Source organism: Microtus pennsylvanicus, chromosome 2 (genome assembly GCF_037038515.1).
Source record: "Microtus pennsylvanicus isolate mMicPen1 chromosome 2, mMicPen1.hap1, whole genome shotgun sequence".
Lineage (NCBI taxonomy): Eukaryota > Metazoa > Chordata > Mammalia > Rodentia > Cricetidae > Microtus > Microtus pennsylvanicus.
In genome coordinates, this window is record NC_134580.1 from 147862621 (window position 1) to 148005441 (window position 142821).

A 142821-nucleotide genomic window follows, 5' to 3' on the forward strand; every position below is an offset into this window, starting at 1 on the left:
ACCCACTATCAGCACTTTACTCTTTAAATAAAGTTTTTATTTAAAGTTCTTTTCTTTTCTCTCTCTCTCTCTCTCTCTCTCTCTCTCTCTCTCTCTCTCTCTCTCTCTCTCTCTCTCTCTTTCTTTCTTTCTTTCTTTCTTTTCCGAGACAGTGTTTCTCTGTGGTTTTGGAGCCTGTCCTGGAACTAGCTCTTATAGACCAGGCTGGTCTCGAACTCACAGAGATCCGCCTGCCTCTGCCTCCCAAGTGCTGGGATTAAAGGTGTGCGCCACCACCGCCCGGCTAAAGTTATTTTCATACAACGTATTCCTATCACAGTTTCCCCTCCCTCGTCTCCTCCCATACTCTCCCCACCCTTCCAACTCCATGCCGTCCTTTTCTCTCTCTTAAGTAAATGGACAAATAAAGACAAGGATAAAACAAAAGGAACTGCCCACTAATTTCCACAGTGGCTGTACAAGTCTGCACTTTCACTAGCAAAGGATGAGTGTTCCCCTTGCCTCTAAATCCTTAGCATGTTTTTACATGTTTTATTGATCTTGGTCATTCTGATGGGTGTAATGTAGGCAGAGACTTGTTGTTCTTTTCCTGGTCTCCCCGACCTGAAATAATTACACAGAAACTATATTAATTACAACACTTGGCCAATAGCTTAGGCTTCTTATTAAGTAACTCTTACATCTTAAATCAACCCATTCCTATTATTTTATATTTTACCACGAGGCTTGTGGTTTACTGGTAAGGTTCTGGAGCATCTGTCTCCTCCAGCAGCTACATGGCACCTCCCTGACTCTGTCTACTCTCTCTTTATATCAGATTTCCCACCTGGTTATACTGTGCTCTGCTATAGGCCCAAAGTAGCTTCTTTATTAACCAATGGTAATAAAACACATTCACATCATACAGAGAGGGATTTCTCATCACCTCTGCCATTCTATATAAATGAAAGGAAAGGTTTGAACTTTAACACAGCAAGATTACATACAACAAAACAACTATCAAGCAAGATTATAGTTACAATATTTAGTCCATTTATATTTGACAAATTAAGGAAAATATTCTATCGTCTATCCTATCTTTGTGAGTCTAAAGTTTTATATTTAATCTCTTTTTATAATTATAACTATCTTTCTTCAACTCCATCAAAGACCCCAGAAGGATATATTACCTAACTAAACAGGAAGTGCATTGCAAGCAACTTCCAAAACTCTAGAATTGACAGAGACATCTTGCTGCCTGGACAGTCACCCAAAGTTCTTCTGTACCATTGGGGCATCCATCTTCAGCCTACAGGCCCACAGTATCTGGCAGACTTTTCCAGGAAGCAGGAAATTTAAAAGACAGTTTCATCTATATTGACAGTTTGTCAGTCACTTTCTTCTGTGTCCTGCAGAATCTCTAGCAGACTCTTTCATGAAGCAGGAACCCTGAAGGATGGTCTCACCTTTAGGCAAGTTCAACAGTCATTTTCCTGTCTGTCCTGCATGTCCAGTTCATACAGCATAACATCAAGCAGTCAAGGCAAAAGTAGTTTCTTGCCCAAATGGCTAACAAACTCTATAAGCAGCCTCTTCGATGCCCATCATCCTCTTGAAGTAGATTGTTACTGCCAGAAGCAGCTATGTCTCATTGTCATGAAAAGTACTAAGTTCTTAAACATTTTAAATGCCATTTTTGTTAATCTTTGAAAGGTTTGAAAAATACCTATCCATCTGAAATATATCTCTGTACATCTAGAAAACTTAACATGACTACAAACTTGACTATTATAAATGACTACCTATTGACCTGTATTTCTTAATTATACATTACATTTTTAAATGAGCTTCACAAATATAATATCTTAAGCAAACAGAAATATACACATAACAAAATCAACCTTAAATTTATATCGGTAGACCAAGATCCACACCAATGGAGAGTATCCATCTCTATAGCATATCCTTCTTTAAATGTAAACAAACATTTACCAACAATATTTGAGAATTTGGGCATAGTTCTCTACAAACTGCTTCCTGTTTTTTGTTTGGTGAAGTATTTTTAGGGTTTATGGGAACCTTTTGGGGATCTCAGTTTATTAAGACACATTAGCCTGGAAGGAATCCACAGATTCACATCTTCTGTGGAAACAAAAGCAGAACCTCTTTTCCAAAGTAACATAGCCTTAGACTCAAATTTTGAAATCAAGATACCTTTAAAAATATGTTGGTTTAGTTTAGCAGCCTGTACAATGAAATGCCTCTCTGTACTTAGCTCATTCACAGTAAAAAATTTCAAAGAAAACACAATATACATAATCCAGACTCTGTATATTCCATCTTTACATGGTTTATTTTTCTTTACTCTATTATTTTTTCTATGAGTTTAGTATTTATTATCTCTACTCATTTAATCTATGACTGTCTGTACTCTTTTATATTATAACTGTCTATATTCTTCTCTCTCTCTCTCTCTCTCTCTCTCTCTCTCTCTCTCTCTCGTCTACATACATTTATCCAACACTGTGACCCACTTAGAGGTCATTTTCATCTGAATTTGTCTTTATTCTATGTATATCTGTAATTATTTTTTGACCATGAGAGCTTTTTGTTTTTTAATGCTAAGTGGACATGGCTAGGACCAACTCTGCATGCCTGCCTATTGGTTCTGACCAGTCCAACACAGTGGAGGCATGTTCACTGCCTCTGAGAGCCATGCACATTGCCCCATTTCAAGGTTGCAGTGGGTCTGTGTCACCATTAAGCAATTTGTAACATGTTGCTCACAGATCTCATTTAAGTTCTTGGTCTCCTGAAAGAGCCAGAACAGTTTGTGCAACTAGCACAAACCAAGAAACCAGGAAACTAGGAAACCCTGCCCCAAAGAAGCTAAGCTGCACAGCTTCCACTACCAAAGCTGAGTCAAGAAGACTTCTCTTAAAGGTCCTGTGGTGCTCCTGCTTGCTGCCAGAAAACAGAGCCCATCCAGAAAAAAAAAATGTGCTACCAAGAAGCTGCACAAAAGTCTGTTCTTTTGTGTCTAGAATTCCTTTCCAAACTCTCTCAGGTTTTATGTGGATGTAGTTGGCCCATGTTGGTGCACCATTCTGTAGGCAAAGGCTGCTGATTTGTTTCCTGGCCACCCAGACTCAAAATAATTACACAGAAACTATATTAATTATAACACTGCTTGGCCAATAGCTTAGGCTTCTTATTAAGTTACATCTTAAATTAACCATTCCTATTATTTTATATTTTACCATGAGGCTCGTGGCTTACTGATAATGTTCCAGAGCACCTGTCTCCTTTGGCAGCTACATGGAATCTCCCTGACTCTGTCTACTCTCTCTATATATCAGATTTCCCACCTGGCTATATTGTGCTCAGCTATAGGACCAAAGCAGCTCCTTTATTAACCAATGGTAATAAAACATTCACAACATACAGAGGGGAATCCCATATCAGTGTAAGATTAAATTCTGAGGCAGTCTTGATTTACATTTTCGTGATGGTAAGGAAGTCGAACATTTTTTGTTTGTCAGCCACTTGTGTTTAATCTTTTGAGAATTCTGTTTACACCTTTACCTTATTGTTAATTGGGTTTTATTTTTTGATGTAGAGTATCTTGAGTTCTTTATATATTTTGGATATTAGTCCTCTTTCAGATGCAAAATTGATAAAAAATATTTTCTTATTCTATAGGCTGCTGCTTAGTCCTATTGATGGTGTCCTTTGCCATACAGAAGTGTCTTATGAGGTCCCATTTATTAATCATTGATCTTATCATCTGTGTTTATGGTGTCCTATTCAGAAAGTCTTCTCCTGTGCCAATGAGTTCAGGGCTACTCTCCACTATCTCTCTCAGGTTCAGCATATCTGGTTGTGCATTGAGGCCTTTGATCCATTTGAAGTTGAGTTTTATGGAAAGTGATAAGTATGGATCTAATTAGGATTCTTCTACATGCCACCATCCAGTTTGACAAGCACTATTTGTCAAAGATACTTTCTTTATTCAGTGTGTATTTTTTGATTCTGTGTCAAAGGACAAATGTCCATAGGTGTGTGGACTTAGGTCTGGCTGTGCAGTTCAATTCCATTGACCAATGTGTCTGCTTTAATGCCAGTATCATGAGGCTCTTATTCGAAGTCAGGATGATGAGACCTCCATCAGTTCTTTTGTTATTCAGGATTGTTTTTGCTATCCTGCTTTTTTGTGTTTCCATGTGAAGCTGAGAATTGTCCTTTCAAGTTCTGAAAAGAATTGTGTTGGAATTTTGATGGGGACTGAATTGAATCTGTAGATTGCTTTTGGTAAGACAACCATTTTTACTGTGTTAATCCTACCAATCTGAACAAGGGAGAGTTTTCCATCTTCTGGTATGTTCTTTATTTTTTTCTTCAAAGAGTTGAAGTTTTTATCATACAGAATTTTCACTTGCTTGGTTATACCAAAGTATTTTATATTATTTGAAGCCATTCTGAAAGGTGTTGTTTTTCTGATTTCTTTCTCAGCCCATTTATCATTTGTATATAGGAAGGATGCTGGTTTTTGTGTGGTAGTTTTGTATCCTGCTATTTTGCTGAATGTATTTATCAGCAGTACAATATTCCTGGTGGGATTTTTCTAATCATTTATATATAAAATCATATCATCATCAATAAAGAGACTTTGACTTCTTCCTTTTCTAATTGTATCCCCTTGTTCTCCTTCAGTTGTTTTTATTTCTCGTTTTGTAGACCAGGCTGGCTTTGAACTCACAGAGATTACCTACCTCTACCTCCTGAGTGCTGGGATTAAAGGCATATACCAGCATATTAGGCAAATTGTCTTATTTCTCTAGTTAAGACTTCAAGTACTGTATTAACTAGGTACTTGGATAATCTTGTCTTGTACCTGATATTAGTGGAATTGCTTTGGGTTTCTCTCCATTTAAGTTGATGTTGGCTATGGCCTCGCTGTAAGTAGCCTTTATTATGGTTAGGTATGTTTTTGTTTGACTTCCTAGTTTTCATCTTGGTTTCAGTCTTAAGATTCCATTTCTATTTTCCTGTGTTGGATTGTTTTCATAATTTTATTCTACTGCTTGTTTGTGTTTTTGCAGACTTCATTAAGGAATTTATTCATGTCCTTTTTAAGGTCCTTAATTATTTTATAATAACTCTTTTGAAGACCTTGAATTGTGGTTCAGCTAAATTGCACTTCTCAGGACCTTCTGCATGCTTCAGCGTTGCCGGGGCTAAATTTCATTCATATTTTTTCATTCTTTGGTTCTTAGGAAAGTGTGAAGGTGGTGGTTTGCCTGGCAGTGGGGGATGATTCTGCATGGTGCTGGGTGGCAGTGAGGAACAGAGGTGGGAAAGGTGATAAGACTCAGCAGGGCTCAGAGAAGAACTAAGGGGATCCTGTGCACACCTAGAGGCAGGGTTCCCAAGGATCTGGGGGAATGGCGGAAGGGGGATCCTGCCAGTTTGTTGCAGTAAGGCAATGAATTGTTTGGAGAGACAGGAATGAAAGGGCTGGGGGACCCTGGATCTGAACCAAGAGTTGGAGTCTCCAGGAAATGGAGTTGAGGTGGCGGGGGACTCCTGCAAGCAGGCTGGGGGGGCACCTGTAATCAAGCTGATACTGGACCGAGAGTGGAAATAGAGAAATCTTGATGGAGGACAGGAAGACAGTATGATTCACCTCCCTGAGTCCCTGCCAGCTGTGTTCACTGGGGATCTCAGGTAGAACGGGTTTGTTGGGAGTGGGGAACTGGACGGGGCCTCCAAGTCAGGTTTGGAGTAGCCCCTAGGGAATGGCCATAAGGAGGGAGGAGAGGCCTCTGCAGGCAGGCTGCTACAGGGATGGGGAGGAGAGTGGGCAGAGTAAGTGGAGGACAGGGAGGAGGGTGGATCACTTTGCAGGGCAGATCTCTGTGGTTAGAGAATCTCCATGTAGCACCAGAGAAAGCTGTTAAACTACACTAAGAAACAAGCTCCCTCCCCCAGTTACAAAACCAACCAACAAACAAATACACTGGCAAAAGTTCTTTGTTTCTTAAGTCTAAGTTCCATCCATTGGGTAGCACTCTAAAGGCATGGGCTACCACCACCTAGTATAACTTTAAAAAAAAAAACAAAAAAACAAATGCCTGGGTATAGTTTAAAAATTCTTGATTGGGGTGCAAGATGACTTCACAAGCAAAGAAGCTTGCCACCAAGCTTGACAACCTGAGTTTGATCCCTGGGACCCACAAATTGTCCTCTGAGCAGCACACGTGTGCCCTTCAGAACAAAATACCTAAAATATAATTCAAACATTTTAAATTCTACCCCTCCTGCCAGGGAAGCAGGTTGGGGGACTGCAGATCTTCACCTCCTCCTCTGCCGCCTGACCCAGTTCCCAGCCTCATCCCCAGGTCTGCCGCAGGACACCCTGCCAGCCACCCCTGCCCTATTGCTCTGGCCCCTGTGGCTAACACAGACCTTCCCCTTCTAATCTCCACCACCATTCATGGCTTTGCCCCAACCCCAGCCGGTGCCCCCTGCAAACTCACAGGCCACTCCTACCAGAGACACAGGCAGCCTGTGCAGGTCTTCACCTCTCCTTCTGCTCCTCCACACTCCATCCCCAGTCTCCTCCCCAGCTGAGTAGCAGAAAACCTGCTATGGTCGCTCTTTCCTCTTTGTCCCCATCCCCAGTGGATCACAAAATTCTTCTCCTCCAACAGGTCATCCCAATATCCCAGCTGGCATCCTCTGGGAATATACCAACTGAAGAGGCCAGGGAAAGGGGTCCACAGAAAATTTCCAACCAGGAAAAAGATAAGCATTATACTCTCCTAAAATCCAGACAGAAAACGGAAACCAAGTGTCATGGCATTTCATCTGTATTTTAATAAATAAAGCTTGCCTGAAGATCAGAGAGTGAAACTGCTCCACTGGTCAGCCTTACAGACCAGGCAGTGGTAATACACTTTTAATCCCAGCCCTAGAGAGGAATATAAAATGGGAGGAGACAGCTCTCACAATCTCATCCTGAGATTCCTGGAGACAGGATCACCATTTTGGACTGAGGTAGAGGTAAAAGCCAGTTTTTGGCTATTTTTGCTTTTCTAGCTTTTTTTGCCTTTTTTAACCTTTAGGTTAAACCCCAATTTCTGTCTGTGAGTTTTTATTAATTGTGCTTCATTTGGTGCCTAGTGTGGGACACAAATTCATGAAAAAGCCATTTGTCTGAGGCATTTTAGCCACAGGCACAGGCCAGAGCGAGGACCTAAACCTAGCTACCCGGGTAGGGGGAAAAGCTATCATTCCCAACTCCCATTCACCCCAGATGAGCTTCCTCTCCTGATCAAAACTTCGCAGCTATTTTAAGAGGCTCTGCCACCAAACACTTAAATGGTGTTTGTGAGCAGCCAGCATCAGGCATCTTGGAGGTGGCATGGACCTAGAAACTCCACAGGGTTATGACAGTAAATGTGGCTCACACCAATACCTCTGTCATAAAGCTAGACTTCCAAAAAGCTAAGGAATGGGGTGGAGCCAGCCACTAAAACCACAGCTTTAATCCTAGTCATATTCCTTAGCAGATTAAAGACTCATGTGGTCAGAAAAAGATAGATATATACAGTAAACACAGATTCAGATGAAAAAAAATCTTCTAAACAGTTTGCAGTGTGTTTAAGAATATACATAGGCTTGGTAGAGAAAAGAAAAAGGATAGAAAAAGTCCTTTAGAGTAGATGGGCATGGTAGCACATACCTTGAATCCCAGCACTTGGGAGGCAGAGGCAGGTGGATCTCTGTGAGTTTGAGGCCAGCCTGGAACACGGAGTGAGATCCAGAACAGCCGAAGATACACAGAGAAACCCTGTCTCAGAAAGCCAAAATTTAAAAAATAAAAGTAAAAGAAATAGAGTAAAGAAAAAAAAGTAACATAAAGATGTAAAATATACAGAGAGTCTGTATTATGTATATTATTGTATTTTCTTTAAATTTTTGACTGTGAATGAGCTAACTACGGAGAGACATTTTATTGTACAGGCTGTTAAACTAAATCTATCTATCTATCTATCTATCTATCTATCTATCTATCTATCTATCTATCTATCTATTAAAGGTATCTTGACTTCAAAAATTAAGTCTAAGGACATGTTACTTTAGAAAAGAGGTTCTGCTTTTGTTTCCACAGAGGATAGAAAGCTGTGGATATCTTACCAGCTAATAATGGTTTGATCAAACAAGACTTCCTGAAGAATCTCCAATAGGAGCAGATGGCCCAGATGATCCAACATTTAAAGGGCCTCTGCTGCAGTTTCTTCTGAGTTCTACATCCAGAACAGCATCAAGACTGCTGGCTGAGATGATCCATCCTCACAGAATACTCCAGTCAGAACTTGACCATAATCTTAAATTTTCTTTGGGTCCCCATGAGATTATCAGTGCCCCCAATCAGTAGGAAGTAGCCTAGAAAATTGTGCCCACATTCCCAAAAAATGGATTATGGGTGTTTGTCTTTCTTTAGTGTGTTGGCTACAAATTGTTGTGGATAATGGTCATGGAAAAAACTAAACAAAGGAAATTAGAGTCAAAGTTCTTGTTTTGAAAATAAAAAAGGCAGGATATAGATATGCTAGGATAAAAGGGTAGGTTATTGAAGCTATTCTGTTAAGAAAAAAGGGAGGATATAAACAAGATAAAAGGTATATTTTTTTGACTCTACTTTTAAAAAGTAACTACTAGTTTTAATTGTTTTACTTTGGATTGGACTTTTGTATATTGTATACAAATTTCGTATATTGATACAAATTTGGGATTAATTTTATTAGAACATACTGTACATATATTTCTACTTTTATCCAAGGTATTGTACTTATAGAACTCATTTAAGAATGTAATACAAATTTCTATTCCTTGAATATTATTATTACCATCTGTTTAGAATAATAAGGAAATATAGATTAGTAGTTAATCACCTAGTATAAACAAACTTGTAATTACATTAGGTATGTTTTCAAGGTCAAGCAAAGATATATTTTAGATAGACAGGTCATCTTCAAACACTTCAGAGATCTACAGAATATGGCATTTAAGATATTTTTAATAGCCTACGTTCTTCTTTTTTTATGACAATAAGACATTCCTGCACCTGGTAGCACCAATCTACTTCAGAGAAGATAAAAGGCATTGAAGAAATTCCACATGGAATTTACTTTCTTTGTGGTAAAAGTAATTTGCTGGACAAGAAAATGTCTCTGCCTTGACTACTGTCAGTATGCTGTCCTAATTAGACAAGCAGGGCACAAAAGAAAGTGACTGTCAAACATCATCAAGACAAGGAGAGACAGCCCTTCTGAATATCCTGCTTCACAGAAAAGTCTGTTGGATATGCTAGGCCTGTAGGCTGAAGATGGAGATGCAGAGGAATTTTGGGTGACTGTCCTGGCAGTGAGAAGTTTCTGTCATTACTCACATTTTTTGGAAGTCGCTTGCTTGCGCTTCCTGTTTACTCAGTTAATATTATTTCCTTCTTGGGTCTCTCAGGGAGTTAAAGACTAGATACATAGTTATAGCTATTGTTTTCCTTGTTTACCTAATGTAAAAAGCAAGTTATGATAGAAAGTAAATAAGGTACAAGACTTTGGATTCACCAAGATAGGATAGATATGGAATATTTTCACTGAATTTGTCAAATGTAAATGGACTAGACATTGTTGAGGTATTTATTGCCTATATACATTGTACATAGTTATTGCATTTATTGAATATAGTTTTTCTTATATTAGTTATGGCCTTCTTTTTTTTTTTTTTGGTTTTTCAAGACAGGGTTTCTCTGTGGTTTTGGAGCCTGTCCTGGAACTAGCTCTTGTAGACCAGGCTGGTCTCGAACTCACAGAGATCCGCCTGCCTCTGCCTCCCCAGTGCTGGGATTAAAGGCGTGCGCCACCACCGCCCGGCCCTTCTTTTTTATTTTAAACAAAGAGGGGAAATGTAGCAACATTTCACTTATATTTTAATAAATAAAACTTGCCCGAGGATCAGAAAAGTAAAATAGTTCCACTGGTCAGTTTTACAGACCAGGCAGTAGTAACACACTTTTATTCCCTGTAGCCACAGTAGTTAGCCATAGAAACTGGGCAGTGCAGACCTTTAAACCTAGAGAGACAGGAGAGACAGGAGGAGCAAGCTCACACACAGTCTCATTCTGACGATCCCTGGAGGCTGGATCACTATTTTGGACTGAGGTAGTATTAAGAGCCAGTGTTCACTGTTTTGCTTTTCTGACCTTTAGGTTGAACCCCAATTTCTGTCTCTGAGTTTTTATTAATCATGCTTCAACCAAGGAACAAAACACCCATCCTACAAAGAAAAAGCAGATATCAGTACTGTGGTAGTTTGAGTGTAATTACCCCATAAGTGTCAGGAGCCAGTTTCCTCCTAAAATCATTACAGGAACCATCACCCTGGGGAGTCTGCAGAGAACCCCACACCCCTAATTGTGTTAAGAATGGTTCTATTGACAAAGCCTACCCCACACCCAAATTGGCTGTTAATGAGAGCTATCTGTTAGCGGAACCCACCCCACATTCCAAACTATCTAGGGAGCTAGGTGAGCCAGGCCTACTGTGACTTGACCGAAGATAACTTCCTGCCTACCTACGTGACCAACGAGGACCATGTGACCAACGTGAACCACGCGGCAAGAGCCCAGAACCCTGTGCCCATCCCCCAACTCTTTACTCTATATAAAGCTATACCCCATCTGTAATAAACGGAGGCTTTGACAAACTTTGCATGGCCTTCTTCCTGTCTCCTAGCCCATATCTTCCAGGTAGTGCCTCTCTGCGACCCTGGAATAACTGACCTGCCAGGCGGGCTACTAACCCTAGACTAAGTGGCCCGCCAAGGCAATCGACAGTGGCGCCCGAACAGGGACTCGGAGCACGGTCAACTATCGGACGACAACGCGCAGTCCCGGGAAAACAGAAGGTTCTGCGGCTGTATAACTCGGACAGATCTGCAGGACAAGGTAGGCGCAAGCTCACCGTCGTCCAAAAAGATATGGGACTTTCAAGGGAAGAGAAATTCATACAGTAATTTAATCAATCACTCAGGGAGAGAGGAGTAAGAGTCAAAAACAGAGATTCATATGTTTGCTTCATATGTTTGCTTTATGTGTTTGCTTGAGGACTCAAAAGGGAGTCCCTCGAGATGCGAGAAGTTAGGGTACAATCCACACAGCTACGCCTGCCAAGCAGGCTGGCTGCTAGGGTTAGAGAGCCTATGTCTTTAACCCCCTGCCATATGGAGCGAAAGCTGACAGGCAGGTTTGCTATACAGGAATCTAGCCTCAAAAAGCTGCAGCTTCATTTAGGACAGTAAATATGCTTCTTTTCCATTTTAAAAATCTTGCTTCTTGGTCAAAAATCTTTAGCTTGTAGGTATATAAGTTTATATCTAAGGTAGATTAATTTCAGTACTGTGTTTCTGTAAAAAAGTTTTAAAAGCAAAGATTGTGATATATTCAGAGGATTTTTAGAATTGTTTAGGCTATCCTGAGTTTTTATTTCTTTCATATAAGGTTGGAGATTGTTCTTTTGAGTTCTATATTGTTCTTTTGAGTTCTGTGAAAAGTTTTGCTATAATTTTAATGAACATTTACATTAAATCTGTGAGTTCTGTGAGGAATGTTGCTATAATTTTTAATGGACATTTACACTGAATCTGTAAACTGCTTTCAGTGAAATTGTCATTTTTGCTGTGTTTCTTCTGCTTTCCCAAGAAAGTAGGGGATCTTTCAAGATTTAAAGTTCTTATCCTACAAGTTTTTCCATTTGTATGGCCCGCTCTTGGGTGGGAGTCGTACTGTTTCAGCTTGAGGTCCTTTCCTGCTGCCAGGTGTGGCTTCAAGGTGGTCTGCTGAGACTCAGGCCTCTTAATTAAATTTATCAAGGGCCAGAGTTATACTCTAACAAGTGATAATGGTTAAAAATAAAAAAAAAAATTCTGCCTTCATAGGTAGAGATGACAGGACCCAAAACTTCTGTCCTGCTTGCTTGGAGTTACTCCAAGATATTTTGTGGTATTCATGAATATTAAAAAGGATGATGTCTCATTTATCCTAGGTGTAAAAGAGGTACATCTGGGTTATTTTCAGATTCTAGGCTATGATAAAATGGTTCTGCTATGGGCATGGCTGAGCACGTGTCCTTGTGGTTTGGTCAAACATCTTTGTATTTAGGCCCAAAAGGGGTATTGCTAAGTTTTGAGGTAGATATTTGCCTAATTTTAAAAAATAGACAGAATGAGGGTCCCTCAGTGCTGGGGAGACTCTCACTTGGGTCTCTGGATGGCAAGGGCCCGGAGACCATCCTTGCTGAGGTCGCACATGTGGCCTTGGTTGGTGGGGGAGGAGTTTGACCCCCAATGACCAGGAGAAAGAATTTTTTGAGGAAAGGGGCCACACCCCAGTGGTCCAGAAGGGTCATAAATTCCAAAAATCCTGTGGTGGTTGCAGGAGGACAGCTCTCCTGCCTCGGGACCACTCCCAAGGTTGTAATCCACTAGTTCCTAAAAACTACTGTGATAATTGCAGCTGGAAAACCTGTTTTTCCAGGTCAAGGCTTTGTCTTCAGCTGGTTCCTAGGGCTAGCCCTGGATTTTTGGTTTTTCTCTTCCTGCTGGGAGAGTCTGGTTTGTTCAGGTTTTTCAATATGATGTGTGATCCAAAGATAGCTATGTCAGTTTACACTTCCAGCAATAAAAGTTTTTTCTTTACCCACATTTTCTTAAGCATAAATTGTTAACAATAATTTTTAATCTTGGTCATTTCTACAAGGATAAGATAAAATCTCAAAGTTTTGGTTTGCATTTCTCTGATGGCTAAAGGTTGTTATGTTTGAGCATTTTTAAGTGTCTCAGTCATTTTTAAGTTCGTCTGAGAGTTTTCAGTTTAGGTCTATAACAAATATTTTTTGGATTAAATTTTTAATAACTAATTTCCTGAGTTCTTCATATATTTTTGGAATGGATTTATGATAAGTAAAGATCTTTTCCCACTATATAGCCTTGTTATACAAAAGTTTCTCAGTTCAGGAGATTTATGGTTTCTCCAAATGTTTATGCCACTGAGGCTGTGTTTGAGATGTGGCAAAGTGTGCTTCAAAAATTTTTCTCTGTGAGATTCAACATAATTTTTATATGCTAAGGCCTTTGGCTCATTTAAACTTAAAAAGTTTTGTACATGGAGATGGATATAGATTTATTTTCATTTTTCTACATGTTGGTGTCTAATGAGGCCAGCATTATTAGTCAAAAAATGCTTCATTTTTCCATTTTCCTATCTGCAAGGCAGACTTAAAACTTAAGAGGAGGATAGCTTAAAACCTTTAAATAGATATACAATGGTTAAAGCCCTAGTTATAATATTCTTATGGGAGACCTTGAGCCGCTAGGTAAAATTCTTACAAAAAACAGTTTCCAATAGAGAGCTTAAACAGCTGCCTAACAGGTACTCAAGCAGGTAAAAAATATAAATCAACAGGTAAAGTATACAATAATCAACAGATACAGTCTATTAATTATAATTCACCTATGACAAATGTGTATATTAAATGTAAAACTTATTCTACAACAGTTTTATAAAAAATGCTGTTTATGGCTAAACCTTCTCAGTTTTGCTAGTTAAGATATTAAACTCTTAATTTAAAACAATAGCCTGTCTGATACAAAAGGGCAGGATAAAAGCTGAAAAATGATTTGACAAAATATTGACTATGATCAATACTTCTTATACTAAATAATAGATTCATTGATAATTTTAAGACTGATTCCTGGACAATTGTCTTTGCTCAATTCAAAGGCAAAAACAATAATCTTTTCCCAGATCATTGCTACAATTCACACAACTGTATTTTGCTAATGTTATAGCAAAAAATCCCTTAAAGGATTTTATGCTAAATTTTACAAATGGCTTTTCCAATGGAAGAGCTACATATATGGCTAATAAAAAAGAAATTGTGGAGCATAACAAGGCTCCTTGAAAGCAACTCATAAAAGGTTGCAAGCAGATCCTAACGCAAACGGATCTGGCGTGATAACACCAAGCTAACCTTTGCTAAGGCAAGGTGGAAAAGCCCTTGCAATGCATTATAAAAATACCCGACCTATATATATTTGGGGTCGAGGATATGTTTATGCTTTTTTCACAGTAAGAAAATAAAAGCTGGATCTGATGTCGAGGCTGCGGATGCCCACAGAGGAGTTCCAGAGGAAATTGGGAGAGGTCCTTGGTCCGGCCTTTCCTGCCTTCAAGGAGAGGAGTGCCTGATAACACAACCTACTATACCACTCTGCAGGGTGTCAATTCTGCCTCTAGAGAGTCTAGGGAGACCCGCCTGAGATAAGTGCCAGGATGTGCTTCAGATAGCTGACTCCAGCTCACCTCACTCAGGAATCTTCTGATGCGTACTAAACATCAGACAGTTTTAATCTTTGGGACACAAAACTCATTTTAATTAAAATATTAATGCCTTTTCACTTAAGAAAGGGGAAAGATTGGGGTTCCTGTCACTGTTGTTCAGAGACTGGAACTGGTGGTATTTGATGACGACAATGTATATCATTGTGCTCTTACTACAATTGACCTGATACTTATAACTGCTTATAGATGTTGGGAAAGGATTGACACACGCTGTAAAATGTTTGGGTTTAATGCATATGTTAAAAAATTTTAGATTTAGATCCCTTTTACACTGCCCTAATTATTGGCAGGCAGCACACGTAATTTTATGTGGAGTAGGCATTTAGGAAGGAGGATACCTAAGGCCAGATTAAAAGGTGAATACTGGGTTTGGAAAACGCCCTTTTTTCTTGTCTGGAAGATGGAGTTATTGGTGCCCAAAATTATATCATTATATTTTGTTTGAGGAGCTCCTCACAGCCTTTTCATTAGTGATAGACACAGGGGCCCAATGACGGGAGTTAGTGTGAATCCTCACCTGAACTGCACACCATACAGAGGTTGTAGAAACCGGCTCAACATGGCATGGTGCCAGGCACGAGGAGTGCCCTCCACATGGCCTAAGACAGGACTCCCTGTGATCTGTTTATTTTAAATCTCGCTAGATAACTTTCATTTGAGGAGCTCCAAGGACGGGTGACTTGTGGCAGGAAATCCCCCAACCTAAGACAGGATACTGGGAATCCTAAGACGGGTAAGGGGGATAAAGACCTGGTCCCCACTAGACCTAAGAATCATAAGGCACCCCTCTGTTCCCAGGAGAGGTAAATTGCTTCATCATTCTAGAGGAGGGTCTCTCCTTGTCCCAGTCTCTTCTCCTTTAGATCTGACACCTTGGTTGGACTCTGACCTGATGCCCTTCACTTAATAGCTGCCTGTCTTTATAAAAGAAAGGGGGATCTGTCAGGAGCCAGTTTCCTCCTAAAATCATTACAGGAACCATCACCCTGGGGAGTCTGCAGAGAACCCCACACCCCTAATTGTGTTAAGAATGGTTCTATTGACAAAGCCTACCCCACACCCAAATTGGCTGTTAATGAGAGCTATCTGTTAGCGGAACCCACCCCACATTCCAAACTATCTAGGGAGCTAGGTGAGCCAGGCCTACTGTGACTTGACCGAAGATAACTTCCTGCCTACCTACGTGACCAACGAGGACCATGTGACCAACGTGAACCACGCGGCAAGAGCCCAGAACCCTGTGCCCATCCCCCAACTCTTTACTCTATATAAAGCTATACCCCATCTGTAATAAACGGAGGCTTTGACAAACTTTGCATGGCCTTCTTCCTGTCTCCTAGCCCATATCTTCCAGGTAGTGCCTCTCTGCGACCCTGGAATAACTGACCTGCCAGGCGGGCTACTAACCCTAGACTAAGTGGCCCGCCAAGGCAATCGACACATAAGCTCATAAGGAAAGGCTCCTTTGGGAGGTTTGGCCTTGGTAAATGAAGTGGGTCACTGTGGGGACAGGCTTTGAGGTCTCTGTTAGAGACTGTTGCCTGCAAGTTGGAGGATTCTCAGCTCCTTTGCCTGCACTGAATGTCCCTCCTGATGCTTTTGTGTTTCTATGTCTTATTTCTTTTACATCTTCGTTTCTTTTGCTTAATAATTCTAATCCTCACCCTCCTACCCTGGAATGTACGAGTTTTGTCAAAGCTGGCTTCCAACACTCCATGTATACTAAGGCTTTCAGATTAGTATTTTTATGGGACTCTGGTGTGTGAATGAGTGGATTCTGGTTCTTGTGCTTCCCTTGGGGCTCCTTTCCTTCTGTTGGTTTGCCTTGTCCAACTTTACTGTGATGTTTTTTGTTTTATCTTATTATATTTTACTTTGTTAAAAAATAAACACAAATTTAAAAACAAAAATATTTAATTCTTGGTTTTCTTCATTTCCATTTTCCTACTACAAAAATAGAGAAATCTTCAGCCTTAGTTTGCTTTCTGTTGCTGCGACGAAGACCATCATATAAAACAATCTAAGGAGGAAACTGTCATCTCAGTTCACTGGTAACAGTCCATCGTCTGGGGAAGTCGGGGCAGGAACTGAAGGCAGGAATTTGGAGGCAGGTGCTGAAGCAAAGACCTTGGAGGCTTGCTGGCTTGTTCCCCATGGCTTGCTCGGCCTGCTTGTGTGTACACCCCAGACCCACCTGCCTGGGCTGGATCCTCCCGCGCCAGTCACCAAGCAAGAGAATGCCCCACAGGCTGTCCTCCAGGACAGTCTGGTGGAGGCCACTCCTCAGAAGAGGGTCCCTCTTCCCAGGAGACAAAGAACGACCAGCACACTTTCCGTTACACATTCACCACGTCACTGTTCCAACTGCTTTTCTGTCTTCCCACATGGCCGGCACCTTCCTTCTGTTCCAGGCTCTTCCGGGGACAGGAGCACAGAAGGACAGTCCTCAGAAAGCAGCCAGACCACTTCCATCCCGGTCTGCAGGGCTCCGCAGGGAGACAGAGAAGGGAAGGGTGTGACTCCATGGTCTGTGGAGCCATCCTGTACTGTCTGGATTCCAGAACGCTCCTGGGCATGACCAGTTTTGCTTCTCTAACGTCTTGTTTTTAAATGATGATTTACTTTTTTATATGTATGGGTGTTTTGTCTGCATGTGTGTCTACGTATTGTGTGGATGCCCGGTGCCTGCAGAGATGGAGAGAAGTCACAGAACCCCTGGAAGTGGTGTCATGAATGGTTCTTAGACCCCATGTGGGGACTGGTCACTAGACCCAGGATCTCTACAAAAGCACCAGTACGTTTAACCACCAAACCATCTCTCCAGACCCTGACTCTTCCTTTTCTCAACTAGTGGTCATTGGTTCAAGAGCAGAGAGACTTCTCTAAGTGGAACACTGTTAGAAAAATGTCCCACCGAGGATTCTCACTGGTCAAGTATGGGCCACATGCTGATCTTTGAATCAATCTGAGGGTAGAGTTTTTCCCTCTAGAAATTCATAGGTTCTCATTTGGGGAAATAAAACAACTCTTAATTCATAGCTCCCACCTTTCCACACTTTGTGCTTGAGGTCCTAGAAACTTTACACACACACACACACACACACACACACACACACACACACACACACGCACACACTGGTTCCCACCCCCATCCCTTGTTATCCACCTTGTAAGTAAAGCTTTATCTGGATGGCCTAGTTTCATTTCTGTTACCGTGAGAAAATACCCTGAAAGCAATTCAGTAGGAAAAGGGATTTATCCAGTTTTTAATTCCAGATTTCAGTCCATCATTGTGGGGAAGTCAAGGCAGGAGCTAGAAGCAGTTAGAGACACCACGTCCACAGTCAAAGGCAGAGAGAAATGAATGCATGCATGTTTGCTGCACTGATTTGCTCTGCTCTTAAACAGTTTAACATACCCTGCTTAGGGAATGGTGCTGCCCACAGTGGGCTGGGCTTTCTCTTGTCTCTGAAGACAATCCCCTACAGACGTGCTCCCAAGCCAATCTGACCTGGATAATTTCTCACTAAGACAAACTTTATATAAACCATCTCTTCCAGTCCTTATGTCACACAGAAAATGTTTCCTCCTCTGCACTGTGACACACAGGCGCCCATCCTTGTCTCCCTAAGCATCCTGGGCCAGGCTGAATGCCTGTTTCAAGGCGGCACCCTCCCCCAAGGGCACTGATAACTGATACAAAGCTCAGAAGTCCCTCTGTCCACTGCACTCCCTCCCTGGTATTCCTCTATCTAAGGTCTCGCCTTTGCTTCTGATCTTCATATTTCGAGTTTCTCTGAAAATGGCTTTTTAAAGTAAAGTAGGGTTTCCTACAGTATTCGGGGCACGTGCTGTGAGCTCTCCACTGTGTACCTGGCCCAATGTAAACCTGCCATAGAGTGCCAGAACACATGCCTAGCACGCACAAGTGCCAGTGTGGAAAGTAAACCCTCCTGCAAATGCTGTTCTCTGAGCTACTCCATCTCCTGCACCTGTTGTCTCTGCACAGCCAGCCTGCAGCCCTGGACCCGCGGGGAGGCCTTGGTCGAGCCTGAATCTTTGCCACCTCTTAGAGTGTCTCCACTTCCCCACTGCTTTCAAATGAAGATTCCCGCCCCCCTTCCCTTTAAGAAGGTCTTGTCTTCTGAGGGTTTCTAGAAGCATCCACAGCTGTGGCTGGAATGGACTCTGGTTTCTTCCAGTCTACAGTGGCTTCCCTCTTTTCCCGGGACACCCTTTGCAAGGAAACTTCACCTCACACACCCAGGGAGTGAATTTGGCTCCACCGTAACCTTTCATTGTTCTGAACTCTGATCGGGTCAAGGATAAGCATGTGACCTGTTGTCAACCAATCAGAATCCTCGGTGGGACACTTTCCTGGTATTCTCCTACTTCAGTCTCTGGTAACTGGTGGGACTTTGCTGCAGGCTGTCGATGCAGAGGACAAAGGCCGAACACGTAGCTTGAGTTCCTGGACAGCCATTCCTAAAGTGCCATTCTATGATCTCTGGGGTGCTCGGTTGCATCCATTCCACTTTTTGTTGACACCTGAGCAAGCGAAGCTTCTATCACACAAAGCCAACGTGGTCCTGCTCCCCTTTCCTAGTCTCAGCTGCCGCTCTGCTGAAAGCATGGGTGAAGGGCCCCTTGAGCAACTGGAATGTGAAGCGATTTCAGGGGGAGTGGATCAACCGTCTTCCAATCTCTATCCAAAGGCCAAGTTCACTCCTCACCCTGAAGGGGAGGGGACCGGGGAGGGTAGTAGATGGGCCGGAGAACTGAGGGCAGTGGACGGGCTGACTCAATCACTTCTTGCTTTTAATGGAGCCTCGTTAATTTCCTCCCCTGAGAAATGGCTTCAGCCTTCACCTCCAGCTTCCATTAGCCGCGCAGCGCTTTGTCAGCGCATTTATGACAAATTAATCGCAGAGGGGGAAACCGCGCGGGGCAGCAAGGACTCTGCTTAGACAGGCTCACGGTCTGCAGTTTCTTCCCCACCGACACGGGCCTGTTTAACCATGGACCTCAGGAAGGCTCTGAGATCGGCCTCTGGCTTTCAGAGTGCTGCCGAGAAAGAGGCCTGGGAGAGCCAGCAGGTTGCTCGTGGGTTGCATTGACAATGGGATGTCCCAGGGCAACATGCTCTGGGGACTGTAGCACAGCACTGTGACCAAGAAGGCTGGGTCGTGTCACAGGGTCCCAGGTGACATGAGCAGCCCCACTGCCCAGCTGCCAGGGAACGCATTTGCCCCTCAGCTAAGACTTGTGCAAACGACCTGACTCCCTCCCGCACCAGTTTTCCAGCTTCGTTTCCTGTGCATTGGGCTTCCTTTCATCCCAAAGTGCTGCCCCCATCTCTGTTGCCTTCTGCTGAGCTTCATGCACACAGAGTAGTTAAGTTCTCATCCCAGACTTCCTCCCTCACCTGGCCTCAGAGACCAGAATCTAGAGTTTTCAGCTGCCCAGGATAGTAGTGTATTATTCATGTTTTAATAAGTAAAACTTGCTTGGAGATCAGAGGGCAAAGCAGCCACACTAGTCAGCCATACAGACCAGGGAGTACACACCTTTAATCCAAGGACTCTGGAAACAGAGGCAGACGGATCTCTGTGAGTTCAAGTCAGTGGGGTGTGGAGGCTGAGGACTCGTAGACAGGATCTCCCCTTTTGATCTGAAGATTTGGTAGAGGTTAAAGGTCTTCTAGTAGTTGACTGTTTTGCTTTTCTGATCTTCAGTTTGAACACCAATATCTGTCTCTGGGTTTTTATTATTCATGCTGCAGCCCAGCATGGCTCTGAGGCCCAGGCACTGTCACCCTGGGTTTCACACTCCCATGATCCATTGCAACCATGTGACGCATGAAGAATAAAAACTCAGAGAGAGAAACTGGGTTCAACCTGAAGATCCAAAAAGCAAAGCAGCCAGCCACTGACTCTGACCTTGACCTCAGTCTGAAATGACGTTCCTGCCTCCAGGAATCTCAGAATGAGACTGCACCTGTGAACTGGCTCCTCTCATTTTATAATCCTCTCTAGGGCTGGGATTACAGGCGTGCACCACTGGCATTAGGGCACGCACCGCCAGTTTCTATGGCAACTACTGTGGCTACAGGGATTAAAGATGTGTTACTACTGCTTGGTCTGTAAGGCTGACCAGTGGGGCTGTTTTACTTTTCTGATCCTCAGGCAAGTTTTATTTATTAAAATACAAGTGAAATACCACTACATTTCCCCTTTCTGTCTAAAATAAAAAAGAAGGCCATAACTTATATAAGAAAAGCTATATACAATAAGTATATACAATATATAAGGCAATAAATACATCAACAATAACTAGTCCATTTGTATTTGACAAATTCAGAGAAAATACTCCATATCTGTCCTATCTTGGTGAGTTCAAAGTCTTTTACTTAATTTACTTTCTATCATAACCTGATTTCTGTGTTAGGTAAACAAGGAAAACAATAGCTATAACTATGTATCTAGTCTTTAGCTCCCTGAGAGACCCAAGAAGAAAATAATATTAAATGAGTAAGCAGGAAGTGCAAGCAGGTGACTTCCAAAAAATGTGAGTAATGAGAGAAACAGCTGGCTGCCTGGACAGTCACCCCAAGTTCCTCTGCAATGTTGGGGCATCCATTTTTGGCCTATGGGCCTAGTATATCCCACAGACTTCTGTGAAGCAGGACATTTTGTGTCCTGATTGTCTAATTAGGACAGTCGAGGCAGGGGCATTTTCTTGCCCAGTGGCTTACTTTTGCCACTGTTAGGGTCTGAGAAAAGCCCCCAAAGAAGACCAACAACCACTTATACAATAGCAAGAGCATTTTATTGATTCCAACATTGGGGTGTCAAAAGAGTCACCCCCAAAGTAGCCTAGAAGTTCCTTTTCAGCAGAGTTAGGGGAATTTTGAAGAGGAGGGATTAATCTGGGGTTGATTCCTGAAGGAAAGATTAGTATGGGGGCTGATTGGTGGAAGGGCCTAGTGGTTAGGGAACTTCCAGCAGCAGGGTAGGGAAAGCTGTCTTTAGCCTGTAGAAGTCTGGCAGGGGGATCTGCTAAACCAGCAGAAGAGCTTTAGGGACATGCTGAGCCAGGCCAGCAGAAGGACTTGTGGGGGTGCTTGCTGATAGTCACCCATAAATTGTGGTTTTCATGAGACCTGCTTGCTCAGCTCTGTCCCAGTCTAGCGAAGTGAAACTAAGGTGTGGTCTCCGTCAGGGCTATGATCTGCTGCTCCTCTGCCAGCCTTTTAGCCACAAAGAAACTAAACCTCATGTGGAGTTTCTTTGATGCCCATTATCTTCTCTGAAGTAGATTGGTGCTTCCAGGAGCAGACATGTCTCATTGTCCTGAAAAAGAAGAACCTATGTTATTAAAACATCTTAAATGTCACATTCTGTAGATCTCTGAAGTGTTTGAAGATGACCTATCTATCTAAAATATATCTGACCATGAAAACATATCTAATATGACTACAAGTTCGATTATACTGGGTGATTAACTACTAACCTATGTTTTCTTATTATCGTAAACAGTTGGTAATAATTTTCAGGGACTAGAAATTTGCATTACATTGTTAAATGAGCTGTATTGGTACAATAACTTGAACAAGATTAGGAATGTATGTACAGTATGTTTTAACAAAAATAACCTCAAATTTGTATTAATATACAAAATTTGTATACAATATACAAAAATCCAATCCAATGTAAAACATTTAAAACTAGTAGTTGCTTTTTAAAAGTAAATTCAATAACCTACCTTTTTATCTTATATCTATATCCTCCCTTTTTCTTTTCAGAGCAAATTTAATAATCTACCCTTTTATCCTATTATATCTATATTCCCTCCCTGGAACTCGATCTATAGACCAGGCTGACCTTGATCTCATAGAGATCCACTTGCCTCTGCCTCCCTAATGCTGGGATTAAAGTTGTGTGCCACCACCACCTGGCCTTTTTTTCTTTTTAAAACAAGATCATATCTATATCCTCCTGTTTTTCTTTTCAGAGTAGATTCTATAATCTACCCTTTTCTCTTATCATATATATCCCCCCCTTTTTTTTTCAAAACAAGAACCTTGAATCTAATCTCCTTTGTTAGCTTTTTTCCTGACCATTATCCATAACAGCTTGTAGCCAACACACTAAACAAAGACAAACATTTGTAATCCATTCTTCGGGAATGTGGATATGGTTTTCTAGGCTACTTCCTACTGATTGGGAGCACTGATAATCTTATGGGAAGCCAAAGAAAATTTAGGATTATGGTCAAGTCCTGACTGGAATATTCTGTGAGGCTGAATCATCTCAGCCCATTTCTGGAGTAGAACTCAGAAGAAGTTGCAACAGAGGTGCTCTGAAACACTGGATCAGCTGGGTGGATGGGAACAAATACACAAGAGACGTAACTAAGAGGAGGAAAATGGCCTTCGGGGTGATCAAGCTGGCAGAGTGTTGGCCTGGGGTGCATGAAATCCTGGGTTTGCTTCCCGGAATGTACACAGAACATGCCAGTACTGGAAGGTGAAGGCGGGAGAATCAGAAGTTCAAAGGCATGCTTGGCTATATAGGGAGTTCAAGACCAGCATGGGATATATAAGATCCTATCCCAAACAGACAGACAGACAGACGGACAAAAATCATGTGCCCTTTAGGTCTAGCTTAATCCAAACAAATATTTACAGGAAATGTTTATTTTCCTCTTCCTTCTCCTTCTCTTTTGAGACACGGTCTCTCTACACAGCCCTGCCTGACCTGGAAATTGCTATGAAGGCCTGGCTGGCCTTGAACTCATACAGAAGTACCTGCCTCTGCCTTCTGGGTGCTGGGATTAAGGGTGTGCATTATCTCTGGGATACATATATACATACGTGCATGCACACATACGTGAAACATTTACTTTTTGTTGATGTCTCTCTGTGTACTGCACATGCACCCAGGTGCCTGTGGAGGGCAGAGGAGGGCATTGGATCCCCTGGAACTGGAGTCACGAGCCATTGTGAGTCACCTGTTATGTGTACTAGGAACCAAACTCAGGTTGTCTACAAGAGCAGCAAGGGCTCTTAACCACTGAGCCATCTCTCCTAATTTAAAAAGGAGTTTTACATTTTTATTTACTTTTGCTGGGAGGCGGTTGTGGGGCACTGTGCCCCAGGCACACCTCTGGAGGTCAGAGGACAGCTTGAACAACCATGTTTTCTCCTTTTACCATGTTCTTGGAATTCCAACCTGGGCCTTGAGGCTTGGATGCGAGCCTCTTGGGCTGAGCCATCTCACCTGCCCCGGGCTTAACTCAGTTTTCTGAGTGACTTAGATGCTCTTTAGTCAAGTAAAACACTGGCTGTAGGGTGTGCTGATTTTACATTTTCTTTTTATCTGGGGCATTTATGCACCGTACATGGTTCTGGGTTTCAGAGGTACACTTTTGTACACACATACTGTCCTCCCTCAGCCTGTTTCTGCTGTCCTCTTCTGCGTCCCTTTCATCTCCTGGCTGCCTTTACCTCTACGTTGATGTCACATCCACCTGTGTGGTTCTACAAATCGATGCAAAATCTAGGAGCCAGAAATGAGAGAAACATGATATTTTTTCCCCCTGAGATTGCTGTGGGAAAATCCTCTTGTACAGTTTAAAGATTTGGCACTCAAATAGGTTTAGTAAAACACTGATTGTTCAGTAGCCAGTCAGGAAGTATAGGCTGGGTGACCAAACTAAGGATGATAGAAAGGAGAAGGGCGGAGTCAGGAGTCACCAGTCAGATGCAGAGGGAGCAGGAGGTGAATGTGTCATGCTAATAAAAGTACTGCCATGTGCAGAGCATAAATAGAAATATGGGTTAGCTTAAAATGTAAGAGCTAGTTAGTAATAAGCCCAAGCTATTGGTTTTATATTTATTTATAAATGATATAATTTATATTTTATTTATAATTAATATAAACCTCTGAGTGTTTATTCGAGAGTGGCTGTGGGGCACACAGACTTCCGAATACATGAGATGGCTTCATTCACTTAGCATGGTGGTCTCTGGTTGTATCCACTTTCCAGCATTTGAAACTACCTCATTATTTTATGTGGCTGTATGCATACTCTGAATTTCCTTAATCCACCCTTTATTGATGACAGCAAGGTTGGTTCCATTTCTCAGCTGCTGCAGACAGTGCCCAGTCAACAGGGATGTGCAGCTCTCTGTGTGCTGTGTTGGCTTGTCTCTTCTGGTGAACACCCAGGACTGGTAGAGCTGGCTCATGATTGATCTTGAGGCAGGAAAGGCTGGTTTGGCTCATAGTGGCAGAGGTGTCAGCAGGGTCCCATGGCTCCATTGCTTTCTGGCCTGTGGAAAGGGAGAAGGCATGGCAGAGGAGGGGTGCTCACCTCAGGGCAGGCAGGATAGATAGAGAGACTAGAGGGGGCATGGCCCTGGCTGGGGCTGTGGCTGCGCTGGTGAACACTTGTGTAGCGTGACCGAAATTCTGTCCTTAGCATCCCATGAACTGGATGTGGTGGTACCCACCTACTTTCAGGAAGTGGAGGTCAGACGATCAGAAGTTCAGTGTCATCCTCGGCTACATAGTGACTCAAAGCCAGTCTGGACTACATGAGACCCTGATGTCTTCACTGTCTCTTTTCCTTCATTCTCCCAAAGTCTCTACTCCATCCCAATGATGTCATCAGACAGCAAATCCTTCTGGAGACTAGTGTGTGGGTGATATCAGGGCCCCCAGAATCCTGCCACTTCATAGTGATCAGTCCCAGCCCTGGACCAAGCTATCGATACCTGGGTCTTTTCAGGGAAGGTATCCCATCCAAATCACACACACACAGTCTAGTCTGAGCCCTGTGTGCAGCCACAAGAAGCCCACAAAGGTTGCTTGCCCGTGCCTTCTCCACTCCTCTGCTCTCACCTCATTCCTGAGTCCGACAGCCCCCTGTGTCGGAGGCTCCATCCTCCCTAAGCACAGGTTCTGTGGGTTGGGGACTGCTGTCTCCCAGAGTCATGGTCCTCAGCTCAGGAGCGAGCAGCGTGGAGCTGCTGGGGGTGTGGGAGCAGCTTCCACACGGTGAGGCTTTAGAACTCGAGTCTGCAGGGAGGGGAGAAACAGACAGTGAAGGAGCGAGTGAGGTCTCAGGTTGCAGGCATCCTGTGGGCTCCTCTGGAGAGCATGCCCACAACCGCTATGGTGGGTTTCTGCATTGCCCATATGCTCCCTGGTTTTGTTCCCAAATGGTCCTCAGGGATGATTGGGAGTCCACTCTGTGTGCTGTGATTACCATTAATGAAATGGCCTTGGCTTATTGATAGGGCAGAACTTAGGTAGGCGAGGAGAACTGGACTGAATGCTGGGAGAAAGAAGGGTGGAGTCAAGGGGACGCCACGAATCTGCTGCCTAAGATTGACGTGCTGAAACTTTGCTGGTAAGCCACGACCTCGTGGTGATATACAGATTAATAGAGATGAGTTAAATCAAAATGTAAGAGTTAGCCAATAAGAAGTTAGAGCTAATGGGCCAAGCAGTGATTTAATTAATAGTTTCTATGCGATTATTTCGGGTCTGAGCGGCCGGGACGAACAAGCGGATCCTTGCAATACAGGGAGACTTAAGCTTCCCCACCCCCCACATTTAATTAGTTAATTGATTTAGTGTATGTGTTGGGTGTGGGTGGGTCGGATGACAATGAGCAGGAATTGGTTCTCTCCTTCAACCCTGTGGGCCCTGGGCATCAAACTCAGGTCTTCAGACTTGGCAGCAAATGCCTTTACCCGCTGAGCCATCTCGCTGGCCTAGGGACACTTAGAGACTACATCCCATGCCTCTGTCCACATTCTCCAGGTCTCCCCAGTTCGTCTCAAATAAGATGACAACTTTGCTCACACCTTCAGGCTCTGAGAGACCAGGCAGGCACCCACTAAGGCTTTGGGCTCTCGGGTGGCAAGCCTTCAGTTTCCCAGACGACTATCCCTTGTGCTGCTCCTACTTCCCACCTCAGATCTTGGCACCTGCCGTCTCTACACTTGCAAGCTCCTCCCCAGGACTGTTAGTTGGCAGGTCGCTTGCTCGTGCCTTCTCCACTTCTCCGTCCCTGTTGGTTCCCTGTCTCAGCTCTCTCACAAAGCCTCCTTGACTGCAGGACTTAGGCCTCTCCTCTCTCGGAGCAGCCATGACTTACCCATCCTAAAGGGCTCCTTGCCTGAGCCTGGTGACTGTGCCCCACAGCAATGGCCTGTTCTCACTGTGTGAGCCCTACGGCATTCCGCCACTGGGATGGGGGTGAGGGGCCTCCACTTTACATCCAGCCATCCTGGTCCCTCGGTGCTGATATTACCTCCACTCATGGGACTGGTTACGTATGATTCTCTTACTCCAAATCCCAGAAGTCTCTGCTTCTGTCCTGCCCAAAACTTTTCTGCAGCTTGCATTACCTTGGTGTAGATGCCTGCATCCTCCCTGAAGCCTGGAGCTGCATGCTGGCTTTTGGTCCGCTCGCTGAGTCCCACTGTCTGCTCCAGGCCATTGCCTGATGGTTGATTGCGGGATGAGTGTGTGCAGCGGGCACTCATGCAGACACCTCCTGTGCCCAGGCTCACCTGTGTCTTCCTTTGGCTCCTTGCTGCTTCCAGACTCCCCAACTTCGCCCTGTGAAGCAGTGCGGATGGTCATCTTGTTGCTGTTGCCGATGGTGGCATCCTCCAGCCAGGAGGATTTGATGTGGACTTTCTGGGCGCTGACCCCCTCGGGGTGAGGGCCTGGCTCGGGTGTTTGCATGTGGAAAGAAGTTCCTGCATCAGCAGAGGTAGCCGAGACTGCAAGCAAACCAAAGGGAGAAGGTGAAAGAAGGGACACCCACCCTGGCTGTCCCAGCCTCGGGGCTGCTCTCACCAGTGACCTTGCCGATCTGGTTCATAACCTTTGCCTAGCCACCACCTCCACGTCCTGGCACATGTCCTCAGTGGCCTGCAACTGTCCCCCTGCCCCTGCCTCACCCCTGAGCTCAGCAAAACCACTCTGGCCTCGGCATCTTCTAGGCCTCCAGAGCCCCTCCTCTTGTCTGCGGCCAGTTTCCAGGTGGCCATCAAGGACACGCTGTCCCATTGTGGTTCATTTCTTTCCTCTCCCAGGCTCACTGTAGCATCTACTGGACCCTGATGTCTCCTCTTCACTTTTATACTCAAAAGTCAGGAAACGTCCATGCTCAGCTTCCCCATCCCCTGCTCGTAGGCTCCCTTCACTCCCAGAAACTGTCACCAAGGCCACGGCAGAGCTCTTTGCCGTCCCTGCTGCCACGCCCTGCCTCACGGACCAGTTCTCTATTGAGACACTCCTCTGTCGTTCTATTGGTCCCCCTGAGACTGCTGATCATCTAAGAATCTACAGTTCCTGGCAGGCCTCTGGCCAGCTCCTCTGGACACTGTGCAATGGTACACTGATGGCCTCCCTGTTCCTTTCCTCAGGCCACCACGCAGGATTTAGCCTGTCCTGTGACCTTGCTTCCTCCCACTCAGCCTCCTCTCTGCAGTGATGACTGAGGTTTGCTGTTCATTGGTGCTGCTGGGAGACTGGGAACCGCTAGGGCCAGACCACAAAGTTGAACATGCTGTTCAGCGGTACCCCTCCCATGGGCAGGGGTGGAATGAATTTCCCATCATGTTTCTCTTCTCACAGAGACTGGCTTCAGTTCCTTTCTGGGTATGTAGGGTGGGGGAGGCCATGCTACCTGGGGGACTGCCAGTAAAGCTGCTAGCAGGGTGTTCCTCCGCAGGGTGCTGCACTGGGTCCCTCGGAAGGCTCATCTCATTGCCGTGGCCCAGCTGCACACGGCGGAGCAAGGACTTCTCCATGTGGATGTGCTGAGCTCCCCAGGCACCAGGTGGGGTGTTCTGAGAAGAGGGGTCATCTGGAGCGGGTAGCAGGAGAGGATGGTGGGGGCTGGGACCTGGGAAGGGCAGAGCATTGAATTTGCTAGAGACAATTCCAGATTGTTCTGTCCCGAGGCTGGGGAACCTGTGATTGGCAGCTGGGCTCAGGGTACTGTTGGGGTACCTGCAGATCCAGGGAACACATGCCACCTGCCTCCTGGCTCTGCACAACCTTTGACCCCCATCAAAAGAAAGTCCCCCGCGTGGGAACGAGTCCTCCATGCCTCTTGACAAGACAGTTTGGGTCTTCACCCCCATTTTTTTTCCTGGTGCACAACTTCAGACTCATTGTTATGGTTTTTAAATTAAAGGAAGGCAAAAGCTTTTAAACACATTTGAGTCTGAAAAAAATGGCGAACTGCTTCCCATCATAAGTAAAATAGACAGGATGGCTGTCAGAACCAGGAGAGTCATGGCAGGGGAAACTGAGGCCTGGGGCAGAGCAGACTTCTCCCAAGGATTGGTGCATAGAGAGAATCTAGATTGGGAGCTGATGCTCTCGATCGTGGGTGACAGGACTAGAGTGTGAGGAGGCCCCACACCCTCTAAGACACAAAGCCTATTACAGAGGAAACATTCGCCAGACAGCTCCAACCTTCATCAAAACCAGGATGCTAAGGCTGGGGGATGGCTGGGAGTAGGCAAGAGCATTGCTGTGCAAACATAGGACCTGAGTGTGGATCTGAGCACCCACATAGTAAGCCAGGCATGGGCACGTGGACCTGTACCCCTCATGCTGGGTGACAAAGACGGGGGTCGCTGGGGCTTACTGTCTGCAAGGCTCTCTCCAGGTTCTTTGTGGCACCTCTCTGGGGGGGAGTAAGGTGGGAATTGATGTGGGAGTGATTTCTTATTAATAAAGAAACTGCCTAGACCCATTTGATAGGCCAACCCTTAGGTAGGCGGAGTAAACAGAACAGAATGCTGGGAGAAAGGAGCTGAGTCAAGGAGTCGCCATGATTCTCCCACTCCAGGCAGACGCAGGTTAAGATCATTCCTGGTAAGCCAGCTCGTGGGCTACACAGATTAATAGAAATGGGTTAGGTCGATATGTAAGAGCTAGCCAATAAGAAACTGAAACTAATGGGTCAGGCAGTGTTTAAAAGAATACAGTTTCCGTATAATTATTTCGGGGCATAAGCTAGCCATGTGGGCGGCCGGGTGCCGGAGACGCAGCCCTGCCGCTCCTATTTCAACAGGGAATGACAGAACAGGACACCTGATGTCCTTCTCCGGTTCTGAATAGACTTCAGTAAACACACACACACACACACACACACACACACACACACAGAGAGAGAGAGAGAGAGAGAGAGAGAGAGAGAGAGAGAGAGAGAGAGAGAGAGAGAGAAAGCCACTGAGTACAGGGATGACCCCATCTTTTCATGGCAGCTACTTGAGGGAGAGAATGGCAGTTACCCTCCCACCACGTCCTGCTGAGAGCGAGGGAGGAGGGAGCTGAATTGTTCTCTCTCACACACACAGATTAGATCTCATCGAGCAGAAGGAAAACAAAGGGATTCCAGGTGAGGTGTGCTCCAGGCTTCTGGGAAGAGCCAGGCCTGAGGCCTTGTACTCCTTCCTCACTTTCTCCCCCCACTTGGGCACAACAGCAGTCCCAGCAAGGCCCTCCTCTTACCTCTCTGAGCACAGGCTATCTGCCGTAGCATGGTGTTCCCATGCCCGATCTGGATGGCTTCTGACTCGGAGATGGAGATATGGTTGTTGGCTCCTTGTTGGCAGATCATGTTGATGGGGTTCTGCTGGTAAATGATCGCAGCGCACTCTTGTCTCGTTCCAGAGTGAGCTAGAGAATAATATTCCATTGAGTCCCCGTGCTTTACATCCCGCTGCACTCTTGTCTCATTCCAGAGTGAGCTAGAGAATAATATTCCATTGAGTCCCCGTGCTTTACATCCAGGTGCCGTCCTCGCTGCCACTCTTCCTCCAGCAGCCGGAAGCCCTATGGGCACCGCGCAGGCGAGCCAAGGCCAATAGCTGGGTGGCCTTCCCTCCCTAAGCCTGCAACCCCTCCCAAAAGAGTATCCATAAAATCTGACCCTAAGGGAGAGATCGCTAAGAGCATTGGCTGCTCTGCCAGAGGGTGCAGCACTCGGTACCCACATGGCAGCTCACAGCCATCTGTCACTCCAAATCCAGCCAGGAGATCCAATTTCCTCTTCTGGCCTCTGCAGGCACTGCATCCATGTGGTGCATTTACATACATGCAGGCAAACACTCATAACACGTAAAATAAAAGACATAAATCTAAAAGCAAAACGAAACAATCTCACACTAAACCATCTAATCCTTACCCTTGACATTTTCAACCTGACCCCAGATGGTCCGGTCTTGATCCTTAACCTTCCTGACCTGAACTTTGAACTCTCCAACCTGTCCCTAGACCATCCACCCCTGACCCCTGACCCCCCCCCCCAAAACAATTTTGACCTCTCATACCCAGCCCTTGACCTTTCCGACTTGAGTCATAGATCATCCACACCTGCCCGTCATAGCTCAGAAGGTGACTGCTTCTCATCCTGTACAGGTCTGGGTTCACCTCTTTGGCCGTATTCATGCCCAGAGCCTTGGCGATATGCAGGGCCCTGCTAGGTCCATTGGCCTCCAGGAATCTGAAAATTCTATCATCTGCAAAGTTAATAGGGCAGGCATTAGTAGGGCCCTGGGCTTGCAAGGGTCTACCACCCGCAGGCTGTAGCCTGGGACACGTATGAAGCCCAGGGCCTCTGTCCTGTTTTATCAGAGGCACATGGTGATACAGTGGTCATCTGGAGACCAGATACATGAATGAGGCTCTCACCCTAGCGGCTGGCTCAGGCATATCAGCACCTGGAGGAGAAATCACTTCTTGGCCATTTAGAGCCTTTGGCTTCTAACAGTGAGTCTGGCCTCTGAGATGCCGCCGTGGTGGATGTGATCCCAAATTCCCCTTGTGCCCCTTAGAATGGTTTGGGGGGGGCTATGGTGTACACTGAGCTGAAGGCCAGGACTCTCTGGAGCTGTGCCTACATCTTGGGGCTGGACGATGAAAGATGTGTCCGTTGGAGACAGGAGACACTCTGCTCCACTGAGCCCCCGGAACACTTCTACTGGAGAACTAGGGGACAGTACATTAGGGGTCCCAGGGTTGCCTGTCTGCTTGGGTCACAGCCGCTGGCTGCCGAAGGGTGAGGTCTTGAGACTGATTCCTTTTGTCTCCAGCTGTGGGAGTTACTGAAGGCAAGGTGGCCTTGGGTACAACATCAGCATTTGGAACTGTGGGCCCTCTGCTCAATGGCTGTCAAAGTCACCAGAGGGCTCTGAGTGAATCCCTGCCTCTGTACTCACTGTGGCTGTGACTTTTGCCTGGACTGTGTCTTTGCTATTGCTGGTGTCTATTGCACCCCTACCATGTGCAAGCCCTAGGCTCTACCTTAGCTCCACTGGCCAGAAGGAATCAAGGGACAGAGGAGGACAGAGCTCAGATTTGAAACCAAGCCTGAACCTCAACTTGCCCATTGCCAAGATGGCTCTTGAGGGGAGTCTACTCTGCCCCTAAATGACAGATTACCGAGACTTGGCTGAGTGGTGGGGTCCTCAGGGACTGTGGGAGCCTCGTCTGCAGAAGCGCTCCCGCCTAAGCACCAGGTTGAAGGGGCTGGGGAGGATACTTTGCCCTCCTTCTTCAGGCGGTAAAGGGTTGAGTTGACTATTTTCTTGGGCGCTTGGCACTTCTTCACCAGCTGGCCAATCTTCACAGAGCCACCGACTTCACTCAGTGCCTCTAGGATCTTTTGCTCCAGATTGTCTCAGGAAGGAACAGAGAAAAGAGCTGAGTCAAGCCTGGTCCCCATGGGAGGCTAGCATCTAAGCTCCAGAGGCAAGGAATATCTGAGAGCCCAGAGCAGAGGAGGCACCCATGACCTGGGCCAAGCAGACAGCATCGAGGACATCACTCAGATGCAAGAGTATCAGTCAGAGTGGCCCTGGCCCCACAGCTGGATGGCCGGATGATCATAGGGCAAAGGGGTGTGCAGGTTGTCCTGTGTGCAGGTGTGGAACCCCCGGAAGGAAGGAACCCTCAGCTCCCGGATGATGGAGCAAGAGGGAGCGGTACGGAGCCAAGCCTGGCCCGGAACTCCTCCATGGTGTCTAATGCCTGTCCCAGATTGCCCAGGGAGCCTCTTTCTCTCCAGTTTAGTACCCACATAGATGATAAGGGTATTCCCAGGCCAGGAGCCCAGTAGACATGAAAAACAGGTCTCCCTTCCCATGCCTAGTGCATCAGAAACCCTGAAAATCAAAACCCAGCTCAGATATCACCCACTTTCTTTTTCTCCCCGACCCCAGCCTCAATGCCATCTTCCTGATGGCATTACTAATCTCCCAGGTGACCACCAACTCCAGAAGGGTTCCCTCTAGTACCCTCTACCGAGAGGTCAGATGTACCTCTGTTAGCCTCCTCCGTGTTAGCCACCTCTGTGCCCCACCCCGAGAGCCACCCAAGTTCCTCATGTTCCTCTGGCCCCTTCTGTTTTCCTGCTTACCCATGTGCCTGCTTTTACTGTTCCTTTTCCCTCTTGAGACAAGGTCCCACCTAATATCTCAGGCTGGCCTGGAACTCACAGCAATCCTCCTGCCTCAGCTGCCTCCCCCTCCAACCCTGATGGGATTATTGGGCTGAGCTTCCACTCCTAGCTTGACTTTGCCTTGTCTTGCAAAACCTTTTCTCTGCTGGGGCCTGTGCCCTGCTGTGGGCTCTCCTGCCTTCCTCGCCCCACTGGCCCCTAAGGGCATGCAGGCAGAGCTTTTTCTGAAAAGGGAAAAGGAAGGGCTGGGTGGAGCTGATTGGCTGGCAAGGATAGTATTAGGAAGTGGCAGTGGCCAGGTGAGGGTTAGTTCCTGGTCTTCTCTGCCTGGCCCTGATCCTGCCACACGGCCCAGTCTCTCCATAACAACTTTGAGCATAGTGTTAGGAATTGAAAGAGGTAATTTTGGGGGCTGGAGAGATGGCTCAGGGTTTAAGAGCACTGACTGCTCTTCCAGAGGTTCTGAGTTCAATTTTCAGCAACCACATGGTGGCTCACAACCACCTAGATGAGATCTGGTGGTGTTCTCTTCTGGAATGCAGGCAGAACACTGTATATATAGTAAATAAACGATTTTTTAAAAAAGTTTAAAAACAATGAAGAAAAGTGGCAAAGTAAATCCTGTCCACAGTCTTACAGCCTTGCCTCGCACAGCCCTGCACAATAGCCTGGTCTAGCACAGCCCCATAGCCTGGTCTAGCACAGCCCTGCACCCAGGAGAAGAGCAAGAACATAGAATCAGGGCCAAATCTTATCAAAACAAAGTCCCCTCTCACAGCTCAGAGCCCGAGGCCTGTCATAGGCCTTAGTGACCTCATCTATGAGGTGAGAGTGTCCACTTTTGCCTGAGGACTGTTACCATGTCAAGGGCCAAAGCATGAGATGAAGGATCTGGGGCACAGGATCCCTGAAGCAAGCTGGCTTCCTGTAATGCCCCTCTTCCTGAGTTCTGATGTCCTCAGAGGACTGCTGCTGACTGAGCCAAGGAAAGTACTAGAAGGAGTCATAGAAACCCCACCCAGGGCCACCGCTGCTGGGTGGGAAGAAAGAGGCCCGGCTTACCTCCTGTGCTCAGGTCAGCAGCAGCTTCTGCCATGGTCACAGCAACCTCAGGGCACTGTTAGGGCTGGGGTGACCGGCTCCCGTACTGTGGCCAGGTCTGAGACGGAGTCTACAGGAGAAGAATGGCTTCTCAGACCTGAGAGACACCATCTGTTTCCACCCCGGAAACAAGTACCCATCTGGCTCCATCTACCCAGCTTTCTGCAGAAAGAGAAAATGAAACTTTGGTGCGGTTCTCGAAAGTCGTGTTGAAATCAGGGTGGACGAGCAAGTTGGAGTTGAACTGTGTGACATGGGAGAGAGGAGCCTTGGCCTCTGGGGTGGGGACTGCCCACCTAGGCTCCTGCCTAGAGGGCAAGACCTTGTGCAGAGCCCTATGGGAGCCCCAGAAGGATGAGAATGGTGACCTAGGAAAAGGCGCCTATTGTTAAGTCCCCTACTTGCCCACAGGGCAGGGCTAGTACTGCCTACCCCCACACCGTCTAGAAAAAGAGCCCCTCACTTTTATAACTTCTTAGAGAGGTTAGTGATCTTCCAACAGCTCAGACATCACTGTTCCAATTACAGACGAAGAGATCAAACTCACAGAGACGGCCTCATGCGCACAACTCAACCTACAATATCCCGGCATCTGGGTCCCAGCTGCAGGTGGGGGCTGGGGTGCACAGGGCAGGACAAGAGCAATAAATGGAGACCGGAAGGAGGTATGGGTGCGCCTACAAAATGTTTGCAAAGCAAGCAGCAGGTGGTAAGCCTCATCTTAAGGAGCCTGAAAGTCACCGGACAGGCCACTTCCACACAGCCGATTCCATGAGCCTACGCCTGGGGAAACTTTAAAATTTCCAAGTATTTTTATGACTTCCAGGGGAAAACCAGAGCCTGCAGAAGCAGCCAAGGAAAACAGCAAACTGTGCTGCCCGTTGCGGCCCAAAATAAATTGGTCACCATTTTAACCGCTCTCAGCTGAGCCCTTTCAGGGACTTTTCTCAGGCTCCCTAGAGGGGCTATTCGGAGACAGGCCACCAGGTGGCGCCTACGCATAAACTGGCTCTTGCCTGAGGGTCTCGCTTGGTCCCTGGACAGTGGCGCTGGGCTTCAGGACTTGCCTGCCCTGCTGGCTTCTTTCGTCAGCATGCTTTATTTCCCTACCCTCCTCTTCCTTACGTTAGCTGTCCTAAAAGGAGCTGGAGTCTAGTGCTTCTCAAGCTTTCTATGGCCAGTACCCTTTTAATACAGTTTCTCATGCTGTGGTGACCCCAACCATAGAATTATTTTCGTTGTTACTTCATAACTGTAATTTTGCTACTGTTAGGAATTGTAATATAAATATCTGTGTTTTCCACTGGTCTTAGGCAACCCTGTGAGAGGGTCAGTCTACCCCAAGGAGTCGTAACCCACATGTTGGGAAATGCTGGCCTAGCTGGATTTTTGTCCAGCCCTAGGAGTCAGTTCCCCACTGGGCCTCATTCCCTGAGCTCTGCCCTTGCTTGGTGATGGCCTCTGCGTGCTGACACCCCCGCCATGCAGCAGGCCAGGCAGGGACTTACCTGTTTCGTCCAGGACTCTTATATGCTGACAATGTGTGGATGGCCCCTTCCTGTCTCTGAGGTCCCCAGAAGCCCCACCATGCCTCTTTTGGTTTCTCTGACATGCTGTTCTCTGGGGAACAGCAGCAGACTCCACAGTGTGGTCCTGTGGGGAGCCCAGGAAGAGGATGGGCGAGGAGTGGGCTGGGCCTCCTTCCAAAGCTGGCTGGAGCGGGGACCTGCTCCTTTGATGCTGTGGGAAGCTGAGCCTCAGTTTCCTTAACTAGAAAAACAGATAATGAGAAAGAAAAGGCATTCTAACCCACACCCTGCGTGTGCTTGCAAAATTCGCACGAGCAGAGATTATATCTGGTGCTTCTTCACAGCCGGACTGCAGGCTCCAGACTAGGCAAACGCTCTCGCACCGGAAATGGGGGTAGATGAAGCTTAGGTTTTCAAGTACCTGGCCTTTCTGGCTTCCACCAAGTCAGAACCCAACCCGGGGGCTCTGCTGCGAACACCCAGCACTCGCTGCTCTTTTCTCTTTTTCATTTTTGAGACGGGGTCCCACTCTGTCATCAAGCCTGGCTTCGAATTCTTGATCCTCCTAGGTCACCTCTCGGGTCTCTATCTATCTATCTATCTATCTATCTATCTATCTATCTATCTATCTATCTATCTATCTATCTATCTATCTATCTATCTATCCATCCATCCATCCATCCATCCATCCATCCATCCATCCATCCATCCATCTATCTATCTATCTATCTATCTATCTATCTATCTATCTATCTATCTATCTATCTATCTATTGAGACAGGGTTTCTCTGTGCAGCTCTGTCTGTCCTGGAACTTGTTCTGTAGACCAGGCTGGCCTTGAATTCAGAGATCCACCTGCCTCTGTCTCTCAAGAGCTGCGATTAAAGGTGTGTGCAGCCACTGCCTGGCCAGAATTCTTACTTCTAAAGGTTTAGATTATCTTATATTCTTCGTCTTTGTTTAAGAAAACTTTCAAGCTAATTTCCAATACTGGAGTTACACTAGCTTCCTCGGCAGTAGACTAGGCAGATGCACCTTTCTTTCTCGTGCATGGAGCAGGTGGCAGGAACCCCGGATTTGGTGCAACCACCCAGCTTCTTTTCAAACTGTTGCTCCGCCATTTGTAGCCCATGTGCCTGGGCTTGCCTTATGTTTCAGAAGGGTTGCTGGAGTTCCACCTTTCACACGTGCATTCCTTCTCACAGGAAGGAGTAAAGGACAGGTATCCTTGGCAGCTTCAGGGGTCAGCTATCTGAGGGAGCATCCGTAGGGAGATTGCCCAGATCTGATTCCTGATGATTGACATGCAAGGACCCAGACCGCTGTGGGAGGCATCACTCCTAGGCTGCTTGCCCTGGGCTGTCTATGAGAAGCTGATTGAGCATGAGCCAGGAAGCAGCACCCTCTCTGGTCTCTGCTCCAGGTTCTCACATGGCGTCTCTCTGGGACGGGCTAGGACGTACACGCTGAAACAAACCTTTCCCTCTCCAGCTGTTTGTTTGTTAGCTCTTTTATAATGTCGATCACAGCAGCAGCAGAACCAAACAAATGCAGTAGGTAGCCCCTTTTAGAGAACACATCTTGCAGGCTCCACATACTTTCCACTTACATCCTAACCGACAGGACTATGATCCTGACACACAAGGAATTCTGCGAAAGGTGGTCTGTATTCTGGACCACTGTGTGCCCAGATAAAATCGGGGTCACGGTACTCCAGATCACAACAATATCTATCACAATGGATGTCGGCAGAGATCCGGGTGTCCTTGCCAATACAAGGCTCTTCCTCAAAGACAGAGCAAGGACACGCCCCTTTGTGTCTGCCCTGCGGTCATCCCCTGCCTCACCCGGCAGTGCTCCGCCTCTTTCCCTAACAGATGCTGAGTCCAGTGAAGCTGCCTTCGCAGCTCTGCACACTCAGAGCCTCTGGTGGGGTTCAAGGCCAATGGGGAAGAAAGGAAGGGGCTTCCTCCTCCAGGCTAGGAAGGGCCCTGAGATACAAGATGACTGGCCAAGCTGGTCTCCTTTTTCTCCTGAAGAGCAAGAGTACACTCCTTCCAAATGGCTCCTGTTTTTCTAGAAACTATTAGAACTCTCCGCCCAAAGCTGGGGATAATTACATGTTACTGATCCCAAGTCTTTAGGTTTTGTGATCTCTCTTTTAAAAGAGATATATTTTTACCACATACTGTGTTGGCGAAACCCATCTCCTTCCTCCCCATAACCAGACTCTGGGGAAGAAGGAAGGCCACCAGCTAGGTTTGGTCGGAGATCAGACATGGAAGACGACAGAAAGTGGATGCCAGGTGTCTCTGGTCCCTGTCTAGAGCAAAGAAAAAAGATCTTTTATGACATGTGGAATGACACCCTCTTCAAGTCCCTGGGGGTGCAGCTCCTGCAAGACAGAGCAATTCGGTATCCTCCTCTGTCCACTGGAGTTGGGCACGCTTGGGCATCTCCACTTGTTAGCCCTGGGCCGTGAACAAGGCTCTGCTCTTTATGGGTCTCAGTTTCCCTTTGACAGTGGGATCCCAGAGTTCTTACCCTGGGGCTGGTTCACCAGGTCTCTTCAGGGAGCTAAGGACGTGGTATAGGCCGCTTGCCTTTCTATCACCATCCCCAGCTGTCTCGCAGTGGAACAAAGCCCTATTTGTCTAGTCATGTATCAGGTTAGACCACAACTGGCCATCTGCCAGTTTAGACACCTGGTTTGTGTCAGCAGTGTGTGACACCTAGGTTGGAAGGCCAGGCACCAATCCAGGCTCTCAGAGAAGCCATTTCCCAGGGAGTCATACAAGGCTAGAGAAGGCCTCTTCCTCGTGAGCTGGGAATCGGCAATAGGGATAGCATTCTGCAGGAAGTGGGCCAGAGGACAGGGAAGGTGGCCACTGGTCAGCCCTTGTGTCTGAGGTTTTATCCCCTTCCTCACCGCTGATCAACGTGTTTCAGAATCTCTTTTCCATATTTCTCATACCCAGGCAACTGCCCTATACCTGACTCATACCTGAATTTGAATTTTATAGTTGCAACATCGTGTTTTACTTATTTTATTTTTTTGTGTTGTTTTGAGACGAGGTCTCTCTCTCTTTCGGCTTCAGATTTGCAGTAAATATTCAGCCTCAGCCTCCAGAGCACAGGGATCACAGGGATACACATCTGGATTTCACTGAGTGCGTGTGTGTGGCATGGAGTGTGAATTGTCCTCTAGATCACTGTGTGTGTGTGCACACTGAGTGTCGGGTGTCCTCTATATCACTGTGTGTGTGTGCACACTGAGTGTCGGGTGTCCTCTAGATCACTGTGTGTGTGTGTGTGCACACTGAGTGTCGGGTGTCCTCTAGATCACTGAGGGTGTGTGCACACTGAGTGTCGGGTGTCCTCTAGATCACTGTGTATGTGTGCACACTGAGTGTCGGGTGTCCTCTAGATCACTGTGTGTGTGTGCACACTGAGTGTCGGGTGTCCTCTAGATCACTGTGTGTGTGTGCACACTGAGTGTCGGGTGTCCTCTAGATCACTGTGTGTGTGTGCACACTGAGTGTCGGGTGTCCTCTAGATCACTGTGTGTGTGTGCACACTGAGTGTCGGGTGTCCTCTAGATCACTGTGTGTGTGCACACTGAGTGTCGGGTGTCCTCTAGATCACTGTGTGTGTGTGTGCACACTGAGTGTCGGATGTCCTCTAGATCACTGTGTGTGTGTGTGCACACTGAGTGTCGGGTGTCCTCTAGATCACTGTGTGTGTGCACACTGAGTGTCGGGTGTCCTCTAGATCACTGAGGGTGTGTGTGTGCACACTGAGTGTCGGGTGTCCTCTAGATCACTGTGTGTGTGCACACTGAGTGTCGGGTGTCCTCTAGATCACTGTGTGTGTGTGTGCACACTGAGTGTCGGGTGTCCTCTAGATCACTGTGTGTGTGTGCACACTGAGTGTCGGGTGTCCTCTAGATCACTGTGTGTGTGTGTGCACACTGAGTGTCGGGTGTCCTCTAGATCACTGTGTGTGTGTGCACACTGAGTGTCGGGTGTCCTCTAGATCACCCTATGTGTGTGCACACTGAGTGTCGGGTGTCCTCTAGATCACTGTGGGTGTGTGCACACGAGGGTCGGGTGTCCTCTAGATCACTGAGGGTGTGTGTGTGCACACTGAGTGTCGGGTGTCCTCTAGATCACTGTGTGTGTGTGTGCACACTGAGTGTCGGGTGTCCTCTAGATCACTGTGTGTGTGTGCACACTGAGTGTCGGGTGTCCTCTAGATCACTGTGTGTGTGCACACTGAGTGTCGGGTGTCCTCTAGATCACTGTGTGTGTGTGCACACGAGTGTCGGGTGTCCTCTAGATCACTGTGTGTGTGCACACTGAGTGTCGGGTGTCCTCTAGATCACTGTGTGTGTGCACACTGAGTGTCGGGTGTCCTCTAGATCACTGTGTGTGTGTGCACACTGAGTGTCGGGTGTACTCTAGATCACTGTGAGTGTGTGCACACTGAGTATCGGGTGTCCTCTAGATCACTGTGTGTGTGTGCACACGAGTGTCGGGTGTCCTCTAGATCACTGTGTGTGTGCACACTGAGTATCGGGTGTCCTCTAGATCACTGTGTGTGTGTGCACACGAGTGTCGGGTGTCCTCTAGATCACTGTGTGTGTGCACACTGAGTATCGGGTGTCCTCTAGATCACTGTGTGTGTGTGCACATGAGTGTTGGGTGTCCTCTAGATCACTGTGTGTGTGTGCACACTGAGTGTCGTGTGTCCTCTAGATCACTGTGTGTGTGTGTGTGCACACTGAGTGTCGGGTGTCCTCTAGATCACTGTGTGTGTGTGTGTGCACACTGAGTGTCGGGTGTCCTCTAGATCACTGTGTGTGTGCACACTGAGTGTCGGGTGTCCTCTAGATCACTGTGTGTGTGTGTGTGCACACTGAGTGTCGGGTGTCCTCTAGATCACTGTGTGTGTGCACACTGAGTGTCGGGTGTCCTCTAGATCACTGTGTGTGTGCACACTGAGTGTCGGGTGTCCTCTAGATCACTGTGTGTGTGCACACTGAGTGTCGGGTGTCCTCTAGATCACTGTGTGTGTGTGTGCACACTGAGTGTCGGGTGTCCTCTAGATCACTGTGTGTGTGCACACTGAGTGTCAGGTGTCCTCTAGATCACTGTGTGTGTGCACACTGAGTATCGGGTGTCCTCTAGATCACTGTGTGTGTGCACACTGAGTGTCGGGTGTCCTCTAGATCACTGTGTGTGTGTGTGCACACTGAATGTCGGGTGTCCTCTAGATCACTGTGTGTGTGTGCACACGAGTGTCGGGTGTCCTCTAGATCACTGTGTGTGTGCACACTGAGTGTCGGGTGTCCTCTAGATCACTGTGTGTGTGTGCACACTGAGTGTCGGGTGTCCTCTAGATCACTGTGTGTGTGTGCACACTGAGTGTCGGGTGTCCTCTAGATCACTGTGTGTGTGTGCACACTGAGTGTCGGGTGTCCTCTAGATAACTGTGTGTGTGTGCACACTGAGTGTCGGGTGTCCTCTAGATCACTGTGTGTGTGTGTGCACACTGAGTGTTGGGTGTCCTCTAGATCACTGTGTGTGTGTGTGTGCACCCTGAGTGTCAGGTGTCCACTAGATCACTGTGTGTATGTGCACACTGAGTATCGGGTGTCCTCGAGATCACTGTGTGTGTGTGATCACTGAGTGTCGGGTGTCCTCTAGATCACTGTGTGTGTATGTGCACACTGAGTATCGGGTGTCCTCTAGATCACTGTGTGTGTGTATGTGCACACTGAGTGTCGGGTGTCCTCTAGATCACTGTGTGTGTGTGCACCCTGAGTGTCGGGTGTCCTCTAGATCACTGTGTGTGTGCATACTGAGTGTCGTGTGTCCTCTAGATCACTGTGTGTGTGTGCACGCTGAGTGTCGGGTGTCCTCTAGATCACTGTGTGTGTGTGTGCACACTGAGTGTCGGGTGTCCTCTAGATCACTGTGTGTGTGTGTGCACACTGAGTGTCGGGTGTCCTCTAGATCACTGTGTGTGTGCACAGTGAGTGTCAGGTGTCCTCTAGATCACTGTGTGTGTGCACTCTGAGTATCGGGTGTCCTCTAGATCACTGTGTGTGTGTGCACACTGAGTGTCGGGTGTCCTCTAGATCACTGTGTGTGTGCACACTGAGTGTCGGGTGTCCTCTAGATCACTGTGTGTGTGTGCACATGAGTGTCGGGTGTCCTCTAGATCACTGTGTGTGTGTGCACACTGAGTGTCGGGTGTCCTCTAGATCACTGTGTGTGTGCACACTGAGTGTCGGGTGTCCTCTAGATCACTGTGTATGTGCACACTGAGTGTCGGGTGTCCTCTAGATCACTGTGTGTGTGTTCACACTGAGTGTCGGGTGTCCTCTAGATCACTGTGTGTGTATGTGCACACTGAGTGTCGGGTGTCCTCTAGATCACTGTGTGTGTATGTGCACACTGAGTATCGGGTGTCCTCTAGATCACTGTGTGTGTGTATGTGCACACTGAGTGTCGGGTGTCCTCTAGATCACTGTGTGTGTGTGCACACTGAGTGTCGGGTGTCCTCTAGATCACTGTGTGTGTGCACACTGATTGTCGTGTGTCCTCTAGATCACTGTGTGTGTGTGCACACTGAGTGTCGAGTGTCCTCTAGATCACTGTGTGTGTGTGCACACTGAGTGTCGGGTGTCCTCTAGATCACTGTGTGTGTGTGCACACTGAGTGTCGGATGTCCTCTAGATCACTGTGTGTGTGTGTGCACACTGAGTGTCGGGTGTCCTCTAGATCACTGTGTATGTGCACACTGAGTGTCGGGTGTCCTCTAGATCACTGTGTGTGTGTGCACACTGAGTGTCGGGTGTCCTCTAGATCACTGTGTGTGTGTGCACACTGAGTGTCGGGTGTCCTCTAGATCACTGTGTGTGTGTGCACACTGAGTGTCGGATGTCCTCTAGATCACTGTGTGTGTGTGTGCACACTGAGTGTCGGGTGTCCTCTAGATCACTGTGTATGTGCACACTGAGTGTCGGGTGTCCTCTAGATCACTGTGTGTGTGTGCACACTGAGTGTCGGGTGTCCTCTAGATCACTGTGTGTGTGTGTGCACACTGAGTGTCGGGTGTCCTCTAGATCACTGTGTATGTGCACACTGAGTGTCGCGTGTCCTCTAGATCACTGTGTGTGTGTGCACACTGAGTGTCGGGTGTCCTCTAGATCACTGTGTGTGTGTGTGTGCACACTGAGTGTCGGGTGTCCTCTAGATCACTGTGTGTGTGTGTGTGCACACTGAGTGTCGGGTGTCCTCTAGATCACTGTGTGTGTGTGTGTGCACACTGAGTGTCGGGTGTCCTCTAGATCACTGTGTGTGTGTGCACACTGAGTGTCGGGTGTCCTCTAGATTACTGTGTGTGTGTGTGTGCACACTGAGTGTCGGGTGTCCTCTAGATCACTGTGTGTGTGTGTGTGCACACTGAGTGTCGGGTGTCCTCTAGATCACTGTGTGTGTATGTGCACACTGAGTATCGGGTGTCCTCGAGATCACTGTGTGTGTGTGATCACTGAGTGTCGGGTGTCCTCTAGATCACTGTGTGTGTGTGTGCACACTGAGTATCGGGTGTCCTCTAGATCACTGTGTGTGTGTATGTGCACACTGAGTGTTGGGTGTCCTCTAGATCACTGTGTGTGTGTGTGTGCACACTGAGTGTCGGGTGTCCTCTAGATCACTGTGTGTGTGTGCACACGAGTTTCGGGTGTCCTCTAGATCACTGTGTGTGTGCACACTGAGTGTCGGGTGTCCTCTAGATCACTGTGTGTATGTGCACACTGAGTATCGGGTGTCCTCGAGATCACTGTGTGTGTGTGATCACTGAGTATCGGGTGTCCTCTAGATCACTGTGTGTGTATGTGCATACTGAATGTCGGGTGTCCTCTAGATCACTGTGTGTGTGTGCACACGAGTGTCGGGTGTCCTCTAGATCACTGTGTGTGTGCGCACTGAGTGTCGGGTGTCCTCTAGATCACTGTGTGTGTGTGATCACTGAGTGTGTGTGTGCGCGTACACAGAATGTCAGGTGTTTTCTAGAGTTCTCCACTTTATTTTTGAGACATGATCTGTCACCGACCGCAAAGCCCACTGATTTTCCAGACTAGCTGGCTAGCAAGCTCTGGGATCTCCAGATTTTGCCAGTCCCAAACACTGGAGTGCTGGAGCTGCAGGTGTGAGTTGCCACATCTGCTTTTATGTGGGTTCTGGGGATTTGAACTCAGGTCCTTATGCTTGTATGGCAGGCACTTTACTACCGAGTCATTTCCAGCACCCCCACCCCCATGGACTGTTAAAAAAAAACCCAACATTTTATTTTACAAATTATCTGCCCACTAGAAATTCACTTCGTCAAAGGTGGCCATGGTCTCCTCGCCCAGTATCACTCTTGGGAATGCTTACTGGGTGAGAATATCCCACTATAAATTCTCTTCAACTATAGCTAAGTATCATGAAGTTTTCATGACAACATGGAACGATTAATGAATTTGACATGATGCTCGGGTTTCCAGACGGTTAATTAAACATTCATTGTGGTATTTTTTTCTTCCTCTCCATAGTTTGAGGCCCAAACTCCTCCCTCTCTTTCTCACCTGTGGGTGCTGTAGGATTGGGGACACTCAATCCTAAGTCACTCACTTGGGCACCTAGTAGGCACACAGCCAGCACTGGCTGTCCTTGGCTGGGCTAGCTCCTGGCTCTGCCTTAGTGTTTGTGGCTTTGTGAGTGATCCAGAGACTGAGGGGCACCTGGTGACCATAAAGGTGGCTGACGTGGGGACAGGTGGGGCGCCATGAGCAGTGGCAGACCAAGCTCTTTAGGCTCCTCCCAGATTCTCTATGAGGAAGTGTGCATTGAAGGTGGGCGGCCACGTGCCCTGGTCCAGCAGTTCTCAAAGAACTGAGACGTTCACACAAGCTTACGTAGCCCTGGGCAGAGGCCAAACGGCAGCCACCCCTGGGGCTTCCACCTCCGTATTGACTGACTTCCGATGGTTTAAAAAAACCCAGGGCCTCAAAGATGGTGCTACATAAAAGTAAACCATTTCTGTACTGGGTACTGTATGTGTGGGGGTGATAAAATCACCTTGCAGTTCTTTTAGGGGTTCTGTGTGCCCTGCCCCAGCATCCAGAGGTGGGGTACCCATGTGCTGCTAGGCCTTTTGGGCACTGAGGGCCAGAAGGCTTGGTGTCAAGCACTCCAGGGAGCGGCTTACCCTACAGGCCACACTGACATCAGCCTGAGGTTGGGCTTCACCCGCTAACAGCCTGCTCTTCCCCTCCACTGGCATCAGGGGCAACACTAGACCTCTCGCACACAGCTTAGTACCGGAGCTTTCCTCAGGTACTAAGTGATTGTTTCCCAGGACAGCAGAAATGGTAATATTTGAACAACTTTTTAACCCCACCAGTCACTGTCACCCCCTTTTCCTGGAGCCACTTGTGGGAGCAGGGGTTTCTTCTCATACTGCCCCCCCCCGCCCCGCAGCACCATCTGATCTGAAATAGAGAGGTTGAAGAAACTGTTTAAGGGTCCCCAGCAGCTATTGTAGCCTGTCTTCACTCTATGTGCCCTGGGCTTTGCAGAGGATGGGAGTGGGCGGGGAGAGCTACACAGCTAAACCAAAAACAAATAAATTAAAAAAATAAAAAAGGGAGAAAATTTACTCTCCAAAGAATTGTAAAATTTATTTTGTATTGCGGCTTTTCAGAACGCCATCATTGGCACCAGAGATTATAGATACATAAAGAACAGCTTCTTCGGGCCTGGGTACAGTCTCCCGCAGTGGTGTGCTCCAGGCATGGAGAAATCCCAGGTGCTGACCAGGAACAGAAGGGGCGTGGGGTAGGGACAGCTGCATTCCAAAGCCAAACAGCAGTGCAGCAGGACGTGCTGGGGGAGAGCTGTCGGGGGACACAGGTGGTGTGGCCCACCACACTCTCGTGCAGTGGCATTTCCGGCTCTGAAGTCCAGAGCACAGATCACTTTCTCTCACCGTTGCAATATTCTGGAAACTGGGGCTCACATAGACGTCTGTCACGCAGGTCACAGCAAGGACCAACAGTGAAGGGGTCTGGTTTCTGCCCGGCCCTAATTCCGGCTGCACGTTGGGTATGGGGTCATGTCTTAGCTTTTTGCTGAAAACAACAGACTTCTGTAAAAGCTCCTTTTGCAGCAGGCAAAGTCATGCTGACCCAAGTCCTGCAAGGCTACCCCACAGACCCGGGCTCACACAGGCTTGAGCGCTGCCAAGCCACCCTGCAGCCTGGGCTCTGCAGGGCCAACGGTGGCTGCTCTGGAGCAAACACTTGACATGGGAACCTGGGACAGAAGGAGCCGAGAGTTCACTTTCTCAGAACCCCTTCTCCCAAGCCACCAGCTCCCTCTCTAACCAGCCAAGTCCCAGGACCTGCCTAACTTACCACGGGAAGACCAACACCTAGAGGAGAGTTCCCAGAGCCCAGGGTCCCACGGACAGCAGCCTGCATGTTAGCTCAGGACACAAGGTGTTCTGACTTTGACAAGCCCCTCCCCCTTCAAGCTCCTACAACCCACATCCAAGGGACCCCACTTTTCAACCCTGGGGTTGCTATCAGAGAACCTGCCCCTAAGCCAGATTGGTCCAACAAGCTTCCGCAACAACCTACACAAAGAAGCACGGACAGTGAGTTTTGCCCCAGAGGACAGTCGGCACATACACAAAGGACGTTCACGTGTCTAGATTTCCCCCTGGACGGAACCACATGCAGTATTCCACAAGAAGGCTGGAGGGCCAGGAGGCGCCTCACCAAGCAGGGCACATCCATGGTGCAGAAGGGACAGGAATGACGGGGACAACTAAGGTCCAGCAGTAGCCCTTGGTGGACTGGCCGTGAATGAGACACTGGACAGGAGTGCCCCACCCTGAGCCCAGAAGGAGGGCACTTCCTCCATAAGGCATCAGACACTATGCAGGGAAACACAGGGACACGTTGGGGAACAGCAAACTCTGATATCTCTGTGACATTTCAAAGAATCCTCTTTGAGAGAGGTGCCAATTTTAGGTCAACCCCTCCTGGGGAAGCTGCTCTCGACACTGACAGACATGGGGATTTTCTGTCAGGCAGGTCTGCAGAGTTCCAGGCTCAGGTGGGTACCCTATACTTAAAAAAAATGTGTACAAACAGGCATGGTGGTCTGAACTCCAAAAGATTTTCAAGTAATAAGTGCTGTATCTAAGATAGGCCTCATCTCTTGTTTACACCTCTGTGGTGGGAAGGGGTGGTGGATCTTGACTCATGCTCTTGCTTGTTCTAGGCTCTGTTGATGGGAAGGGGTGTGGGTTCCCCATGAAACCTACACACACCCCCTTTTCTCTTGTATTCCCATAGGACCGGACAGCTATCCTTATCACACCTCATGCAGACAAACGCTCACCTCAGAAACAACCGTTTCCAGGTAGAAGGGAACGGCGCCAGTGAGAGAAGGCAAGACATTCTAGAGCCTGAGGTATGGGCTCGTGTTGGTGGTAGTCTTTCCTAACCCTTTTGGGCTTCCTGGGGGGACATGGGCAACTGTCCCTTCCCATCTTGGCTTGACTATTAATTGGCTTCTTGAAGTGAGAAATCAATAAGGTGAACATAGATTGTCTGGGGTCGAGCGCTAACACCCTGGGCCTTTCCTACATGCCAGCATAGACCTGCATACACACCAGCCTTGGAACACTGGTGTCCAAGCCCCTTCTGCAGGAAGTTAGCCGCTGGATCCCCCTCAACTCCCACCGCCGCCCGGTACCAAATGAACAAAGTAGTTCTGGCTTTGGGGCACACCTTACCCCTTCCACTGAACCTTCACAGTTTTTATGTTTTAAGAGGAAGAAAAAAAAAACTAAGATTCCTTCGGTAACAGTTTATTTTCATATTGGGAAAGGCATCTGAAATCAGGTGCCTCTGTGGGGGCAGTCCTGACTCAGCTGTAACCCAGAGGGACGATGTGGGTCCCCCTTCGGCAGGAATGTGTAACTGCTCACAGCCGATCTGGACAGAAGCATTCGGCTGGCTTGCAGGCGCAGGACTCTGGGAAGCCTGCCTTTCTTGCACAGGGGGCCCCTCTGAGACCCGGAGGGGAACCTCCACTGCTCTGTTCAGACTGAACTCAACATTTCTCCTTCAAGTCTCAACACACTCTAGAAGTTTCCATCAAACAAGCACTGATATATTATATTAAAAAATAGTGCAAAATCTCAACATTTATATAAATAGCTCTAAACCTCTGCTTTGTAGGTTTTTTTTTTCTTTACAAGGTAATACACACTTTCGGAGTTGGCACTCAAAAATTTGCCATTTTTTTTCTCTTCTAGTTCAGAAAACAACTTTTTTTTTAATAGGCCTCTTCTAGTACAAAAATACTCCTGCTCTCCCACATACAGTGTCTCTTATCTTATAGATATTTATATATATATAATATTGCAGATCTTAAACAAAGGTTTTGTGCAAATATGTCTTTAAAGTTAAGTGAAACCATCATAAACAAAAAGAAATTAAGCATTCACGCACGGAGCTCAACTAGGAACAATGAGAAAAGACTAGTGGAGGGTTTTCTCTTCTGCCTTCAAGACGCGGCTCGACAAAGAAACGTGGTAATTTTTTTTTTTTGCAAGCTTTCTGAGCTTCTGCATTCAGACCACACAAAACATGTAAATATTTATACACATAGAGGAGAACTGGCACATGCCACGAGGCCTGTGTGTCCCCTGCCTTCCTCTCTCTTCTCTCTTAAGTGCAGAGTGTTTTTGCCATTTTGCCTACAGGTGCCCCGGTTCCCACTCTTAGAGGGGGTGACCTTTTTGTTTTTCCTTCTCCTTGTTCTCCAGGGGGGCAATGTGAGGGTGATGGAGCCGGGTCCCCTCTAGCAGGGAGGGCGGCCCGTGACTCTGCTGGTGCTGGAAGGAGGACCCTGGGTAGTGACCGATGACCTCACTGTAGGTGGGGGGCGGCCCCTCCATGCGCCCACCACTGCCGTAGCAGGTAGCGCTGATGCCCGAGTTACTGCTGGGGGGGCAAGGGCCTCCCAGCATGGTGCTGTCCATAAGGTCACTGTCGAAGATGGTCCGATTGGGAGGTGCACGCACAGACTCTCGGTTCAGCTCCAGCTGTTGTTCAGGGTCCCGGAGCTGGAGGGTGCAGGGACCCTGGTAGGGTGGGGGCTCCTCCCCATCAGACAGTGAGATGGTAGGTGGCAGGGCAATCTCCTGCTGCAGGTAGGGGTAGGTGGGCTGGAAACGGCTCCGCTGGACGAAGGGGGGCACAGCCAGGCGGTCAGTGGGTCGAGGAGGGACATAGACCTGCGGCTGGAGGAGGGAGAGTAAGGTCAGGGAGGGAGGCAGACTCAGATTGGATCCCCAGATTCAGAGACTGAGCTGTGGGCTCAGTAGGGGCTGCCCCAGGTAAACCCCTGGAAGCCCCTAAAAACAGAGCCAGCTGTAGATGCTGCTGGGGACTCCCCCCCCCCTGGAATCAGGGAGTGTGTGTGATGCTGGACAAGGGCCCAGCCTCTGAGAGCAAGGGGTACCACAGGAGGGAAGGTGGGGCTTGGTCTTACCTCTGACATTCCGGCCGACACCGTACTCTCTGAGGGCCACAGGCATCCTTCCTGTAGAGTGGAAAAGGGTACAAGATCAACCAACAGTGGATGGAGCCGTTGACACAAGGTTCCACCCATCCTAGATGCAAACTTTTTGTCCTGAAGTCTTGGGCTTACCCGCTTCTCATCCTCCACCCTCCCCACATCTGTGAGGGCAAGGACAAGTCCACCATGGCCTCCTTGGCTTCTCCTGCAGCTCCTGTTGCTGCCCTGTCAGGCTTTCCAAAGCACACACACCATCTTTGAGGTGGTACCTGCTCTCAAAGCCTGCAGGCAGCTTTCTCTGGGCATTAGAGCAAATCTGTAATTGGCTTAGAAGGAAACCCAGCATGGCCTTCCCGCCTGCCTTCTCTTCCAGAACTGTTTGTTCCCTACAAGACCTTGCCTAGAATGTTTAGGTTCAGCACCTGAACATGTGGATACATACATTTGGCTGGAGAGGTGAATAAATTTAATGTTGAATGTGATAATCACCTGACCCTCAGGGTACAACAGAAAGTGACAGGTGCCACCACTACCTCCCCCAACTCATAGAAACCAGGTAAGGCATGTCTCAGCATGCTAAGCACATGCTACAAGGCCTTTAGATTGTCCACACCACTGTGGGACCAATTTCCTGTGGATGTTCAGTGCCCAGGTCTCTGTAGAGCAGTGGTTCTCAACTTGTGGGTCGCAACCCTTTTGGGCGCCACACATCAGATATCCTACATATTAGATATTAGCACTACGATTCACTCAAAATTACAGTTATGAAGTAGCAATGAAAATTATTTTATGGTTGAGGTTACAATACATTAGGAACTGTGTTAAAGGGCCACAGAAGGTTGAGAACCACTGATCTTGAGTCTCAAACATCTTTATCAATCAACAGACACGGAGTCATTTGTGTGATGATTGTCACTCATGAAGCTCATGTCCTCTGCTGTGGGATCTCGGGGGGAACTGAGCTGCCCTGAGTGTAACTTACTCAGGTGTAATTCCCAGCTTGGGGAAAGGATACCTTAATTTTGACTTCATTGATATGTACCTACAGAAATAATACACTCGAATACTCAAAGGCTACAATCTTGTCAAATACCAGCTGACATCCCATCATCACAAACCAGGTGATGAATACCCCCTTCCTTCATTCTAACACTGCTCTGGACAGCTACTTCCTAGAGTTTGGGGAAGAAGTCTCTCCCTGAGCTTCAGAGGCTCGCAGTTTACCCAGTGGCCACTAGGCGGTTCCGGGGACAGCACCTGCAGGCAGACATTATGTCTCTTTCCTATAGAGAATGGCCCTGGCCGCCTTTAAGTTGGACAAGCCAGACCCACAGGTGTCTCCTCCCAGCTGCCCCCTGCTGTCCTCACCCCAATCACTGGAGCCTCCCTCAGCTCTCCCTCCCACAAACAGCCCCATGGTTCACTTGCCTGGGTACCTCTGCGTTCTGGATGGTGAAGGCCTGAACTAGCCTTCCAGGCCTGTCTTGCAAATAAAGTCAGGCACACACTTAGGGAGATGGGAGCTGAGATTCTGACAGGCCTCACAGGCTGCACTCCCAGGGTCCTGACTCTGCTCTGCCTCTGCTGACCCCCACACAGGGCCTACTCCTTCCTACCCACATCCTCCCCTAAATCTACTGAGATTCTTTTGCATTTCCTGTGGCTTTCGGGATGAGCAGTCGGCCCCAGCCACCCTATGCCACTCCAGCAAACCGCGGCCCTCACATGCGCACCTCCCGTACCTCCGATCCCAGCTGCCCTGGCTAATCTTTACTGTCGGTCTGTCATGACCTAGAGACACCACGAAGGAGGAATCTCCACTGACAAACTGCCGGAATCAGAGTGGCCTATTGCCAGCTGGTGAGATACCGTCTTGACTGATGACTGAGGAGGAGGGTCCAGCCCACTGTGAGTGACACCATCCTTGGGCACGCTGAAGAAAACTAGCTGAGCATGCGCTGGAGAGTGAGACCGCAAGCAAGGCCCCTCCTTGGTTTCTGCTTCAGGTTCCTGCCTGAGTTCCAGTCTGACTTCCCTGAGTAATTGAACTGTGACCTGGAAGTGAAAACTGAAGTACCCCCCTTCCTCATCTAATGCCACCTTCGGTCATAATGTTTCATCACGGCAACAGAAAAGCAGACCCGAACACTGGCTCTTTCCCTTCCTGCACACAACCGCACCTTCCCTGCCCACCGTGGCCTGTCTTCTGCAAAGCCGCAGTTGGGCCGGGAGGGGCTACCCTATCCCCCATGTGAGCATTTAGTGTGGTTCACAGCTCATGCCAATGTTACAATCACTGACCACCACTTACCCATCACTTTGTGTTCCCTAACCCTAGGGCTTCAGGCGGCTACTGTGGGGAGGAGGAGGACAGTCCCAGCCAGCAGTGACGAAGGCCCTTCCTTGCTCCTGACACTGGCTAGGAGCTGTGGGTGTGGGCTGCTGTTCTGTGATTACTTCTCATTCGGGTTGCCCCGGTTCACCACAGCGTCTCCACAGCCTCTCCCAGGAACAGGAGTCTGCCCGCCACTTCCGCGAAGCGTCAGAATAGCATTTCGGTATGCATGAACTCTCAAAGGCTAACTAAAAACACTGTATCAGAAAAAATAAACTTGGAATAGTTTCTGCTTTGTTAAGCCCTAATAACTCACAGACACTAACAGGCAGGGTTGTGTGCCAATAAAACTTTATTCACAAATCCAGGCATACAGTCTTTGGGCCAGGCCAGCTGATGAGGCTGAAGATGCCCACCTGAGTCCAACTCCAGACTGAGAGCTACTACCTGCCCGGAAAGTCCCTTCAGACTGCTTCTAGGTGGGCATCTGATGCTCCCCTCAGCTCCACAGTAACAATCGTTCCCTCCCTGTGGGCAAGTAGTCGCCATCAAATTTTGCAAGGCAAACCTCTGGCAGGTGAGAAGCTGGGACCCACCCTGATGCAGGCTGAGAAAGACCTGAATCTCTTTAAAGCTGTGTCTGGATCTAGGCCTGAGCTCCCACTCACTCTCGCTGACCCCTGTATCTGGTCTTTTGCCTTTGGCCCCAGAACACAAACTCTTGGCAGGCTGGGCTCCATGGGGAACAGGAGACCTAGGCCAAGGGCTGATGAGAAGATAAAACCCCGGCTTGATCCTAGCTGAGCTCCTGGTCTGAGGTTAACCTCGCTGACAAACCACGCTCCCCAGGGGAGCCTCCGCTGAGGAGGTGATACCTACAGCCAGGTGCAATGTAACAGGCACAGGCTGTGAGGGGTGGACAGGAAGTCAAGGTAGGGACCGGGTGTCTCAGTGGACATCTGAAGGACAGCCTGTGCTTAGGAGTGGGCATGCGCATCTCCCCTGCACCTGACTCTCATGCTGATAACGTGGGAAAAACACTCAGAGAGCGACTTGGTCAGTGTGAAGGCAAGGGTAGGAAGCAGCTGAGGCCTTCAGCCAGGCAGGTCTGGGTTCTGCTGTTCTGCGCCTAGGGAGAGGTGACCTGCACATGGGCAGGTGTACTGAGATGTAGGAGGGGACCCCCAACTCCAAAGTCACCGCGAAATGTAGTCATTGCCAGAGACACCCAAGGGGCAAGGCCTGGAGGGGCGCGTGAGCACAGTGTGACACACAGAGCCCAGGCAGACAATTGTACCTAGGTCTCTCTGGGAGGTCACAAGGCCTGGAGACACCTCAAATGCACTATGTCAGAAAGAGGGAGTCCCAGGGGAACGTCACCTTCTGCTCCAGGCCTCCCCTGGGCTCTCTGTTTATGCAGCCAGGTGGCTCTGGGGACAGAGTGAAGGAGACACTCTCCCTGTGGCCCAATGTCTTGTCTGTCTCAGCAGCTGAGCTCAGGTGTCCATGCAGAACAAGCTCCTCTCCCTCTGCCATCTGCTCCCGGTGCCCTCTGTGGTCGCATTTCACACCCTTGGCTAACCACACCCCACATGACGCTGCCGTGAAAGCTGTCTGGCCTTAGGCAAGTGCTCCACTTCTCTTGAGCCCCAGTTTCTCCTCTGCGAGGGAGTGAGCCCTGGACTTCACTCGCGGCTGGTACTACTTGCCAGGCAGATGGCAAAGCCTGTTGCTAGGTGACAGAGATAACAAATGAGGCAGGTGAGCCGGGGCATGGCAGGCAGGATTCCTATACGGCAGGTGCTGGTTCTGCCCTCAGGGTGTGTGTCTGCCTCTGTCTGTCACGGTGCTTGCCCCATGAACTGGTGACGCACTGAAACAGGGCCTGACGTAAGCGGAGATGCCCAAACCTGCCAGCGACGGCCCTGCTGTCTCGGGCGATGGCCAGTTCTGTCTTGGCTTAGCTCTTAGACTCTAGTTGCCTCTGCCAGCCTGGGACATCCCCCAAAACTGGGGCACTCTGCCCAGCGTGGCTGATCTTGTCCCATCCTCCCAGCACCTGCTGAGCCATCCTGGAGACGACTGTCCCCACTGTCCCCTGGGATTATACACATGCTAGCTCCCTCCTGCCACTGCCTGCTTGCCCAGAGAGCAGCTTCCTATCCTGCCTGCACTGTGAACCGCAAAGGGGCTACGTCCCCCTTCCCCTCACTGTCACTGATGGTGAGCACCTGAGGGCAGGACAGAGGCTCCCAAAGGGGCCCGATGTCACAGTCAAGAGGGCAAGTGCCACCCACAGGAGACGGCTACTCAGGCAGTGGCTCTGGAGTCCAGTGGGATGTGGCTGGGTCCAGGAAGTCCCTGAGGCTCACGGTACTAATGGATCAGTACTAATGCATAAGCTTGTGTCAGCCAGGGTCCCCTCTGGTACAGTATGACCGTTCTCAGTACTGCAGAGGATGGTTCTAGGATCCCCAGAAGTAGCAAGACCAGTTTTGCTCAAGCGCTTCACTAGTGTGCGTGCGTGTGTGCATGTGTGTATACACACACTTGTCTGCATAGAGACCAAGTAGTCCCTCTGGGTACATTAAGTTACTCTAGTGACTGACTGCCCCTGGTAGGATGTAAGTAAATGACCTGCAACTAGTTACCCAGCATCACTCAGGCTAACAAGGGGCTCAGCACACACGGGGGCGCTGGCTTCTTGGGCTCTGAGGATGGCTGAACTCCAAGACCCTGAACTCTGACCCCAAGGCGAGCTGTACTTGGTCCTCCCTCCTTCTCAGGAGTGCCATGTCTCCAGCTATAAGACTGGACCTCAGAGCTGCTCCCTTGCAGCTCTCACCCACAGCGTCCCCCAGATCCACAAGTCCCTTATGTGGTGTCCCTGCCTGTGTATGATCCTCTGCCATCCACAGCCCTGGGATGGTCCTGGCTATCTTCTGTGCCAGGGGAGCTTGGGCACACAGGGAACCCTCAGCAGAGAGCTGGCGGGTGAGGAGGTGTCACGTGGATGAGGTGGCCTTCCAGCCAGAGAAGCCTGGTTTACCGTGCCAAGCCTGAATTACTCAGGAGGAGCCTTTCCCGGCTCATCACACCTGAGGAGCCAGATGAGACTCGGGCCCCGGAAGAGGCCTCTCGGGTGTCCAGTTGCTTCCATGGCCTCCGTACTGGTGGCTGGCATGTTGACGAAAGGACAGGACTGCCACCTCCTTCTATCTAGGTCACAGCCACAAGACTGGGGGCATCCTTCCCACACCTCTGTCCTGGTGGGCACCCAGTCAAGCACCAGCTGTCCCTTTGCTCTGTCTTCATCTGGCTTCTCAATGGCCTTGGGAGGCCTGACCTGTCTCTATACACCCTAGCTGTCTTTCCTTAGCTGTCTTCCATCTCCCCACAGCCCTGTCTATAACCGTGGAGGTTAAGATGCCTTGCAAGGCGGAGTTCCTCAGAGACGCTTTGGGGAGCCCACAGAATTGTACCTGACACTTCCTGCTCCCTCTGGGAATACAGCAGAAGCCTCTCGGCTGCTGTTGTCCCTAGGACCGCTGGGCATTCTGGCTCAGGCACAGCGTCACATCTACCCTGAAGGTGCACATTCCTTCAGCCCAGACTTTCAGTCACCCTTGGGCCCCAGAGCATGCTGCAGAGCTGGATCCACCTAGCAGTTCTTGTTCTGTGACGGGAGGAGGCCAGGGGTTCCTGAGACACCCAAGCAGGGCACGGTGGTTGTTCCGTCAGTGCTCAGTGCAGCTAAAAACCCAGGCTGCAGCCCCAAGAGTCACTTACTGAGGACAGTCCGTCGTCTCTCCTCCTGGCCTGGCTGTGCCGGCTGATGAAGGAGCGGGCCGATAGCTTGTAGTGGTTCAGCAGGCATGTGATCACCACCACCATTACCATCATCACCACCACGATGACCACTATCTGCACGAACTCCAGCTCCGCTGTGGGGCAGAAAGATACAGCAGACTTTAGGACCAGGCGGCCTCCAAAGGCTCCCATCGATGTAAGGCTGAGAACTCAGGCCCAGGGACAGCTCAGAGACCCTGTCCAGGAAGTGGCCCGGCACCAACCATGGACATGCATGAGGACACAGTCTCAGTCCTCAGAGATGCCAGGCATGGTCAGGGTCTCAGAAAGGAATTGGTGTTTTAGATCCCTTGTAGCCAGGGTCCTTGATGTGGGGAAGAGGGAGCTCATGAGGGCCAAGGGAATACTGGGTAAAATGTGAACAGAAGCAAGGGCAATACAGAGCATGAACACACACAAGGTCGGTCCAATGCAGGGCTCTCCAGTATGCTAGCAACACTCACATACCCCAACAAGCAATGTTTCAACCTTCCCACCCACAAAACAACAAACCAATGCTCTTACACACCCCAGCCCTCCCCGCCACCAACATTCCAAACCGCCAGCGTATCCCAAAATAACATCCCAAGACTCCTACACACCCCAGCTCCCCACCAACTTCCCACCCTCCTACACACCCCCAAACAGCCCAATATTCCAACCCTCCAACATCTCTCCATTTCCCAAACAACAGCCCAGTGTTTCTATGTCAACATTCTCCCATACTAACACCCAAACCCTCCTAAACACCCCAAAATAGCAGTCTTATACCCCAAGGTTCTTCATCTCAACTTTCCAACCCTTCTACACTCCCCCAAACAACAGCTTAGGGTATGTACATCCTGTACACTCCAACACCCCATGATGGGGTGACATCTCAAACACCCTAGCCCTTCTATATCCCTCAAAACAGCCCACCACACATGGCCACACATCTACACAGCTCACCGCTCTTACCCACACATGTACACAGCCCAACACTCATGCCCACACATGTACACAGCCCAACACTCATGCCCACACATGTACACAGCTCAACACTCATGCCCACACATCTACACAGCTCACAGCTCTTACCCACGCATCTACACAGCCCAACGCTCCTACCACGCATCATCTACACAGCCCAACACTCCTATTCACACATCTACACAGCTCAACATTCTCACATGCACCCCCAACATCCCACCGTAATTCTGACACTCCAGCAAATACCCCAGTAAGCCAATGGGCGGACCCTGCTTCACACCTCAAAGACACCCCAGGAAACACAAGACAATTCACACACAATACACAGCCACACAGATAACCCGTGAGCACACACATCACACAGCCACACAAAGGATACCCCATAGTCCCACACACCACACAGGGTCATGGCTAGAGACTTCTAGCAAAGACACAGCTCTGATATTAAGGTCTTCCTTTGTTTTTCTTCCTGTTTTCGGTTTTGGTTTATCTCTCCCCAGAAAGAGGAAAAGCCCTCAGGTACTGGGAAGGGAAGAAGCTTTTTTGACACTGTAAGTGGGCAGTTCTGCTGAGTCTGGTGGCCGAGACTCAGCAGCTGGCCGCAGCTGGTGCCAACAGTGCGCCTCCCTCCTGCCCCCCGCCCAGCAACAGGAAGAATGCCAGGAGCACTGCAGGGCACTGGAGTCGGCAGACCACGGTCAACCCTGAAGGCCCTGCTGTAGGTGGGGGCACAGTGATATGCCTCCCCGCCTTGGAGGGAAAACTTGGGGGGAGCACTCCCTGATGCAAAAGACGGAAGGGACCCCAAGGCAACAAGTTCAGTTGCAAGGGTAATTTAGTTCTGTGCTGACCAGAGACAGGAACTGAGGAGGAGGGGCTGAAAGCCACCTTATGCCCAAACCTCAAACCCGAGCAGGATCAACCCTCTCCCATGGCTTCCTCATTACCCTGATCAGGACATCGAACAGCACACTCAAGGTGGGCACTTTACTGGGAATGGATAGAAGCTCACAGGCTCTCTCAGTCTCCCACTGTCCCAGGCTATCCCCTCAGTCCCAGCCTCATTCTCCCCACTGTCCCAGGCTATCCCCTCAGTCCCAGTCAGTCCCCAGAATACCTGTTCCCCACACCCCACAGTTGCTCACCAGACCCGCAGGTCCGTCACACCACGGGCCACTGTGTGTGCTATGGCAACCATCTAGGCAGGACCCACTCCGCTACTGACAGTGTGAAGCTGAGACTGACCTTCCCCTGACAGTAAGCGTTTTCTCAGGCCCCAAGGAAGGGCAGAATCTTAAGGTGAAACACAGAGTCGTGAAGGAGACCACAATTCCAAGTGGCCACAGCTGAGACTCCAACCCCAGCCCTGGCTTCTGAACTAGGCCCATTCTCACCTCACCCTGGAGGAGCCAGGTGGGGGTACGGCGGAGATGGTTCTGTTGGGGTTCACCCATGCATCAAATAGGGACCCCCTCTAGTGGTCCCTACAGAGCCCGAATAGGGCCATGGTGAGGAAGGCCAGGTCACTGCAGGAGAGGCAGGGCCAGGGCTAGGCAGCTAGGCCTGAATGTGCTGGGCACTCACGTCTGGCCGAACCCAGGATAAAGCCGTGCATTCAAGGGACACAGGGCCTGCTTTGTGCAACACCCACACTCCCCCAAAAGGCCCTCAACCCCTCCCCCTCAACTCTGCACTCCTCACCCTGGCCTGAGACACCCCTTCTGGCAGTCTCCGGGGCTTCTGCCCACATCAGGCCAAAAGGGAGCAGAGCGGGAGATGTAGGCAGCCTTTGTTCCTGCCCTCTGGCAGCCCGAGGGACTGGACAGGCTACTACACTCCTCCTGGGGTGGTCTGGGGCCCTGGGAAGACTGGTGGGACAGGAGCTGAGGCAGCAGGGCTGGCAGAAGCTGACAGGATGTGGGGACAATGGACGAGGCCCCTGCAGGGCCAGTTGGGTTTGACAAGTCTGGGTTCCTGTGTCCAGAAAGTGGGAGAACTGCTCCCTCAGTGAGGGGAGGACTCTGTGCACACACACGTGACCTCCTGGTCCCACGACTACCAACCTGAAGCAACACCCAGACCCAGAAAACTCATATAAGCCAGGAGAAGGAAACACGAATCCAAAACAAGAATCCGAGTCCATGGGGATGTCTATATCAAGGGCTTGTGTTAGATGTGGCTGGCCACTGGGCAGGACAGGAAATGCCCTCAGCAGGGCAGGGTGCCCAACACCCTCCGAAGCGAAATAGGATGTTGGGTTCAGAAGAGAGAAGAGTCCTGATACTCAGGACACAGGCAGACACAACTGGGGAGAGGACAGCTTCCTCAATTCACAGGGGCCCGGTACAGCCAGACGCATCCCTGGCAAGGCCAGACAGAGAAGCAAAACCACAACGTCCGGACCACATTGCCCATAGCAGAGCTGAGAACACACTCTCTAGATTAAAAGTGAAGTAAATCCAGGCATAGTCACTCACGTCGCTCATTCCAGTACTTGAGAGGGTGAGGCAGGAGGATTGACACCAGGTCAAGAGCAGCCTTATCTACACTTTCAGGCAGGAGTGGAAAGGGGTCATTCTGTGTGGAAGAAGGAAGACCTCCACAGCTGGTCCCTGATGCTGACAAGGCTAGCCTTGGCTACAGGAGAACCTGTCTCAAAAGGAGACAAACCGGGCATAGTGGCGCACACTTTTAATCCCAGCATGGGCCCAAGCTTGCTTATGTGCCAAGGAAGTTGCACTTCAGTTCAGGCTGGTTAAGGTAAAGGTGGCACCCTTTCTGATAACATTTTTGTGCCTACTCTAGAGGGCTAGATGGCAGACTATATGTACTATATGGAGAAGGAATTGGGTTTGAATTCCAGCCTACAGCTCCTTCCCAATGCAAACTGGGGGTGGGAAGCAAACGGGCCCAACCACCTGGTCTCAGGGTAGATGCGCTGCCCCCAGCCTTCCAGTTGAGAGTGGAGCACAGTGGGGGCTGGGCAGATCCCATGGCTTCCACGGCCTTCACTGCAAGCCTGCCCCTGGGTCCCTCCGGGGAGGGTAGCAGCCTCCTTCCCAGTTAACAAGCAGCCGGCACCGGCCCTGTCTGGCCTCCAGGCCGCACACATGAAGGAATTAGGAATTGGCACCGTCTGAAATTTATGAAAATCTAATCTCGTTAGGCCCGCCTAGTGGAGACCCGGCGGGCGGCCTCATTGTCATTCCAAGGAGCCCCAGTCGCTGGGGTTCTGGCCACTCCATCAACATCCCTCCCCCACTGCCTGCTGTATTTGAATATGAACTGGCTCCCCCATGCCCTTGGATTCAAGTAAAATTAGACCAGACATCCAAGGAACAGCTTTGCCTTTCTCAGGTGTCGTTTCAAACAGCCCCCGCCCCCAGGTGCGCTTATTTCTTAGTGTAAGAACTTTCGTGATTTTTTTTTTAAATTGCGTTTCCTCTGAAGGATTGGGGAGCAGGCATCAGGCTCTGTCACATTTTCTGGTTGTCAGGACAGACTGCCTGGCTCTGCTAGGTACCTAGCTCTGGCCAAGTGATCTTGAATGGTGAGGGGACACTCCCTAACCCCCTGCAATTTCAATCACTGCCACATGGAGAGCAAAAGGAAAAGACACGTCTGGAGGGTTAGGAGGGGCCTTTCATTCTTGGTAGCTTTTTTTTGGGGGGGGGGGTTGTTGTTTTGTTTTTCTCCCTTCTAAGACAGGGTCTCACCATGTAGCTCGGGCTGTTCTGGAACTTACTATGTAGACCAGGCTGACTTCCAAACTTAGAGAGATCTACCTGCCTCTGCTTCCCATGTGCTGGGGTGAAGGGCCTGCACCACACACCTGGGTTGTTCTGAGACAGGTTCTTAGGTAGCCAAGGCTAGCCTCTGACTCAATATATAGCCAAGGACATCTTTGACCTTCTGACCCCTGCGCCTCCACCTCTCACTGAGGTTACAAACACCAAACCAGACATAAGAAATGAGCACCACACTTCAAAATCCTGGCTTTAGCAATCCTGACAGATGATGTTCAAACTCAATCTCTGCTATCCTGATGCCCTGCTCTGGGACTCTCTCCTCTGACACCTGTGTTCTGTTGCTAGGCAGCAGGCAACATGTCCCCATCAGGACCCTTGCCGCTTCTAGGAAGGTTTTTTTGTTTGTTTGTTTGTTTTTTTTTTTTTTTTTAACACTCACAAGTTTGTTCCCATGAGTACTTTCTGGTCTTTGGTCAATGGCCAGCACCTCAGGGAGGTGTCCCCAGAGCACACTACCTGAAACAGTCCTTTGCACCCAAACCCGAGGACCCATTCCCTCCCATGAAAGGGTTGGAAGAAGAGGTTGAAACCGCCAGGAAGCCAGATGACCACCCCAACAGCAGCCGAGGCAGCATGAGAAGCATGGTCATGGGGCCAGGGACACTGACCAGAGGTCACCAAAGAGGTTGAGACAACTTTAGCTTTAAAAGCCAAGGGCTGGGAGACGGCTCATTTGTCAAGCCAAAAACCAATCCAACCTGTGAAAAGCCAGGTACAACACCACACCTGAAATCCCAGCACTGATCCCTGGTGCTCACCACCAGCTAGCCTCGGATAACTAAGAAGCCAGGGTCCCAGTGAGACCCTGCCTCAAAAACTCCAGAGAAACAATCCCAGAGGTTGGGTGACCTTTGGCCTCTATACCTGAGCTAACACCCCTGTATTGCATGCACAATGTGTTCTGTTAAAAATAAAGGTAAAAGTCTCCTACACAGATAGATACCACTTTGAAGGGACACAGGGATCAGCAGGTACACACAAAATGACCATTATGGGGACCCAGAGCACACCTTGCCCCCCGCAACCAAGGGGAACATCCCTGAGAAAAGTATCTGTAACCTGATAAGCCTCTCTGGCGACACAGCAATCCAAATCAGACCAAATCAATCTGAATTAGAAAAAGCCCAGGTTTAATGGGTAAAAAGCTCCCAGATGATTTCCCCATCCCCCCATCCCCGGCCCAGAGAAGAAAAGGGGAAGAGAGACTAAAACACCATGTGTCTGTTTTCTGGGGCCCAGTTTAAATGCCCTGTGGAAGTGGGATTGAGGTGGGGTTTCCACCAGGACATCCCAGACCCTTTGGGTATGTGGATGCCAGGGGCTGGGTTGGAGCTTCCCCTAGAAGAGTCCCCTCCATGGAAACACTTCTGCAAATGACAGCTATGAACACATTCAGTTACATTTATAGCAAAAAGACAGAGGGGAAAATTAAGAAACATGTCCATTTCCAAAGTAACCCAACTTCGTTTCTCCGCAGAGACTGTCACTCATGTGTGACAAGGACTGTTGAGGGGCAATGTCTGGGATTGAAGGTGAGAGAGGTTGGCTGCTGCACCTGTGCACACCCTTGGCCAGGCAGGAAGGGACACTGGGCACCCCCAGGTTCCCAAAGGTGCACTCAGACAGTCAGCTCATCACGTCCCTTAGGCCTTCCCTCTTTATCTGGTCACATCGTATCACCACCCTGTGATAGCCAGTGGTCCATTGCCGAGCCCCAACTCAGGGAGGATTCCAGAGACATATGATATATATATTATACATTAAGATTATTTTATATATATACCCATCCCCATCCACCCATGTTTACATCTGTCTGTCCATCATCCACCCATCCATCTACCCAGGCTCTCATCCACTCTCCATTCATCTTTTCCTTGCTGGAGTCAAGACTGGCATTTTGGGCCCTAAGAAGCTCTACTCCCAGACCATGACACCTACACATCCCTGCACCTCCTTGACAGGCTCAGTCCGCTCCTCAACTAGACTGTGACTGGGGAGCCCTGGGCTACCCCTCGTCTGGGCAGGAATCTTAAACGGTCAGGCACACCTCCACCCTGCATCCCTTCAGCCAGAGCCCGGCAGGGAGTGGACAGCAAGAGCTCCACAGGGGCCTGCTACTGAAAGAGAAGACACCAATAGGCACTTGAGAGCCACGGAGTGGAGGCAAGGTCAGCTCTACACTGCCAGCCTGGTTTGCTCGCTTCTCTTCTGACTTGCGGAAGGACGGCCAGGGAGAGGTGGGCTGTCTTCTTCCTCAGTGGCAGAGGGCGTGGTCCAGGTTCCCCACTAACTGCAGAGAAACAGAGACCCAAACACAGGCCTCCGCTAAGCTGCTGAGGCACGCAGAAGGCAGCCACGCAGAAGGCCAGCCGTGAGTACTGAGCGAGATCTTATGTGCAGACGAGGAACGGGCCTGTGGAATAAGGAGTCCCAGGAAGGTGACAGGCCTGTCTAATCACTTGAGAGCCTTGTGATTAAATGCTGCTTCAAAGGGGGAAGGCAAAGCCGCACCTTTTATCTTCCTCGCTATTACCCAAATGGAAAGAAGTAATGGGCTTTTTTCTATTGTCACCGGCATCGAACACCTTTAAACACCCGCTGTCAGCACAGTGTCAATCCTGTTCTTGAGTTATTGGCAGGGCAGAGAGAATTCATAGTGAGAGAGTGCCTCCATCCCCGTGTCTGCGGCTGTACCCAAAAGATTTAAAATAGGTCAGGTGAACCTGGTTCATTGGGCAAAGGCGGCAGTCTGATGGACACAGTCTGGCACCGGCTGTTAAAAATCAAGATCGCTCACAACCTTTCAGCCCCGCAATTCCAACTTCCACAGTGGCATACAACAGAATTAACAGTCCCCTGCTGATAGCATACGTGGTGTGTGAGTGTTTGTGTGTGGGGGGAGGTCACACCGAGAGAGAATTAGCAGGAGTCACTTGCTGATTGCGTATGTGAGTGAGTGTGTGTTGGGGGGTCACACTGCATGAAGTATTTCTGAAGTGGACAGCTAGATGTCATCCCAATGGCACCCAACAAACCCGGTGGACACCATTATTACAGGATTCCATGGCGCTAGTCAAAAGATGGTACCTGTCTGTCTGAGGGTCACTCAGTAAGATGTCTGGGGCTTGATAGTCCCCATCGTGGGGGATGCTCTGTATTTTAGGGGTGCTGAGCAGGGGTTCCTGGACTTTGCCCACCCACTAGATGCTACAGGCCCGATCACCTTCCTGATGACATCTACACGTGGTTCCAGATGCTTCCAGATATGCCCTGGGCACAGGTCATTCTAGCTGAGACAGGCTCACAAGACTGCCAAAGGAAGGAGGCAGCTACGGTTGGACAGGAAGAAAGGGACACATGACGGAGACCCATTTTACAGAAAAATAAAGATTAAAAACTGAATTAAGAATGGTAGCTTCTGCAAGAGCAAGACTGTGTTTTTATCTTCTGCATTTCTCCATTTTTTTTTTGCTTTAGTTTGTGTGTGTGCACACACACATGCAGGTAACCTTGGAATCTAGAGGTGCTGGGTCCCCCGGAACTGGAGTTACAGGCAGTTGTGAACCACCTGACACAGGTGTTGGGAATCAAACTTGGGTCCACTGAAAGACCAGAGCCCACTTTTAACCACTAAGCCATCTTCAAGCCTCGTGTCTGGCTTCTTTGATGTGGGCTTAGGAGACTGAATTCATGTTCTCATATTTCCCTCTGGGCATCTTTTAAGGCCCTTTTAAGGGAAGCATTCACAATTTATTTATTTTATCTTTCAAGACAGGGTCTCACTATGTAGATCAGGCTGACCTCAAACTTACAGAGATCCACCTGCCTCCCAAGTGCTGGAACTGAAGGCTCATGCACTGTGCCGTCTACATTCATCACTTTAAGACATCTTAACGGCTTTACTCAAAAGATCCTCTGTAAGTAGCCCATGTCTCTTTGTGGATGTCAGTTTCTGAGCTTTGGCCAACAGCAGGACGCACGATGCCCTCGCCCCGGGAAGTGCCTGTGTTCCCTGGAAACCAACAATTACTGATCTTTAAGGGCCTGGCATTTCCCGACATACGTTGGGACTTCAGCATCCAGGAGAAAGGAAGTGAGCCAGAGCTCTGTTTCCAAGGCTTTGGAACAGGAGGCGCAGTTCTGAAGTCGGGGCACAGTGCAGTGTGTATTGAACCCCTTCTCAATGGCGCCTCGTTCAGTCCCAGGGGCCTCACTGATGCCTGCTAAGTGCGGAGGGGCCAAGGGTCAGCTGGGAGGAGTTCCAGCTCTCACTCAGGAGCGGCCCTACCTCTCAGGACCAGGGAGGGGCGAGGAATGGACCAAAGTTAGAGACCCTGGAAGCAAGAGGGAGTGTCCCAACTTCAGATCTCTCCGGTGGCCCAGTGCTTGATACTGCGATTTATAGGCTCCTCCTCTGTAATAGGATTCCCTAAGCACCTTCTCCATAAGGAGTGGTGACAATGGGGCCAACAACTGGACTTAAAGTGCAATGCTGCCGTCCTTGCAGGGGACACAAGTTCAGCCCCCAGAACCCACTTGGGACGGTTCACAACCACCTGTAGCTCCAGCTCCAGGAGGACTGGACATCCTCTTCTGACCTCCTATGGTACTCACAGACAGACACACACACACAGAGGGGCAGATAAACTTCTTTAAGTAGAAGAATTGGAGTTCTATATGTCGCTGTATGTGATAGGATCAGCTGCTCAATGAGGGCCACTGGGAAGCAGGACTACCACACCTACCTGCCCAGTGTCTACCCAATGAAGGCAAGCCCTTGAGGTCCACCAGTTATCACCTGTGGCCTCCTGATGGCTTCACACCTCTCCTGCAGCCTGGGTCATGCTGTTCTGGCAGCCACTTCCTTGTTTTTTTGTTTTTTGTTTCCCCTGGCAACTTTAAACTCTTCCGTGAAGGGCTTACTTTTGTGACCACCACCTGTTCCATCTGCTCGGACTTCTAAGAAAATGGTTAAGCCAGGAGTGACAGTCCCTTGGCCGTCTGGTGGCCTCTGTCCGTGGTGCCATTCTGTCAGCATGGAATCTGGTACAGCAGGCACGCACACTGGGCAGGAGCCTGGCACGCCTGAAACATGTGAAGAGAAGGTCTCATCGCCCCTCAAGACCCAGCACTGGCTGCCCAAGAGCCACTTCCTATGACCACTACAGCACAAAACCAGACCACGGCAAAGAGACTCCTGGAGTCTCCGTTACTAGCCTCTCCTCCATGTTGGAGGCTACAGTAATGCTCGAAGGCCAGTCAAGTAGCAAGGACCTGCCACCTAGGAGTCCCGCAGCGGCTCACAGACTACACCTGCGTTCCCCTGGTGTGACCCCAGACCTAACCTTCAAGGGCTTGTTTTCAAGTACGAACACTTTCCACTCTTGACCCCGTCTAAGGAGAAAATCGTGTAACACTTCATTATTTAGTAGGGGTGGCAGGGTGCATATGGGGAGGCCAGAGGACAACCTGCAGGAGTTGGTTCTCTCCTCCCACCTTGTGGGTCCCAGGGATTTAATTCAGTTCGTGTCAGGCTTGGTAGCAAGTACCCTGCTGAACCATCTCACCCACCCTGGAAGCTTCCTTTGTACATTAGAGAATATTAGGAATCTCTGGGCACATAGGGATATAAAACAAGTGTATGAATCAAACATTTATTGCTAATAAAACACAAAGAGATTTATTTAAAAATCATTCTTTGGCATGTGTACAATTTTGTTATCAATCAAGTATGAAAGCAATTTGCGTAGTAATGAGATGGGCATGCTTATTTATTTTATATAAAGAATTAAATCCTGGGTGAATATCTGGTCCTGGAGGATGGAACATCTTTCTGGAGGTGACTGACGTTTTGGTTTTGTAACAGTAGACACTGAGAAGATAAACGTGTATGAATATGTACTATAAAACGGTAGGCAGATATTTGGGGCCATTGTTGAAATTATTGAAAATCCTGTCCTAATTCCAAATCAGAATTCATTAAATGACTTTTTTTTCCTTCTTAGAGAAACTTGGGGTCTGGAAAGTGGGCTCCACGGTTAAGAAGACTGTTTGTTGCTCTTCCAGAGGGCTGGGGTTCAGTTCCTAGCACTGGTATCAGGTGACTCAAAACTGTCTATAACTCCAATTCCAGAGGATGTGACATTATCTTTTGGTCTACACACACACACACACAGAACACATTCAGACAAAACACTCATATACATAAAATAAAAATAAATATATTTTAATGTAGAAGGAGCTGTGGGCCACTTCCCACCGCTGAGCTCCGGCCACCTGCTAGCTTTACCCAAAACAATTACACGGAAACTGTATTCTTTTAAACACTGCTTGGCCCATTAGCTCTAGCCTCTTCTTGGCTAATTCTCACATCTTGCTTAACCCATTTCTAATAATCTGTGTAGCACCACGAAGTGGTGGCTTACCGGGAAAGATTCAGCATATCTGACCTGGCGGCTGGCTCCATTCCTTCTGACCAACTATGCTTTCTTTCTCCCAGCATTCTGTTCTGTCTACTCCACCTATCTAAAAGCCAAGGCAGTTTCTTTATTAACCAATGAGAGTAACACATAGACAGATCATCATTTCCTCCATCATTTTAAATCTTAATATAATCCAATGCAAAGATATACTAACTTGATAAATGCTGAGGAACGATGGTAAGGAAATATTGGAAGCCTTTGTTTCCCATAACTAAGCTATCCTGTTTCAATGAGAGCAGAAAACAGTATGTTCAGCAGAACACTGCAACTCATGACACATGACGCTCGCAGATCTGAACTGAGGCATTTGCAGGCAGTGTCCACTGGCAACGTGGGGCACGAGGGCGCACACCCTGTGAGACCCAGTGGGGCAACACGGAGGAGCACGGTGAGCAACACCCAAGAGTCGCTGTACTCTGACTGAGTTCATTTTATTCAGAAACCCGTTCCCGTTGCCAGCTTTTTCACAACCCCCAAATCCAGTTACGCAGCCTCACATGGGGTGATGACCCAGTTTATGAAGCTGTGGCTTCCCAACCTCCAGTTCCCACGACCAAACAGTGCCCCCCTCATCCAGTTGGCGTGAGAATCCCACAGGAAAGCCAACTGCAGGCTGCCTGGATCACGAGAAGCCTACAAGACAGAGTTTGCTGCTGGAAAAGGAGACCGGTCCACCCCTCCCCAGGTGTACTTGGAGGTGGGGCTACAGTGTTCCTAAGGATGGGACCCTGATCCCAGGGAGCTCAGGGCTCCTCTCCCTGCCTCTCCTCGTCTGTACAAGTAGGAAATCAGTCCTCGTCTGGACCCAAATGTGCCGGTTGTTAGCACCTCTCTTCTCAAGACCTCGAGAAGATCCTTGTCTGTTGTCTGAGTCACACAGTCCCCAATGTATTGGTCTAGTGGCCTGAGATGACCGGTGCACTGTGTAGACAGAAATACGGCCGTCGGCTGTGCAGTGGACGCAGGAGTCTCTGCATCAAGAGGTAGACAGACACAAGCCAGGGGCACGCACCTCTCGGGGACAGGGCACACCAGCAACCCGCTGCAGTCTGCATGTACTGCAGAGAACTATCTTACAAGAAAGACTTCCTCCTGTTGACAGATCTGTCACTCCTCTGAGTAGCGCTAACCTGCTGCCAGGCCCAGGCTCCAGGGCACAGGGACTCGGCTTGAGCCCCGACATCCCAGCTGAGTTCACTGGTGCTTAGATTCATTTGGACACATGATCAGTGATCTACAATCTCCTACATCTACTGATACCATTAGGAGTGTTAACGACAGGCAGGTGGAGGGGTCACCGTCATTTTACACGACGGTCCCTTCAGCTCTTCAGGCTGTGCCTTTGACCTCTGGTTACTTCATGTTAGGGAGGAAGAGTCTGAGACTTGCCGGATGGTGGGGGCGCACACCTGTAATCCCAGCACTCAGGAGGCAGAGGGAGGTAGATCTCTGAGTTCAAGGCCAGCCTGGTCTGCAAAGTGAGTTCCAGGACAGCCAGAGCTGTTATACAGAGAAACCCTGTCTTGAAAAACAAAAACAAACAAACAAGTCTAAGACTTAGGGAGGCTTGTCCCCGGGTCACACGGTTTAAAGGGGACACAGGGGCCTGGCGGTGCAGTCACATGATCTGTAAGTGAGCATATGACTGGTGAGGTGAGGCATTTTGCCAGCTGCCATTACTCTCAGGCCAGCCTCGACTCCAGCTTTCCCCACCTCCAGTCTCCAGAAGCAGCAGCAGGAGGCCAGTGGCCCCAGTCTCTGAATGAACACTGCACTAGGTGATGCGAGTCCTCAGGATAACCTGTCGCCCCAGGCTGCACCTGGTTCACCCTCCTGTGTAGGACTCAGAACCTGGGGGAGTGCCTAGGGCAAAGGTTAGCCCTTTCTCTCTGACAGTTTTGAGGGTCCCCTATACGCTGGCTAACCATCAAGGAGGACTGGTGCCTACAGGAAGAGCTGTGTCTAGGTTGGCAGGCTCGGAGATGCCAGCCACAGAGCACACGAAAGGGTTTCCAGAGTCTATGAGTTCCTCGCTCCTACAGCAGCTCTGTCCACTTAGGTTGGTCTGGGGTATAAACTTGTGGGGCCCTCCCCCACGCCTCCAACTGTCTGTGTCTCTTCTTGTTCCTTTCCAGGCAACTTGCAAAGCCAACCCCAAGAAGGAAGTGCACAGTCTCCCAGCTTCCCACAACTTGAAGCCTCTTACAGCCCCAGCTGCTGTTTCCTTTCCACACAACTCCATAAGCAGGAAGTTCCCATCCCAGGAAGGGCAAGGCTCTGCCTAGTCTCCAAGGAAAGGGGAAGCTGCAGAGATGCCTTCCTCTGCGATGGGGTGAGGGCAGGTGGCACTCCTCTGGGTATGAATGCAGACACCGGTACCACCCACTCTAGGGACTGTGAGCAGCTGCTCTGCCCCACTGCCTAGCACACTCACAGGGAGCTACTGTATCAACCTCCTGAGTGGCTTGTGGAGTACCCAAGCTAGGACTCATGTCCCGGCCATCCCAGCACCAGCTGATACACAGCAGGAAAATGGACTCCAGCATTAGGTAACAGAGCCAGCAGCTTGACTGACCAGGAGGGGACAAGAGTGACAAAGACGTTAGCTACATGTTTATTTATGACCTGTGGTGGCTGATATACGACAGGCAAGTAAGAAACAGTAGACAGAAACCATCTCAGGACTGACCCACGAGGGCTCAGCAATGGTGGAGGTGACCTCTCCTGATCTCAGGATTCAGAGCTGTGGGTCCAGTCACAAAAGATTCCACCATACACCTCACACCCCGTCATGGCTTCCTGCTCCGTTCCAAAGATGGGTGCCAGGGGCTGGGATGAGGCCCCCAAATATAATATTTCAGATTCTTTGTGTAAAGGGGTATTAGGAAGCTGGGGTGATGCTTTCAACCAAAGTCAGGGCTGTGGAGACCTTGCGGATCCCCTCTCAAGAGCAAAGGTTTTATATGTCTTTGTCATCCTTTTTCTGTCTGTCACCCCCCACTTGCCCCATTCCCTCCCCCAAATATTCCTACTCCAGCAACTATGGCGGTTTTTAACAACCACGGGTGGGATTGTTGGTGACTGCCCACTGCATATTAAAACCCTGGATGATGCTCCCCTCCCCCCATCACGGCACCTCTCAGTTTCTTTACGGCTCACACTCCAGCCCTGCTGGCCCATTTGTCGCCCCTACCCAGGACCTTTGTTGATGGTTTTGCCTGCTAAGAGCATCCTCATTGAGTCTCTCGGCCCAGCTACACCCTCGATCCTCATCTCTCTGCGTCAATGGGAGGCCTGCTTTGGTTAGGAGGAACTCAATAATGTCTGTTCTGGGGTTTCTCCATATCTTCCTGCCCCGTCCACACGGCAGCTGAACCTCTTGGCTTCCTGGAGGACTGACTACTAAACAGAGAGTAGCCAGCACAGGGAGCTTCACAGGCAACAGCTCACCCGGCGGCCATAATTATCTTTATCCCTCTGCCTGCCTGGTTACTGGTGTTCGTGTACCGCCTGCCAGGAATTGCTTCGAGAGAGCCCAATCCGTCTCCCCTGCACTGCACCCACGGAGCTGTGCCCCAGAAGCTAAGACTGATTTTGACATTAAGGGCTTCACCGCCAAAGTTCCTGCACCAGGAGCAGAGAAGGGCGCAGTGCTAGGGTGGGGGATAGGAGAGGGGGTGTTAGTGAGGAGTTAAAGGTCTTTCAAAAGCACTGATCACCAAAGCAGAGGCTTCCATTCACCCCAAGCCCCACGGAAGCTTTCTCCGCAGACAACAGTCGGGCGCAAGCTAAGGCACCTTCCACAGTGAAGGGTCAGATAAGTGCCCCGCAGTCACACCCTGGAATACTACTCAGCAATTAAAAGGAACCAGCTGCAGCTTCGCCTGGCAACCCGGGTAAACCTCCAGGGAATTACGCGGAGTGCGAAAAGCAATCTCCGAGAGCTATACACCGTATGATCCCATTTATGTAACATCCTTGAAATGACAAAATTATAGCGCTGGGGAGCAGATTAGACGCTGGGAGGCGAGGAGGAGGCGTGTGTGGCTGTAAAGGGAAGGACGCACAGTCTCCGGGACGGGACTGTTGTGGGGCTCAAGGGTGGCGGCGACACAAATCTGCACGAGATTAAAGGACACAGAGGAAACGCACACAGCCCAAAGGACAGCTGCTCAGTGCAGAACTGGAATGGTGGACTCCCCGCCTCGGGGCTGTGGCCACAGAAGGTGCTGGAAGCTGGTGGTAGGGCCACTGCCATCTCAAAATAAGATTTTGGTTTATCCCTCCCTAAGTGAGTGGTCTGGGAAGGCACCATCCCTTCATGTCACTAGGACCACCCTGTAGAGGGTATCCCCAGCAACCGTCGCTGGGGCCCAACCCAGCCAACCCCAGGACGGCAGTGTGCTATACAGTGTGGGCTATACAAGCACAAATGCCAAATGGGAGCCCCCTCCCCTCTTTGTCCCATCTCCTTCTCATCCCCTTCCCAGCCCAGCCTCCTTTCCCCGCTCCATCCTAGCCTTCCCCCCTCTTCTTCCCGGTCTCTCCCCTTCTCTCTATCCCAGCCTCCCCCTCTTTCCATCCCAGTCTCCCCATCTCAGCCTCCCCCCGCTCCCCTCCCAGCACCTGCCATCTGGCTACTGCAGGCAACCACATGGAACCAGCCCTCGGCTGTCATCCTTCAACTTGAAGTCTGGCTCCCAGGTTTAAGGATTTAATTCTAAACACACCATTTAAAATTTAGAAACGCAGAGGGAAAATTCTAAGTCACCTGGAGGTGGTGGCTCCTGTTGTCTCTCCAATGAGAAAAGACCCTTCAGCCTCATTTCTAAAGGTGAACAAGAGCCAGCAGTGGTGGCTGGGGGGGGGGGGAGGGTGTGGAGGCACGGGGGATGGCGACTTTGAGGGTTTCCTTCCCTCAGCCATTGCACCTTGCATGCCATCAAATACTCAGAGTGCCTGAGCGAAGCGTCCACCTATCAGCCACGAAAGCACTTCAGGTGTGTCCAGTGTCCACGCAACGGTTACAGCACTGTAACACTATAAACTGTCAGTGTAACCCCAGCACAAGCAAAGGTCCCCCGACTCAACGCGCCCTTGCACCCCCTCCAGGGACAGATCCTCCCTCAGCTTTCAAGTTAGCTCTCAGGGCAAGCTGTGAGCGCTGGGGAGAAAGACTGGGCCAGCGGTGGTGACCAGGGACGGCCTCTCTGAGCTGGGGAAAGATGAGGGTGAATGGGGGCGAGAACAACTCAGAACTGGAAGTGCAGTCATCCTGAGGCAGGAACTCAGGAAAAGAAAGCCCTTGCTCCTGGGGCATGGGACAAGGAGACAGCTGCTTAGGGGCGGGGCAGGAGGCAGGAGGGCTTCCTGGTGGGGAGTGGTGGCGACCTGTGTGTGTAGTCAACGCACAGACAGCTGAGCAGGGAGAGGATTCGCATACAATGTGTGCTGGAGTCTAAGCTTACAGATCTGTACTGCTGGAAGTCTTACATCCAAAGTCAAACCCACCCCTCAAGTGTCCACTGCGACCTGCCGGGTCCCCACCAGGCTGCCCCTCCTCTAGCTCAAATGTAAGAGAAAATGCTGAGGCCAGCTGGCATTAGGGAGTCCTTCAGTGATCCCGGGAAAAACACCCCTCCTCTATGCCGGGGGGGGGGGGGTCTCTGGGGTCAGAGGAACCAGTAGAGGCCAGAAAGGAAAGGAGCTGTTCAGAGGAGTCAGCTCAGCAAGCAGAGCTGGTGCCTAGATACAGGATGCCCACGCTGGCATCCTCACTCGCACACAGCTCAGAGCTTGGCTCACACCAGGGAACCCAGGCGGGGCTTCTGCTCATCAGACACACCAGTGCAAGGTGCCGCATCCAGCAGGCTCTCTGGACAATGCCTGTCTTTGACCTGTGCTGGGTAGGCAGGGACAGCTGGGCTGAACACTCCACTTGCACCCAGGGTGGAAGCTGGCCGGTCCCTCTCCAGGGTGACACAGCAAGCTGAGTCTTGGATGTAGTCACCACAAAAGTATTAGGAGATACCCCTGCCTTTTGGCATCTCACCCTGTGGGAGTCAATCTTCCCACTCCAACTGCTCCACCCATATTGCCCAGCCTCTACCCACAACTACCCCACATGATTATATGACCCCCAATATTGGGCCACCTGAGACTTCTCTGCCTTCCCTTTATCTCCAGATCTTAGATGCCCAGGGACAAGGGCTCCTTCATCACCAGCCCACCTCCAGCCCCTTCAGCAGCACACAGGGGCCCGCTTATTTGACAAGGGAATGTGCGGTGGCCCAGGCTCCCAAAGCAACCCTGCTTTTCTTGGCACTCAGACACACACACGGCCAGGTATGGCCAGGCTGAAGCAGAGGCTCCAGTGTTTAAAGGTATCGCTCAGCACAGTGTCTGAGCACTCAGGCAGGAGGCCAGCTCAGCTGTCAGACCACCGTGGGACCTCAGGCAGGCCACCCTGGCTGTCCTCACAGGAGGTGAGAAGTGCCAGTCAAGTTCCCTTCCAATCTCAACACAAAACCTCTGTGGGCTGGGGGGAGGGGGGTTCCATCCTGCATCTGTCCAGATGTTAGGGGTCTGATGCCAGCTAAATTGTGCCCCCCAAGTTCAGCTTTCAGCTGACACCCCCACAACCCAGAAAACAAAAGGATAGATAGATGTGTCCCCATGTTGAGATGCCCCTAAAGCAGACTTCACCCCCATCCAGAGTCCAGGGGCCCACACCAACAGAAAGCAGTTCATCCCAGAAGGAAAGTTCAATGGAGCTATAAATACTTCAGCTAAAGGCTGCTGGGGAGCCGGGCTTTCTGCTTGAGCAGGCCCCGCTGAAAAGGAAGGCGGCTCGCCAGATTTGTTCCGAATTATGAAAATAGATGTTGTCTCCCCGCCACATCTGTTTTGCCTGACACATGAGCAGCAATTCGCCTCCTAAATACAGCAGTGCCCAGAGCCAGCTTCAAACTTGGTTTCTCAACTACAGAGAAGAAAGGGGGGGAGAAGGGAGGGGGAGAGTCATCCCAGACTTTGCTCAACTCCCCTCCTGTGGTGTCTCTGAGCTGGGGTGGCCTTCAGCTCTCCTTAAGCGAGGTGAGGCAAGACTGCTCATGTTAGACGGAGCAGGGGTCCCTTGCCAGTTAGGAAGAAGTCAGTAGACATCATCAGGTGCAAATAAGCAAACAAATCGAGTTCCTCTGACTGACCGACTCCACCTGAGGGTACATAATTTTTAATTATTTTTACAGTTGATTTATTTTATTGGGGGTGAGGGAGTTGCCAGGGCACACGTGCAAGCAGAGGTCAAAGGACAACATTGTAGGGATCAGTTCTCTTCTTTTGCTACGTGTACCCCGAGAATCAAACTCGGGTTGTCAGGCTTGGCAGCTGGACCACCTTGCCCACCTGAGGGTGCGTTTTTGATATGGTGAACAAGGCCAGTTTAGGGAGAGGAACAGGCATACTATCCCACGTCGGCTCGGTGACTGATCACCATGAGCCTAATCCACCAATCACGCCCAGGACAGACCCTTCCATGGCACAGCAGTGGCGCCAGCAGAGCACCCAGAACTCTATGGGTGACCCAGCCTCCTAAGGCACATGCCCAAGGCGGTCCTGGGGGGCAGGGACAGAAGTGTGGGCACACACATGCCTTACAGACTAGTAGGTGCTGTCTGTCTGTCCTGGGCTTTGTTCCTTCAGTTTCTTCCCCTCAAAATACCTGCTTTTGGAGTTTTCACCTTAAAGATAATAACTATAGGGACCAGGAGAAAAACCTCAGCAACGTCTCAGCTTACTCACAGCAAACTGCTCTCCCCTCCTCTGTGCTGCCCAAGAATCTATTGGTCTCTGGGCTGGGTGGGGAGAGGATAAGGAAGCAGAGAGGAGGAAGAAGGACCTCAGCTTGGGAGCAAGCTGGCAGGAGCTGCCCTCACTCCCTCAAGTCACACCCACAGCTGTGCAGGGAGTAAAGCTGCCTCCTGCCTCCTGGGTGCTGGGGTGCATAAGTGGGCTTCAGGCCAGTGAGACCACCTCCTTCATGTGGTAGAAAGAAGTTCAGGTCGAGGGGTCCCTGGCACCATATGGTAGAGACATCCTTCCCACCTTTTGTGTCCCCAACTGTGTAAAAAACCAGAGGGAAAATTCACGCTGCAGGAGGAGGGCAGGAATTTACGCTCACGGCAGGGAGGACGGTTTGGAGAGGGGAGTAAGGGTCTGGCTGGAGCTGGACAGGACAAGGCAGGCCTCTATCCTCAGCCTTGGCTCTAAAAGAGGCTTGCAGGGTCAGCTACAACCCCAGCCCTGGGCCTAGACAGACAGCAGGACCTCAGCTCCACTGGGCTCCCAAGTCCACGGAGAGCAGGGCAAGGAGGGCTGGAAGGCTCTCCTCTTCACGAGGACCTGGGGAGAAGGCTGTGAGGGAGGGGCAGATCTGGCTGCTGTGGCTCTGAGGGACTTGACTGGGGCCTGGGTTCCTGTGGCAATGGGCAGCTGGGTCCCCAGAGCCTCTCCACCAAAGCACCCACCCCTTTTAATCCCAAGCAACAATGGCCCAGTCGCTATGGCAATGAGGCTAATTAATGACTTTATTTGGCAGAACAAAGCTTCGGGCCCATTTAAGTAACCCCAATATTTACTTCCTTATGAAATCACTTTCTGTGTCTGTGCAAGGAAGAAAGGAGGGGGAAAAAGGAAGAGAACAGAAGAAAGGCAAAAAGAATCGCTCAGATAAGTTGCAGAAGAGAATGTGGACCCTGCTCACCCTCAGAAAGGAGAACACTCAGAACGTCCTAGCATGCCCCCTCTCCGAACCCACCCCGCTCCTGGGTATAAACTGGCACGGGTCAAGTAGCTGTGTTATAAACTCCGAGACCCTGCCAGCAGGCAAAATGCCCTCATGTAAGGGATAAGAGGAGAACATTCCGAGGCGGGGCAGGCAGTCCACCGGGAAGCGTGGCGTCTGCAACCTTCCACTTAGTGTGGGCAGAGGGAAAAGTCATTTCCCCCGAGAACACACATCTGCGGGACGTCTAGACAGTCATAAAGAGGACAATTACACAAGAAAGACGCTGTACAGCGCAGTCCCTTGGCCCTCGCCAGGGCACCGTTGCACTAACTGCCCAAGCAGGCAGAAAAAAAAAAAAACAACCGACTGAAACAAGAAAGGCCGGTGTGGGCAGGCGAAGGCCGAGCCCACAATGCTTCATGATTCAGTGTTCTGAAATCCCACTTGAAATAAGCCGGTAAATGAACCCAGCCAGGTCTCTCCCCTCACACAGACCAAATATTCTGCCGGCGTGCAGTCTAGACACACAACAAAAGACTTTTTACAGCTAGCAGAGACTCGCTGACAAAGTAGCCATTTACAGACCCCCGGTGGCTTTCTCTGGCTACAATTTGTCAGATGGACTTAAATGAAAATGCTAAGTTATGGGTCTGGTTTGGGTCTGCTGATGGGTGGGGAGGGGGAGTGGGCTGGAGAGAAACATGGGGGGGGATCACCTGACCACTGCTTTCTGGACTGTTCTCCTGGCAAGGCTCTGACTAATCCAGTTGTGCTGAAAGGGCTCTCCTACCTAGGAGCCACAGGTCGGAGGTGGTAGTGTCCACTTAGAAGTGGGTATTAGGCCAAGGGTTCTCTTGGCATGCATAGGGGAGCGCATATTTGAGCAGGGGGAGGGGGAATAAGAGGGAACTTTGGGGTGCACCTTTCATTTTGTGTTTGTTGATGGGGGTCCTTCCTTCTTCTATTGTCTACAGGCATTAGAAAGAGTTGTCCTTTGTTCCCCATAAGGAGGTGGCTCTGGTGTGTCCTTGGGACAGACTTACAGTGACCCTTAAAGCCCCTCTACTTGCTCATACTAGGTTAAAAGGAGTTAGAACCATACCCTGGAGGAACTGGGCTTCAGCATAGGCCACACCCAGATACCACCACCACTTCCTAGTAACAACCTGACAGCCACCAGGGACAGGGGTCCCAAATAGGGGCCTCGAATTTCTTTCCGTTGGGGTTGTGGTTCTCTGGGCAAGACTTGTGGCTGCCTGGTACCCAAAGAGGGTCATTCCCTCCTGCAGCCTCCTTTGCCACATACAAGCCATGCGGAGTCCACGGTAAGAGGCCTCTGGGCCTTGTCTGCTCTGTGCCCTGCCTTCCTGACTCCCGAATGTTGGCATGCAGACATGGGCCATGTACACAGATCAAAGCCCCACTCCACGACTGACAGGCTGTGGTCCACATCCAGTTACCTCTGGTCTCAGTTTCCTCAACTGTGAGCTCAGTTCCAAACACCAGACGGCTGTCACAACCACTGCCCTCACACGGCCGGCTCCATGTGAAACAACAGTCTTCCTTGTAGGACTGGGCACAGAGCCCTCTGGGGTCACAGGTAAAGTAGGTGACAGGAAGCACCTGCCTCAGTCCCCAGATGAGGAGGCAGGGAGGAGGGCAACCCAGCATGCTGAGTGTGAGACTGGCCATGGTGAGGGAAGAGCTGGGCACAGTGAGAGCTTCGAGAACTTCCCAGCCCTTGGGCACAGGATCCCAGGAGAGGATCCACAGAGCCATTGGTAAAGGAGGCCGTGCCAGTCCTAAGGACCCTCAGGGAACCGCTTCTGGACAGGCCCCTAGAAGGAGAGCCACAGCCCACAGCCTCCATGTTCTGGGACAGCCCTGAGTGCTTTTCTGGGTTTTGTTTGTTTGTTTGTTTTGTGGGGGTCTCGGTCTCTTCTCTCTCTCTCTCTCTCTCTCTCTCTCTCTCTCTCTCTCTCTCTCTCTCGTCTTTTAAGACAGGGTTTCTCTATGCAGCAGCCCTGGCTATCCCGGAACTCGCTTTGTAGACCAGGTTAGCCTTGACCTCAGGGATTCACCAGCCTTTGCCTCCAGAGTGCTGTGACTAAGGTATATGCCGCCATGGCCAGCTATCACACTCTTATGTTTAATGGCTGCTCCTCATATGTTCTTCCTGAATCCACAACCATGGTCCTGCTGTCTGAGGAAAGCACCCAGGCTTCTCTAGACAGATATGCGGGTCCCTAGAGCATCCCAGGGAAGGGCACAGAGGGACCCTGGGGCAGCCGTCCACTCCGTCTAGGGACTAAGCAGGAGTGGATCCTTTCTTATCCTGACTGGACTTGCCCCAGGCTCTCCAGTGATGGAGAGATGGCTTCCATAGCCTGCTACTTAGCAGTTGGGCTCCAAAGCCATAGCAAAGGGGACTTGCCCAGAGTGCCCCAAGCAAGCCGATAAAGAACTCACTCAACTTTTGCAATAGGTCCTGCTATACACACCCCTTGTCTAGCCACCCGGGTAGACAAAACTAATCTGACAGACAAAACTAATCAACTACCACACCTTTCTCAAACAACCCAGCCCTGGCTTCAGAAGCTTCCCCACAGCCAATACCCAGGAAAGCTCTTGGCCAATCAGGCAAATAAAACCTGTCTGGCAGGGTTATCCTCCAACACAGGGTCTCCGGCCTGAAGGGAAGCGATGAATTATTCAGGAGACTAGGAAAAACCCGGAGGGACACGTTCAGGATCCATTTCAGGAGCAAGTGAAACAGTAGGTTATAGAAGTTGTCTACAAACCCCACAACACCCTATCTATCAAGCAGGACCTCGTTGGTCTGCCATCTCCCTATGCCTTGGGCTCTGTGAAAGACCAGTCTCATCCATCAACGCTAAGGCTGTTTCTCTGGGTGGCCCAGGTCTGTCTCTGTGGCCTCTGCCTTCACCATGACCTCAAACTTCCCCTTGAACCTGCCCCAGGGGCCCATCACCAGCACCCTGGAGCTCGGCAGATGACCCCTCTTTGCCCCTCGCTCCTCTGCTATCGACCGGCAGCTGCTACCCCTTTTCTGCTTCGAACCCCACAACATTCTCTAACACTTGAGGCGCTCCAAGTCCTCGAACTCCTGTTCTTCCTTGTCCCCCATGGGCTTGGGAGCTCTGGAAAGCCAAGACAATCTTCCATCCCAATGTTAGCAGCGGCTCCTACGACACTGGCTTACGTGGTGATGAACCCTGTAACTCTCCAGCCCTGGGGACGTCTCCTGGGCACGGAAGAGCTGCAAAAGGATCGGTATCTTGAGAAGACAGGTGACCAAGGACCTCATGTAATAGGTGCCACCCTCTGCCTCCAGGTGGCCCCTTCACTTCTGGGAGCTGCTCTTAGGGTGGCTGGCCATGGCGCCATGGCCTCAGAACCTATCTTCCTCACCCAGCAGGTAGCTTCACCACCTTCCAGCCCGGCTCAGACCAATCAGTTTCACGTCTGGCCCTCTTTTCGTTATGACGGTGTCACGCTGGGGATGAGGCCTCTGTGCCTGGACTGCATTAAATGCCAATTCCTAGGATGCCTGCCCTTAGGAGGAGAGCTTGTGTGCATGCGCAGTGATGGCAGAGGGGACGGAGGGGGTTGTCGGACTGTGGGAAGTTCTGCTGGGTGCCCGGGTCCTACCGCTCACTGAGTGCCACTAACACCCTACACACATTCCTGCTTCTGAGAAAGAAGTCTGTGGATATTGCCAGAGCGCCGTGTTCCTAGCAAGGCAACTGAGGCTCAGGGCAGTAAGGACCCTGCTGTAGAACCAGCTGGGAGGTCTGCCTCTCCCTGGCCAGCTGTGGCTCTCACGTGGTACATGCTAGACCTTCTTGTCACCAGCAGGCACGGTGACTCGGCCGAGCTGTGGTTCCTGTCTCACTAGGGACTTTTTCCACTTGTCTCTCTCTTGCCAAGGCCTCAGACATCCTGGCCTCCCCTGACTGGGCAAAGGCAGGCACAGAGCGCCCGGAGTTCCTCTGGCACAGCCCTGGCCCGACACTGCCTTTGGGCCTTTGTCTCGGCTGGCAGCCTGCCCCAGACTTATTGGCACAGGCCATGGGGTTTTATTTAGCCAGTGTCAGCTAAGTAGTGCTGGGCACACAAACCCAGTGGGTGTCAGCTGGACTGGGCTGCACGGGGCGTCTCTGTCGGGAGTGGCCTGGGTTTGGATGGTGGGCTGGTTGCATGCTGGGTTACCACCACCTCCTTTGACGCTGGCTTCTCTGGCCCACTACCCATCCCCTTCTTGTCTCAGCCTAAATCCCACTTGGGCTCACCCCCAAACCCTGACCCTTCAGAACTAAAGGAAGCAAAGACGTCTAGACTGCCAATCTCAGTGTGAGACAAGGCTTTGTGTGGTGGGGACTGGGCCTGACCTCCCCAGGGAGAAATGCTGGTTGGCTGGTTGGGAACTTGGCATTATGGAGATGACTGAACCACTTCTGGAACACCACACACAGTCTGACCCTTCCAGTACAAGGGCTCAGGCCTGGATGGGTCTTTGGGAACTTGGGAGCCTGGGATCTTCTGTCTGTCTCCGGTCAGTCCTCGTAACAGTCCCCACTCTCTCTTAAACGGCCACACTAAAATTCAGTCAGTCAGGCGCAGCCAGGCAGCCGTGACAGACCAGACTGAGGGTCTTCCTGACCAGTCAGGGAAGGAGCCACAAGCTGGTCCCTACTGACCCTTCTCTGGACCTTGCGAATCCTGACCTTTGGAGTCAGGCTAGCACCACAAGGTGTTCTCACTTGTTCTACAAGCATTTCGTTTAGGATGAAGGCCTACTCAGACGGCCTGGCTCTGGTGCAGAAAGGGCTTCTGGAGATGATGGCCACACTGCCCAGCAACAGCTAACTAAGGTCTCCCCAGCTGCTCTAAACCTGCTCACTCCCTCCTCAGCAACCCAAGCCTGGACACTTGCATTAACCCGTTCAACAGAGGAGGCTGAGACCCAGGCCAGCCTCAGGGCGAGGGCTCCCTCACCAGGACACCCCTAGCCCACTGGGACAACTTAACCCAGTGGATAGCGGAGCCACAGAAGTCCCTGGAGAACTTCCAGCCACACACATCCAAAGGAGCAGTGGTGTCTGGGACACTGACAACTTGGTGGGGACTTGTCTTTACCCCACTAAGAAATGGCCATGGGGGGGGGGTGTCTGGAGAGATGGCTCAGGGGTTAAGGGCTGCTCTTCCAGAGGTCCTGAGTTCAATTCCCAGCAACCACATGGTGGCTCACAACCCCCTGTAATGGGATCTGATGCCTTCTTCCATCATTCAGGCGTACACTGTAAAATATATAAAGAAAGAGCCATAGGGGAAGACAGGCCTGCACCCATTCCTTGTGCCACCCCTCCCCCAACTTCCAAGGGTCACTTAAACCCCTTGGTAGCTCATTCACCCCCTGTGGCGACTCAAGAGGCGGCCTATTTCCCCAGGGCTGCCCACGTGACTCACTCTCCGGGGCAGCTCACATGGAAGCCCGTTTCCCTGTGGCCAATCACTCTCCACAGTGGTTCATGTGGCCGTCTGCTCCCAATAACAACCGAGTGACAGTCTGTTTCCCCGTGGCCACCTCACTCCCTTGGCTATCTCTCCTGGCTCCTCCCTAGTTCCCAAATTCCCAGGGCATGCCCTCCCCCAGCCCCAGGGCAGCCACACCTGAGAATATCAGAACAGTCCCAGCTCCACTTGACAGCGACAGGGACACTTTGACTTTTGTTCTAATCGTTCACCGAATTCTTTGAATTTGGAGTTAAAGAAGGAGCACTCTGTTGTCTTTAGCGCAGTCGGAAGAATCAGGCTATTGTCACTAGGGAGGGAGGGACACACTAGCCAGCTCTGTCTGGAGTCTGTCTTTTGAACGGTCACTTGGGCACACTGTGCCCATGTTCACAGCACAATGCTTTGGGTTCTTTTTTCCAGTCCCCTCTAGGTGATTTGACGTGCATCTCGGGAGGGAGAAGGGTTTGAGGGGGTCGGGAGTAGAGCACACACTAAGATCCAGGGAACCCGAGCTCTACGCCCAGCAGGGATATAACCCTAGGCAGTGAGGGCTGCACGTCTGTTCAGAAAACAATGACAAAGAGTCAACTGTGGTGATACTCTGTTTGAGTGGTAACAAATAAAGCTTGCCTGAAGATCAGAGGGCAGAGCTAGCCACTAGTTAACCATAGAGGTCTGGAGGTCTGTACAGACAGACAGGAAGTGATATGGCTGGGCGGAGAGAGGAATATAAGGCGGGAGGAGACAAGAACTCAGCCCTTTTTAGGCCGAGGAGTTAGCAAGGAAAGAGCTGGCTGTGGCTTGCTCCTTTGTCTCTCTGATCTTTCAGCACTGACCCCGCTATCTGGCTCTGGGTTTCTATTATTAAGACAGTTAGCACTCATGTAACAGCACACACATTTTCAAGTATTTTCCATTTTCATGGACACCTGGAGCCAACAGGTCTATGTGCAACTGGGGAGCCCACTGCTCCACCCTATCCTAGGACACACTCAGAGACGGGGTGCAAATCTGGCTTTGAGGCTCATTCGTGACCGAGACACCAGCTGACTCTGGCCTCACTGCAGCTCTGTGGCTCCTCCCTAGAACCTGTAACCTAAGAGAAGGGCACTGAAGCCATGGCTTCCGAGTGCTGCCCATCTCTCTACCACGCTTCCCAAATAGTGGCACACCTCAAGACTGAGACTCTGGCTTGACACCCATGGTAAGTGGGAGGCATCTACAAAGAGACAGACTGAGGGCCCAGTCCTCCCTGCAGGATCCTGAGAGTTGGGGTGCACAGTCACAGGTCTCCTCGTTGGCTTCTTGGCACTGTGTGTACTCACAGAACCTGAGGTTTAGCGCACAGTGGGCATTCAGTAGCTGAAACACAATTCAAGCACACAGTGGCACTTGAAGCTTAATGTCATGGAGGCTCAGAGACACCTCACTAAGCCCACAGCTTGGGTGCCAGCATCACCCACCTCATATAATTACGAACAAATGGGGACAAAGAAATCCTGACATGACTGGGCCTCCAACCTCATGAAGCCTGCTTCTCCCTAGGAAGAACTCCTGCTCACGCCTTTGAACCCTTTCTAGCATCTCCCGTAGGAATTTTCTAGCTTTCCCCACTGAAGTTAGACACCCCTCAAACATTCTCCATTTCTCCTTCAATCCAATCCACAGCTTAAAAACAAAACAAAACAACCAAACTCATTTCTGACACATGCCCTTCATCTAACCCTCATAGGTCTCTGAGGAGAACTGTCCCATTTTAGAGACAAGGATGCTGGTTCTGAAGGACATTCTCCTTGGGAGGGGACAGACTCAAGCCCAATGGTGTGCCTCTATCTTAGGTCTCAATTGCTCCCTAGGGGCTTAGTGGGCATGCCCGCCCATGCCTGACAAGGACTTCAGGAGGGGGTACCTGGCTCTTGAGAGCAGCAGGTTCTCATTAACTCACCAGTGCCTGGGACCCCTGCACCTGGCCTCCTTCAGATAGCACCGGCGTCCCTTCAAAGGGACCAGACCACACAAGGCCTGTTCTGGAACCCAGGCTCAAGGCCTCTGTCAAGCAGCAGGTTCTGGACCAACACTGACAGCTAACGTCAATTCAAACTGGGAGAGTCCACTGACCAAGTACGTAACACAGTCTTGCAAATACGAGAGGGTGCTAGGGCCGGCCCATGGGGACCCTGCCACCTACCAGGCACAAGGCATAACCTAAGAACCTCCCGAGCGTCAGTGTCCTCCCTGGTAGGAGGGCACTCCTGAATACATGATGCTCAGTTGTGTCTCGGGAACACAAGGGCTTCCTAACTGCTGCTGTTGGACTTCAAAGCGTATGGTGGCCAGGTATTCAGGCTCCAAGATCACCATCTTCCTGTAAGTCGTTAAACGGAACTGCAATCAGAATTCACGAGACAAAAATCAAAGCAGAAAGCAGCACCACAACCCCCAGACATGCCCTGAGCAGCACACCCAGGATACCCCCCCAATGGGCCTGGGAGCAAGCCAGGGGCCCTTAGCCAACATCTGCCTATCCGAAGTCGGCCCCACGCCTGCCAGATCCAGGCGTGTTGGCATTCCAGTCAGTCAGCCTCAGTGCCCCCGTGGGCTGCAATAAAAATTCCTAGACAGGTAGTCAGGTCGGAGGCCAGCGCAGGATGAGCAGGGAGGTGGAGAAGTGCGGGAACTCCCTCCTTATCCCGCAAGGGCTGGGGTGCCTGGTGTCTGCCTGGGTGCTCTCCTGGGTCTGGATTGGAGTGCAGGGTCTGAGGCCTGGCTGGGAAAAAGTCTAGGCTGGCTGAACCTGTCATGCCGTCCCCACAGAAAGGGGGGCGGAAGAGTGGGACTAGGCAGACCTCTGCTTTACTTCTTCCCAATGGGCCCCCCTTGTTCAAGGAGGCTAGCCGGCCAGTCACACTTGCCACTCAGACCCTAGCACAGTGGACATGAGATTTTTTTTTCCTACTCCAGAGAGAGGACCTTACACAGCCCCATTTCCGGGGATGTTACAGTAAGACCACATGGTGGAGTCCCTGGATCCTATGGGTACAGTGAAAGCCTGCTGTTTTATCCTGAGACTAAAGTGACCCCAAGCACCTGTAGGAATTACCTGTGCTGTCCCTCCGCAGGTGAGGGAAGTACCACACCATCCACATCTGCAGGGGTCTCCAGCCCCCTGCCCCATGTACGGCTCTGGCCTGGGCCACTAAACTCCCTCCCCTTCATGGTGCACAGACGCCAACCACAGCCATTCCCCCAGAGATCTGACCTGGTGACCCTGACTTTCACAAGGCTGGGTGACCTGACCGGAGAAGGTCAAATAGCAAAGGTTCCTTTCTAAGAGGAGCTCTGCTTCTCCAAGCGCGGTGTTTTCAGAGGGGGTCTACCTATGTAGCCCCAATTGGCCTTGAACCAGAGACCTATCTGCCTCTGCCTCCCACGTGTTAGGCTTCATGTGGGTGCTTCTATAAGACCAGGAGGGGGGCTTGGCATCCTGGACACGACTCCCATATGTCACTCACAGCCTTCCGAATGTTTGCCATTTCCAAATATCCTACAAAAGGAATTAAAATTGCTTAATATTTCCCAACTGGAAAAAACCAATTTGGGTTTACTTGGTTGTTTTGCTTTGCTTTGAGACAGGGTCTCATGTAGCCCAAGCTGGCCTCAAATCCCCTATGTACCAGAGGACGACCTTGAACTCCTGATCAATCCTTCTGCCCCTCCAGTGCGAGGATATGAGGTGCACCCTATGTCACGCCCAGTTTACCCAGGGCTTCAAGCATGCGAGGCTAGCTACAGTTCCTGCCCATAATTAGATTCTTTTTCCCAGTGCTCTACCAACTGAGCTGCACACCCAGCTATCCAACTCCTTTTTACTCTTAAGTTTTCCTTAAACATGGAGCCTCACGAAGCCAGCACTGTGTGGGCCATGTTTCCTTGCCCACACCTAACAAGCAGAACCCCGAGCATGGGCCTGTTAAGAGTAGACAATATGGCTGGAAAGCATCTCCAGGGGGCCAGGCTATCCTGTCTCTAGAGGCCTCTGGGGACTTTTTCAGTAGGGCGGATACCTGAAAGTTTCTGGAGCCAGCCCAGCCAATCAGCAGCCTCCTGCCCTTCTCCCCATTTGCAAAATGGATGTAGGGGTCCCAAAGGGTAGCATGTGACACTGCACCTCACATCCATCAGGGACAAGCTACACGCTGTCTGCACAGCCCTGCAGATGGTGGGACAAATGACCTTCACATCCATTCCACAGGTGATGAGCTGAGATCCGAGAGCCACGCCACGGTGATACCGCCTTTTCGTAAGGTGGATCTAAGTCTGTCAGAATTGCTTCTCCTGAGTTCCTTGGATGGTCACGCCCCAGCCCAACTCCCACAAGATAGCTAGCTCCATCCTGTGGTCTAGGCTGTCTGGGAGCACAGCAGTTTCTGAGTTCACCACCTCTGAGTAACCGCTTCCTTAAGACATGACTCACACCTGTCTGGGGTCACCCACATCCTCACTCCCTGCAAAGGTATGCAGGCCAGGTGAGGCGGGCGCAGGCAGAGGTGCTCCAGGCTGCTGCTAGTGGCTTTCGGAGTCCCACAGTCCCAGAGGCACCAAATCCACCGTGACTACAAGGCTCTGCCTTGTGAGTCCCCCGGGCTGATGTGGAGATGAAGGCCTTGGCCTCGGGCATGGGGCTCAGAGGCAGGCTGCAAAGTGTCTCTTATGGGGAATTCTACTGAGCTCATTCCCTAGGGCCCAGGCTGGCCCTTGCAGCCCTTCTGCCCCGTCCAAAGTGGCTGCTCCCTGGGTCACCCATACTGCAACATCATGGTCTCAAAGTCACTGGGCTGAGTGAGAGTTGACGGGTGTAGTGCTGTGGGGCCCACAGGCCTCTGAGGACAGGTGCAGAGGAAGGTGGGATTGGGACCTTGAGAGAGAGAAAACCTGGCAGAGGAGGCTAGAGCCTTCATACTGAGAGGGAAGGAAACTAAGTGTGTTGTGTGTTGGGGGGGAGGAGTATGGGAGAGAGGGAAAGCACGGACTCGGGTGGACTTGGGTCATGCTTCTGCCACAGCTCTGAACTTTCAGGATGGACTTGCTAGCACCCTGCCTGCTGCTCCTCTCCGCGTTGTCCCTAGCACCCTGTGGGTCACAGTGACCCGTCCTCCAGTTACAACCCAACACCGGACAGTTCCTGTTCTCTCCTGCTCCCAGCCACAGGGATCACTGCCCGCTGGCTCAGGGACCCTTCCAAGGGAAGGGTGCGGCGGAAGGGAGGGGGGCGGGGAGCTTTCCCAGCCAGCCAAAAGGGTCACACACATACCCAGCTGGAAAAGGCTGAGAGGGTAAAGGGACAGAGAGGCCTCAAATCAACCACACCCCTGACACCATGGCAGGTGGCTCTAAAAACCTTGGCTCTGCCGGGGCAAGCCAAGCCCAGCTTCGGGAACCCTCAGCCCAGGTTCAAATCTGCCTTGCAACCCTGTGCTGAGTGATCCCTGGCAAGCGACTTGGCTCCTCCTCCTCGTGTGCACTGAGGCTGCCATGAGGATTAATGAGGTGGGGCGTGCCAAGTGCTGAGAGCATCTGCCACGGCTAGGGTTTAAAAAGCCACCGCTCCCCGTGGGGGGAGCGCCTAGATCAACCTCCAAGCAGACAGGGCTGTGAGAAGCCAGGGTTGTTTCCTGAATCCTGACGACGTCTTCCAGGGTTTCCCCTTTCTCGCTCTTATTTCTGAAGCCCCCCACCCCCACCCAGCATCTGAATCTATTCCAGAGCAAAGCCCTCAAGCATCTCTCTAGACTGTAAAGGGTAGAACTCGACATCTGTGCAAGAAGCAGGCAAGATGAAACAGAAGCCTCTGTGCGGACTCTGGCGTGAGACGCCGGCTTTCAAGAAAGGCAAACAAAGTGTTATCAAGCGATTGTTGCACTCAGTGGGATCTTACTCCAGGTCTCTCACGTACAGCAGGGGTCTGGAGGACTAGAGAGCTGAAAGTAGGGTATGCCACCTGCAGGGAGGGATTCGGCAAGACAGCCTGCGAGTTGTTAAGCAACAACAGTGACAAGGAGGGCAACAGTGACAAGGAGGGGCTGGTCGAAGGGCCTGGTGGCTTCTAGAGGGAGCAATCCCCCTCCCTGCCAGGACTCTGTGGCCTCCACGGCTGTGCATCCTAGAATGTCAGTGACATCACTGCTCAAACACACTTGAGAGCACACCAGGACAACCACTGGTGTAAGGATCTCAGCCCAGTGAGAGGATGCTATGATTGATTAGCAATGTCTGCCAGGAGCAGCAAGTGGAGTACTTAATCGAATGGCAGGTACTAGACAGTCCCGATCTATACTTTGAAAGAGTCACAAAGCAGACCAATAAAGTCACCAGCAAGTCTCGCACTACCAGGCCAAGAACAGAACAGACCCTGCTGACGTGCTCTGTGCCTGGCCTGGGCTGAGAGCTGCAAACTTGAGAATACCGGAGCCAGGAATGCGTACTGTAACGGAGTGGGTGACCCAGCGGGAAATCATCAGAATTCAGGAGAGGAAATCAGCCAGGAAAGAAATCACATAGGGAGAGAAATACGCAGGTAATTATCAACTCTTGGATCCGAACTTATACTTGGAGCCTCGATTCGGGGCCATGGGAAGCTGGCCGTATAATTACACCTCTGGGCCACGTGGCAAACAGCTCTAATTATCTCCTAGATGGGACCAAAGTGACCATTTTAATCTAGAGCCCAAAGCAACTAGTAAAATTAGGCAGCAATCGCGCGTCAAGCAAGTTCACATGCCTGACAGCTGTACGAGGACCGGCCACAGTAGACATCTAATAATTATCATCAGAGAAACGGGACAGGCAGGGGAGTGACTTCTTCCACAGACCGCACTGGGCGCCAGACCCACTCAAGAGCACATTTAGTGGGTCTCCACCGTCCTTGCAAAGACAACGACCATGTTCAAGGCCCGGTTCCGACACCCCTCATATCCTCCTAATCTCATAGATTAGAGAAACAGCTCCCTCCTATGGCCGTGACCCCAGGGCCACTGAGCTTGGCCCGGCGTGAATCACCAGTGGCTCACCGTCACCGTGAATGCACTCCCAAGTGACTGAACGATAAGGAGGAGGCGCAGACACCAATAAATGAATCACGCCTTCCACAAGACCAAACCTTTGGCTTTTGCAGACACCAATTACAAAGTAGAAAGAAAAGAACAAAGAAATTACTCAGGGTGTTTGCGCAAAGTTGATTCATAGGTTCACAGAATTATTACCGGCTGAATTGTTTGTGGAAAGGCAATTAGAGCCGTGACCAGACGAAGCTCACCAACCAGGGAGCAGGGGACTTGCAAAATGGGAGCGCACGTGTGCATTCCTGGGGGCTTCTAGGTTTGGGGAGCCCCCTCCCTTTTCGCCATCTGACCTTGAGTTCTGTAGGTGAGCAGACAGCCACCTGGAGTGTGGAGGAGCTCCGATACAGAGTCTGAGCAAGTCCAGACATACTGGAAAAACTCAGAGACTGCTTGCCCTCCTTTGGTTGGAAGGCTAAGCATGCAGCCACCAAACCCTAACACGCCATCTCAGCCACCACCCACAGGAGGCTTAGATCAAAGGTTCGCTTCCTATTGTGGAGCCTGTCCTAAATTAGAAAAGGGGTCTCCCGAGAGTCAACTCACAGGCTGGGGTTGGAACCGCACCAAAAAGCTTTCGCAGTCTGTGGACTTGCGGTCCCCTGGTGGGGGGCCTGATTTGTGAGAATTATTGTACCGCCCACCTGTCTCCTGCTCCCAGGCACAGTCCCACCTAGCACTGACACTGGCACCCCACGGCCACTCATTGACCTCTCACCTCTCGCCTAATGGATGGCTTCTCTAATCGCTCAGCACAGGAAACAGGCAGCTCGCCCAGCAGCAGGAGCTACACACGGCAAGGCAAGAGGGCTGTACCAAAGACTTCCAGGCTGGAGACTGCAGGAGAGCTCGGTCCTTTGGGACACGGTGGCCCGGATGGTGCTTTGAGGGACCAGAAGCAAGTGGGCCCAGGGTGCTCCTCCTGGAGCCTAGTCTTGGTGGAGGGGGTGACCAGGTAAGCCAGGACCACTGGGACTGGAAGACCTCTCGGGAAGGACAGGTTGTCTTGCCCAAATTTGCTAACAACAACAACAACAACAAAAAACCCAGATGTGGCTTTCCACTACTCTTCTGCCTAGGACAGCCTGGAAACTGGCTTTAACCGCCCAAAGCTTAAGGTAATTCGAGCCGAAGCAAAGGATTTCATAGACTGACGCCCCCCCCCCCCCCGTGGGGAATTTAAACACACAACATTACATGTTTACATATATCCACTATAATGCGTTTGGAACTATGTTACAGACAGGAAGGAACGCATTGTCAGTGCCAGTCAGACGGCTCAGCTGGTTAAGGGGCTGCTTGCCACCAAGCCTTAATGCCCTGAGTTCAACCCCTCGGGACCACAGGGTGTGAGGTGAGAACAGACTTCCCCATGTGTGTCCTCGGATTTCCACACCCGTGTGTCTGTACAGCGTTGAACCTAGACGCCTACACAAACCCGTGTCTGGATCGTCACTTCTACCGCGAACTCTTAAAGTCAAGGATGAACACCTTAGCTCCTGGATCCTTTAGGGACCATCTAAATGAGAAACTATTGGTAGCAGGAGAGGAGACAGCAGCCACAGGCAGACCCTCACATGTCCCTTTACAGAACACTGCCCCATGCTCCTGTCAGCCGTGGGAAAACTGGTGGCCAGCACAAGCCCACACGCTCTCCCTCCCGCTGGTTATTTGCCTGTTGCCCGGCTCTGTACCAGTATCGATCAGAGTCCTACCTGCTCAGCCGGGGCTAAGTATGGCCTACTGCCACCACGAGTATATGTTGTAGGGACGGGCAAGATGTAGCAGTTTCTCCAAACCCCAGACACGTGACTCTCCAGATCTGGGTTGCGCCTGTCCATCCCTGGGGAATCCAGTACAACTACCGAGGGGAGGAAGGGGGTCAGGTGCTGACAGTTCCTCCAGTGACAGGGGAAATGAAGAGTCCTGTTCCTGCCTTTGTGAGAAACAGATAACCTATGAGAACGCAAAGGCTGATGGTTCAGGACTAAGGGGGCTAAGGCTACAAGGCTGCCTTGTGCAACTCAGTGAGATATTGTCTCAAAAACAATTCCTTTTTTTTAAAGGGCTGGGGAATGTAGCTCAATGTTAGTGTTTGGGATCACCATCTAACCCCTTGAGTAAGTCCCAACAACTCCAAAACTTTTCTCAAACTCTCAGGGATCCAATGGCCTCTGTCTCCTGAGTGCTGGGATTAAAGGTGTAAGCCGCCAGACCCAGCTCCAAAACTTAAGTCCAGCCACACTATGCACGAACCAACTCCACCCTCCCGGGCCTAGCAGGTCAGCAGCTCTCCAGGTCCTCTCCCAGCATCTTCGTGCAGGAGATGGTATTGTATTTTTGTCGTTCTGGAACCTTAGTAGGACTGCAGCAACGGGGCTGGTTAAGGACACATCTGGGTTGTGGTGGAGAGGCTCGCCTGCTGATTTCCTGCACCTTGAATAGGCTCTGAAATCTCTGAGTCGGTGGGTAAGAGGAAGGTACAGCTTCCTGCCCCAAAGACTAGGAACTTCCGAGCGTTAGGGATAATCTGTGCCGGGGAGCACAAAGTGGGCGTCACACCTCGCTCCATTTTACAGAGGGCTAAGTGGAGACACAGGAAGGATCTCTCTTGTGTTTGCCTCAGAACTAAAGTTCTTCAACGCCGGTGCCTTGACCACATCCTGATCTGCCTGGAATATTTTGGAAGCCTGCTTATTCAAATAGTCAGGAATGAACGCTGCAGCTCCTAGAAACTTCAGGAGCCAACACAGGCTCTCCTGGCCCCAGTAGGAATCAGTGTCTATTTGGGGTGATGGGTATCATGAACAGACCCCAGCATCTGCCATTCCAAGACTGTCACCTGCACATCCTCCTATCCTGCCCACTTCCTGGCCTAACCAATGCTCCTGAGGCATCCATCAGGCTGGGGGAGCATGACAACCAACAGACACAGGCCACAGCCTCTCTGAGATTGGTGACTGGCAACATAGACACCAAAAGACTACTGTACAGACATCAAGTGACCACCAGGTCAGGTGTGAAGGTTCAAAGAGAGGGGACCTGGAGCCCAGTGAGGACTTTCCCAATTTCCTCGGCCCTGGATCCGGCTATGCCTTCCTGCCGGGATCGTCTATGGAATATTCTGCAGCTGTTGTGCCGTTCCCAACTGTCACAACACCTGAATGACACGGGGCACAAGCATGGGGCAAATGCTATTAAATGCCAGAAGGCGTTCTGTGCTCTCTGGGGACATCCGTCAGTCCTGTGTCAAACTCAGTGGTAACACGCTGGCTGGCGCTGGGGTCCCAGCAAAGACTCTAGCTCCCCACACAGCCCAAGGGGCAAACTCATTTCCAGGGACCTTGAGGCCTGGCCAAGGGAAATGGCCCTAGCAGCTTACAGTAGCAGCTGACTGACCAACACACAATACAACAGGGGCCTGCAATCTTACGGCTAACGAACCCCTACAACGGGAAAGAGCGAAGAGCACTGAGTGTGGTGTGGGCGGAGGAATACGTGTAGAGAGTATCTGGGACCTGGTTTGGAGGCTCAGCTGAGCATCAGATCCCGGCTGTGTGACCTGGGACAAATGCTCAGCTTCTCCTCTCGGATCTCAGATCCCGTTTTTCTACCTGTAGATTGGTGGTAACAATAGCTCTCTCACGGGGTTGTTTGTAAGACTGAGGGAGGGAAAAATTCGTCACTAGTACCTGGCATGCAAAAATCTCTCCAGATCCAACCAGTGAAAGGAAGTAAACATCTACCAGTCACCCTGGGAACGGAGGGAAGCCATTCTGCAGCTCCCAGAGAGCTGACGCCCCAAACTTTTGCAGGTTCCACCACCCCCCACCTCCGCCCATGGTGCTGGAGCCATGCTATGAGCCAAGCCGCCCTGGGAATTTTCCTCAGCCTGGTGACAGTGGCTTCTGCCAGTGACTGACAAGACCCTGGCAAGACCCCCACCCCACCCCCACTCAAGGTGTCAGGGTTTGGCTTTGTAGCATCATCGGATGGGGAGATGAGACTGTCAGCGCTCTGGGTTGCCATGGCTTCCTGGAGGGGCGCAGCCCACTTTGGGAAGAAGGCAGGGAGAACTAGAACAGAGGCCCTATTCCTTATACTGAAGAGCAGGCCTTTGTAACTGAAGCTCAGCGCGAACCCTAACTTCCCAAACTGTGGGCCTCTTACCTACCCCTAGACACCAGTCTTATGAACTGGACCCAGTGGGTATCTGGATGTCACAGGGCAGCGTTGATTTCACAGCTCAAGTTTATGCCTTCCCACTGCCTCTGCCCTGGCCCCAAAGCTGCCGGGATTAAGAGACCCCTGCTGGCAAGTCCTGAGACACTGTCTGGGCCTCCTGCACCAGGGCAGGCATGCTTGGGGGTTCCCGCCAGCTCTGCGGTGGGCCTGGCAAAGACAGGATAGTGACAGCAATATTCAATTACCCACATTCAAGGTCAGCATCCCAGGTGGGCCTGCGGATTCCAACATTCCCAGCTGGTCTGGGGATGGGGAAACCTGCCCTTGGCAGAAGCTTTCGAATCAGGCAGAGTGCCAGGTTGTGACCATCAGAGGACAGGGCAAAACAGTCACAGCTAATCGGAGCCCACCACCACCCCTACCTCAGAAGAGGCCACCGTGCCAGACAAGGACCTCCAGATCCTTGCCCCATTCCAGTGCAGAGAGGTTGTGTGACCCATTGTGTTGGGGCACATGACAGACGGCAAGGCAGCACGCAACAGCTGGGCTTCTCTGTCCCTCTGATCCTTGGCCACTCTGCAGGAGAGGTCACTCAATGGTAGACTATGTCTGTGTGTGTGTGTGGGGGGGGGGGGATTTGTAGGTTTTCTTGGTGAGAGAAGAAATAAAATAAAAGCTGCCGGCATTAGAACCCAGGAGTAGCAGAGGCGGTATTTTGTTTGTCTAGCAAGGTCGTGGGTTCCACCCTCAGCCCAGAAAAGAATCAACCCCTCAATCTATCTAGGAGTTTGACACCGACATTTCGCCACCCAGGCCCTCTGTAAACGAAAGGTCTAGTCCTCATGGACACGTGCATGCAGTACTGGTGGGCTTAGAGGAAGGGGAAGCCTTCCAGTTAATTATGTATTTGTTCTGTAGTGCTGGAGATGGAACCTATAGCCCCTCACACAGCAGACCAGTGCTCTTACCACTGAACCACACTTCCAACTCACGGTGGCCCGAGGGAGTGCACCACAGGCTGATGGTGACTGCCCTCAACCCTGTCACACTGGCCTCTGAAAGCACCATCCAGGGATGGGGGCACCCCGGTAGCTTCTTCAGGGTTCCCTGGGACACACAGAGAGCAGACGTGCAGACACGCAGGTCTATAAGCGCGTGGGCCGTGCCTGTGTTATGTATGACTTTCAGAAAGAAAACTAGAGGCTTTGACCCCCTGCTCTCAGCTTGGGCATCGTCAAAGAAGCTGATGTTGTGGGGAGGGACTCAGCCTCCCGGGCCTGCCCGTGGACGGCGGCACCCCAAGAGAGAAGGCCACACCACACGGCAGTCTGCTTTGACATTATTTCCTTACTTTTAAATAATCGGTTGCCTGGGCCACCAAGTCAGCTTTTGCCAGCCTCTCCCTCTCCCGAAGCCCCTGGCTGCTGTCAACCTCTCTTTTTGGGTTTAATCCCCCCGCCCCGTAACCCCACCTTGCTCTCTTCTTTACAAGGATAGCAAAAAAAATGCAACTTTTTGGGCGAGGGGACTTCCTTGCTGTCCCCCTAACTGGGAGGGGAGGCAGCAAGGGGCAGGAGCGGCGTGCAAGCCCGTGCCCACGTGTGAGATCATCCCCAGCAGTGCACCTTCACAAGACACTAGTCTGGCCCGTCTGCTCCAACCACAGTCACAACACGCTGCTCCCTGGCTGCCTAATGACCTACAACCCAGACAGCAGGAAATCTGTGGGTTAGAAGTCCCAGCGCAGAAGCCCACGAGGGAAACAGTTGCTGGCCCATGTGCACCATTCACCCTGGACCCAGAAACACCCTCCTGCCCTGGAGCCAAACCCTTCACCAAACACAGGCTTAAGCCATCTCCTTCCCCTGTGGTATATACACAATGAGCCCCAAAAGCCCAGCGGATGAGTGGAGGGGCAGGTGTCAACTTCAAGGACAAATGGCTGATTTCCGGAAGGTCCCTCTCCAGCACCCAAGTGTCTCTGCTGAAGCCAGAAGTGGTTCCCAGCAGGGCATCTGCAGATGGCTGGAGACCGTGTGTCACAACTAAGAGAGAGAGGGGTACTGTCATCTGGTGGGTAGAGGCCACCTGCACGGGCCAGTCATCTCTCTCCCAGCCAAGTTATCTGGTCCAGTCTGGAGGCTGAGTCACCCCGGATTCAAACAGTGTTAAACATGAATGGTGTGCACCAGACAAGCCAAAAGAGGGACAGCTGGATGATCTGAGTGGCTAAGGGTTCAGGATGGTGTGCTGGTAGGGGATGGAGGCGGGTACGTGTTTATATGAGAACATTTACGTAAAGGGGCGCATGCCTGCGGAGGCCAGAGAATAACGCCCAGTGTTAGGCCTCAAGCGCTGTTCACCTCACTTAAAAAATGTTTTCAGATATTTATGTATTTATTTCAAATGTGAGCGTGCCCGTGCATATGTGTGTACAGGCTCGTGTGTGTGGGTGTGTAAGTGCACATATATCTCTGGAGTCCTGGGCTTGAACTCAGATCATCTGTCTTGGCAGCAGTTGCCCTTGCCTGCTGAGCCATACTGCAGACCTCCACCTTATGTTTTGAGACGGGGTAACTCACTGGCCTGGACTACTGTGCTAGACTGGCTGTCCAGCAAACACTCGGGCCTCCACCTCCCCAGCACGGGGGTTACAAGTGTGTGTCACCAACCTTTGGTGTGCCCTGGAAATCACTTTAACCACTGAGCTATCTTTCCAGCCCTGAAATGGTTTGAATTAGGGCTGGGGAAGGAAGGGATCAGTGGCTTAAGGACCCTGACCAGACAGTGGTATTAACAACTGAGCTGCTCCTGCATAGGACCCAGGGCCCTGCTAAAATGAAAGCCAAACAGCCAGGACTGGGGGACCCCAGCGCCCGGTCAGTCCAGGAAGTACTCTTGGAGTACACTGATCTGCTCTGCAAGTCACAGGGAAAGCAGGAGTTCAAAGTCAGGGGTTCCACTCTGAGATACGGTAGCTCTGGAAAGAGGCGCAAAGTGCAGAGAAAAATGTGTACGCAGGGTAAGGAGTGGGTTTCTCAAAGCTGTGGCCTCAGGTTGGTTCCCAAAGAACTGTTGCAGGTGGGTCTCCTCTGCCACCAAATTCAGGGAGCAGCACATGGGGGTCCAAGAAAAATGACTCCGATCAAGGACGGGGATGGATTGGAGGGCCCTTAAGTCAGGCGTCCTACCTCGGTTTTCCTCATCTCTCTACCTGAAACACAAGGACTCCAAGCTCACTCAGCCCCTCCCGGGTCTGAAATACAGGAGGCCTGAAGAACACACAGGAGAATAGACCAGCAAGGGGGCTGGGGAGAAGCCCCAGCACCAAAGCCTCTGCTGGAGAACAGGGATCAAAGGCTGTAGGTTAGGCTTCAGAGGTAGGGTGCACTCTTCCAATGAGGAAACTGAGACCCAGGAAGGCTTGAAAGTCTCTTCTGGACCAGTGTCCTTGCAAGAACGAACTTCCATCCTGCTAGGGAAAACAGCCTTCCTGTTCCTGCCCGGCAAGAGCTTCCAGGAAACACCAGGCCTTAGGGCTTCCTCAAACCAGACTTTTATTAAAGTGAGCCCCTCCCTGTTTTACTCTCTCTTTTAGTAAGAAGTAGACTGTGCGGACACAATGTGGGGACAGTCCTGAACCAACCCGGGTGGATGGTGGGGGATTTCCAGACATTAACCTTATAGGTGGGGTAGAACACGGGGTATCACCAAGAGTTTCAAGCCATCTTGGTCTCAACCAAGACATTATTTGGGACAATTATAAGTCCATTCTCACCTTTCAGCATGTGAGTTCCAGGGACTGAACATGGGTTGTCAGGCTAGACAGCATTCTGCTCACACTACGATTGATTCAATGAAGGGACGAGATTAAGAACGATGTGCTTTGTTGGTTTTTCAAAATCTAGGAACACGGAAAAGACCACAGTGTCCTACTGTGCCTAGACTTCGGAATGTGGTGTCTCCTGAAGCGGGTCCCTCACTTTTGTGGGAAGACAAATCCCCGGAGCTGCGGTCGGCCTCTTACCAGACATGTGTGGACTTATTTTTAATAATATCCCGGTGATTTCATGAACCTCCCGAGATCCCACGGGCTCCTGGGAAGCAATAGGGTTTGACGCCAAAAGAAGACCGCAAACACTGGCTCTTGGCAGGTTCTCCTGATACCTCCAGGCTTGGGGCAGCACAAGGCTGCTGGGGAGAAGTCGGGTACCCCAGAGCTTTCGATTCCAGACTGGGAGACGGTGAGTCAGGGGTGGCATGAGGACCCAAGCCTGCTTCCCCTGCCCAAGTGGGGCTGGTCGTAGGTTATTTTTACCCCTTGTGCTTTACTGTACATTCTGGGGGTTGGGGTGGGGGTGCACAAACTGTAGCAGCTGCCTGCGAAACCAGCTCATGAGTCACCTAGAGACTGCCCTGTTCTATAGCAGTTGCCCCTGGGCTCCGCTAGAGGAAGGATGTCTGGGTTAGGGAAAGGCTGGGTGCCCTTTTGCCTGAAATGCTTTGGGGTAAGACGGGGGAAACTAAACAGGGAAACAAAAGGTGCCCCCCCCAAAAGGGAGTTAGGGGAAGAGTGCAGATTAGATGGCAATTGGCAGCGGGTGAAGTCTCAATTCTTTAACCAACTCAACAGCCACCTGGGTGGGTCACAGAAGGAAGTAGATGCTTCCTAATCTCAACTTCTGGTGGTTCAGGATGTTGACAACGGCCGGAGGCTCAAGCAAGGCACTCACCACCCTGGGTCTACCATCTCGAAGAAGATCCCAACACAAACAGCCCCAAAACTTTGACTCATTTGTAACCACCATCCCAGCCAGAGTAAGCCAAGCAGTCCAGACAGGCTATTTATAGGAGTCCGGGACAGACATTCACAATGACACACACTGGGGATACGCGGTGGGCTAGACGCACCAGCTCCAAGTCTTGGATTCAGACACCTGGACACAGACGGTCCGCAGATTTGGCTGGATTCGGACCATACTGACCCCCGCCATACGCGCACACCAAATCAGACACCCAGTGATGCAGGGCACTCAGACTCACACACCGGCACAGATCGCGACTCAAATCCACAGACATCCAGAGACGCGCCGAGACTCAGACAGACCGACCAGCGCACTCCACAGACGCACGGAAACCCGGGACACATCACCACGGCCACTCCAGACACACGCCAGGAACCCCAGACACCTCCCGGGCCAGACAGTGTTTCCCCCGCCCGCTCCCCCCGCCCAAAGTTGATAAAGAGCCTAATTGCTCCGTCGCCTCGGCCCCTGGGGAAAACGGAATGGAAACTTCCCCGGCACGGCCCGCCTGGCCCTCCCGCGCGGCGCGACGTCCCCGCCGAGCCCCGGGTCCGAGTCGGACCGGGCGGGGCGCGCGCGGCGGGGACCGTGCCAGGCTCGCAGCGCCGCGGGACAAAGCCAGGCCGGCCGCCAGCTGCCGCGAGCCTTCGGGAGGGCGCGCCCCGGGCGCGGCGGACGCAGCCGGGGAGCCTGGGTGAAGCAGGCGCGCGGCTCCCGAGACCCCATGCGATCGCGACGTCCCGTGCCGGGGATCCCACGAGGCTGTCCCGGGGGGGGAAAGGGCTCACTCACTGATCTCCATGCTGGGGAACAAAGAGCGCTGGCAGTTGCACGCGCAGGAGACATTGGGCTGCCCGGCGGCGGCGGCGGCGGCGGCGGTGCCGTTGACCCCCATCAAGTGGTCACGGGCGGCGCGGGGCGCGAGGCGCGGGGCGCGGGGGCGGCTCCGGCCGGCGCACGGGGCTCGGGCCCTGCATACAGCGCCCGGCGCGGCGCGGGCTCGGGGCGCCGCCGAGGTCCCCTGGGCGAGCTGGGTCCCCCGGCCGCCGAGCGGGAATCCCGGGGCGGCGGGCCGTGGCCGCGGGCGGCGTGCGGGGCACGGGCGGGCGGCCGGGGCGCGGAGCCGCCGGGCTCAGCCTGCGCGCCGGCCGATCCGCAGCCGAGCGCCGCCGCCCGCTCCTCATTCAAGTCCAAGGAGATCGGGTTGCGCCGCGCGCCCGCGGTCGGAGGCAGGCAGACGGTCTGACGTCAGCGCTAGACGGGGCTGCCGGTTCCCACCGCGCGGGGGCCGCGGAGGGGGCGCGCGCTGCGCCAATCCCCGCCGACGGCCCCCGCACCCTCCTCGGCCCGGGGGGCGGGCCCGCCGCGCACGGGGCGGGCTCTTAAAGGGCCCGAGCCCCGTGCCCGCGTAGACCCGGCGCCCGCGCTGCTAGACCCGGCGCCCTCGGGAATCACCCCCGGTCAGGTCCCCGGGGGTTCCCAGGCCTGCGGCGGCCGCAACCCAAAGCAAGACTCAAACAGTTAAAGTATTCTCACCCCGCCCAACTCCTGTCCCTGGGGTCCTCCACCTAGGCTTTTGGGAGGCTCCCGAGAACTGAACCCTTGGGGGGTTCAATGCATGGAAATAAGAGCCTAATGAGCCCCGGGATAAAGACCACCCGTAGTCAGATTTCTCAGGAGATTCTGCAGCCACACGAGGCTCCAGACCCCTCCCGCCACCCCTCTATCCCCCTTCCTCGCGCCCTGGCACTTTAACAGGGTTTGGGATAGACTGGGGCTCCTGTAGACACGCCCCGGATTGCGCCCTCAGGGCCTGCTCTTGTAAATTAGTGCCCGGGACAAGGAGGTGGGGGGGGGGTCACTGTCATGGGGCACCCAAGAGTTACACACCCTCTATCTGCTGCCCCAAGCTTGCCCCCACCGGCTGGCTAGGCTCAGAGTGTAAAAGGGGGTCACGGGAGTGTGCTTTTTGTTCATTAAGTCTTAATTAATTACTCGAGAGCTACGGGAACCCATGCTCCGGCTACAAAGATATTAAACTATTACGTAAGAGGCCTCCCATCCCTAGCGCAACTCCAGCCTCAAAAGTGAAGTGTGCCTCTTTGACCCCTTCCTAACTTACACCAGCTCTATGGTGCACCTACTGTGTGCCAGAGAGTTACGTCACACTGTAGCAACTTGGGGAGGCAAAATATTTGATTAGGGTCCATTTTACAGCCGGGGAAAGTGGTCAGGGAAGCTCAGGTTGAGGAGGGTGCAGGAAGTTGGAACCTGACTTCTGCCCAAGCTGGAGGTGAGGGGTACCGGGACAGGTGCCTCTCTGCAGGCCGTGGTCCTTTGTCTTGGGGTAGGGGGAAGCTTTTACGAGTTCTTGTTATTTTATTTTTAATAGACTGGATGGAGGAGGAGAAGGTGGAGCTGAGAGAATAGTCTAGAATTTGCAGAGCAGCACAGGAAGTGGGTTCTCCTCCCTACCTTTAGGGACTTTCCTGGAGGATTCACCCTGGAGCCCCATCCTGCCCCAGGGAGATTCCAAGATGCTCCAACCCATTTGTTTGAAAGAGTAGCTCAATCTTGGTATTTATATATGTATGAATTTTTGTTTATATATATACACTATGCACTGCAACCCGCGGTGGACTGATTGATCCTCTGGAACTGGAGTTACAGATGGTTGTGAGCCACCATGTGAGTGCTGGGAACCAAACCCAGGTCATCTGGGAGGATTGCTCTAGCTACAACTCAGTCTTACAGGTACCATCATTTCCGGTCAGGGGCCAAGGCCTCACCACTGCCCCAGCACCAGTGATTTCCCCAGCAGGTCTCTGGCATGGGAAGGTCTGGCTGAAATCTGACCCCTGCAAACTGAAGGGAAAGTTCTCATGAATCTTGTCTGGGAGGGTACTGAGAAGGTGGACTGGGTGATAAGGCCACCCCGGGCCTGCTCACTTCAGCTATCCGAACTGAGTAAGTCCCAGTTGCACCAAGAACAACATGAAAGTAACTCCCAAGACAATTTTTTTCCACAAAAAACGTTGGGCCGTGACCCAGACTGGGACAGGGTGTTCACTTGCTTCTTATTCTAACACAGGTGAAGTCCAACCTTGTAGTCTTTCGATACTGAATAGTTTTTAAAGAATCTTGGCAAAGAAAAGAAGAGGGATCGGCCAGTTCTAAGAAGGGGGGAGTGTTTTTCAAACACAAAAGGTGTTACATAAAATTTTTATAAATTGGAAAGATTTAAAGATTTGAATTCCTTTGCATAAAAGTTTCTACAAGTTGTGTGGGGGGGGGTGAGTGTTGGGGGGAGGTTTATGGAATATCAGCCATGGCAGGCTACCTTTTATATGAGCAAAAGGTGTTCTTTGTAAGGTCAATCAGACTGCTAACTACACCCTCCCTCAGTAATTCAAACAACAAACTCCACCGAAGCTTGGGACCTTGGCAAAGGATTTCAGCAGTAGCTCCTGTTGTGCAGACATCTTCTTGCAGGGGATCGGCTTGTCCATCCATGGGAAATGTCTTGACCATTGGTTATATCAGAAATAAGAATTAAATTTAAATTTGATTTTTACTTACGTGTGTGTGTGTGTGTGTGTGTGTGTGTAACACACATGGGGAGGTCAGAGGATAATTTGCGGAAGTTGATTATCCTTCCATGTGGGTCCCAGGAATTGAACCCAGGTCCTCAGACTTGGCAGCCAGTTCCTTTACACACTGAGTAATCTCACTGGTCTCTTATATGTACACGCCAAGTGTGTGGGGGTACCAGAAGAACACATGGGATCTTCTGCAGCTGGAGTTGCTGGAAGCTGTTTGGTGGGTGCTGGAAACCGAGCTCAGATCTTCTAGAGGGGTGGTGCACCCTGCAAACCACTGAGCCAGCTCTCCAGTCACGCGTGGAGACTGAATGACAGCGGGTAAAAACAACCAGTTAATTCAGTGAATGGCAAAGCAACCAGACTTTCCACTGCGCTCGCCTCCCCTCGTTCCCTCTGTGGTGACAGCTTTGGCCACCATTTACTGGGCGCTGCAGTGTGGCCCTACCGCGTTGACCCATCACTTGAGACTGGTTGGCTTCGTGGTGTCTGATTGTTGGAACAGACGCTCAAAGATTGAGTGGACATGGCTGTGTGACCTCAATTGAGTCCCTTCAACTCTCCGACTGTGGTTTCCTCCTCTGCAAAATGGAGCAGCCCATGGCACCAGAATGTGGCCAGATCATAATGGGGGAGGAAGGAGTTCGGAGTCTTGAAAGGGTGTGGGTAGGGATTGGGGTTAGGGGCACGACAATTATTACCCCTTGAATCCTCTGGGCACCCCTCAAGGAGAGGGGAAACTGCTGTCATTCGAGGCCCACAGACTGATGGCTTGCTATGGACAGGCCCCTGGCTAAGGCAGACAAACTTCTCCAAAAGGAGCATTGACTGCACCACCCGCGTTTGTGGTAGCCTTTGGGTGTGAGGGCTGCTGGAGAAAATCTAGGACAGGCGATTAAGTCTGTATTTCAGGTAAAGCATATGTGGACGAATATAATCTCACAAAGTATCTGGGACGTACCTGCACTAAAGTGTGAGTCTCGGCCGAAGGTCACAGTTACCTGGATGTCTGTGCTTTTTATTGGCTGACCCGGGTGTCCCTAAATGTGCTGAGAATTTGTCTGTGAGAGGCAGGGGTAGCTGTCAAGGTGGGCCATTCTGCCCAGAGGGAATGGGGCAGGGTCGAGGTGGTGCTGAGTGGAGGTGGGGGCACTCTTTGTGCCAAGAGTGATGTGTTCCTCACTACCAAGCTGAGGGAGGTCCCCACCACATCAGCTCTGGCTCCTTTCCCTTTGTCAGGTACCTGGGGTTGATTCTAGAGCCCTTTCCATGCTAGGCAGGTGTGATACCTGAGCCACATCCATACCTATCTTTTTGTTTGATTGATTGATTGAGACATGGTCTAAGTTGTCCTGGCTGGCATTGAATTTGCAGTCCTCCTGCCTCAGACTCCTGAGTAACTGTGCCATCATGCCTGACTTGTTTATTTGTTCTTCAGGCAAATGACTGGCTGCCAGCTCTGTTCCGCCAGCTCTGTGCAGCCCACTGGCTTAGAGCTGAAAAGCCAGCCACGCTGGAACCTCAGACACAGGAGCTAACTAAGCTGGGGCCACAGCCCAGAGAAGAGGCTCGTGTGTGGAAAGGTGGGAACTGGTCTGTCCTGGGCCTTGGCCCTTCTGAGCTGAGTATTCTTGGAGGTGACAGACCAGACTGTACATGTGTGAACACGAATCTCGTGGTAACTCAGAGAGACACGCTGGAAGATCAGACAGCAGAAAGACGGCGGCCAGGAAGTTGGGGCAGCCTTTCTGAGAAGGTGGGAGCTGGTATGAGTGCCAGGTTGGGGGGGGCGCAGGAAGTGCTGTGGATCCTATGGGAGCTAAGAGCCCTCTTGGTCTCAGAAAGTCTGGAGTTTGGGATCTATTTCCCAACCCAGCTTCAGTCACGGGATTGTGAAATGGGTCTGTGTCCCCGGGCAACTGCTGGGACAGGCCTTTCAGGGACTCCAGAGGGCATGGCCCTGTGCCCTACCCCTGGCCTGGATCTGCTCGAGAAGAACATTCAGAGAGAAAAGGGCTTGTCCTGGCTGCAAAGGGGCTTTGCTTTGCTCTCAGTCAAAGCATGAAGCTAGCTGGGGTGCAGGCTCCTTGTCCAGGCTCCACACACACACCCTTATTAGACACCAGGCTCACCCCAAAGGCCTCAGACTCAGTTCTCCGCTCTGCTGTTCAGTGTTGTCTCAAACCGTGCGAGCATTCATAATTTTTGAGCAAGGGCCCTCAGCTCCTGTGGCCAGCCTTGTGCAGATGCCAGGTCCAAGCTGTCTGCCAGATGAGGATGAGTAGGAGACAGCATGGCTTTTGCCTGGGTTTGGTGTAGGCTGGCAACGTCTTCCTGGTGCCCCCTGGCTGCCTATGGTCCTACACTGGAAAGTTGTGGCTCCTCCAATAAGGGGCCTGCTGGAGAAGACTCCCTGGGGCTAGCCCTGCCCTCTTTCCTCTGGCCACCACTCCCTTCCTGGGTACCCAGCGGTCTTGGGAGAAGCAGTCCCATCAGCCCTAGGTGGTTTGGTGACACACCTACCCATCTCTTCCCCTTCTAGCTGAGGCATTCCCTGCAGGTCATTCCCAGCCTGCATCTAGCCCTGCTTAGCCCCTCTGGGTTCTCTAGTCTTGTTTTACATATTGTTTATTCAGGCACGGAGCTGGGCCTGCCTGCCTCTCACATTCTTCCTTGTAATCTCATAAATATTCCTCAGGGTCCCACAGTGAGCCAGTTCTTAGGACAGCGTGTCCCCCCAAACCTCAAGTCCAAACAAGTATTGTTCCCATTTGACAGGAGCAATACTGAGGTTTGGGGCATGAGTGAGTTTGGGATGTGAAGGCAGATGCAGGTACTTGAGTCTGAAGCCACCGGAGACCCTGAGCCCCAAGATTTATATTCACCTTTCTACCTGGCTCTCTCTCATACCGGGTTTTATCTAAGGGGCTGAAGAGCTGTGTCCACAAAAGCGCAATTCACCAGAGCAGCTGGTGAGGTGAGAGACAGATGCTTCTGGATCCCCTGTGGGTGACTTCGCCCAATGACCTCACCTAGCCGAACCTGGGTGGCAGTAACAGGATTTCACAATGAGGGTGAAGAATAGTAGCCAGTAGTAGTAGCCTGTGCATGTTTGTGAAGTCATGGTGGCTGTCACTTGCCTGGCCACTCCAGGAAGACAAGCCATGTGGCTCGTTTCCTGCTGGTCCCCACGGCGTTGACTCTGTGGAACAATAGGACTCTGTAGTCCTCTGTGGAGTCGAAGCCTGAAGATCATATAAGCGTGCTGATCATACAGGGAGGCGGGGCAACTTCATTCCTTGCTAGCCATTCTTTTTCCCCACCCCCACCCCGCTCACAGGTCCTTCATTTCCCATTACCGCTCACCAAGTACCCGGAAGCCTGTGCTGCACCTACCAAGAACAAGTACAAGTACTTGCCGGAGTTCCGATCCATGGCATGTCTGTGTCCATGTGTCTATACATATGTGCAGGTCGCTCTCATGTGTGTCTGCAAATTCGTGCTGTGTGTTCCCTGTGCGTCCATGTGCAGCCAGTTTTCTTGGTTGTGTTTTATGTGCGGACACAAGAACTTAGGGGTTGAGCACGGGACAGTGAGCTGAAGAGGCTTGGTTCAATAGCCATAATGTTCCTGTCCTTCACATGTCTCCCCTCCAGGGGAGAACTGATTTGGGCAGAAGACAGGACTTGGAACCCCATCAGGAGGACAGGAAGTAGAAGGAGGGAGAATCAGAAGGAAACCTCCAGGCAAGTCCTGTCTTTTTCCCTGAGTCAGCTGAGTCTCCTGAGGAGCGCGAGTGTAGCTGAGGTCAAGGTATTTCTGAAAACCAGAGATGAGCCCAGACTCCCTCCTGGCTCTAGACCCAGACCCTCAGGTTCCATAGTGGCCTCATGATGTCTAGACTTCTAGTGCTGGGTGAGCCTGAAGCCAGCTGGAGGAGGCCAGATATTCAACCTGCTTCTAAATCACACCCCAAAAGAACTGTCTTAAAGCTGATTTCGTGGGCCAGAGACACCTGCCGGAACATCTGTGTTCATTGTCAAAAACAAAAACCAAAAACTATAAAATGGTGGTTCTCATCTATATGATTGGCTTTGTTCTCCCTCCCTCCCTTCCTCCCTCCCTCCCTCCCTCCCTCCCTCCCTCCCTCCCTATCTCCCTCCCTCCCTATCTCCCTTCCTCTCTCCCTCCCTCCCTATCTTCCTCCCTTCCTCCCACCCCTTCCCTCCCTCCCTTTTCCTCTTTTCTTCGTCTGTCCCTTGTTTTGTTTGAGACATCTCCATGCTGGTCTCAAAGTTTTGATCCTCCTGCCTCAGTCTCACAGAAGCTTGGACTACGGGCATGCCGGTATACGGTCATGACTGGGACTTGGCACCCTGTGGATGGTGTTAAGAGGAAGCTGGTGGAAAGGGCTTGAGTGTGCCCAGAGGCAGTCAGCCACAAAGCGTGAGGTGGGTCTGTAGTTTATACCAGGCTCTGCACCAGGCTTAGGGAGTGGAGACAGCGCAGTGATTGTGGCAAGCCAGGCTCCCTGGCAGAGTTCACCCTTTGAGGTTCTTTTTTTCTGTGAGATTACGTAAGTATCTGCTAGTACTACTAGCAGTGTGTTCTTGTTTGGGGACGTTTGGGCCTCAGTTTCCTCTCTGAAATGAACTCTGAAATGTACTTACTTGGCAGGGCCACTGTTAGGATCCATTGGGGAATGGAGTTAGGACATAGGATGGCCTGACTGGGAGAAACTCTGGAGAAAAATCTCTCTGGGACTTACAACCCCGCACAAGCCCCACTGAGCCCCACGTCCCCTCTAGCCCCTTTAGAGAGTTGTTCTTGCATTTGCTATGTGCTTTGTTCTGTGTCTTTAGTCCCAGCTGGCTGTCCCTGCCTGTCCTTAGTATCTGGTCCCAGGAATAGCTGCTTAAATGTTCCCAAGGCCTCCAGAATGCCAGAGGAATCTGGCACCAAAGCACCCGGGCAGCCCCTTCCTCCCGAGTGTGTGGTGCCAGGTCGAGATGCCAGGCACTGCAGCTGCAGCTCAGAGACAGGCTGGAGGGACCTATGGGTCCTCGATTCTGCAGCAGAAGCCTCCCGCAAAGGAACGCTGCCTTCAGCCATTGCAGGGTTTGGGAAGGAGTGTCCAGACTCCAGTCTCACAAAGAAACCGGTGCTGCCTTATGAAATAGAGGCCGGCCGCTTCTGCTCTCTCACCTGCTGCCCACGTGGCTCCTCACAGTGCCCAGCACAAGGTAGCACTCAGTAAACAACAGATCAGTGGAGGAACGGAAGGAAGCACCATGAGGCCCGGCCTGCCCGAACATGCCAGCAATCTATGTTTTTCTGAAGTGACGGCAGGAGAATTTTAACAAGTCTGAGGTAAGCCTGTGCTGCAGAGAGTTCTAGGCCAACCTGGGCTATCAGGCAAGTCCTTGTTTCAAATCACCCGCTGCCTCCAGAAAAAGCAAGGGAGACAAGGCCCTGACTGCAGCTTCATTTCCAGCTCAAAAGACAAGAATGGTGTTTCTATTTATTTGTAAAAGTAAAAAAAAAAAAAAACGCAAAAATAGGGTGGGATAGGCAATAGTTGAGTCAAAGATAAAACTATTGGTGGGACACACTTGTGGTCCCAAACTTGAGAGGTGGGGCGGGAGGGTCAGGAGTTCAAGGCCAGCCTGAGTTACACAAGACCCTGTCACGAGCTAAATATGAAAATTTGAAAAAATAAGGTGACTGATCAAAATTAAATCTTTCTCAAATGTTGTATCTGTTCTGTTTTCTACTACAAACAATTTCAAAAATGGTAGAGGAGCCGGGCTTACTCCTAGCACTTGGGAGGCAGAGGCAGGCGGATCTTAGTAAGTCTGAGGCCAAACCAAGTTCCAGGACAGCCAGAGTTGAAACACAGAGACACCCTGTCTGGAAAAACCAAACCAAACCAAAATAAAAACGACGACAACAAAAAGTGGTAGAGGTAGGCAAGGTGTGTTGGTCCTTGCCTCTAGTATTTTAAAGGCAGAGGCAGGAGGTTCCCTGCGAGTTAGGCCCAACCTGGTCTACAAACAAGTTCCAGGCCAGCAAGGGCTGTATAATAATATAGCGTCTTTATAAAAACAAAGAAATAAATGCATAGAGAGCTTGCATGCGCCGAACCCTGGGTTCAACCCCCAGTAATGCATAAAAAGCAGCATGGTGATGCATGCCTGTAATTCTGACTCAGCAGGGGTGGGGGAAGAGCAACCAGGCCACAGCAAACAAAAACTTAAAGGCTAACTTAACCGTGCTGAAGCACAGCCTCTTCTCCCTGAGGCTGCAAGGCTGGGGTGCCAGACACCAGTGATGTCACATGCTTCTCATGATGACATGGGAAAGACCAATTCCAAGTTTGGCTTCCAAGAGAAGCCAGTTCAATTGGATGCAATTGCTGGTCATCTGGACCAGTGGAGGAAGAGTGACAGGAGTGAGTTCTAAATGCCTGTGATGTTGCCATCACGAGGCGGCTGTGGGCTTTGTTCCCTTCCTGAGTGTGGGTGCCATCCCCCCTGCATGGCTTAGGATCCGAGCCAGGTGACTCAGCCTGGATGAGCCTGTTTCCATCAGCAAGGTTTTCTGAGGACCCAGGAGTGGATTTTGGTCTTCACCGAGCACATTCTTGTGTATCGTTCCAGCCAGCCTTGAACTTGTGATTCTCCAGCCTCAGCTTCATGCATGCCAGGATGAAAAGCTTCTGCTTTTGATTATAACCATGGTGTTGCTATACATTTTTTTAGGGCCCAAGGAAGGAAAGTTCTAAGAAGCCAACCTGAGCGGCTAAGACACAGAAAAGCAGCTGCTTGGAACTGCCGGGTTCTGCTGGGTGGATGCTCAGGGAAGTGTGAACAGACTGGCTGTCACCGGGCCACTCCTCCCATAATCAGACCTTCCACGGTGCCAGGCCTGTGCTCGGCTAGAGTGGACACATGACTGGCACCCAGCCTGCCCCTCCCCACCAGGGGACTGGCAATGTCAATTGGCAGTCACCAGCTGGTGACCGGGGACACCCTGCACAAGTGCTTTGCGTTTGGCCTGAATGATTTTACAAAATCTTTTTCCAGGCTTGGCTTGGTGGCACAGGCCTTTGATCCCAGGATTTGGGAGGCAGAGGCAGGTGGAGCTCTGTGAGTCTGAGACTAGCCTGGTCTACATAATGAGTCCCAGGCTAACCAGGTCTACATAGTGAGATTGTTCCAAAATTTTTTTTTTCTTTGCCAATAAGCTGCCACTGCCCAACCCTTCCTGTCTCACCTATCCATCTTCGTTCATCAGTCTTGAGTGCCTCTGGGTAGGTCTCTCCCTTCATTTACCAACAAAACAAAACAAAAACCCTGCAGTGGGGATACAGACACCTCTGCAGCTGCAGGCTGTGACTGTCTTGCATTTGTCGCCTGTCTTGACCTGGAATAGCAGAATGTCCATTGAGCTCTGAAGTTCTAAGCCTCCAGATAACTTCCCGCTAGACCCTGGTGTCACATGGGCTCCAGCTTAAATATGTAAGACCTGTAACAGGCAACAGACACCCTTCAGCCCTCAGCCAGCTGGGGGATGCTGGTCGGGGTAACAGGGCCTGCTGGGCCTCAGGGTTTCCTCTGCAAAATGAGTGTCTTGGTATTGTCCTCCTGGGCTTATTGGGAGGAGAGAGGTGGTGGCCTCCTCCAACAGTGGTGTGGCCCTGTGACAGCACACAGCAGATATTCCACAACGGCTGCCTGTCTCTCTTCTAGAGGCAGCAGGTTTTGAGCAGGGAGAAAGCTCAAAACTAAGGTTTTCCTTAACTGAACCGAGCTAGGCCTGCTTCGTAGCTTCTCTGACTTTGAATTCCTAGAGGCACAAACATCTCATTCTTCCATAGAACAGGGAACTAGCTCAGTATTGCATTTGTGGAGCTGTGTAAAGGAAAAACAATGTGGGCTCTGTTCAGAAATCAAAGGGATGAGGTTAGGGTGTGGCTTTGTTGGTGGTGAGTTCACCCAGCGTGTATAAAGTCATGGGCTCTATCCCCAGTACCGTATAAAGGGCATGGTGGCTCACACCTGTAATTCCAGTGCTGGGGGGGGGGGGAGTGGAGACGGGACGATCAGAAGTTCCAGGGCATTCTCAGCTACATAGTGAGTTTGATGTCAGTCTGGGAGATGTGAGACTTCCATCTAGAAAGGAAGGAAGAACTTCAAGATGGCGACAACAATGATCAGAGCCCTGTGTGACGGCAGATGCCATATTGACCCCATATTTGGGCAACGCCTTTCAGAGCAATAGACGGAGGGGCCAGCAGTATGACAGGGTGAGGGTTGTCTATGATGGGCTCGGAGAGGCCACCAGAGCACAGTGCCTTGGTTCCTGTGGCGGTAGGTTAGGAGGGAATCCTGCCTCACAGGTCTGTTCCCCAAATGCCGTACACGTCTGTGGTTGGTTTCCTCTCCACTTCAGCTTTTGTTGTATTGGGACAGAAATACAGTGAACAATTCTAGAGCCTGCGGTGTAATGCCACCTGAAGTCGGATCAAAGCACAGGACATGTCCTCAGATCTAGAAAGTTCCAGTGACCCCCTACCCTGATGCTGAGGCAGTGGTGGCCAAGATTCTGAATTCTTCCCCTGTGGATATTTCTTCTGCCCGTGAACTTCACAGACAGCTTCCTGTGTGTTCTCTCAGGTCCCCTCCCTGTAAGGCCCAAGTGAGGGTCGTATGGCTGTGCCAGTGTGTCCGTGACGGGTGTGCCAGTGTGTCTGTGACGGCTGTACCAGTGTGTCCGTGGGCTCCTTCCTGCTCAGGGGTATTCCTTTGCATGACTGCTCTGCCCTCCTCCCCAGCTCCCACTCGTGCCCTTGAATGGCTGCTTCAGCTGAGCTTCTGTGAACATTTTTTGGTTCTTCAGAGTCCAGGCCTCCGGGTTACCAGATTGTGAGAGAAACAACCATAAACTAATTGTGAGGCTTTGTGTCTCCAGATTAGAAGGGATTCCGAGTTCGCACACACACACACACACACACACACACACACACACACACACACACGTGCACACACAGACACAGACATACAAACACTCATACACATACACACAGAGAGATATACATACAAACATACGCTCATACACAAAGACACAGACACACACACACACACACACACACACACACACACACAGTCTTTATCCTTCTGAGAACAGAGAACAGAAATTGTCAAGAAAACAGACAAACTTAAAACTGCCTGCTCCAGACTCAATTGAAAATGCTGCCTCTCTTTCTCCTTACCCCAACCTGACCAAGCAGCTAACAACTCCACCTCCTCTTGACCACCGACAAGGAGGTCACCTTTCCCCTACTGAGAAGCAAATCAGACTTGACTGATGTCTGGGAGGCATACAGGCCTCCTTCCAGGTGACCCGAGGAGAGCCAGGTGTCAGAGCCGTGGCTCCCGCACTCTGTTTTTAAAGTTTAAGTGATGTCCCTACCCCATGCCTGGGGCTCGGGGTGCCAGGACCCAGACACCATCTAGACATCTCGATTTCCTCCCCTCTCCCCTCTGTGCGGCTTTCAACCTCCCACTCCAAGGCCTTTCCTTTTGCTCTAGAGTGTGTGCCTGGAATGTTCTCCTCATTCAAGCGGCTGTTCAAGAGTCCCTTCATCTTTTTCTCCTTGGGGTACTAGAAGAACGTGTATTTGTTCACTTGTCTGCCCATCGTTCCTCACCTGACTTAGCCCCGATGCAGACAAAAGCCTGTCTGGGTCACTTGTCACCCCAACTTCCAGTCCAGAGCAGAGAAGGCTCCGTGGTGTTATGGGTGTGGGCTGAACAGAAGCCCATGACCCGAAGGAGGGGGCCGGCAGTTCTCTCCAGAGGGTAGGCCATCACACCCCACCATTTGGTGAGGTCCCATTTGGTGAGGTCCCAGGTTCAAAGTGACCAGGGAGGCCTGCGTGGAGAGATGAGAGCTGGCCAAGGTCAGCAGGACAGCAAGCATCTCTCTGCTAGGAAACACCCTTTTTCCTGAGAAGTGGGGTATCAAGTCTGGGCTGGTAGCATAGATCTGGGGTTGCAGCTGCCATGGGGGCAAGGCAGGAGGATCCAAAGTTCAAGGCCTGCCTGGGCCATTTAGTGAGATCCTGTCTCACTAAGTCAAATTTAAAAAGAAAAAAAATAGAAATAAAAGGAGGACTGGACTGCTTGTGGTCCTGGTTCCATCAAATCCCAAACATAACAGGAAGGCCCCAGCATCTAGTGTCCAGGCAACAGCAATGCTTTCTTGGTTCATTTGGGGGTGCGTGCCCCAGCGTTGCAGGGACGGGTGGTCAGGGTTGCCTTTGTGGCATGAAGTGTGCTGGGTTGTTTTTCTAGGAGGTTCTCTGTCAGTCCACGGAGAAGCCACATTGCATCATACGGAGCCATGCAATCTCTCCGTGTTCATGGCTAAGGACAGCTGAGGACCCTGAAGTCATTCCGTCCACAGACTTGGAAGGGGCAGTAGTGGCTTCCACAGAGACCGTGACACCCGGAAGAGCCCCGGTCTGCATCGTGTGTCGGCACGTGTCACAAGAACACAAAGGCCGTGGAGACTCCATGTCTGTCGTTGCTGTGTGCGGTGTGCAGTAGGAACAGCATTCCCCTGCACTGTCGAGGCCATCCCAGATCCCTGTGAAGTGGGTCTGATGACCATCCCATGGAGAGAAGAACGGAACTTAAGCAGCTGAATGACAATCTGAAGGGGACTGTGGTGGGGATTCAGGGGTTGAGTGCCTGCTGCCATGAATGGAGTTATGGGTTAAAGACTGAAAACATGATAAATACATAAACACTTTAGTAATTGTGGCTGCCCTTACCTGTTAATGGAAGAATGCAGATTTGGAGGCGGTACACCAGAGGTAATGTTGACAATGAGAGGCATTGGTGTAGGACGGCCCAGCCTGGGCAGCCACTGGACCCTAGAATTGCAATGCTGCTAGCTTGCAGCTTGGCTTTCTCCCACCCTCCAGCAGCATCTCGGCCAGTGCAGCTCTGGGAGGTGAGTCCATCCCACCCAACTACCTCAGCTACCCCAGCTACCCCAGCTACCCCAGCTACCCGTGGTTCCATGGAACCTGAGCCCACAGGCAGATGGTCATCCAGCAATGTCACACGTAAGCCTGCAAACAGCAACTGAGCTGCCTCATCCTTCCTGATCTCAGCAGGAAGCTGGCTACAGACAGACAGTCAACAAATAGCCGCAGGCTCACTGCAGCAAAACCTCATTTACAGATACCACATGTCCCAGAATGTTCTTCATCGGACTCTTAGCTGAAATTGCAGGCCAACCCCAGTTAAATGCTTTCCTTTATAAGAGTTGCCGTGGTCACTGTGTCTCTTCACAGCAACAATAGAAGCCCTAACTAAGACACTATTTCATAGACATGTCCAGACTTTTGTTTCTATGGTATGCTGGCTAGTTTTTAAGTCCATTTGACACAAGCTAGTGTCATTTGGGAAGGGGGAATCTCACTTGAAGAAATACCCCACAAGACTGGCCTGCGGGCAAGCCTGTGGGAGCATTTTCATGATTGATGGTTGATGAGAGAGTGCCACCCATTGCTGGTCCTGGGTACTATAAGAAAGTGGGCTGAAACTGATGGGAGCAGATTCAGAGACCCACACTCATACGTTAGGCAGAGCTCAGGGAATCCTGCAAAAAGGGCTGAAGGGCTCAGAGGGGTCAAAGACACCACACTAAAACAGCCCACAGAATCAGTTAACCAGGGCTCACAGGGCCTCACTGAATTGACAATGAAGGAGCCTGAGCCTGTATCAGTCTGACCTCGGTATAGGTCAGATACATGTTGTCGCTGTTTAGCTTGGTGTTCTTATGAGACACCTAACGGTGGGCACCAGGGCTGTCTCTGGCTCTTTTGTCTGCTTTTGGAGCCCTTTTCCTCCTGCTCAGTTGCCTTGTCCAACCGTAATATGAAGGGATGTTCCTGGTCCTATTGCAACATGCTATGCCATTTTTTGTTGTTATCCCTGGGAGGCAGGCCTGCCCTTTTCTGAAAGGAAATGGAGGAAGAGTGGGGAGGTGCGGAAAGGGACTGGGAGGAGAAGAGAGAGGAGGCTATCAGGATGTAATATATGTGAGAGAAAAATTTTTTAAAAAAAGGAAGGAAGGAAGGAAGGAAGGAAGGAAGGAAGGAAGGAAGGAAGGAAGGAAGGAAGGAAAGAAGAGGGCTGAACAAGCCTCCGGGAGCAAGCCAGTAAGCAGGGTTCCTTCAGGTTCGTGCTCCAAGTCCTGTAGTGATGGACTACAAGTTGTAAGATGGAATAAACCTTTTCCTCTCAAGGAGACCGTTTCTTCATGGAGGTCATCCCAGCAACAGAGGCTCTAACTGAGACATGGTGACTTTACATCTCACCAAGCTGACAAGATTCACCAGGACAGCACATACCTCCTGGGTCCCACATGGACAGTGTGACCCCAGGATCTCACGGGGGGTATGACTAGGTCTTATAATGTACTAGTTCTCTCTCTGTCTTCTTTCTTTCTTTCTTTCTTTCTTTCTTTCTTTCTTTCTTTCGTTCTTTCTTTCTTTCATGTTTCTTCCTTCCTGTCTTCTTTTCTCTCTTAATGACTTAATTTATTTTATGTGCATTGGCGCTGTGCCTATATGTGTGTCTGTTGGTTGGATCTCCTGGAACTGGAGTTACAGACAGCTGTGACCCACCATGTGGGTTCTGGAACTTGAACCCGGGTTCTCTGAAAGAGCAACCAGAGCTCTCAACTTCTGAACCATCTCTCCAACCCTGGTTACGTTTTATTGCCATGACAAAACACCGTGACCAAGGAAACTTATAAAAGAAAGCAACTAATTTGGGACTAATGATTTCAGAGGGGTAGACTTAGAGAATGACAGGGTGTGGGGGCCTTTTGAACCCTACCCATGGTGACACTTCTCCTCCAGCAAGGCTAAACCCTCTAATTCTTCCCCCAAAGTTCTATCACCTGGGACCAAGCATCCAAATACACATATCTCTGGGGGCTGTTCTCATGTAAAGCACCATGCAGGGTATTCAGCGAGGACCACGTCAGCTCTGCATACAGTCACTCCAGCATATGCTGAGAACGGCCAGCCCACCACCAAATTCAGATGAAAAGTCAGAGTTAGGTAATTGTAATGCCAAGCTCCCCTTCCCTTCAAGAAGTTCCTCTCTGTTGCCACTGCCAGCCTTGTGCAGGGCACTGTGAAGTTATGGAAGGAAACTGCAGCTGGTATCCTGCCCTGCTCTGAGATCTCTCTCCCACAAATTCCTCTTCAGGGTCCCTCCTGGGTCAGAGGTGATACAATGAGGAGTAGCACCTCAGTTGGGTGGGACCCATCCCAGGAACCCAGCCCCCCTGTGACAGCCGGAACCGTGTAACATTACAAGTGAAATAGAACCAGGGCCTCTCCAGATGTCTATGTGAGGGTCCCCTGCCATCAGCCCCGGGCCTGCCTCTGGCCCTTTGAGAGTCACTGGCTCACTTGGCCAGGCCTGTAGGTTCTTTCCCCAGAGCCAATTGCAGGGTGTCCTGTATTGATATTTCAGCCGTGGGACATCCCACTGTCCATGTGTGATGCTTCCAAGGCTCTGTTGTCACTTATGGCCTATCACTGCCACCACAGATCTGCTTTGCACACACACACACACACACACACACACACACACACACACACCTCCCTGCCTCTCAGCCATGCCCCTCCCCCACCCCATAGACACCCAGGTTCCTGGGACCCACGGTTGACACCGCTACGAGCCCATGTCATCCTCACTCCATCTTTAGCTTCTCTGTGGTAGAGACGGGGAGTACGATAAACATCTCAGCACACAGAACTCAAAACACTTTTATTCTCTGGCCCTTTAAGGAAAACTTGCCCATTCTCTCACACGTGGCTACATACAGGCGTCATCATGCCTGGTGTCCAGGGTCCTGAGCAGAGATTCTACTTCGCTGATTAAGGGTGCAGCCTGGATATGGGGTGTAAAGAGCTTCCAGAAGACTCTAGTGAAAGTCTAGGGCAGTGGATGCTACTGCTGACGCTGCTGGAAGCTACAACCATTCCTTGCAATGGGTGCCATGCAGTGAAAGAGCGTCCTGTGCCAGGGTGACAGGTGCCTGGGCTGTGGGGTTACTGAAAAAACAGACACAGGAGTGGTGGGCAGGTGAGCGGACACAGGCTTTCTCAGGCCTCAGCTCCCCAGTGTGCACACAGCCAGCATGAGGCCAGGGAGGTGTCTCCGTGTATGGGCCCGCAGCCACCGTGTGCTAACCGTGGTCAGAGCTCCCACGTCCCAGACACCTGCTCTGTACCCACCCCTGGTGTCCTTCAGCTGGGTGAGGTTCCCCTTGCTAAGCACAGAAGGCAGCTGTCTGAGACCTGAGGTGGCTCAGTGACCTGCTGCTCCTTGCCACCAGCCACCTCAGGCAGGAATCCGCACCCAGGCTTTTGGCAGCCCCAGGATGGGTTATGAATTCATAGCTCTCAGTGCACCCAAGGGCTCTTCATGCCTGTACGCGGTGCCCAGAGAAGAAACCCTGGTCTACTTTGCAAATGACAAGTGTTATACCAGTGGCCGCAGCAACGTCCTGTAGCTTCGGCTTTCTCTCTCTCTCTCTCTCTCTCTCTCTCTCTCTCTCTCTCTCTCTCTCTCTCTCTCTCTCTCACACACACACACACACACACACACACACAAATCTTTTATTTTTGGCCTAGCACAGCTAATGTGTGGCCAATGTCTCCAAGGGAACCAGGACGCTCAGAGCGAGCTGTACCCAATCTCTGCGCTAAAACCATCCCATAGCTAATCCTGGCCTTGCTGGTTATTTATTTAATTGTTTTTAGACCCTGAGTATCATTTTACACACTTTCCTGACAAATGCCACCAACGACCGCACATGTGCAGACCTGAAGCCATGTGCCTGTTTCTGCACGTGTTGTGTATGCTGTGTTTTGCCTGTTTTATATGCACATGAGCATTGCGTGCATGTGCTTTTGGATATAGATGTATATGTTGTATGTGTCTCTGATTGTAGTGTGTGTGGTATGTGTGTATGCTGTGCCTGTCACTGTGTGTTCATATGTGGCTATGTAATATTCTGTATGTTTTCATGCTATATACTGTGTTTGTGAACATGTAGCATGCTTTTTTTGTAGGTATCTATGTTTTTGTATGCATATGTGTCATATGTGTGTATTGTTAGCATTGTGTATGTGTTGTATGTATGGTATATATGTGAGTTTTGAATACTGGGTGTGTTGTGTTGTATGTGTGGTGCACATGTATATATTGTATGTATGCTGTCTTAGGGCTTCTATTGCTGTGAAGAGATATCATGACCACGGAAACGCTTATAAAGAAAAACATTTAATTGGATGGCTCACTTATAGTTCAGAGATTTGGTCCATTGTCATGAGGGTGGGGCATGGAGGCATGAAGGCAGATATGGTGGTGGAGAAGGAGCTGAGATTTCTACATCTTCATCCACAGGCAGCAGGGAAAGACTGTGTACCACACTGGGTATAGCTTGAGCATATGAGACCTCAAAGCCCATCTCCACAGTGACACACTTTCTCCAACAAGGCCACACCTCCTAATAGTGCCACTCCCTATAGGCCAAGCATTCAAACACATGAGTCTATGGGGGCCATAGACTTCCTCTCCAGAACCATGTCTGCCTGCATACTGTCATGCTTCTTGCCATGACGACAATGGACTAAACCTCTGAAACTGTAAGCCAGCCCCAACTAAATGCTTTCTTTTATAAGAGTTACTGTGTCCTGTGTCTCTTTACAGTATTAGGACAGTGACTAAGACATCCCTTTTCCCCTGTCCTTGAGTCCACAGATCTGGGGTCCTCCTGTCATTTCCCTCTTTCTCCCTTGCTCTAATTTGCCATCTGTCTATAAATCCAGGTTCCATCTCTGTCTTAAGCAGAATTTCTGAGGCCATGTTCACCTCTACATTGTACGGTTTGGTAAGTTCATGATCATGCATGCTCATGAACTCATCATTGCAAAATGAGCCCGCACACCGATGTCACCTCCACTAGGCTACGTCCTCGATGGCCCTGGTCTCCTGTCACCTGACTCTCCCAGCCACCACTGTTTTGTTCTTGTCACGCTGTAGCTGTAGCTGACTTCATTCCCTAGAATCCAGCAAAGTGGGCTTGTTCCGTATGCACGGGCTTGGGGGCTGATTTCTTTCTTCTCTATAGCTGTTTTGAGCTCTGCTCATGCTGCTGTGTGCATTTGCTGCTTTTATTTCTGAGGAGCCTCCTGTCGTGAGGGTGCACACAGCCGCCTGCTGATTGACCATACCATTATTGATCAGAGTCCAACATCCATATGGGATGGTGTGCAACCCCCACACACAGCCAATTATTGATCAGAGTCTAACATCCATACGGGACAGTGTGCAATCCCCACACACAACCAATTATCGATCAGAGTCTGACATCCATACGGGACAGTGTGCAATCCCTCCCCACAGCCAGGCTAGTGGATTTTCTTCAAATGAACGTTCCTAGGTAACGAATGCTTGGAGAAAGCCACAACACAAGAGATGGGGAGATGGCTTAGCAGACACAACAGTGCTTTGTGTGCAAGCACGAGAACCTGGGTACAGATCTCCACACCCACGTCAGAAGCTAGGAACATCCGCACGAGCCTGAAGCACCAAGGTTGGATGGAAGGTGGAAACAAAATCCCCGGGCTTGCTGGCCAGCAGCCTAGCTCCAGATCTCGTGAGAGACCCTGTATCAAGGGGAAAGGCAGAGAGCAGGCAAAGAGGATCGTCGATGTCTTCTTTGAGCCTTTGCATGCACATACATGTATATGCTCCCCCACGAGTACACACATGCACACCACACACACAATTTTAAAAAAGGACCTGCAAGATGGGTCAAGCGGGTAAAGGCGCTTGCTGCCAACACACACAGGTTAGACAAGGTCAGTTTCTCATCACAGACAGATGTCAGGAGCAAAGGGCCACCTACCATCCATGTCAACTGCCCCTCACACCTCAGGAATGCAGTCCCAGGCATTTGCCTGTGTGTGTCTCTGTGGGCTGAGGGACTCTGAAAATACCCTGCCCGCTTTATGTCCCAGGGATCACCGGATTTACTGTGCGAAGTGTTGTAGAACATCTTAGTCTACCAGGGAGGAGGACATAGACAAGTTTGTTCTAGAATGTTCCTCCTGATGTTAAGGCTGCTTTCTGGGCATATTCTGCATGAGTTACCTGGGGACAGCAGAGTGGGAAAGAGTTGTGCCTGTGGATACTGAGGACCTAGCAGTCCAACAAAAGACAGGGCTGTCTCGCACACACTCCTAGGACCAAAAGGAAGTCTCTTTTTAATGGTACAAGCAAGGTTCAGGGCTGGTATGCACTGGCTAGGATTGACTACACACCCACTCCTGACCCAGTCAGTAGCTGTGGAAATGGCGTGCTCTGATTACCAATCGTAACTCACACCCATTTCCAAAGCAAGGATGGGGAGCAAGGTCCAGGTTGGCCTTGAGGATTGACTGAGCACCCCGATGGAAGTGGTTGGGCTCCCCAAGAAAAATGAAGTGCTCTTAGCAAGATGGATACTCATAGGCATGGTGTCAGTGACCTTGTCTTATCTGTGGATGGATAACTCCCCCAAACTATTCTGTACCCTGAATCCACATTTTCATCTCAGAAACACAGTCCCAACTCTGCCTGGCAAAGTCTGTTTGAACATCCCCCAGAATCCCCTAACATCGGCACTGCCCCATCTCCTCCCCACAGAGAATTGTGGTTGTTCAGCCCCAAGGGTGCCCTGGCTGAACTGGAAACTCAGGGAGATCTGCCTGCCTCTGGAGTGCTGGGATTGAAGGCGTATGCCACCACACCCTGCATTGTTTTCTGGTTCTTAAACCTTGCAGAGTGGCAGACTAGGCCACAGGTGCAGTGAAGATGCCTGCCAGTGTCCCGTTGTTGCCCCTGGTACCAACCCCAGCCAGCATGTGTCCAGGCGCAGCCTGTGGGCTTGAATCCTCAGCGCTCATGTGGCTTGGGGTCTTGTTGATGGGCTCTTGTCCTCAGTGACCTGTTCTGCCGACTCACTCGTTGGCAATGATGTGCAGTGTCTGGTCCAGAGGCATCATGGGTGTCTGCAGAGGCCTCTTTCGTACAGTCTGCACTCCCTTCTCTATGTGAACGCCACCCAACAGTATCCATTCTGTTGAACTCTGCAGTTCACTAAGGTCTAAGAATCAGCAGAGTGGGAACCTGGGCTGAATTGCTGTGTGTTCTGCTAAGTAAGGAAGGCATCACTTTACCCATCCCTTCTCCAGGAAGCCTCTGCTCATCTTCCAGCCCGAATGTGTGCAGTTCCGGTGATGTCCTGAGAGAAGCTCCCCTCCTTCCCTTTCTCCTCTGTCCTTCCTGCCTTCTGTACTTTTCTTTCCTTCCCTTCCTGCCTGTCCTCCGCTGGGTCTGGGTCATATGTCTGCGAAGGATAATCACATCTCAGTCACCAAGAACTGGAGCTGTGAACCTCTAGAAGGTATGACTGTGGCCAGCTTATTCCCAGAGGACAGAAGAGGGCTGGGTGGGCAGTGGCTTCAACCCTCTGCCGGGAGTCCTGGAGATTAAAAGTGTAGGTAGTCATCCACTCAAAGATACAAACATGGCACACTTAGCCAAAGTAGCCTGTACAATTGTTTTTAGGGTCCCTAAAAGATCACATGGGCAGAAATAGCATATACTCGGCTCTCTAACCTTATGGGCATCTTTATCAAGAGGTCTAGTGGTAGAGTGGTTAAATACCAGACACCAAGTTAAACTTGACTTTCGGATAAACAATTTGTGTAAGTATGTGCTCATCACCCAGGAAATGCCCATACTGAAAACAGTTCCTTGTTAACTGAAGCCCGACTGGACATCACGTTCTCTGATTGGCTGGCAGAGAGAAGTCAGACAAAACTTCAAGTGGACATTGGCATCATTTCTCTCCTGCTGTGTAACAAATTACCATGAACTCTGCAGCCTATAGAACATGATCTTGTGGCCTTAGAGCTCCCGAAGTGAGGGGTCAGGGGTCAGGGATCAGGCTGATGAAGCCCCTTCTGCCAAGTAGAATAAGATGGTACCTGGGGCTGTGGACTTCCCTGACACTGAACTGTAGGCCTGAAAAGAATCAAGCTTCAGCTTCCTTGGGTTTTTGACAAAATGCTGTCCCTGTGGCTGTTGGCTCATCCAAGGCCGCTGAGGGATGGGAGAGGTTGGGCATCTGTGCAGCAGACAGGATCTTACAGATGTGTAGTGTGTGTCCATCCCTGTATCGCTGCATCCAGAGGCTGAGCAGCAAGCCCCAGGCCACTTGACCACAGGGGAGAGGCATCTACACAGTAGGAGACAGGGCCTTAGTGTCTGTCTTGTCCAGAGCCATGTCTACCTCTTCACCTTTGCATGCTCGGTTACCCTCCCTGTGCAGCTGCTGGAAGAGTATGGCCTCTGTTCTCACCTCCAGCTCAGGCACATCTACTCTGCCCTACCCTCTCCTCTGCTGTCATGTTCACTGCCCAGGGTCAGGTTGTTGGTCATTTGCAGGGATGTTAGGCTTCAGGAGGCCCACTCCCCCTTAGACTGTGTGACAGTCCATCTGCATTTGGAGTCGCCTAGGAGACGCAGCTCTGGGGATGTCTGAGGACGTGTACAGAGAAGCTTCACTGATGGGGAATGACTCACTCTGAATGTGGGTTCCACTGTAGTGTGGTCTGGAGTCCTGGCCTGAAGGCAAATGGCCTGAACACCAGCATTTCCTGCTCTCTGCTTTCCTGTCTGTCTAGACAGAGGACTACCAGCTTCACCGTCCTGATGCTGTGAATTCTGCCAGGCCTTTCACACCATGGAGGACTGCACACTTGGCCTCCTCCCTTACACAGTTTCTGTCAGATATCTAGTTGCTGTGGTGAGAAAAGTCACTAAGTCAGAAAGTAACTACCAGAAGTGGGGTTGTTGCTGTAGCTCACCTGACCAAATGGTCTGCAAATGGAGCTGGCTTACAGGGGGTGTGTGGAAGAGTCTGGAGTGTTGGACCAGAGAAGCTATTAATACAAGTAGATCATGGCTGTTCTGGAGGGAGCTTGGAAGACAGGGAGCCAAGAGAAATAAGGACAGAAGAGATGGGGTTTGGGATGTTTAGGAGGAGAACAAGGACTCAGGATCAAAGACGAAGGCCATTCACTTCTATTCTGAAGAACATGACTGTGTTCTGCACACATCCTCAAAATCTGGTTGAGACTGAGCTCAAAAGTCATGAGCAAAATTGTTTGACAGAGGAAACTTAGAGACAACATTGCATTCAGGTTGTGGTGTGGCCACTGCTCGTGGCATTTATGAGGCTCACAGTGACCGCTCAAAACAGGGAGATGTAAAAAGCATGCAGTTGGTAAGGAAGGGAGCGTGAGGGATAGTAAAACCTTTGACAGGGCAGACAGACTGGGTGCAGGTGAGGCAGACAGAACTGTTTTTTTTTTGTTTGTTTGTTTGTTTTTTTTGTTTTTGTTTTTGTTTTTTTTTGATTTTTCGAGACAGGGTTTCTCTGTAGCTTTTGGTTCCTGTCCTGGAACTAGCTCTTGTAGACCAGGCTGGCCTCGAACTCACAGAGATCCGCCTGCCTCTGCCTCCCGAGTGCTGGGATTAAAGGCATGCGCCACCACCGCCCGGCTGGTTTTTGTTTTTTAAGAAAAAGCAAAAAAACCCAGATTCTATTAAGGGGAAACCTTGTATTCTGCATAGATGTAATGAGGGAAAAAACTTTCCAAAGAGGGTTCCTGTTTGTGAAAATGTAGCTTCACTTGAGAGAGATAGAGCCTGAAATAAGGATAATACCATGGGATTCTCTGCTCCCAAACAGCAACCCATGGTTAGGTGAAAGCATCCAGAGGTTTTTGCAGTTATGGTCCAAGGGGACCAGGCTACATCTCAAGCAGAAAGCAGTCTCACCTCTATGGGGTATTGGTTTCACAGGCCTACAAAAAATATCCAGATTTACAGAGTCACAGAAACTTGCATCAAGGTTCTAGAAAGTGTCTCAGGCCAGGACGTCTGCGGCAGGGCTGGAACCCCTACAGGAGGACCTAGGAGGTCATTGTAAGGCTGTGAAGGTAAAGTTCAATGCAGATCATGAGTTGTTGGAAATGCCAGAACCTTGTGATAGCCACTGAGGAAAGCCACAAGCATGGAGGAGAGGTGATGAAGATGAAGATGAAGGCTACATGTGCTAGCACTGTGAAAACACTGAGGTTGTGTGAGGAGTGGGGAGGTCATTGACCAAGCCTCTTGGTACCCAGATGGTGCCTCTACAGCCCTCAGGATGCTGGCATGGAGTTACAAGGCGTGGTACGTGTGATGCTGGGTTCTGCTTTGGCCTGAACTTTCCTTGCTCTGTCCCCAGTCCTCTCTTGTGATAGAAATACTTATTCTATGCCCTTGTGCACTGGAAATATATAACCTACTTTTTGATGCTACAAGGGCTCACAGTTAAAAGACTGGCTTGGGTCTTTCAGGAGACTTTGAACTTTGTTGTGGTCTCCAGAGAGCTGCAGTTCATCCGCCACCTGGTACGTAGCATCAGCAGAAGGCCTGAGCTGGGACCATGCCACCCTGAGCCAGATGCAGAAGCCGTAAGGACAAATGGCTGCTGGTTGAAGCAGCTCTTCAGGGTGTGATACCCAGGTACTAATGTTTATCCTTGAAGAGAATGGTTCGATGTGACAGTGGTTCTCCTGCCCCAGTGGTCTCAGAGTGGTCTGCTGGCCTTGGAGAGATTGTGGGCTACTGTGGATGGGTGGAAACCACGAGACTGAGCCTCCTGCTTGGGCCTTGCTTGGCACATTTGGCCCCACAGTCAGGCCTACGCCTCCCACCCGCCCATCTGCTCCCTCCCTGCCCACTCCTCGCCCCCAATCACCCTCTTGCCTCTTTCCATGATGGGGGAGCATCTCACAGAGCCTTCCCTTCCCCCACAGCTCCGTCCATCAGTTGCAAGAATAAGAGTATGGCCATGCCCCTGCTGCAGAATGCAGAAAGATGGGGGAGGTCTTGCCCGCACCCTGTGGTTCTAGAGAGGCCATGATTTGTCCTAAGTACAGAGAGTGAATTGCATATTTCTGAAGATGAAAATAGCTGCTTAAAAAAAAAACTCCACCCGCCCCCAATCATAAAAGCAGTACATGCTCGTGGCAAAAAATAGACAAAACAGAAAATTATAAGGAGAAAGAGAGTGGAAAGAGCCCAGAATCTCACTGCCCGGCGACGCTACTTATAACATTTCTCTGCATTTTTCCCCAGGCTCATTTCTATGCAGCTTTGCACACACGGGTATCTCGCTCTGTGTGTTTAAATATATATTGAAGCAAAAATAGATCCGTACTACGAATACCGGTTAGTGGATTGCTTTTTTCCACTTAACTATCACAGCTTTCCACGCCAGCGAACACAGGTAGATAGTCATCTTTCAGGGCAAGAGCATGCGCATTTGGAAGCAGGGTCCTTGGGGCAACCACCCACTGCTGCCCTGCGGAGGACATCCTGGTATTTGGCTGTCTGCATCAGGACCTGACTGGGATTGCCGTTTCAAAGGATATGCTCAGACCATGAGAACAGGCGTTCTAAGGATTCTGACTGGGGTTCTAGAGCCCAGGCCGTGGAGTGGATCTGGGCTGGTCTCATCAACTGTCTTGTCTGGGGCGAGGTTTCTCCTGCCATCTCTGAGCTTCAGTTCTCATCTACCTAATGTATAGGTTGGGGAAGGGAAAGACAGCCCGGTGGGTAAAGCGTTTGCAGTGCAGTTGTGAGGACTGGAGTTCAGATCCTACACAAGTATAGGGCGGGTGTAGAGTCCCGCTTGTAATTCCAGCCTTGGGGGGTAACAGTAGGGGATCCCCAGAGCAAGCTGACCAGCAAGACTAGCTGCATTAGCAAGCTCTGGGTTTGACTGAGAGACCCTGCCTCAGGGAGTAAGGTAAAATCCGCAACATCAGCTTCATGCTACCACACTTCTGTGCAAGTACACATATACAGACACACACACACTCACTCCCATGTGTGCCCCTACACATGCAAACACACACACACACACACACACACACACACACACACACACACACCACATGAAAATGGAAAAAATAAAAAAAAAACGGGTGGGTTGGTTGAGTTGTACCATGGAGTTCACAAATGAGGATGAACTTAGGATGCTGAGAACTGGACCAACCAGCATCTCGAAGAGTCAGAGGTCCCAATCAGCTTTCCTGTTTAGAAGATGCTTTGGAGACCTTGGTACCCGCCAGGAGATGGAGAATCGCAAAAGTGTAATGGCGGCCAGTGTACCACAGGGTGTTGTTTGGGACTTGGCACTCGTATTCAATTCTGGTTCAAACACTTCTTGTCTGAGCCCAGGAGATGGGCCACACAGTGGACATTCAGATGAGAGAGAGAACGCAGAGACTCCAGTGTCAAGGTCTGCTGGAACAGAAGTGTGGGTCATGCCTGGGGTTGTGGCTATTCAGTCTGATCTCCAGCACAGTGAGAGAGACTTGCGGGGCCAGAGGGATGCAGGGTCAAATCCCGACTGCCTCATCAAACGCTGTTGTGTGGTGAGCATTCACGGAGATGCCACACACATACTCAAAGAGAAAGGGAAGCAGCTTGTGGGTTATGGTCCAGGTGCTGCAGTCTGGGGGAGCAGGTAGAAGGGGAGGGCTCTTGCTTTGTGTTGGCCGGTCTGGGAGTGGGTGAGGCCTTGGTGGAGGAAATATGTGATCTTGGCACCTTCATGTTACTGCAGGAGAAATGGAGCCATGGTACTCCATGTTCATGGGGCTGGTTAGCCCAGCAGGGCTTCCAGGGCAGGCCTTACTGGAGTCCAGGGCAGGCCTTGCTGGAGTCGAGACTGCGTCCTTCCTGGAGATGTGAGCCGCACTTCTCAGCCTTCTGGATATGGGAAAGCAGGCAGAATCCTGATTTATATGTGAAATGTCCTGATATTTCAATTTTGGCAACCAGTTTAAAGTAAGTTAAAATAAATCAAGTGTGGCGCGCCAGCTCTGTGGGCCAGATGCAGCCCTGGTCTGTGATTCGGCGAGTTCCGTGGGATCTTTTCATTCCTCCAGCTCTGTGGGAATGCAGCCAGGTGCAGTTAATCAGGCAGAGTACAGGAGACAGGTTGGACCCCCTCCCCTCCCCCCAGGAAGCCTGGCCCTGTGTTAGTAACTTTGCTCTTGCTGTGACACAATGTACTGACAAGACCTCTTAGGAAGCACACGTTTATCCCTGCTCACGGGTCCGGGTTTCAGACTGTCGTGGAGGGGAAGTCTGCAGGAAATGCTGCAGAAGCTTGGGGCAGCATCGCATCCGCTGTCAGAAAGCTGAGGGTGATGAAAACATGCTACCCAGCTCCCTTCCAGGCCAGGATCCCACCAAGGGAATGGTGCCACCCGCAATGGGCGGCTCTTCCCAGCTCAATTAACACAATCGTAATACTCACCCCCAGGCATGCCCAGAGGCCTGCCTCCCAGGTGATTCTAGATGCTATGAAGTTGGCAGTTAACGCTGCCTCTTATAGCCTGTTCCCTCCCTGTACATCACATCCCGAGGGGACCTTGAAAAGACCGTATTTCTGCAATGGCCTCTGCTCTTGTCTAAGCGGATAGGTCAGTGGATCTCTTCCTGTCCCCTTTACCCTCTGTTCTGTAATATCTACCCCCATGCCACCGTCCACAACCCATGATGGCAATGGTGCCCAACCCATTACCTAGCGTCTGTGAGGGCACAAGTATCCAGACACCGGGCCAGTGTTCTAGAAACACATTTGAAAATTCAGGCTTGGAAAACAACTTATGTCTACCACTAGGGTGTGGAGGTGGCTAACTGGCAATGAGGGATGAATGGTGGACACTAGAATCTATCTACAAGAGCAGGACTAGAGTTGACCCCTTAGCTGTGGCTCTCAGCTGTCTTTCCTGCCTACTTTTGTCAATAAAGTTTTATTGGCATATAACTAAGCATATCTGTTCACATAGAATTTCATTAGCTTCTAGTCTATGCAGTGGCAAATGTCCAGAGGAAAAGAAACATGGGGGGCTGGAGAAATGGCTCAGCAGTCCATAGACTTGCTGTTCTTCCAAAGGGCCCTGGTCCAATTCCCAGCACCCATGTCAGGGGCTCACAACCTCTGTAACTCTACCTCCAGGGGATCTGAAGCCTATCTCTGGCCTCCGAGGATACCTGCACTTGAATGCACATACTCAAATGCACACACATCTACACATAATTTAAAACTATTATTTTTCATTTTTAATTGATTTTTATTGAGCTCTATATTTTTCTCTGCTCCCCTCCCTGCCTCTCCCCTCCCTGCTTCAACCCTCCCCCAAGGTCCCCATGCTCCCAATTTACTCAGGAGATCTTGTCTTTTTCTACTTTCTACTTCCCATGTAGATTAGGTTTATGTAAGTCTCTCTTAGTGTCCTCATTGTTGTCTAAATTCTCTGGGATTGTGGTTTGTAGGCTGGTTTTCTTTGCTTTATGTTTAAAAAAACCACCTGTATTGAGTGAATACACGTGATAATTGTCTTTCTGTGTCTGGGTTACCTCACTCAAAATTATGTTTTCTAGCTCGATCCATTTTCCTGCAAAATTCAAGATGTCATTTTTTCTGCTGTGTAGTACTCCATTGTGTAAATGTACCACATTTTCCTTATCCATTCTTCGATTGAGGGGCATTTAGGTTATTTCCAGGTTCTGGCTATGTCAAACAAAGCTGCTATGAACATAGCTGAGCACATGTCCTTGTGGCACAATCGAGCATCCTTTGGATATATACCCAAAAGTGGTATTACTGGGTCTTGAGGAAGGTTGTTTCCTAATTTTCTAAGAAATCGCCACACTGACATCCAAAGGGGCTGTACCAGCTTGCATTCCCACCAGCCATGCGGAAGTGTTCCCTTTTCCCCCACATCCTCTCCAGCATAAGTTGTCATCAGTGTTTTTTATTTTGGCCATTCTTACAGGTGTAAGATGGAATCTCAGAGTTGTCTTGATTTGCATTTCTCTGATGACTAAGGATGTTGAGCATTTCCTAAGAAGCCTTTCTCCCGCCTTTCTCCCACCTTAAAACTATTTTTAAAAGAAAGGTCACATGGCCGTAGAGGCTAAACATTTACTCTCTGACCCGTCTAGAAAAAATTTACTGACCTATAAATAACACCAATTATTACCAAGATGGGAGGTGCCGCAAGACCTGCTGTTACTTGCGAGAAAGACCAAAAGAAGAGGATGGAGGGAAGGAAGGAAGGGAGGAACAAAGGAATGAAGGGAGGGAGGAAGAAAAGGAAGGAGGGATAGCTGGAGGCAAGGAGGGAAGAAAGGACGGAAAGGAGGCAGGAGGACTGGAATGATTTGGGCATTGTGAACAAAGGAAGGCAAATGAAATACAGCTCTACGTGCCGTTGTGTTTGACAGGCACAGGCACTCTGGGCTCTCAAGACGCTCTCAACCTTGCTGCACTTCCATGAACTTTGAGACATGATGAAGGACACACAGATTCTCTTAAAATTCCTTTTCATGGAAGGCCTGAAGAGGCAAAGTCGCTAGCCTGAGCTCATACAGCTTTTAAGTAACTTCAATACAGGCCTCTTACAGGGAGAGAGAGAGAGAGAGAGAGAGAGAGAGAGAGAGAGAGAGAGAGGGAGGGAGGGAGGGAGGGAGGGAGGGAGGGAGGGAGGGAGGGAGAGAGAGAGAGAGAGAGAGAGAGAGATCGGTGTTTTAGTTTACAAATATCAGTGTTTCTGGTAAGTGTGAAAGCTACAGGTTGGGTCCACATAAGGCTGACTGCAACACTCTCTGCCACCCCTAGGCCTCCTCCTTGGGGTTATCTTTCCCCAAGGAGCTCAGCTGTGATCTTCAGGAAAGTCTCCTTAGGCCCAGGGTCTGCCAACCTGAGCTGGCACACCGGGCTGGTGGAGCACTTTCTGAGACACTGTATTTGGCGAGTGTTCTCAACATGCTGATATTTCACAGCACAAAGTCTCGGGGTGGCTGCTAATGCATCGCTAATGGCGCTAAGGTGATTAGGCGACAGGCTTTTAGACACCGTGCTCATGAAGGTGTGAGGAACATCGTGAGCGCCTTAATGAGATTCCCACCCATCACAGACTGCTCCCAACTAGGCTGCTTCGCTTCGCATCACCCAAGGAAAGAACGAGGAATCTACTGGAAGGTGAAGGGAGTGTTCTAGGTCACACAAGGAACTCTTGCCAGTTTGACAACTTAAAAGGCAAGGGAAAGCGTGCACTCCTGCAGAAATCCCACTTCTCAGAGAGAGGACCCTGACCTCCCAAGCAGGAGGCTCCAGCCCCTTCAGGGATGTAGGGTGCATCCAGCACAGGCCAGATCACAGCCAGCAGCTGAACACTCCCCGTTCAGGCATAGGAGCTAAGCAAAGGGAAACTGTGGTGACCCCAGTTGGAAAGTTACTAAACTTTTAGAGGGGGTGACAGTGAGGGCATCTCTCACCTTGGGCCCTGTATGACTATATGGCTCATGCGTCCCAGAGCTGCCTCCTGTCCTGTTCCACTCTTTGTGCCCTCAGGGTCCTTGTCTACAAAATGGCCCTAGACACATTTGTATTTAAGCATTTCCTGGGGCCTTGGCTTTATTTTTTTAAGTCATGCAGGTGGAATTCATTTTAATAATACCTTTTAAACTTTAAAAGACAATAAACCCAACCAGCCAAACAAACAAACAAAACCCCCAAACAAACATAAAAACAGTGCTGGGCCCAAAGAACCTCCTTTCGAGTCGTTGGTCAGGGTAGTCCACGACACCCCCAAATCATACAGGCTATTGATGTTGCTCCTGAATGCCTCCCTGAGGTTGAGCATAAATCCCTGTTGCTGAAGACACCATGCATTTTAGGTCTAGGACTCTGAGGAAGACAGAAGCTGGATCTGACCGGAAATGCTCCTCCCTGATAACAAGCTTTGTATAGTGTTATAAAGCCTTCAGTCCTACCCAGTCATGTCTGCTGTGGGACAATGGCTTTACCCTGTAAACATTTGTTTCTTGTACTTGGTTAATAAAATGCTGATTGGCTGGTAGCCAGGCAGGAAGTAGAGGCGGGGCAAACATGTAGGAAGTAGAGGCAGGCAATGAGAACAGGAGAATTCTGGGAAGAGGATTCTGTGCAGTCTGCTGCTGCAGAGAAAGCCAGATGTGACTGCCTCACCAAAAAAGGTACAGAGCCATGTGGCTAACTCAGACAAGAATTATGGGCTAATGTAAGTTATAAGAATTAGTAAATAAGAAGCCTGAGCTAACGGGCCAATCAGTTTATAACTAATGTAGATCTCTGTGTGATTCTTCGGTACTTAATGGTTGCAGGACTGGGTAGGACAGAAAACATCAGTCAACACATGTCCAGTATGGAAAGATATCCTTAAAGGGGAAGTAGTGGCCCTCCGATCTTGATAGCAACCAAAAGCTGTCTACTTGGACTAAGATTCATCTAGCGGGAAGGAAACCGTGCGTGGTACTGGAAACTTAGGCAGCTACCCACGGGTGAGAGAGGTCATGGATCTTAGAGGAGAGACTACTACATGAATCGACACATTAATAAGTCAGCAATGTCTCTAACTACTACACTACATGAATCGACATGTTAATAAGTCAGCAGTATCTCTAACCGCATTCTAAACTGATCCCTGTGCCCACAGAAAAGTGTAGCTCTCACCCCTAAGCAAAGAAACTTCTCTCTGCAGCAGAGACCACTACAGACAGCTGTAACTTGGTCAAAATGCAGAGATCAATGATTGTTATGTGACAGCCTCCATGAATACATCTACAATACAACTGTACTTAAGGCTCAGGAACTGTCGTGGAAGACAGGGAAGAAAGATTGTAAGAGCCAGGAGAATAGGAAGTCTGATATGATATTGTAGAAATGACTGGGGGAGTGATATGCAAGACACCTCAACAATATGGCTGCCTAAACAAGACCCACAGCGTACAACACCAATAGACAGACAAGAAGAAAATCTCAACAGGCCCAAACCCCTAGACAGAGAACTATAGGCAGCTGATGAGAACTTTGAGTCCCTAATTACTAATCCAGTACCAAGTGGTCAGTTATGAATTCATATACACATGAACCACACTAAACTGACACATCAATGTGTATTTATGTATTTAACCATATGTATATATACGTACATATACATATATGTAATAATCGAGGAGAAAAGGCCAACAGTTATTTGAGGGGGAGGAGCTGGAGGGAGGAAAGGGAAGTGGGAAGTGATACGATTATATTTCAATAAATATTATTTATTTTACATTCCGACCACAGTTTCCCATCCCTCCTCTCCTCCCAGTCCCTCCTCCACCAACCCCCCTGTGCCCCCTCATCCACTCCTCCTCCATTTCTATTCAGAAAAGGGCCGGCCTCCCATGGATATCGACAACACATGGCATATCAAGTTGCAGTAAGACTAAGTAAGCATCTCCCTTTGTATTAATGCTGGGCAAGGCAGCCCAGTCTGAGGAGTAGGGTCCCAAAAGTCAGCAAAAGAGTTGAAGACAGTCCCTGCTCCCACTGTTAGGAGTCCCACAAGAAGACCAAGCTACACAACTGTAACATATATGCAGAGGGCCTAGCTCAGTGCCATGCAATATCCCTGGTTATCAATTTGGTCTCTGTGAGACCCTTTGAGACCAGGTTAGTCGATTCTGTGGGTTTTCTTGTGGTGCCCTTGACACCACTGGCACCTACCACCCTTCCTTCCCTCTTCTTCAGGATTCCCCAGCTCACCCTAATGTTTGTCTATGAGTGCTTGCATCTGTTTCCATCAGTCGCTGGCTGAAGTCTCTCTGATGACAATCAGGCTAGGCACCAATCTCTAAGTACAGCAGACTATCCATAGATCCATAGGCATCATTGCACTGCCTTTTTTTTCCCATTCCTGTTTGATTCTATCCTAGGTCTCTGGGCCATCCAGCCTGTGGGCCCTGGCGCTCTAGGCGGTGTCAGGTGGGCTCACTCTCCTGGCTTGGGTCTCAGACTGGACCAGTCATTGGCTGGCCACTCCCACAATCTCTGCACCACCCTTACCCCAGCACATCCCATAGGCAGGACAGACAGCAGGTCAAAAGTTATATGGCTGGGTTGGTGTCCCAATCCCTCCACTGGAAATCTAGCCTGGTCACAGGAGATGGCCAGTTCAGGCCATATATCCGCTATTGTTAGGAGTCTTAGCTGCGGTCACTCTTGTAGATTTCTGGGTGTTTCCCTTGCACCAGCTTTCTACCTCACCTGGAAATCCCCCCCCACTTCCAGCCATCTCTTCCAGAACTCTTTACAACCCCAACCTGATCCCTTCTGTTCTCATCCTCACCTGCTCCCAATCCACCCAAGAAATCTATTCATTTCCCCTTCCCAGGGAGATCCAAGCATCCCCGTTGTTACTTCACTCCTGGTCTGGGAATTGTAGCACGGCTGTCCCTTTCATTTTATTTTACAGCTAGTATCCACTGGTAAGTGAGTACATACCCGGTCTGTCTTTCTGGGTCTGGGTTATGTCACTCAGGAGGATTTTTTCCTAGTTCCTTCCCTTTGTTTATTAATTTCATGATGTTATTGTTTTTAACAGCTGAGTAATACCCGATTGTGTAAATGTACCATGTTTTCTTTATCTAGTCTTCGGTTGGGGAACATCTATGTTGTTTCCAGGTTCTGCTATGAACATACTTGAGCAGGTGTCTTGTAGTGTGATTGAACATCCTTTGGGTATAGCTGGGCTTTGAGGTAGATAGATTTCCAGTTTTCAGAGAAACGGTCACACTGACATCCAAAGTGGCTGTACCAGCTTACACTCTCACCAGCCGTGGAGGGGGGGGGGTGTTCCCCTTGCTCCACACCCTCTCCAGCATGAGCTGTCGCTTGTGTTTTTGATCTTAGCCATTCTGACAGGTGTAAGATGGATTCTCAGAGTCATTTTGATTTGCATTTCCCTTATGACTGAGGATGTTGAACATTTCTTTAAATGTTTCTTGGCTATTCATAATTCTTTTGTTGAGAATTCTATATAGATCTGTACCCCATTTTTAATTGGATTATTTGGGTTGTTTTGATTTCTAGTTTCTTAAATTCTTTATATATATTTTAAATTATCCCTCTGTCAGATATGCTGTTGGTGAATATCTTTTCCCATTCTGTAGGCTGCTGTTTTTGTCCTATTAATGGTGTCCTTTGCCTTACAGAAGCTTTTCAGTTTCATGAGGTCCCACTTGTTAATTCTTAATCTTAGTGCTTGCTTTATTGGTATTCTGTTTAGGAAGTTGTCTCCTGTGCCAGTGTGTTCAAGGCTATTACCCACCTACTCTTCTATCGGGTTCAATGTGTCTAGATTTGTGTTGAGGTCTTTGATCCACCTGAACTTGAATTTTGTGCAGGATGATAGGTATGGATCTATCTGCATTCTTCTACACACTGACATCCAGTTAGAGTAGTACCATTTGTTGAAGATGTTTTCTTTTCTTCCCCATTGTATAATTTGTCATTGATTCTTTGTCAAAAATCAAGTATCCATACGTATGTGAATTTATATCTGGGTCTTTGATTTTATTCCATTGATCCACCTGTCTGTTTATAATGCCAATGCCATGCAGTTTTATTACTGCAGCTCTGTAGTAGAGTTTGAAATCAGAGATGGTGATACTTCTAGAAGTCTTTTTTCTACAGGATTGTTTTTAGCTTTCCTGAGTTTTTTGTTTTTCCAGATTGAATATTGTTCTTTCAAGATCTGTAAAGATTTGTATTGGGGTTTTAATGGGGATTTCATTTAATTTGTAAATTGCTTTGTTAAGATGGCCATTTTTACTGTTATCTTTGAGCATGCGAGGACTTCTCATTTCTGATATTTTCTCCATTTTTTTTTCTTCAAATACTTGAAGTTCTTGTCATACAGGTTTTTCCCTTGCTTGGCTAGAGTTACCCCCAAGATATTTTATATTGTTAGTGGTTATTGTGAGGGGTTCTGTCCCCCTGATTTATTTTTCAGTCAGTTTATCATTTGTATATAGGAGGGCTACTGATTTTTTTGAGTTAATCTTGTATCCAGCCACTTCACTTTAGGTGTTTATCAGCTGCAGGAGTTCCTTGATAGAATTTCTGGGGTCACTTATGTATACTATCATGTCATCTTCAAATAGTGATACTTTGACTTCTTCCTTTCCAGTTTATATTCCTTTTGTTGTCTTGTTACTCTAGCTAGAACTTCAGGCACTACATTGAATAGTTAAGAAGAGAGTGGACAGCTTTGTCTTATTCCTGATTTTAGTGGAATCATTTTGAGTTTTTTTTTCCATTTAATTTGATGTTGGCTGTTGGTTTGCTATGTATTGCCTTTATTATGTTTATGTATGTTCCTTGTATCCCTGCTCTCTCTAAGACCTCTATCATGCAGGGGTGGTGAATTTTGTCAAAGGCTTTTTAAGCATCTAATTAGATGATCATTTTTTTTCTTTCAGTTTGTTTATATAGTGGACTACATTGACAGATTTTCTCATGTTGAACCACTCCTGCATCTCTGGGATGAAGCCTTCTTGATCATAATAGATGGTCTTTTTGATGTATTCTTGGATTTGGTTTGCAAGCACTTTATTGATTACCTTTGCATCATTGTTCATGGGGGTATCCATCTGTAATTCTTTCTCTTTGTTGAATCTTTGTATGGCTTGGGTATCAGGGTAACTGTGGCCTCATAAAATGAATTTGGCAATGTTCTGTTTCTATTGTGTGGAATAATTTGAGGAGTATTGGTATTAGATCTTCTTTGAAAGTCTGATAGAATTCTTCTCTAAAACCACCTGTCCCTGGACTTTTTTTTTTATTGGTTTGGAGACTGTTAATGACTGCTTCTATTTCCTTAGGAGTTATAGGTGTGTTTAAATTGTCTATTTGATATTGATTTAACTTTGGTAAGTGACAGTTATCAAGAAATTTGTTCATTTCTTTTAAGTTTTCCATTTTTGTGGAGTATAGATTTTTAAGTATGTCCTAATGATTCTCTGGATTTTCTCAGTACTTGTTGTTATGTTCCCCTTTTTGTTCCTGATTTTGTTAATTTGGTTTTTTTTCTCTCTATTAGTTACTTTGCATAAGGGTTTATCTATCTCATTGATTTTCTCAAAGACCCAACTTTTTTGTTTCATTGGTTCTTTGTTTTGTTCTCTTTGTATTTTATTGATTTCCACCTTCAGATTGATTATTTCCTGATGTCTACTCCTCTTGGCTGCATTTGCTTTTTGTTGTTGTTGTTCTAGAGCTTTTGGGTGTGTTGTTAAGTTGCTAGTGTGAGATCTCTGCACATTCTTTATGAAGGCACTTAGTGCTGTGAACTTTCTTTCCTCTTAGCATCCCTTGTGTGTCCCAAAAGTTTGGATATGTTTTGTATTTATTTTCATTGAATTCTAGAAGTCTTTAATTTCTTCCCTGACATCCCTTGTGGGTTCAAGACCACCCTGGGCTAGATTGATCCAGTCTCAAAGAGAAACATTGTCAGGCGATGGTGGCTCACACCTTTAATCCCAATACTTGGCAGCCACATGCCTTTAATCCCAACACGATGGAGGTGGAGACAGGAAGGGATATGGTTGGGCAGAGAGAGGAATATAAAGTGGGAGGAGACAGGAGTTCAAGGCATTCAGTTTGAGGACTTGTAGAGACAGGACAGCCCATTCAGTCGGAGGATTTCGTAAAGGTAAGAACTAGTGGTTGGTTGCTTTGCCTCTCTGATCTTTCACCCCCTAATACCTGACTCTGGGTTTTTCTTATTAAGACCAATTAGAGATCGTGCTACAGGACCTCAGCTCTGGGCTTGCTCATTCCTCTTGTGTTTGGAGTTTTAGGTGGGAAACATTTGGGCAGGACCACTCTTTGACATCACTGGAAGAAGGTAGAAAGGCCAGGGTTTTCTTCTCGTCCTGCCCTTGATGTCCTGAGGGATGACAGCAGACAGACCTGGGCTTGGTGGTGTGCTAAGGAGGAGCAGGCAGGCCCTTTCCTCTGCTCCCAGGAAGGATCCCGACCTACCAGTGCTCAGCCAGCCTAGTCCATACCCCAGCCTGCCATTTGCATTTTACACAAGCTGTCTTAGTCTCCTTCCCCTGTAGGACTTCTCACCAACTTTTGCTTTAGGACAATTTCTAAACATCTGTGTATGGCACTAGAAAAGGTTTTAGGGTCTGGGTCCAACACATGCAAGGCCCTGAGGTTCACCCCTTAGTCCCCCAGGGTTATTGTAAAACATGACAAACATACAGAGAGTAGCCTGTATCACATACTATAATGTACAGGGCATGTGACACACATGCACACGTACGTGTATGTTATAGCAATGCAGAATAAGTCATGTGGAAATCAGATCTCTGCTTATTTTTTGAATTATTAACTTCTCAACCTTTCTCCCTGTGGTCAGCCTCACCTTCTCTGTTCCTCACTCACTTGCCATTCCAGATTATTCCAAAGCAAATCCTGGACACGATACAGCTCTATCCACAGGGGTTTCTTTGAACTTCGGGATGTAACATGTGAACTCTGTATTACAACATTAAACGGAAAGCTGTGTACTGGAAAACGAAAAGACCCAGGGAACAGCGTATGGGCGGTGCTGCCCAGGTGGGCTAGCACTGGACTCAAGACTCCAGGAGGACTCGGAGTCATAATGGAGGTGACATCCAGAGATGCTCTCTGGGCACTTGGGGAAGAGTGAGAGCAGGTGGTTTTTGTCTGTGGAGCAGGCAATGTCTTGGTGCCACATCTGAGCATCCTATGGGGTTTACACCAGCCTATTGATCATCCAGTGTGCGGGAAAAGACACCGAGGAGTGAGGCTTTGTACTAGTCAGGCTGCTGTAAAGGAGCAGAACTGATGGAGTGAACACACACACACACACACACATACACACACATACACACACATATATTACACACACACACACATATATTACACACACACACATATATTACACACACACACATATATTACACACACACACATATATTACACACACACACACACATATATTACACACACACACACACACACACACATGGAATGTATTGACTGGGCTGTAGGTGGTGTAGTCCAACAATGGCTGTCTCATGACAAACATGGAGACTCCTGTTGTTCAGCCCACAAGGCTGGGTGTCTCAGCAGTCCCAATCTGGTGCTTGGGTCTGAGAAGGATCCCGAGAGCTGTCGGACTTTGGTCGGAATCCTGAAGAAATTGGATTTAGTTCTGGCTACAAAGCAGGATAGTCGGATGTGCTCGTGAGAATGCAGGACAAACAAGCAAACACAAAGTTTCTGTCTCCTGTGTCCTCTTCTGTGGGCGGTCACCAGACGGTGCGATCCAGATTTGGGATGGGTTCGATACTGGATTCAAATCATCTGATTAAGAATATCCCTCGCAGGCATGCCTAGCAGCTTGCGTTTTAGCTGATCCCAGGTGTGGTCAAGTTGACAACCAAGATCAGCCATTACAGGCGTGGAGGTCAGCCTGCCAGTGGTGCAGACCCAGGTGCGCCCCATCCCCAGTGTGAACTTGGGCCTGCCCCAAACCTTAGGCTTCAGTTTCCTCACCTGCAGAGTGGAGGTAAGAACGCAGTGACACTGTATTCTCCTGGGGACAGTACCGAGAGCAGTGCCTGGCAGAGCGAACCTGCAGAAAAGAGAAGCCTCGACATGAGTGGGCTTTTTTGAACTATTTATTTATTGTCTGTTTGTGTATACGTATGTACATAAGTATGTGTGTATGCATGTATGTCTGCATGTCTGTGTATACGTATGTACATATGTGTGTATGCATGTATGCCTGTGTATACGCATGTACATATGTATGTGTGTATGCATGTATGTCTGCGTGTCTGTGTATACGTATGTACATATGTGTGTGCATGTATGTCTGTATGTCTGTTTATACGTATGTACATATGTATGTCTGTATGCATGTATGTCTCTATGTGCATATATATTGTGTTTGGTTGAGATAGGACTTCCTGTAGCCAAGACTGGGCTCAAATTTGTGGCGGCAGAGTGACCTTGACATTTTGATCCTCCTGCCTCGACCTCTGGAGTGTTGAGGTTACAGGAATGTGTTACCTCTCCCGGTTTCTCATGGGACTGATTTTCACGCGCCACCCCCCACTCTCTTTTTTTCTGAGACAGGTTCTCTTTAGCCTAAGATGGTCTCAAAGTTGGCTCTGTGTAACCTGGTCTAGTCCTTGAATCTCCAATCCTCTTGCCTCCACACCTGCCATTTCCTGGGATTTGAGCCTACCTTGTGTACGTGTGTGTTCCGTGTGGTGCAGAGGATGGAACCAGGGCTTCCTGCATGTTGGACAAACACTTTACACCCTTAGTCCCTGAAATGTTACCAGCAGCTAAGAGTGCCATACCATTGCTCCCGAGTGTCCCTGAGGAGGGCTGATCCATCCCTTCCCTGGTGTCTCCCTGATGGTGGCAGGGTCTTCTGGTGTCTGAGGACCAACCCATTTTTAGAAGCATTTAGGCTTCTGAGTCCTTGAAACTTTGAGCCACATCTGGTACTGTTGGGCACCCCTGAGTCCAGCCCACAAGCCCATGACTCACCCCTGTTGTCTGGGGAAGCCAATCAGCCCCAGAGACAGCCCCAACTCCCCCGGGATCCCCAGCTGCTGCTCCTGGCATGAACAGTGCCACCCGCAACCCCCATCCCTGCCAGACACTTGGGCAGGCTGCCAGGCCTGACTGCCAGTCCCACCCGGATGGCAGCAGACAGCCTCCGCCCGGGCCTCCCCCCTCTTTCTGTGTGTGTGCGCGCGCGCGCGCGCGCGCGTGCGCGTGCACTTTTGCAAGCCGCTTATTCTCCCTTCTCCTGGGCTGGGTTGTTTTGCTCCGGGTTTTAAATTCATTTTTAGACTCCAGCCTCCTCCCTCCCCTCCAGCTCTGGATTCTATTCTTAGAAAGGGGATGGGGGTGTGCTTGGGCTCTGCAGTGAAGTAGACAGAAGTTTGCCCACGTGCTCCGGCCGCCTGAGATAGAGTTAATTAAAACAGAGGCTTTGAGCGGCAGGTTCATTGGCCGGAAACGCAGCTGGCTGCGGAGGCTGCCGCTGCCCGGGGTGCCCGCTGCTAAAGCCAGCTCTGCGGGTGGATGCCTGCTCCGGGTCGCCCCACCTCTCAAGGCCCAGGCAGGATGCTCCTGGACTCAGCAGCCCGCCTGATGGCTTATTGGTTAAATATGAACTCTCCGAGCATGTTGGCTGCTGAGAGATTTTTTTTAATTAGATAAATAAATTTTAAAGGCTCTGGGAGCAGGGCTGCCTCCAGGAACCAGAGCCAGCGAAATAAGCTTTGTCTGGCCAAGGAAGCTGACCTTCCTCAAGGCCAGCCTGGGAGCTCTCTGGAGGACAGGCAGGGAGAGGGGAGAAGAGAGAAGGAGTGGGTAGGGAGCATGATGTGGGGATGGTTGAGGGCCTGGGGCTCTGAGGGTGAACGGTCGGTCGCCTAGAAAGAAAGGCAGCTTGTAAGAGACTAGACCCTGACAGAGGGTTTCAAATCCTCACTCTAGTCTTTCCACCTTGGGCAAGGTGCTTAACTTCTCTGTGCTTCTTTGTGTGTGAAACAATAGCCCTCTCTTTAAGTTCACACAGAGTGCTTCAGTGGTCCCTGCACAAAATGAAAATTATAGACGGATCTAAATTCATTGCGGCAATAAAGGACACAGATACCCACCCCCCGAGGAACGAGGAACTGGAAGGCTGGGACCTTGGTGTGTGCAGGTGACGGGCCTGGCAGAGTGAGTGAGGCCAGTCAGCAGTATTGGGAGCTTTCAGTGGTCACAGGGCTTCTGCCTGGAGACTTGGACACTCCAGGGTCACTGTGCCAAAAAGAAACACGAGCTGGAGCTGTTCCTGGGCAGGCGCATGGACACCCAGACCCGGTCCACGTGACACAGTCTGAGAGCCAGGCATGCGAGCAGATAACTTTCTGGAAGATTCTTGCCCTGTGTCAGAATTCTGAACCTCAGAACGGCTGCAGAATGAAATCATTCTTGGATATTTGCACCCAGCAATAAATAAGAGAAGAAATGATGTGTTGGCCAGTTTTATGCCGGCTGTGTCAAAACCCTGAAGAGAAACGCTCTAAAAGCCGGAAATGTTTATGGGCTCCGTAGTTTCAGAGATGTCAGTCTCCGGCCATCCATTCTTCCATCCCTGTGATGTCATAGTGCCTCACAGTGAGCAGAGGGAGTGTGAGCCCATGTCCCGGAGTGACCTCACTTCCTGTTAGGTCCTACCTCAAGGAACCGCCATCCCCTTCCCAGCAGCCCCACAGGCGGGTTGCCGAGCTTTAGAGATCAGCCTAGGCAGCTGTCTCTTCTCACCCAGCTGATAATCTCCCTCTGATTTCTCAGGACAGTGACTCGGTCTTACTAACGTTTAAAAATTAGAATGAAATCAGCATAATGTTAATGAACGCATTAAGCCTCACAATTCAGTACCGTTCACCGCTTCCACTTAGAGCCGCCACACACCACATTCCACGGCTGTCTTTCCGGGACCTGCCAGCTGCTTCCACAACAGCTGGACTGGTTTATCTGCTCACCAGTGTGGTACAGTGAACCAGCATCTTCACGCCCTCACCAGTCCTTACTTCTTATTGAGAAGGAGTTCTAGGCTGGGCCTGCTGGCACACTCCTGTAATCCCAGCACTCAGGAGGCAGAGGCAGGTGGGTCCTGAGGCCCTGCTGGGTAGCTAGCCTACTCTCCTTGACAAGCTCCAGGCCAGTACGAGGCCTGTCTCAAAAGACAAGGGATCTTTTTTTTTTTTTTTTTTTTTTTTTTTGGTTTTCGAGACAGGGTTTCTCTGTGGCTTTGGTTCCTGTCCTGGAACTAGCTCTGTAGACCAGGCTGGTCTCGAACTCACAGAGATCCGCCTGCCTCTGCCTCCCGAGTGCTGGGATTAAAAAAGGCGTGCGCCACCATCGCCTGGCAAAACAAGGGATCTTTACACTGCCCACATGAAAGCGTAGCTCTCAACTCTCCTTGAGGAAACCTTGCAACAGACACGGTCACAGAAAACCACAACCAATCAGGATGCAGAGTTGTGGAGCCAGTTCCCACTGTTATAGCTGCAACACAACTCCCACACCTGAGCCTCAGGGATGATTGCAGAAGAGAGGGTGGATAGATTGTAAGAGGTCAAGGAGTTTGCGGTGAGACCCTGTCTCCTGGGAAAGAGAGAGGCTGCACCCTTGACCCTTGCCAACAGGACACCCCCCACACACACACACAAGTACAACACCAACAGGCGTGCTAATTGGGGAGAGCCCAGGGGTCCTCAGTCCTACACAGAGAGCTGCAGGAAACTAGGGAATGCTGGGAGCAGGATAAGAGCCCTCCAAATGGTTATCTAATACCAAATGTTCATCCCTGAAGACATACCATACAAGTACCATTACACAGACTGAGCATTTATACATTTAGAGCACACAAATACACATATACACACATATGTAACAACAATTAAAGGAAAAAATGCCTTGAATTTGAGAGAAAGCAAGAGTAAGGGGGAACATGGGAAGGTTTAGAGGGAGAAAGGAAAGGGGGATGTGAGTGATTATAATCTTAAAAAATTATAAAAAAACAAACCTCAAGGACAATACCTAAGGTTCTCTTCTGGTCTAAAACCTGCACACCCTTACACATGTGTTCATCTGACCACACACACACACACACACACACACATTCTTCTAGCCACCCGGGGGTTCTATTTGAGTGTTTCTCTATTGATCATAGGGCTGAGTGTCTTCTCATGTGTGTTCAGGCTGTGGCTTGGATCTGAAATGTCCCCCAGTTTTGTTTTCTGAGACAGGATCTCTCTGTGTAGTCTTGACTATCCTGGAACTCACTCTGTAGACCAGACTGACCTTGAACTCAGAGATCCACCTGCCTTGGCTTCCAGAGTGCTGAGATTAAAGGAGTGCCCTGTCACCACCCGGCTAGGCTTGAACATTTGAACACTTGGTCTCCAGCTAGTGGCTCCGTTTTTTGGAAGGCTGAGAAACCTCTGGGTCTGTGACTGAGGAAAGAGTGGCTCACTGGAGGCAGACCACAAAGGCAATATTGATTTCTGGTTCTGGCTCCAGTTCTCTGAGTTCTGATTCATCAAGCGGTCACTGCACTCAAGGCCCCAATGCCTTGGCTGGAGCCTGTCCACCCGTGTGCCTTTCCCACCATGAAATGGTGAACAACAACAAACATCACCCCACTCAAACAGCATCTTCCAGTGTGACAGAAAAAGTCACTCAGACTTTACCCAACCGTGACAGAACGTGGAGGAGAAACAGCTTAGGGGAAAAGGACCAGTTTTGTCTCACGGTTTCAGAAGGCTCTTGACTGGAGGGTGTTTAGGCCTGCTCACCTCACACAGCCAAGAAGCAGAGAGAGCCTGGGAGAGGCTGGGGGTAGGAACCTTGAAAAGACTCAGCTCCAGGGAACCCCTTTCTTCTATAAGACTCCACCATCTCCCAACAATGCGTCAATTAAACCACGGATGAACTAGAGTCCTTCTGATCCAATCATATTCTCTAGCCTCGCCAGTTAGCCACCAATGAGCATTTGGGGGGCATTTCAGATTGAGACCCTAGCAGAACCTGTTGTCTTTGCACCTGGCATTCCTGCAGGGTCTTCTGAAGGTTCTTTATTCACGTGTCTGCCTCCTGGCCTGCAGACTTGCCTGAGCTGGCCTGTGAGGCAGAACTCCTACAAGTTCCTGTTCCTCAGTACAGCACCTCCGGGATACCTGGCTCAGCTGAGGGGGAACAGAGGTCAGCCAGGCCTTCCCTCTGTGCTAAGGTTCAAGGTGATGATCCCAGGGCGGGGCTAAGATGGAAGCATTATGTGTGTGGATGTCTCTGCTGCGGAGGGAGAAGAGGAGGCTCAGGAGAGGGCAGCTGTCAGTGGCTGACGCCACTCACTTTAACCAGAGGATTTTGAGAGGACAGGAGCCTCAGATGCCTTGGCAATGGTGTCTGCCTCCTCAGTGCTCTCTGACTTGGATCTCACAGAGCTAGAGCAAAATTAGCCAATCATATTGGTTCAGTTCAATGACTCTTTAAGTGTGTGTATGTGCACATGCGTACACACGCCTAGGTAGCCATCTTGCAGACTTAGCCAGTGCCCTCACTGTTATTCCCAGGTAGTGCAATGCCCACACAGCAGAAGCACAATTCCCACAGCTGCCTTGGCCCATGAGGCTTCTGCTCCTGAGTTTCAAATTGGTAGTACACTGAGGTCCTCAGCTCCTTTCTCTCAGAGTAGAGAAGTGAGATTCATCCCTCCCTTCCTCGCTTCCATCTTCCTTCCCTCCTCTCCCTCATCCCTTTCCCGCCCATTCTTGTTCTCTTATTGGTGTACCACCCCCTAGTTCTCCAGTAGGGTGATTCTGGCCCTGGAGACACTTCCTCATCTACGACTGTGACAATGACTCTAGGGTCAGAGTGGGGCTGCTGGCCTTCCTCCATGCTCAGGTACTGACTCTAGGGTCAGAGTGGGGCTGCTGGCCTTCCTCCGTGCTCAGGTACTGACTCTAGGGACAGAGTGGGGCTGCTGGCCTTCCTCCATGCTCAGGTACTGACTCTAGGGTCAGAGTGGGGCTGCTGGCCTTCCTCCGTGCCCAGGATGCCCTTCCAAGAGCATGGTCCATCTATGCCAGCAGAGCTGAGTGAGAAGTTGGTTTCGTTTTCGTTGCCCTGACTACCTTCAGTTTGCTATCCTAATCATGGTGGTTTGGATGTAATTGGATCCCCTAATCTCATAGGGAGTGGCATACAATCTCACTAGGAGGTGTGGCTTTGTTGGAGTGGGTGTGGTCTTGTTGGAGGAAGTGTGTCACTGTGATGGGGGCTTTGAGGTTTCACCTATGCTCAGGATACTGCCCAGTGTGAGAGTTGACTTCCTGTTGCTTCCCAGATGTAGGACCCTCAACTACCTCTCCAGTACCATGTCTGCCTGCAC

General features: G+C 50.2%; 2 protein-coding genes across 5 annotated transcripts; both read right to left on the minus strand.

Moving 5' to 3' along the window:
• Positions 1 to 21297: 21297 nt before the first annotated feature.
• Zbp1 (Z-DNA binding protein 1) lies at positions 21298 to 34617 on the minus strand. 4 transcript variants are annotated; one of them, XR_012909742.1, is made up of 10 exons: positions 34518 to 34613; positions 34016 to 34216; positions 31936 to 32172; positions 30825 to 31013; positions 30004 to 30171; positions 28163 to 28381; positions 27036 to 27251; positions 25354 to 25530; positions 24510 to 24782; positions 21298 to 21798 (listed from the first exon to the last, which is right to left on the minus strand). XR_012909742.1 is itself a non-coding variant. In XM_075963223.1 (9 exons), exons 2-8 carry the CDS (start codon positions 34047 to 34049, stop codon positions 25355 to 25357), a joined length of 1239 nt encoding a protein of 412 aa, XP_075819338.1. In that variant the 5' UTR covers positions 34050 to 34216; positions 34518 to 34613; the 3' UTR covers positions 22964 to 24782; position 25354. The 4 variants fall into 4 exon arrangements, 3 of the variants coding, with proteins under 3 accessions (XP_075819338.1, XP_075819336.1, XP_075819337.1); XM_075963223.1 differs by lacking the exon at positions 21298 to 21798 and having other exon boundaries at positions 22964 to 24782; XM_075963221.1 differs by lacking the exons at positions 21298 to 21798; positions 24510 to 24782 and having other exon boundaries at positions 25438 to 27251; positions 34518 to 34617.
• A 10673-nt stretch (positions 34618 to 45290) lies between these two features.
• Pmepa1 (prostate transmembrane protein, androgen induced 1) lies at positions 45291 to 98366 on the minus strand. Its single transcript, XM_075963224.1, has 4 exons — positions 97903 to 98366; positions 55360 to 55514; positions 49209 to 49259; positions 45291 to 48957 (listed from the first exon to the last, which is right to left on the minus strand). Exons 1-4 carry the CDS (start codon positions 98003 to 98005, stop codon positions 48436 to 48438), a joined length of 831 nt encoding a protein of 276 aa, XP_075819339.1. The 5' UTR covers positions 98006 to 98366; the 3' UTR covers positions 45291 to 48435.
• Positions 98367 to 142821: the final 44455 nt, after the last annotated feature.

Coding starts and splice junctions, on each gene's coding strand:
- Zbp1 (XM_075963221.1), bottom strand. CDS start 34,049: ATGGCAGAAGCTGCTGCTGACCTGAGCACAGGAG. Junction 32,173..34,015: donor TGCTGACCTGAGCACAGGAG/GTAAGCCGGGCC, acceptor TTCCTTCCTGAG/ACAATCTGGAGCAAAAGATC. Junction 28,382..30,003: donor GATAGCCTGTGCTCAGAGAG/GTAAGAGGAGGG, acceptor TGCCCTTCCCAG/GTCCCAGCCCCCACCATCCT.
- Pmepa1 (XM_075963224.1), bottom strand. CDS start 98,005: ATGGGGGTCAACGGCACCGCCGCCGCCGCCGCCGCCGCCGGGCAGCCC. Junction 55,515..97,902: donor GTTCCCCAGCATGGAGATCA/GTGAGTGAGCCC, acceptor TCTGCCCCACAG/CGGAGCTGGAGTTCGTGCAG. Junction 49,260..55,359: donor GAGACGACGGACTGTCCTCA/GTAAGTGACTCT, acceptor TCCACTCTACAG/GAAGGATGCCTGTGGCCCTC.